The sequence below is a fragment of the Bombina bombina genome, chromosome 5, assembly GCF_027579735.1.
Source record: "Bombina bombina isolate aBomBom1 chromosome 5, aBomBom1.pri, whole genome shotgun sequence".
Lineage (NCBI taxonomy): Eukaryota > Metazoa > Chordata > Amphibia > Anura > Bombinatoridae > Bombina > Bombina bombina.
Genome location: NC_069503.1, coordinates 229312721 through 229448430, shown reverse-complemented (window position 1 = coordinate 229448430; position 135710 = coordinate 229312721). Strand labels below are relative to the sequence as shown.

Below are 135710 nucleotides of genomic sequence, written 5' to 3'. Positions count from 1 at the left end.
GGGAGGCAACGGGATAGAGGGCCCAGCCTAGAGTGTCACTGTTGTAAATCATGACTCATGAAGATGATCTACAAAGCAGCTAGGCTTGAAGGCTTACATGCTAAAGGGGTTCAAGGGGAAAACTAAAGGAGGAGAGGAACTAAGATAAGGTTAGTGTATATTATATGCATTCCTGAACAGCAGAGTCTTTAAAGGGACAGTCAAGTCCAAAATAAACTTTCATGATTCAAATAGGGCATGAAAATTTTAAACAACTTTCCAATTTACTTTTATCATCAATTTTGTTTTGTACTCTTGGTATTCTTTGTTGAAAGCTAAACCTAGGTAGACTCATATGCTAATTCCTTAGACCTTGAAGGCCGCCTCTACTCTTATACGATGTGATTATATTGATATTTTAGGCACTTTGAATTATGCTGTTAAATGTCCCCTGAATCACCAAGTAGGCCTGTAAATCAGCTTCCTATATGGAAGTACGAACCAGGTACAAACTTTCACTTTCCCTGCCCAGTGAGTGCTGGTGACATCACATATATATATATATATATATATATATATATTTTTGTTTTTGCTTTTATTCATGGAAAAATACATTTAAATAAATATTGCTAAAGAATATATTGTATTTTCCTTTTATTAATGAAAAATACCACTTTAAATAGGGTAAATAATGTATTTTGTTTTACTCATTGTAGCATATTAGTATTGTATTTATACCACAGTCTCAATTTGTAGTTCTAAATAAATATATATTTAGTGCATTTTATAAAGCTGCTAGTACAACAGACAACCACTAAAACAAATAAAATTAGGTTAAATCACAAGGAATTTGAATGGATAGAACAAAATATTCAAAACCCAACTAGAAAAAAAATTCTCCAAGTGATGATACAAATATGTGAATTAAATAAAGGAATATTCCGGTCAAAATGTAAATGTACATAGATGAATTACATCTTTGAATAAAAACATATTTGCAATATAAATGTATGTGCAAAAGGGCTTCTAGTAAAACATTTTTCTCTGCACATGGATTTGAATCATAGCTAGATATTTTCAGTACACCAGCATTTTAAATACTGTAGCTGCTCAGAGCACCAGTGGGGCTTGTATCATATCAGCAATTAACAAATTGAGTCATTACCAGGGGGTATAATCACATTAGGGTCTCTGAGAAAGTGCTTTTTTTTAAATGCTGGTGCACAGTGCATACTTTTAGAAGCATTTTTACTAATACAAGTATATTACAAAAATGCTTCTATTCAAAAATGAAATGCATCCATGTGGATTCCAATTTAACTATAAATTAATAGTCTCCTTACATATGAAAGCTATATCCAGACAATATGTAATTCCCCTACAAATCATCACATTTTATTTTTTACCTCATTATATTCAGTGTACCTGGGTATCTTTTTAAAATTGTGGCCTACAATGTTCATACAAGTATTTTGGCTAAGGAGAAATGCTTATTTAATGTTTTATTTGAGCCTGAAATGAATTGGTCTATATGGAGATATTACTGTAATTACCATTTTAGAATGCATCTATGTGCACTTAACCCCTTAATGACCAATGACGTGCAGGGTACGTCCTCGAAAAAAATACAGTTAACGCCTGAGGACGTACCCTGTACGTCGTCGGTCTGGGAATGCAGTGGAAGCGATCCTGATTGATTCCAGCCACTTTCCGGTTATTGCAGGCATATATCGAGGCATCCTGCAATAACAGACCTTGGCCATCTGATGCAGAAAGAGCCACTCTGTGGCCCTCTCTGCACCGGACATCGATGGCCGGTATCGTTGGTGGGTGGGAGCCGGTGTAGGAGGCAGGTGGCGGCCATCGATGGGCCTTGTGATGTGGAGGGGGGCGGGATCATAGGCGGGGGAAGCCGGTGGGAACCGCTACACTACAGAAAACTTTAGTTAAAAGTGGGAAAAAAGGGGGGGGGGGATAAATTACAAAAAAAATTAATCAGTCAGGGGGTGGGGGGTTATTCTGTGGCGGGGGGGGGGGGAAGCTACACTACAGAAAAAAACAAAACATTTTTTTTTGCAAACTGGGTACTGGCAGACAGCTGCCAGTACCCAAGATGGCCCTCAATAAGGCAGAGGGGGAGGGTTAGAGAGCTGTTTGGGGGGGATCCTACACAGCAGCATATGTAAATATGCTAAAAAATTAAAAAAATTCAAAGATACCTTTTATTTTAGTATTGGCAGACTTTCTGCCAGTACTTAAGATGGCCGGGACAATTGTGGGGTGGGGGAGGGAAGGGAGCTGTTTGGGAGGGATCAGGGGGTGTGATGGTGGGAGGCTGTTCTCTACACTAAAGCTAAAATTAACTCTGCAAGCTCCCTACAAACTACCTAATTAACCCCTTCACTGCTAGCCATAATACACGCGTGATGTTTAGCGGCCTTCTTATTACCAAAAAGCAACGCCAAAGCCATATATGTCTGCTATTTCTAAAGAAAGGGAATCCTAGAGAAGCATTTACAAAGTTTTGTGCCATAATTGCACAAGCTGTTTGTAAATAATTTCAGTGAGAAACCTAAAATTGTGAAAAATTTTACTTTTTTTTTAGTTTGATTGCATTTGGCGGTGAAATGGTGGCATGAAATATACCAAAATGGGCCTAGATCAATACTTGGGGTTGTCTACTACACTAAAGCTAAAATAAACCCTAGAAGCTCCCTAATTAACCCCTTCACTGCTGGGCATAATACACGTGTGGTGCGCAGTGGCATTTAGCGGCCTTCTAATTACCAAAAAGCAAAGCCAAAGCCATATATGTCTGCTATTTATGAACAAAGAGGATCCCAGAGAAGCATTTACAAACATTTATGCCATAATTGCACAAGTTGTTTGTAAATAATTTCAGTGAGAAACCTAAAGTTTGTGAAAAAAATTGTGAAAAAACAGAATTTATGCTTACCTGATAAATTACTTTCTCTTACGTTGTATCCAGTCCACTGATTCATCCTTACTTGTGGGATATTCTCAATCCCTACAGGAAGTGACAAAGAGAGCACACAGCAGAGCTGTCCATATAGCTCCCCTCAGGCTCCGCCCCCCCAGTCATTCGACAGACGGATAGGAGAAAAAGGAGAAACCATAGGGTGCAGTGGTGACTGTAGTTTTACAAAAATAAATTTGAACCTGACTTAATTGCCAGGGCGGGCCGTGGACTGGATACACCGTAAGAGAAAGTAATTTATCAGGTAAGCATAAATTCTGTTTTCTCTTACATGGTGTATCCAGTCCACGGATTCATCCTTACTTGTGGGATACCAATACCAAAGCTTTAGGACACGGATGAAGGGAGGGAACAAGTCAGGTAACCTAAACGGAAGGCACCACTGCTTGCAAAACCTTTCTCCCAAAAATAGCCTCTGAAGAAGCAAAAGTATCGAATTTGTAAAATTTGGCAAATGTATGCAGTGAAGACCAAGTTGCTGCCTTACAAATCTGTTCAACAGAAGCCTCATTCTTGAAAGCCCATGTGGAAGCCACAGCTCTGGTGGAATGAGCTGTAATTCGTTCAGGAGGCTGCTGTCCAGCAGTCTCATAAGCCAATCGGATGATGCTTTTCAGCCAGAAGGAAAAAGAGAGGTAGCAGTCGCTTTCTGACCTCTCCTTTTACCAGAATAGACAACAAACAAGGATGATGTTTGTCTGAAATCTTTAGTTGCATTTAAATAGAATTTTAAGGCACGAACCACATCAAGATTGAGTAACAGTCGTTCCTTCTTAGAAACTGGATTAGGGCACAGAGAAGGAACAATGATTTCCTGGTTAATATTCTTATTAGAAACCACTTTTGGAAGAAAATCAGGTTTGGTACGCAAAACAACCTTATCTGCATGGAACACCAGATAGGGTGAATTACACTGCAAAGCAGACAATTCAGAAACTCTTCGAGCAGAAGAAATAGCTACCAAAAACAAAACTTTCCAAGATAACTTAATATCTATGGAATGTAAAGGTTCAAACGGAACCCCTTGAAGAACTGAAAGAACTAAATTTAGACTCCATGGAGGAGCCACAGGTTTGTAGACAGGCTTGATTCTAACTAGGGCCTGTGCAAACGCCTGAACGTCTGGTACAGCTGCCAGACGCTTGTGTAACAGGATAGACAGAGCAGATATCTGTCCCTTTAAGGAACTAGCTGACAAACCTTTCTCCAATCCTTCTTGGAGAAAAGACAATATCTTTGGAATCCTAATCTTACTCCACGAGTAACCCTTGGATTCACACCAACAAAGATATTTCCGCCATATCTTATGGTAAATTTTCCAGGTGACAGGCTTTCTGGCCTGGATCAGAGTATCTATAACGGATTCAGAGAACCCACGCTTATCTAGAATTAAGCGTTCAATCTCCAAGCAGTCAGTTGCAGAGAAACTAGATTTGGATGCTTGAATGGACCTTGTATTAGAAGATCCTGCCTCGATGGCAGTTTCCATGGTGGAACCGATGACATGTCCACTAGGTCTGCATACCAAGTCCTGCGTGGCCACGCAGGCGCTATCAGAATTACCAAAGCCTTCTCCTGCTTGATTCTGGCTACTAGCCGAGGGAGAAGAGGAAACGGTGGAAAGACATAAGCTAGACTGAATGACCAAGGCGCTACTAAAGCATCTATCAATGCCGCCTTGGGATCCCTGGACCTGGATCCGTAAAGGGGAAGTTTGGTGTTCTTACGGGATGCCATCAGATCCAATTCTGGAATGCCCCATAGCTGGGTCAGCTGAGCAAAAACCTCCGGGTGGAGTTCCCACTCCCCCCGATGGAAAGTCTGACGACTCAGAAAATCCGCCTCCCAGTTGTCTACTCCTGGGATGTGAATTGCAGATAGATGGCAGGAGTGATCCTCCGCCCATTTGATGATCTTGGTTACTTCCTACATCGCTAGGGAACTCTTTGTTCCTCCCTGATGATTGATGTACGCTTCAGTCGTGATGTTGTCCGACTGAAATCTGATGAATTTGGCCTCCGCTAGTAGAGGCCATGCCTCGAGCGTATTGAATATCGCTCTCAGTTCCAAAATGTTTATCGGGAGAAGAGATTCTTCCCGAGACCATAGACCCTGAGCTTTCAGGGAGTCCCAGACCGCACCCCAGCCTAACAGACTGGCATCGGTCGTGACAATGATCCACTCCGGTCTGCGGAAGCTCATTCCCTGAGACAGGTGATCCTGAGACAACCACCAGAGAAGAGAGTCTCTGGTTTTCTTTTCCATTTGTATTTGAGGAGACAAATCTGCATAATCCCCATTCCACTGTTTGAGCATGCACAGTTGCAGTGGTCTTAGATGATTCGGGCAAAAGGGACAACGTCCATTGCCGCAACCATTAATCCGATTACCTCCATGCACTGAGCCACAGAAGGCAGAGGAATGGAATGAAGAACTCGGAAAGTAGTAAAAAGCTTTGACTTCCTGACCTCTGTCAGAAATATTTTCATTTCTACCGAGTCTATTAGTGTTCCCAGGAAGGGAACCCTTGTGAGCGGGGACAGAGAACTCTTTTCTACGTTCACCTTCCACCGTGAGACCTTAGAAAAGCCAGAACAATGTCCGTATGAGCCTTGGCTCTTTGAAAAGACGACGCCTGTATTAAGATGTCGTCTAGGTAAGGTGCTACTGCAATGCCCCGCGGTCTTAGCACCGCTAGAAGGGACCCTAGCACCTTTGTGAAAATTCTGGGAGCGGTGGCCAACCCGAAAGGAAAGGCCACGAACTGGTAATGCATGTCCAGAAAGGCGAACCTTAGGAACTGATGATGATCTTTGTGGATAGGAATATGTAGGTATGCATCCTTTCGATACACGGTAGTCATATATTGACCTTCCTGGATCATCGGCAAGATTGTCCGAATGGTTTCAATTTTGAAAGATGGAACTCTGAGGAATTTGCTTAGAATTTTTAGATCCAGGATTGGCCTGAAAGTTCCTTCCTTTTTGGGAACTACAAACAGGTTCGAGTAAAATCCCAGTCCTTGTTCTGCAATTGGAACTGGGTGTATCACTCCCATCATTAGAAGATCTTCTATGCAGCGTAATAACGCCTGTTTCTTTGTCTGGTCTGAAGACAAACGAGAAATGTGGAACCTTCCCCTTGGGGGAGAGTCCTTGAATTCTAGAAGACACCCCTGAGCAACAATTTCTAATGCCCAGGGATCTGGAAGATCTCTTGCCCAAGCCTGAGCAAAGAGAGAAAGTCTGCCCCCTACTAGATACGGTCCCGGATCGGGGGCTACCCCTTCATGCTGTCTTGGTAGCAGGCTCAGGCTTCTTGGCCTGTTTACCTTTATTCCAGCCCTGCAAGGGTTTCCAGGTTGCTTTGGGCTGTGAAGCGTTACCCTCTTGCTTTGCGGCAGCAGAGGTTGAAGCAGGTCCGCTCCTGAAGTTGCGAAAGGAGCGAAAATTAGCCTTGTTTTTGGCCTTAAACGGTCTATCCTGCGGGAGGACATGGCCCTTCCCCCCAGTGATATCCGCAATCATTTCTTTCAACTCGGGACCAAAAAGGGTCTTTCCCTTCAAAGGAATGTTTAGTAACTTTGTTTTGGACGACACGTCAGCCGACCATGATTTGAGCCAAAGCGCTCTTCGCGCCATAATGGCAAAACCCTTTCGCCGCTAACTTAGCTAATTGAAAAGCGGCATCAGTGATAAAAGAATTAGCCAGCTTTAGAGCATGAATTCTATCCATGACTTCATCATATGATGTCTCCCTCTGGAGCGACTCCTCCAGCGCCTCAAACCAAAAAGCCGCTGCAGTAGTTACAGGAATAATGCAGGCAATTGGCTGAAGAAGGAAACCTTGCTGAACAAACATTTTCTTCAGCAAACCTTCCAATTTTTTATCCATAGGGTCTTTAAAAGCACAACTGTCTTCTATTGGTATAGTTGTACGCTTAGCAAGTGTTGAAACTGCTCCCTCCACCTTAGGGACCGTCTGCCACGCGTCCCGCCTGGGGTCATTTATGGGGAACATTTTCTTAAAGATGGGGGGGGGGGAACAAAAGGTACACCTGGTCTCTCCCACTCCCTAGTCACAATATCCGCCACCCTGTTAGGGATCGGAAACGCATCAGTGTATACAGGGACCTCTAAATATCTGTCCATTTTACACAATTTTTCAGGGACCACCATGGGGTCACAATCATCCAGCATAGCTAAAACCTCCTTAAGCAGGACGCGGAGGTGTTCCAGCTTAAATTTAAACGCTAAGGAATCTGACTGCCCGCTGAGAAACTTTTCCTGTGTCAGAAATTTCTCACTCGGACAGACCATCCCTCACTGCCACTTCAGAGTGTTGTGAGGGTACAACAGATAAATCATCCAAAGCTTCTGATTGCTCATCCTCTGTTCTTAAAACTGAGCTATCACGCTTCTTTGGAAAAACTGTCAGTTTGGATAGAAATGCAGCAAGGGAATTATCCATGACTGCTGCTAATTGCTGTAAAGTAATAGGGCCCAATGCGCTAGAGGTAATAGGCAATGCTTGCGCGGGCGTAACTGGTGTCGACACATGGGGAGAGGAAGGAGGACTATCCTCATTACCTTCCGTCAAAGAATCATCTTGGGCTACATTTTTAAGTGTCACTGCATGGTCATTAAAATGTTTAGATACCTTAGCACACTTTAAACACAAATGCAATGGGGGTACCGCCATGGCTTTTAAACACATAGAACAGGGTCTATCTGTAGGCTCAGACATGTTAGACAGACTTAGACAGCACTCAAATACAGTAAAATACACTTTTTGAAAAAACAGTACTGTGCCTTTAAATAATAAAAAGCGAACACTTTTTTACCAAATCTCAAAAAAACATCCAATCTTTATGAAATTTTCACCATATGATCCTAATGCTTTGAAATGATTGCACACTAAGTTTCAAGACAATTAACCCCTTATTGCCCAAACCGGAGCAAATTGAAGCAGGCCACCGGTTTAACACACTACAGCACCATGCCACAGTCTCTGCTGTGGCCCTACCTTCCTTGGGGATTAGTTTTGGACGAAAATAAGCCTCCCTGGAGTCCTCCTGCAATCTCTGGACTTTACACGTGAAGCTGCATGAAGCTGTCTTGCAAAAGAACTGCGCAACTGAGGCGCGAAAATTAGGCCCCCTCCCTCTTCACTCCGGAGTTGTGGGGCCTTCCTAATTAGGTGTCTAAAAATATGCCAGGCGTAAAAAAAAACCAAAAAGTGTTCCAAAGATAATAAACACTTGTGCAAATAACAGATTATAGTAATAAAATAATCGATTGTCCCCATAACAGTGTCCACCAGTGATTTAAGCCCTTTAACTAAGCCATCCTTCTATACTGAGTCTCAGAATATGGCTTACCTTCCCACATGGGGATTTCTGTCAGTCTTCTAGCATTACCAAGTCTTGTTAGAAAAAAAGTGACTGAGCATACCTTAAGCAGTTAAGCCTGCAAACTATTCCTCCCAACTGAAGTTCTCCAGTACTCAACAGTCCTGTGTGGGAACAGCAATGGATTTTAGTTACAACATGCTAAAATCTTTTTCCTCTCAGCAGAAATCTTCATCACTTTCTGCCTCAGAGTAAATAGTACAAACCGGCACTATTTTAAAATAACAAACTCTTGATTGAAGAAATAAAAACTACAAATCTAACACCACATTCACTTTACCCTCCCGTGGAGATGCTACTTGTTAGAGTGGCAAAGAGAATGACTGGGGGGGCGGAGCCTGAGGGGAGCTATATGGACAGCTCTGCTGTGTGCTCTCTTTGCCACTTCCTGTAGGGATTGAGAATATCCCACAAGTAAGGATGAATCCGTGGACTGGATACACCATGTAAGAGAAAGTGAACAATTTTTTTTTATTTGATTGCATTTGGCGGTGAAATGGTGGCATGAAATATACCAAAATGGGCCTAGATCAATACTTTGGGATGTCTTCTAAAAAAAAATATATTCATGTCAAAGGATATTCAGGGATTCCTGAAAGATATCAGGGTTCCAATGTAACTAGCGCAAATTTTGAAAAAAAGTGGTTTGGAAATAGCAAAGTGCTACTTGTACTTATTGCCCTATAACTTGCAAAAAAAGCAAAGAACATGTAAACATTGGGTATTTCTAAACTCAGGACAAAATTTAGAAACTATTTGGCATGGGTGTTTTTTGGTGGTTGTAGATGTGTAACAGATTTTGGGGGTAAAAATTAGAAAAAGTGTGTTTTTTTTCCATTTTTTCCTCATATTTTATAATTTTTTATAGTCAATTATAAAAGATATGATAAAAATAATGACAGAAAGTCCATTTAATGGCATGAAAAACTGTATATAATATGTGTGGGTACAGTAAATGAGAAAGAGGAAAATTACAGCTAAACACAAACACTGCAAAAATTTAAAAATAGCCTTGGTCCCAAACGGACAGAAAATGGAAAAGTGCTGTGGTCATTAAGGGGTTAAACACATATGGCAATTATGCCACTTTCTTAGATTTACTTTAGGCACCTAAATATGAATATTTGTTGATAAAAAATATATATATTTAGCTGAAAACATAAGGAAGATTGTCATTTTTTTGTTGAGATAAAGAAGGGTGCAAGGACAGATTCTCTCCTTAAAGGGCCAGTAAACATAGAAAATAATGTTATATAATTCTGCACATAGTGCAGAATTATATAACATTATACTGTATTAGTGCTAGTTTTATAGAACCTAATATTGCCTGTGAACTTTTATTAAAAAACAGTGTTTTCCAGACCCGCTCTCTGTGCTTTACTGAGCGGGTCTGTTTTTTTACACTGAGCACATCTGGCCAGCTGTCTAGTCACAGCCTGGCCCGACCACGCCATTACACTCAGTGCAGCTCGCTCCAGCTCTGTCTGACAGCGGGAGCGAGCTGCACTGAGTGTAATGGCGCGATCAGGCCAGGCTGTGACTAGACAGCTGGCCAGAAGCGCTCAGTGTAAAAAACAGACCTGCTCAGTAGAGCACAGAGAGCGGGTCTGGAAAACACTGCTTTTTAATAAAAATTCACAGGCAATATTAGGTTCTATAAAATTAGCACTAATATAATGTTATATAATTCTGCACTATGTGCAGAATTATATAACATTATTTTCTATGTTTACTGGCCCTTTAATAAAATAAAATTGATCAATAACTACTAATTTAATGTTTAAGCCTCACCCACTGCTGTGCCAGCTTAAAATTGCAGAGTTTGGACAATGTGTTTTCTAAATATATTAGAGAGCTCCACTCCATGCCAATAAATTGGATACAACAGTGAAGCAAAAAATAATTCTCCGCAGTTTAGCACATTTACCTGCTCAATGTTTGCCTATAAGGAAAGTAGCATGCAGAGTGAATGGCTGATTTGGTTCTAATGAAATAATGGAGCGGGAGCTCAAAGACTACATGCAGGCATGTGACATTATTGTATGGAAACCTGCAATTAACTATACAACTCCAGTTTGGGACGTCCCAATTCTTCACGTGAGACAAATTATCATCAAGAAGATAACATTGTATTTGTGTAATTGGCCAAATGTTGGGACACATCTAAGACAATGCATTATAATTTTACCAATCAATACAACATTCTATATATACTGCAATTACTACCGTATATCAGTGCAATTAAAGATAGGCTAATAAACAAGGTAACAAAATGATGTCACAGCCTGCAGTATACACATTTCCTTGGTTTCAAAGAAGTCCAAGTATAAAACACACACAAGCATTTGGAACAATGACATATAATAAAAAACATAATTTATGTAAGAACTTACCTGATAAATTAATTTCTTTCATATTAGCAAGAGTCCATGAGCTAGTGACGTATGGGATAACATTCCTACCAGGAAGGGCAAAGTTTCCCAAACCTCAAAATGCCTATAAATACACCCCTCACCACACCCACAAATCAGTTTAACGAATAGCCAAGAAGTGGGGTGATAAGAAAAAAGTGCGAAAGCATAAAAAATAAGGAATTGGAATAATTGTGCTTTATACAAAAAAATCATAACCACCACAAAAAGGGTGGGCCTCATGGACTCTTGCTAATATGAAAGAAATTAATTTATCAGGTAAGTTCTTACATAAATTATATTTTCTTTCATGTAATTAGCAAGAGTCCATGAGCTAGTGACGTATGGGATAATGAATACCCAAGATGTGGATCTTCCACGCAAGAGTCGCTAGAGAGGGAGGGATAACATAAAGACAGCCAATTCCGCTGAAAATAATCCACACCCAAAATAAAGTTTAAATTGATAATGAAAAAAACTGAAATTATAAGCAGAAGAATCAAACTGAAACAGCTGCCTGAAGTACTTTTCTACCAAAAACTGCTTCAGAAGAAGAAAACACATCAAAATGGTAGAATTTAGTAAAAGTATGCAAAGAAGACCAAGTTGCTGCTTTGCAAATCTGATCAACCGAAGCTTCATTCCTAAACGCCCAGGAAGTAGAAACTGACCTAGTAGAATGAGCTGTAATCCTTTGAGGCGGAGTCTTATTCGACATAAGCATGATGAATTAAAGATTTTAACCAAGATGCCAAAGAAATGGCAGAGGCCTTCTGACCTTTCCTAGAACCGGAAAAAATAACGAATAGACTAGAAGTCTTTCAGAAATTCTTAGTAGCTTCAACATAATATTTCAAAGCTCTAACTACATCCAAAGAATGCAATGTTCTCTCCTTAGAATTCTTAGGATTAGGACACAATGAAGGAACCACAATTTCTCTACTAATGTTGTTAGAATTCACAACCTTAGGTAAAAATTTAAAAGAAGTTCGCAACACCGCCTTATCCTGATGAAAAATCAGAAAAGGAGACTCACAAGAAAGAGCAGATAATTCAGAAACTCTTCTAGCAGAAGAGATGGCCAAAAGAAACAAAACTTTCCAAGAAAGTAATTTAATGTCCAGGGAATGCATTGGTTCAAACGGAGGAGCTTGAAGAGCCCCCAGAACCAAATTCAAACTCCAAGGAGGAGAAATTGACTTAATAACAGGTTTTATACGAACCAAAGCTTGTATAAAACAATGAATATCAGGAAGATTAGCAATCTTTCTGTGAAAAAGAACAGAAAGAGCAGAGATTTGTCCTTTCAAGGAACTTGCAGACAAACCTTTATCCAAACCATCCTGAAGAAACTGTAAAATTCTCGGAATTCTAAAAGAATGCCAGGAAAAATGATGAGAAAGACACCAAGAAATGTAAATCTTCCAGACTCGATAATATATCTTCCTAGATACAGATTTACGAGCCTGTAACATAGTATTAATCACAGAGTCAGAGAAACCTCTTTAACTAAGAATCAAGCGTTCAATCTCCATACCTTCAAATTTAAGGATTTGAGATCCTGATGGAAAAAAGGACCTTGTGACAGAAGGTCTGGTCTTAACGGAAGAGTCCACGGTTGGCAAGAGGCCATCCGGACAAGATCCGCATACCAAAACCTGTGAGGCCATGCTGGAGCCACCAGCAGAACAAACGAGCATTCCTTCAGAATCTTGGAGATTACTCTTGGAAGAAGAACTAGAGGCGGAAAGATATAGGCAGGATGATACTTCCAAGGAAGTGACAATGCATCCACTGCTTCCGCCTGAGGATCCCTGGATCTGGACAGATACCTGGGAAGTTTCTTGTTTAGATGAGAAGCCATCAGATCTATTTCTGGAAGTCCCCACATTTGAACAATCTGAAGAAATACCTCTGGGTGAAGAGACCATTCGCCCGGATGTAACGTTTGGCGACTGAGATAATCCGCTTCCCAATTGTCTATACCTGGGATATGAAATTAGACAGGAGCTGGATTCCGCCCAAACCAGAATTCGAGATACTTCTTTCATAGCCAGAGGACTGTGAGTCCCTCCTTGGTGATTGATATATGCCACAGTTGTGACATTGTCTGTCTGAAAACAAATGAACGATTCTCTCTTTAGAAGAGGCCATGACTGAAGAGCTCTGAAAATTGCACAGAGTTCCAAAATATTGATTGGTAATCTCACTTCCTGAGATTCCCAAACCCCTTGTGCTGTCAGAGACCCCCAAACAGCTCCCCAACCTGTCAGACTTGCATCTGTTGAAATCACAGTCCAGGTTGGAAGAACAAAAGAAGCCCCATGAACTAAACAATGGTGATCTGTCCACCACATCAGAGAGTGTCGTACAATCGGTTTTAAAGATATCAATTGATATATCTTTGTGTAATCCCTGCACCACTGGTTCAGCATACAGAGCTGAAGAGGTCGCTTGTGAAAACGAGCAAAGGGGATCGCGTCCGATGCAGCAGTCATAAGACCTAGAATTTCCATGCACAAGGCTACCGAAGGGAATGATTGAGACTGAAGGTTTCGACAAGCTGAAACCAATTTTAGACGTCTCTTGTCTGTCAGAGACAGAGTCATGGACACTGAATCTATCTGGAAACCTAAAAAGGTTACCCTTGTCTGAGGAATCAATGAACTTTTCGGTAAATTGATCCTCCAACCATGATCTCGAAGAAACAATACGAGCCGATTCGTATGAGATTCTGCTAAATGTGAAGACTGAGCAAGTACCAAGATATCGTCCAAATAAGGAAATACCACAATACCCTGTTCTCTGATTACAGACAGAAGGGCACTGAGAACCTTTGTAAAAATCCTTGGAGCTGTTGCTAGGCCAAACGGCAGAGCCAAAAATTGGTAATGCTTGTCTAGGAAAGAGAATCTCAGAAACTGATAGTGATCTGGATGAATCGGAATATGCAGATATGCATCCTGTAAATCTATTGTGGACATATAATGCCCTTGCTGAACAAAAGGCAGAATAGTCCTTATAGTTACCATTTTGAATGTTGGTATCCTTACATAACGATTCAATATTTTTAGATCCAGAACTGGTCTGAAGGAATTCTCCTTCTTTGGTACAATGAAGAGATTTGAATAACACCCCAGCCCCTGTTCCAGAACTGGAACTGGCATAATTACTCCAGCCAACTCTAGATCTGAAACACATTTCAGAAATGCTTGAGCCTTCGCTGGATTTACTGGGACACGGGAAAGAAAAAATCTCTTTGCAGGAGGCCTTATCTTGAAGCCAATTCTGTACCCGTCTGAAACAATGTTCTGAATCCAAAGATTGTGAATTGAATTGATCCAAATTTCTTTGAAAAAACGTAATCTGCCCCCTACCAGCTGAGCTGGAATGAGGGCCGCACCTTCATGTGGACTTGGGAGCTGGCTTTGGTTTTCTAAAAGGCTTGGATTTATTCCAGACTGGAGATGGTTTCCAAACTGATACCGCTCCTGTGGATGAAGGATCAGGCTTTTGTTCCTTATTGTGACAAAAGGAACGAAAACGATTATTAGACCTAAATTTACCTTTAGATTTTTTATCCTGTGGTAAAAAAGTTCCTTTCCCTCCAGTAACAGTTGAAATAATAGAATCCAACTGAGAACCAAATAATTTATTACCCTGGAAAGAAAGGGAAAGCAAAGTTGACTTAGAAGACATATCAGCATTCCAAGTCTTAAGCCATAAAGCTCTTCTAGCTAAAATAGCTAGATACATATACCTGACATCAACCCTAATGATATCAAAGATGGCATCACAAATAAAGTTATTAGCATGTTGAAGAAGATTAACAATGCTATGAGAATTATGATCTGTTACTTGTTGCGCTAAAGCTTCTAACCAAAAAGTTGAGGCTGCAGCAACATCCGCTAAAGATAAAGAAGATTACCTGAACATAAGTAAGCTTTTCTTAGAAAGGATTCAATCTTCCTATCTAAAGGATCCTTAAAGGAAGTACTATCTGCCGTAGGAATAGTAGTACGCTTAGCAAGAGTAGAGATAGCCCCATCAACTTTAGGGATTTTGTCCCAAAACTCTAATCTGTCAGATGGCACAGGATATAATTGTTTAAAACGTTTAGAAGGAGTAAATGAATTACCCAAATTATTCCATTCCCTGGAGATTACTTCAGAAATAGCATCAGGGACAGGAAAAACTTCTGGAATAACTACAGGAGATTTAAAAACCTTATTTAAACGTTTAGATTTAGTATCAAGAGGACCAGAATCCTCTATTTCTAATGCAATTAAGACTTCTTTAAGTAAAGAACGAATAAATTCCATTTTAAATAAATATGAAGATTTATCAGCATCAACCTCTGAAACAGAATCCTCTGAACCAGAGGAATCATTATCAGAATCAGAATGAAGATACACTTAACTTTGGTAGATCCAGCACCAGGCAGCGATTTTCCAGAAGTATCTTCTGACTCAAGGTCAATCTGGGACATCTTGCAATATGTAATAGAAAAAACAACATATAAAGAAAAATTGATCAAATTCCTTAAATGACAGTTTCAGGAATGGGAAAAAATGCCAGTGAATAAGCTTCTAGCAACCAGAAGCAATAAACAATGAGACTTAAATAATGTGGAGACAAAAGCGACGCCCATATTTTTTGGCGCCAAATAAGACGCCCACATTATTTGGCGCCTAAATGCTTTTTGGCGCCAAAAATGACGCCACATCCGGAACGCCGACATTTTTGGCGCAAAAGGACGTCAAAAAATGACGCAACTTCCGGCGACACGTATGACGCCAAAAAAGTCCGCGCCAAGAATGACGCAATAAAATGAAGCATTTTCAGCCCCCGCGAGCCTAACAGCCCACAGGGAAAAAAAGTCAAATTTTAAGGTAAGTAAAAAATGATTTATTCATATGCATTATCCCAAATATGAAACTGACTGTCTGAAATAAGGAACGTTGAACATTCTGAGTCAAGGCAAATAAATGTTTGAACACATATATTTAGAACTTTATATAAAAGCGCCCAACCATAGCTTAGAGTGTCAAAGAAAATAAGACTTACTTACCCCAGGACACTCATCTACATGTAGTAGAAAGCCAAACCAGTACTGAAACGAGAATCAGTAGAGGTAATGGTATATATAAGAGTATATCGTCGATCTGAAAAGGGAGGTAAGAGATGAATCGCTACGACCGATAGCAGAGAACCTATGAAATAGACCCCGTAGAAGGAGATCATTGAATTCAAATAGGCAATACTCTCCTCACATCCCTCTGACATTCACTGCACGCTGAGAGGAAAACTGGGCTCCAACCTGCTGCGGAGCGCATATCAACGTAGAATCTAGCACAAACTTACTTCACCACCTCCATAGGAGGCAAAGTTTGTAAAACTGATTTGTGGGTGTGGTGAGGGGTGTATTTATAGGCATTTTGAGGTTTGGGAAACTTTGCCCCTCCTGGTAGGAATGTATATCCCATACGTCACTAGCTCATGGACTCTTGCTAATTACACGAAAGAAATTATATATATATATATATATATATATATATATATATATATATATATATATAACAAGTGACAACAGTTGAAGGAACATTAAACTCAAAGTTTTTGTTCCTCATGAAATGTTAATGCTTGCATGATTAAAAACACTTGGCAATGCACCATTCGTCACTCCCCTAGAGAGGGTGGTGAGGATTTTGTGGAATGAAGATCCCTGCGGTATCCCTACATGCTGTACACTGATTGGTTTATTCGTGCAGGAGATCATTTACATCTATACCTAATTAGCTACAGCAAAATAAGTAAAATAAATAACATTTCAGTGTGTGTGCTTCAGGCCTGCAAAACAATGCATATATTTCTAATCAACAGACAGTTTTAAATGCAGATTATGTAATGCAGTGAATACAGTGTAACGCATAAATAAAAAAACAAATTATGCTTACCTGATAATTTCATTTTCATCTGTGGGAGGAGAGTCCACTGCTTTATTCATTACTTGTAGGAATTAAGAACCTGGCCACCAGGAGGACACAAAGACACCCCAACCAAAGGCTTAAATACCTCCCCCACTCCCCTCATCCCCCAGTCATTCTGCCAAGGGAACAAGGAACAATAGGAGAAATATCAGGGTATAAATGGTGCCAGAAGAATAAAATTAAATTTATGTCCGCCCACCAGAGCAAACGGGCGGGAGCAGTGGACTCTCCTCCCACAGATGGAAATGAAATTATCAGGTAAGCATAATTTATGTTATTTATGTTTTCCATCTTAATGGGAGGAGAGTCCACTGCTTCATTCATTACTTGTTGGAACAAATACCCAACTCTAGAGGACACTGAATGAAAAAAAAATGGGAGGGCAAAAGTAGGTGGACCCTATACTGAGGGCACCACAGCCTGCTGAACCTTTCTCCCAAAAACAGCTTCCGCCGAAGCAAAAACATCAAATTTGTAAAATTTAGCCAAAGTATGTAAGAAAGACCAAGTAGCCGCCTTACAAATCTGTTCCACAGAGGCCTAGTTCTTAAAGGGCCCAAAAAGAGGCCACAGCTCTAGTTGAGTGAGCCGTAATCCTTTTAAGGAGGCTTATGTCCCGCTGTCTCATAGGCCAAACAGATAATGCCCCTCAACCAAAAGAACAGTGATGTGGAAGAGGCCCTCTGCCCCCTACACTTCCCCGAATACACCACAAAGACGAAGTCTGTCTGAAAAACTTCATGGCCTGAAGGTAAAACTTTAAGGCTCAAACCACATCCAAGTTATGAAGTAACCGCTCTTTGGGCGAAGAAGGGTTAGGACACAAAGAAGGAACTACTATCTCCTGATTGATTTTACAATCTGACACCACCTTGGGAAGAAAACCCAACCCAGTGCGACGCAGTGTTATCGGCATGAGAAACCAGGTAAGGGGGTTCAAATTGCAAGGCTGCTAACTCAGAGACTCTGCGAACCGATGCAATAGCCAAAAGAAACAGAACCTTCCAGGAGAGACTCTTAATGTCAAGCGCATGCATAGGCTCAAACGGAGCCCTCTGCAAAACCTTAACAAGCAAGTTCAAGCTCCAAGGAGGAGCAGAACGTCTAAATATCGGTCAAATTCTAGACAGAGCCTGAACAAAGGACTGAAAATCAGGAAGCCCCGTTAGCTTCATGTGTAACAGCACCGATAAGGCCGAAATCTGTCCCTTTAATGAACTAGCGGCAAGGCCCTTATCCAAACCATCTTGAAAAAAAGCCAGAATCCTGGATACCCTAATCTTGTGCCAGGGATATCCACGTTTTTCACACCAGGATAAATAGGTCCTCCACACCTTATGATAGCTGAGACGAGTGACCGGTTCCTGGCTTGAATGAGAGTATCAATCACTCTCTCTGAGAACCCTCTCTTGACCAAGACTAGGCGTTCAATCTCCATGAACTCAGCCTCAGAGAATCGAGATTTTGGTGAAGAAAAGGACCCTGAACTAGCAGATCTCTGCGACAGGGTAACCTCCATGGAGGAGACAACGACATTCCCACCAGATCCGCAAACCACGTCCTCTGCGGCCACAACGGACCAATCAGAATGGTTGAGACTTGCTCCTGTTTGATGTGGGCCACCACTCGAGGGAGAAGTGGCAATGGTGGCAAGATGTAAATTAGGTTGAACTCCCAAGGTACCGCCAAGGCCTCTATCAGCTCTGCCTGGGGATCCCTGGACCGCGACCCGTATCTGGGTAGCTTGAAGTTGAGTCTGGACGCCATGAGATCTATCTCCGACGTCCCCCATCTGATGCAGATCTCTGCAAACAGCTCGGGATGGAGAGACCTCTCACCCGGATGGAACAATTGCCTTCTGAGGAAATCCGCTTCCCAGTTGTCCACACCCGGGATGTGGATTGCTGAGAGAACAGTTGTGGGTCTCTGCCCATTCCAGAATCCGAGACACCTCCCTCATGGCTAGGAAGCTTCTCGTTCCCCCTTGATGGTTTATGTACGCACCGAGGTAATGTTGTTCGACTGGAATCTGATGAAACGGGATGACCCCAAGAAGGACCAAGCCCTCAGAGAATTGAATATTGCTTGTAGTTCAAGGATATTTATCGGTAGGGTCGACTCCTCTTGAGTCCACCTGCCCTGTGCCCTTCCGGCACCCCAAACAGCTCCCCATCCTGATAGACTTGCATCCATGGTCACAATCTCCCAGGATGGTCTCAAGAAGGATATCCCCTGGGACAGCTGCCCTGGACTGACCCACCAAGAGAGGGATTCCCTCGCTTGATTGTCCAGAGAGATCTGTTGGGAAAGATCCGAGTGATCGTCGTTCCATTGTCTCAACATGCATAACTGCAGAGGTCTTAGATGGAACCTGGCAAAAGGAATGACATCTATGCTGGAAACCATGAGTTCGATCACCTCCTCCTTGAGGAGGTCTGAAGGGCAAGACAGCTGGACGCGATCTTGGAACGCCTCTGCTCTGTCAAGAATATTTTCATAGCTATGGAATCTATGATTGTGCCCAGGAACTCCACCCTGTTGCTGGGAACCAGAGAACTCTTTCCCTAGTTTATCTTCCATCCGTGGGATCGAAGTAGAAGAAGAGTCCTCGAGTGGTCCTCCACAAGACTGTAGGAGGGAGCCTGAACCAGGATATCATCCAGATAAGGGGCTACAGCAAAACCTCTGGCTCTCGCTACCATGAGCAGCGCTCCCAGAACCTTCGTAAAGACTCTTGGGGCAGTCGCCAGACCGAACGGCATGGCCACAAACTGGAAGTGTTGGTCCAGAAAGGCGAATCTTAGGAACCTGAAGTGGTCCCTGTGTATTGGCACATGAAGGTAAGCATCCTTCAAGTCTATTGTTGTCATAAATTGCCCCTCTTGAACTAGGGGCAGAATTAATCTGATCGTCTCAATTTTGAATGATGGAACTGACAGAAACTTGTTTAGGCACTTTAGGTCCAGAATTGGGTGGAACGTGCCCTCCTCCTTTGTGACCATGAAAAGGTTTTAATAGTACCTTAGACCCCTTTCTGTTAGAGGTACTGGAATTATTACTCAGAGAGAGGAGAGATCCCTCATGCACTCTAGAAAGGCGTCTCTCTTCTCTGGTCTTGAGGATAGGTTTGACAGGAGGAATCTGCCCATGGGCGGATGAGTCTTGAACCCTATTCTGTAACCCTGGGTGATAACCTCCAGAACCCAAGGATCCTGTACGTCTTCCATCGAAGCCACTGCGAACAGAGATAGTCTGCCCCCTACGCAATCCAGATACGGATCAGGGCCATCCCTTCATGTTCACTTTGTCTCGGCGGGCTTCTTGCTCTGCTTGGACTTGTTCCAAGATTGAGCCGGCATCCAAGATCCCTTGGACTGCTCGGGCTTCGCAGCAGACTGCTGGCATTGAGATTTGTCCAAGCGAAAGGGATGAAAAGTAGAGCCCTTAGGCTTATTCTTCTTATCCTGCGGAAGGAAAGCAACCTTGCCTCCCGTGTAGGTGGATACCAAAAAAATCCTTCCCCTGAAACGGGAGAGATAGTAATCTAGACTTGGAAGTCATGTCAGCAGACCACGACTTTAACCACAGAGCCCTACTGGTTAGAACAGAGAAACCTGAAGTCTTAGCATTCAGGCGAATAACCTGCATATTTGCATCACAGATAAAAGAGTTTGCGACCCTTAAGGCCTTAACCTTTTTCTGTATCTCCTCGAGAGGAGTCTCCATCTCTACCATAGCTGACAGTGCGTCACACCAGTAGGTAGCCGCTCCAGCCACCATAGTGATCACAGCTGCCAGTTGGAAAAAAAACCCAGTGAGTTGGAACATCTTTCTCAACATGGATTCTAATTTCTTGTTCATGGGCTCTTTGAACGACGAACTATCCTCGAGAGAAATAGTAAGTTTCGGTTCCGGAACCTCCAACGTAGCAAGCACTTCTTTTAGTAAAAAGCGCAAATGCTCCAGCTTAAACTTAAAATCAGGCTCCTCCGTAGCCGGAGGTTTAGAAGACGCCGATTCTGTCCGAGAGAGAGCGCCCTCCGACGAGTCGGAGGCGTCCTCATCGGATAATCTTTTAGAGACCTCCAACGGAGTAGATGACCCCTGGGACAGAAGGCTATGTATTTCCCTTCGCTTGTGCTTCGCAGGGCGTGGTAGGGCATGGAAGGCTGCAGAAACCGCTTCTTGCAACTGGGCAGTGAAATCTGGCGGCCACAAGAGGATCAGTAGGGCCTTTAGGAGCTAGATATGTAAACGTAGATGAATGTAGGGAACGAACCTCACGGGACGAAGAACCCTCAGAGGTGGACGGCTCAGTAGTACTAAATATCTTGTTTTTCTTAGATATTGAAATTTTATCAAAGCATGTGGAACAAAGTTGAGCAGGCGGAACAACATGAACCTCCTCACAATAAATACAGATATGAGCTTTAATAAAAGAGGGAGTATCCTCTAACATATCAGAGTCCTCCATAGCTTATGCTTTAATACGGACTAGATAGAATAAATGACAACTTTATACACCAATGGCCGGGGGACTCACCACCTCCTATGACCCGGACACAGGCAAACCGTTATGTCTACCGCAATTGCCAATCAGGAAAAGAGGAAGTTGAGAGGCCACACCAGGTCACGGACCGCCCCTACACTATAGAGAAAACGCGCCAAAAGAGGCCGCATCGCCATTCACCTAACTGTTCACACATTGCTAGAGCCTCATCTCACACATGACGTAGCATCAAACACAATACAAATAATATTTATAAATCCACCCCCCTGTTCAATAATCCCCTTTCCAGGGATATTAACCCTTGATTCTATACAGATAAAAGGAGACACACTGTAACCCGTCTTCTTGCATTATCATATGCGTATAAATGAAACGATCTAACCAGAATATATGCCGCGGAACAGGAACACGACCCTTCAAGTGCGACAGATTAGTAGCATTGCTCCTGACATGGACTTGAGTGAATAAAGCAGGCAGCAAAACTTGTCAACGATGATTGCTTAAGGAGCTGTTAATCATGAGTCGGGATGGTTTCGCAGAAAGACTCTCCTTGTATCTCCAGACTCTAAATTTCACCCAAGCTCTCACTGAGAGGCTGACAGGACAACTTAAAACTCCAGTCCCATTTCGAAGAGTACTACCCTCCATAAGAGACTACTCCAATCTTCTGTCACTTCTTTGCCAACCTTCTGTGACGAAAAGCAAAGAATGACTGGGGGGATGAGGGGAGTGGGGGAGGTATTTAAGCCTTTGGCTGGGGTTTCTTTGCCTCTTCCTGGTGGCCAGGTTCTAAATTCCCACAAGTAATGAATGAAGCAATGGACTCTCCTCCCATTAAGATGGAAATTGGCTTTAACCACTTGATGGCATTAGGACGTTCCATTCCATCCTAAAAATGCTGGATTTATATGCCTTTAGGATGGCATGAAATGGCCTAAATTTTGCAGTGTCCTGCTCCATTCTGAAAACAAATGGCAGTTGATCCGACTGGTAGGCTGTGCCTAGCAACGCAAGGAGTTAAACAAGAGCCAATCAGCGCCATTTTGGAAGCACATGGTTGCAGTGACGATCATGTGCTTCATTGTCATTTTGTTTATGGATAGGTTCGTCTTGAAGGGGTGAAAGGGACAGTCAAGTCCAAAAAAACCTTTCATGATTTAAATAGGGAATGCAATTTTAAACAACTTTCCAATTTACTTTTATCACCAATTTTGCTTTGTTCTTTTGATATTCTTAGTTAAAAGCTAATTCTAGGAGGTTCATATGCTAATTTCTTAGACCTTGAAGACTGCCTTGAATCTGAATGCATTTTGACCACTAGAGGGCATTAGTTCATGTGTTTCATATAGATAACATTGAACTCATGCACGTGAAGTTACCCTGGAGTGAGCACTGATTGGCTAAAAAGCAAGTATGTCAAAAGAACTGAAATAAGGGGGCAATTTGCAGAGGCTTAGATACAAGGTAATCACAGAGGTAAAAAGTGCATTTATATAACTGTATTGGTTATGCAAAACTGGAGAATGGGTAATAAAGAGATTATCTTTCTTTTTAACCCCTTAACGACTGAGGACGTGCAGGGTACGTCCTCAGAAAAAAGGCAGTTAATGCCTGAGAACGTACCCTGCACGTCCTCAGTGTGGAAAGCAGCTGGAAGCGATCCTGCTCGCTTCCAGCTGCTTTCCGGTTATTGCAGTGATGCCTCGATATGGAGGCATCCTGCAATAACCTTTTTAAGTAATCCGGTGCAGAGAGAGCCACTCTGTGGCCCTCTCTGCACCGGAGATCGGTTGCTCCCTGTGTTGGTGGGTGGGAGCCGGACCGGGAGGCGGCCATCGATGGCCCTGTGGATGTGAAGAGGGGCGGGATCGTGGGCGGGGGGGGCTGGGGGCGCGCACGGGGGCGCGCGCGCGTGCAACGGAGGGTGGGGGCGGGCGCGTGCACGGGGAGGGAGCGGGTGGGAACCGCTACACTGCAGAAAATGTGCAAATAAAAAATATAAAAAAATTGAAAATTAAAATAATCAGCAAGGTGGTGGGGGTTTGTCTGTGGGGGGTGGGGGGGGGAAGCTACACTACAGAAAAAAAAAAAACAAAGAAAAAAAAAGCACTTTTTATTGTAAACTGAGTACTGGCAGACAGCTGCCAGTACCCAAGATGGCCCCCAATAAGGCAGAGGGGAGGGTTAGAGAGCGGTTTTGGGGGGGATCAGGGAGGTTGGGGGCTAAGGGGGGGATCCTACACAGTAGCATATGTAAATATGCTAAAAAAAAAAATTCATTTTTTTTTTAAAACCCTTTTATTTTAGTACTGGCAGACTTTATGCCAGTACTTAAGATGGCGGGGACAATTGTGGGGTGGGGGAGGGAAGGGAGCTATTTGGGAGGGATCAGGGGGTGGGATGTGTCAGATGGGAGGCTGATCTCTACACTAAAGCTAAAATTAACCCTGCAAGCTCACTACAAACTCCCTAATTAACCCTTTCACTGCTAGCCATAATACACGTGTGAGGCGCAACAGGATTTAGTGGCCTTCTAATTACCAGAAAGCAACGCCAAAGTCATATATGTCTGTTATTTCTGAACAAAGGGGATCCCAGACAAGCATTTACAACCATTTGTGCCATAATTGCACAAGCTGTTTGTAAATGATTTCAGTGAGAAACCTAAAATTGTGAAAAATTTTACGTTTTTTTTAATTTGATCGCATTTGGCGGTGAAATGGTGGCATGAAATATACCAAAATGTGCCTAGATCAATACTTGGGGTTGTCTACTACACTACACTAAAGCTAAAATTAACCCTACAAGCTCCCTAAAAGCTCCCTAATTAACCCCTTAACTGCTGGGCATGATACACTTGTGGTGCGCAGTGGCATTTAGCGGCCTTCTAATTACCAAAAAGCAACGCCAAAGCCATATATGTGTGCTATTTCTGAACAAAGGGGATCCCAGAGAAGAATTTACAACCATTTATGCCATAATTGCACAAGTTGTTTGTAAATAATTTCAGTGAGAAACCTAAAGTTTGTGAAAAAATTTGTGAAAAAGTGAACAATTTTTTGTATTTGATCGCATTTGGCGGTGAAATGGTGGTATGAAATATACCAAAATTGGCCTAGATCAATACTTTGGGATGTCTACTAAAAAAAATATATAAATGTCAAGGGATATTCAGGTATTCCTGAAAGATATCAGTGTTCTAATGTAACTAGCGCTAATTTTGGAAAAAAAATGGTTTGGAAATAGCAAAGTGCTACTTGTATTTATGGCCCTATAACTTGCAAAAAAAGCAAAGAACATGTAAACATTGGGTATTTCTAAACTCAGGACAAAATTTAGAAACTATTTAGCATGGGTGTTTTTTGGTGGTTTTAGATATGTAACAGATTTTGGGGGTCAAAGTTAGAAAAAGTGTGTTTTTTTCCATTTTTCCTCATATTTTATCATTTTTTTTATAGTAAATTATAAGATATGATGAAAATAATGGTATCTTTAGAAAGTCCATTTAATGGCGAGAAAAACGGTATATAATATGTGTGGGTACAGTAAATGAGTAAGAAGAAAATTACAGCTAAACACAAACACCGCAAAAATGTAAAAATAGCCTTGGTCCCAAACGGACAGAAAATGGAAAAGTGCTCTGGTCACTAAGGGGTTAAACAACAAAAATTCTGGTGTTGACTGTCCCTTTAAAGTCATATTATTATTATAATTGTAGAGGGCAAGTAAGAAATTAGGGGTTGAATATTAATAGGACTAGTTACTTTTTTCCCTAATAAACCATATTGGTATTTTTCCAGCACTGTATATGTATGTGCACGTATAACATTATTTTACACACACATTATATTTATTAATATAACAGTATACATAATATATATCTGCCTTGTTTTGTGCTTCCCTTTCATACCTGTTGAAAAGCCTTAATTATGTTTATTTCATTTAATTTCTTTTGCGTTGTCAATTAGGGACATACAGTATATAAATGTGCTCCTGCCCTGATCAAACAATCAATATGTAGAATGTAGCCACCAATCACCAAGCGCTACCCAGTGTTCTGAACCAAAAATGGTCGGGCTCCTAAAGCTTACATTCCTGCTTTTTCAAATAAAGATACAAAGAGAACGATTTTTTTTGATAATAGGAGTAAATTAGAAAGTTGCTTAAAATTGCAAGTTCTATCTAAATCAAGAAAGAAAACAGTTGGGTTTCATATACCTTTAAATACACTTTTGAAACCGCTATAGCTTTTATTAGAAGCATTTTTGCGAATACATGCATACTACAAAAATTCTTCTATTCAAAAATGAAATGGATCCACGTGGATTGCAATTCTGGCTGCAATGTCCCTTTAAATTAGAAGAAAAAAACTGAATTTATGCTTACCTGATAAATTACTTTCTCCAACGGTGTGTCCGGTCCACGGCGTCATCCATAACTTGTGGGAATATTCTCTTCCCCAACAGGAAATGGCAAAGAGCACAGCAAAAGCTGTCCATATAGCCCCTCCCAGGCTCCGCCCCCCCAGTCATTCGACCGACAGTTAGGAGAAAAAAAGGAGAAACTATAGGGTGCCGTGGTGACTGTAGTGTATAGAGAAAGAAAGTTTTCAAACCTGATTAAAAAAACAGGGCGGGCCGTGGACCGGACACACCGTTGGAGAAAGTAATTTATCAGGTAAGCATAAATTCTGTTTTCTCCAACATTGGTGTGTCCGGTCCACGGCGTCATCCATAACTTGTGGGAACCAATAGCAAAGCTTTAGGACATGGATGAAGGGAGGGAGCAAATCATGTTACCTAAACAGAAGGCACCACGGCTTGCAAAACCTTTCTCCCAAAAATAGCCTCCGAAGAAGCATAAGTATCAAATTTGTAGAATTTGGCAAAAGTGTGCAGAGAAGACCAAGTCGCTGCCTTACATATCTGATCAACAGAAGCCTCGTTCTTGAAGGCCCATGTGGAAGCCACAGCCCTAGTAGAGTGAGCTGTGATTCGTTCAGGAGGCTGCCGTCCGGCAGTCTCATAAGCCAATCGGATGATGCTTTTCAAGCCAGAAAGAAAGAGAGGTAGCAGTAGCTTTTTGTCCTCTCCGCTTACCAGAATAAACGACAAACAAAGAAGAAGTTTGTCTGAAATCCTTTGTTGCTTCTAAATAGAACTTTAAAGCACGGACTACATCTAAATTGTGTAACAAATGTTCCTTCTTTGAAACTGGATTCGGACACAAAGAAGGAACAACTATTTCCTGGTTAATATTCTTGTTGGAAACAACTTTTGGAAGAAAACCAGGTTTGGTACGCAAAACAACCTTATCTGAATGGAACACCAGATAGGGTAGATCACACTGCAAAGCAGATAATTCAGAAACTCTTCTAGCAGAAGAGATGGCAACCAAAAACAGAACTTTCCAAGATAGTAACTTGATATCTATGGAATGTAAAGGTTCAAACGGAACCCCTTGAAGAACTGAAAGAACTAAATTTAGACTCCAGGGAGGAGTCAAGGGTCTGTAAACAGGCTTGATTCTGACCAAAGCCTGTACAAAGGCTTGTACATCTGGCACAGCTGCCAGTCGTTTGTGTAACAAGACAGATAAAGCAGAAATCTGTCCTTTTAAAGAACTCGCTGACAATCCCTTATCCAAACCTTCTTGGAGAAAGGAGAGGATCTTAGGAATTTTAATCTTACTCCAGGAGAATCCTTTGGATTCACACCAACAGATATATCTTTTCCATATTTTATGGTAAATCTTTCTAGTCACAGGTTTTCTGGCTTGGACCAGAGTATCTATCACTGAATCTGAAAACCCACGTTTGGATAAAATCAAACGTTCAATTTCCAAGCAGTCAGCTGCAAAGAAACTAGATTTGGATGTTCGAATGGACCTTGTACTAGAAGATCCTGTCTCAAAGGTAGCTTCCATGGTGGAGCCGATGACATATTCACCAGGTCTGCATACCAAGTCCTGCGCGGCCACGCAGGAGCTATCAGAATCACAGAGGCCTTCTCCTGTTTGATCCTGGCTACAAGCCTGGGAAGGAGAGGGAACGGTGGAAACGCATAAGCTAGGTTTAACGACCAAGGCGCCACTAATGCATCCACTAGAGTCACCTTGGGATCCCTGGATCTGGAACCATAGCAAGGAACCTTGAAGTTCTGACGAGACGCCATCAGATCCATGTCTGGAATGCCCCATAAGTGAGTCAACTGGGCAAAAACCTCCGGGTGGAGTTCCCACTCCCCCGGATGGAAAGTCTAACGACTCAGATAATCCGCCTCCCAGTTGTCTACTCCTGGGATGTGAATTGCAGATAGGTGGCAGGAGTGATCCTCCGCCCATTTGATGATTTTGGATACCTCTCTCATCGCCAAGGAACTCCTTGTTCCCCCCTGATGGTTGATGTAAGCTACAGTCGTCATGTTGTCTGACTGGAATCTTATGAATCCGGCCTTCGCTAGTTGAGGCCAAGCCCGGAGAGCATTGAATATCGCTCTCAGTTCCAGGATGTTTATCGGGAGAAGAGACTCTTCCCGAGACCATAGACCCTGAGCTTTCAGGGAATCCCAGACCGCGCCCCCTCTGGCCTGCGGAAACTCATTCCCTGAGACAGGTGATCCTGGGACAACCACCAACGGAGTGAGTCTCTGGTCATCTGGTCTACTTGAATCTTTGGAGACAAGTCTGTATAGTCCCCATTCCACTGCTTGAGCATGCACAGTTGTAATGGTCTTAGATGAATTCGAGCAAAAGGAACTATGTCCATTGCTGCAACCATCAACCCTACTACTTCCATGCACTGAGCTATGGAAGGCTGCAGAATAGAGAGAAGAACTTGACAAGCGTTTAGAAGCTTTGACTTTCTGACCTCTGTGAAAAAGATCTTCATTTCTAAAGAATCTATTATTGTTCCCAAAAAGGGAACTCTTGTCGCCGGAGACAGGGAACTCTTTTCTACGTTCACCTTCCACCCGTGAGATCTGAGAAAGGCTAGAACAATGTCTGTATGAGCCTTTGCTTTGGAAAGAGACGACGCTTGAATTAGAATGTCGTCCAGATAAGGTGCCACTGCAATACCCCTTGGTCTTAGAACCGCTAGAAGGGACCCGAGCACCTTTGTGAAAATTCTGGGAGCAGTGGCTAGCCCGAATGGGAGAGCCACGAACTGATGTTTGTCCAGAAAGGCGAACCTTAGGAACTGATGATGATCTTTGTGGATAGGAATATGTAGATACGCATCCTTTAAATCCACGGTAGTCATATATTGACCCTCCTGGATTGTAGGTAAAATTGTTCGAATGGTTTCCATTTTGAACGATGGAACTCTGAGAAATTTGTTTAGAATTTTTAAATCCAGAATTGGTCTGAAAGTTCCCTCTTTTTTGGGAACTACAAACAGATTTGAGTAAAACCCCTGACCTTGTTCCACAGTTGGAACTGGGTGTATCACTCCCATCTTTAACAGGTCTTCTACACAATGTAAGAATGCCTGTCTCTTTATTTGGTTTGAAGATAAGTGAGACATGTGGAACCTTCCCCTTGGGGGTAGTTCCTTGAATTCTAGAAGATAACCCTGAGAGACTATTTCTAGTGCCCAGGGATCCTGAACATCTCTTGCCCAAGCCTGAGCAAAGAGAGAGAGTCTGCCCCCTACTAGATCCGGTCCCGGATCGGGGGCTACCCCTTCATGCTGTTTTGGTAGCAGCAGCAGGCTTCTTGGCCTGTTTACCCCTGTTCCAGCCTTGCATTGGTTTCCAAGCTGGTTTAGTCTGGGAAGCGATACCCTCTTGTCTAGAGGCTGCAGAGTTGGAAGCCGGTCCGTTCCTGAAATTGCGAAAGGAACGAAAATTGGACTTATTCTTAACCTTGAAAGGTCTATCTTGTGGGAGGGCATGGCCCTTTCCCCCAGTGATGTCTGAAATAATCTCTTTCAATTCTGGCCCAAAAAGGGTCTTACCTTTGAAAGGGATATTAAGCAATTTTGTCTTGGAAGATACGTCCGCCGACCAAGACTTTAGCCAGAGCGCTCTGCGCGCCCTGCACGCCACAATTGCAGACCCTGAATTTTTCGCCGCTAACCTCGCTAGCTGCAAAGCGGCGTCTAAAATAAAGGAATTAGCTAACTTAAGTGCGTGAATTCTGCCCATGACTTCCTCATACGGAGTCTCCCTACTGAGCGACTTTTCCAGTTCCTCGAACCAGAACCACGCCGCTGTAGTGACAGGAATAATGCACAAAACAGGTTGAAGGAGGTAACCTTGCTGTAAAAAAATATTTTTAAGCAAACCCTCCAACTTTTTATCCATAGGATCTTTGAAAGCACAATTGTCCTCAATGGGAATGGTCGTGCGTTTGGCTAGTGTAGAAACCGCCCCCTCGACCTTAGGGACTGCTTGCCATAAGTCCTTCCTGGGGTCGACCATAGGGAACAATTTCTTAAATATAGGAGGAGGGACAAAAGGTATGCCGGGCTTCTCCCACTCCTTATTCACTATGTCCGCCACCCGTTTAGGTATCGGAAAGGCATCAGGGTGCACCGGGACCTCTAGGAACTTGTCCATCTTGCACAATTTTTCTGGGATGACCAGATTGTAACAATCATCCAGAGTAGATAGCACCTCCTTAAGTAATGCGCGGAGATGCTCTAATTTAAATGTCACAACATCAGGTTCTACCTGCTGAGAAATTCTTCCTGTATCAGAAATTTCTCCATCTGACAAACCCTCCCTCACTGCCACTTCAGACTGGTGTGAGGGTATGACAGAAAAATTATCATCAGCGCCCTCCTGCTCTACAGTGTTTAAAACAGAGCAATCGCGCTTTCTCTGAAATGCTGGCATTTTGGATAAAATATTAGCTATGGAGTTATCCATTACTGCCGTCAATTGTTGCATAGTAACAAGCATTGGCGCGCTAGAAGTACTAGGGGTCGCCTGCGTGGGCATAACTTTTATAGACACAGAAGGAGAGGATGTAGAACTATCTCTACTTCCTTCATCTGAGGAATCATCCTGGGCAACCTTACTATTTGTGACAGTACTGTCCTTACTATGTTTGGACGCTATGGCACAATTATCACATATATTTGAAGGAGGAAGTACATTGGCTTCCATACATACAGAACATGATCTATCTGAAGGTACAGACATGTTAAACAGGCTTAAACTGGTTAATAAAGCACAAAAACCGTTTTAAAACAAAAGCGTTACTGTCTCTTTAAATGTTAAACAGGGCACACTTTATTACTGAATATGTGAAAAACTATGAAGGAATTATCCAATCTTTACCACAGTGTCTAAATGCATTCATTGCACCCCAATTTTCAAGCTGTTAACCCTTAAAATGTGGAAACCGGAGCCGTTTGCAATTTTAACACCACTACAGTCCCAGCCACAGCCTTTGTTGTGACTTCACCAAACCCAGGGGGGTATACGATACCAATTCAAGCCTTCTAGGAACGTTTTCAGTGGATACCAGACCCTCACACATGCAGCTGCATGCACTGTACTCAAAAGTAACTGCGCAATAATGGCGCGAAAATGAGGCTCTGCCTACTATAGTGAAAGGCCCTTCCTGACTGGGAAGGTGTCTAAACTAGTGCCTGGCGATAAAAACGTTCCCCCAACAATAAAAGTGTGAAAATTACTTCAAACTTTAAAAAACAACTTAAATAAACAATCGATTTAGCCCTTAAGAGTGTCCACCAGTTAATAGCCCATAATAAGCCCTTTATTCTTTCTAAGTCTAAGAAAATGGCTTACCGATCCCCATGAGGGAAAATGACAGCCTTCCAGCATTACACAGTCTTGTTAGAAAAAAGGCTAGTCATACCTTGAGCAGAAAAGTCTGAAAACTGTTCCCCCCAACTGAAGTTCTCTCAGCTCAACAGTCCTGCGTGGGAACAGCAATTGATTTTAGTTACTGCTGCTAAAATCATACTCCTCTTTTAAACAGAACTCTTCATCTCTTTCTGTTTCAGAGTAAATAGTACATACCAGCACTATTTTAAAATAACAAACTCTTGATAGAAGAATAAAAAACTACAACTAAACATCACATACTCTTCACCATCTCCGTGGAGATGCTACTTGTTCAGAGCGGCAAAGAGAATGACTGGGGGGCGGAGCCTGGGAGGGGCTATATGGACAGCTTTTGCTGTGCTCTTTGCCATTTCCTGTTGGGGAAGAGAATATTCCCACAAGTTATGGATGACGCCGTGGACCGGACACACCAATGTTGGAGAAAGACAAATTGTAAACTTAGTGCATTTTGAATAGAAGGATTTTTGCAATACCGTATTAACAAAAAAAAAATGCCTGAAAGTTATTACTAATTTCAGTTAGAGCTTATAATATGCATGTGCACATGAAGCATATAAGGATATGCTTCATGCACCAGCATGCTTTGTATCTCATTAGCAATGACTCACTTTACATGATACAAGACACTGTCAGATCACTTAGCATACACTGTTTTAATTGCTGGTGCATGAATCATTTTTACATTAACTTCAATGGATAGTCTACACCTAAATTGTTACCAATTTCTCAGCTTTGCACAACCAACATATAAAGTATTAATATACTTTATAACATTTAAACCTCTAAATTGCTGTCTGTTTCTAAACCACTACAGACTGCCTCTTATCACATACATTTTTATTAGCTTTTTACAACAAGACACTGCTAATTCATGTGTGCCATATAGATAATTCCGTGTAGTTGTTCCGGACACAGAGCTAGTTGGCTAAAATGCAAGTCAATAAATAATAAATAGCCATGTGATAAGGGGGCTGTCAGAAGAGGCTTAGATACAAGGTAAAAGGTATATTAATATAACAGTGCTGGCTGTGCAAAACTGGTGAGTGGGTAATAAAGGGATTATCTATCTTTTATAACATGAAAATGTTGGAGTAGACAGTCCCTTTTACATGTACTTGCACAGTAAAAGTTCTAAGTGAAAACAGAGATAGCTTTCACTAGAAGCATTTTTCCTAATACAACTATACAGCAAAAATGCACTTTTTTTAAATTTGAAATCCAATTCAATTTAGGCTGGATTGTCCCATTAACCATTTTAATGGAGTTTTACATTCTTAGTTTAAAGTCCCTTTACCAATTACAACAGAATCAATTCACTTTAAATAAATAAAAAACACACAAGGCTATGAAATGTTTTAGGATATTCAATAGCTTTTATCATTCTTTACAAATGAGTTGAAAACTGTCCAAAGCAAAGAAGGATTCTCACAGTTGTGAAAATGGCACCAGTGTGATAATAATTCTTCCTTCAATTTAAATTCTTGCTTACATAAGATGCAGTTCAAGTGACTGCCGCAACAAAGCTGGACTTCAGGGTTGGTTACAGAAAGGTTATCCTTTTGTTTGGTGTCTTCCCCTACAAACTCAGTCTGTGTAAAGTCACTTCCTTGTAATTTATTGTGATCCTGATGTGCAGTGCACGTGTGCTTTCTTAGTTTGGAAGACCCAAGGAACTTTTCATCACAGCTGCTACACGTAATGTTCTGTCTCTCGCTGAGCAATTTCCAGTAATGGGTTGCATGTTTAACCACTTCCTCCTGTGTGCCCCGACGGATTTCTAAAATTCCTTCTTGCAGTCGATCTTGAAACTCTTCACCATGTTCACAAAACAAATGGAGCTTCATATCTGAAAAGGTAGGAGTTATAGCCTGACAGCGCCCACATTTGATCTGTAACTTGATTTCATCCATTTGTTCATAAATTGAGTTGTCTTCATTGTTTGAGTTGTTTTCCCTCCTATAAATAAAAGGCAGACATGATATTGTATCATTACCTAAAAACCTCAGCCATGACACATTAAATCTCAAAGGGTAACCTGCCATTTTACCAAACCAGTGCTCTCCTATGGACCTTTTTAGTGGGTGAACTATCTTGCTGATTTTACTTACCACCCGGCTAAAAATGTTTTAATGTTTATTGCTAAAATCACCATTAAATAAGTTTATATTAAACTATGCAATTAATTTGTGCTTTGGATAGCAATAAATATTAACATAATAGAAAGTATTACACTGCCACTCCTGGCTACTTTATATTGCCATCGGCTGGCAAAACTTTCTGTGGAGAAAACTGCCAACTATTCATTTTATTAGGCAGATTCTAGGAATTATTTTCACCACACAAGTTCCTATAAATAAGTGATTGTCAAACAGACTGCCCAGACATTGCAGGGTGTCAAAAGCCTTCGGTTGAAAATGTCTAACAATTAGGGTTGAGGGTAAAAAACAAAAAAAAAACAAACACATTGCTTATATCTATCCTTTGGTATACATTCTCTTTTTTTTAAAGGCTTAGTGATGAACATAATCTTTAAAAAATGTTTTTATTTTTATGCAATTTTATTTCATACTGCAACATATGCAGCGCTGTTAAAAACAAACTATAAGATTTGCATCTTTGAACGTCACTGGAATTGAAATATATATATATATATATAAAAAATATCAATCATTCAAAAAGATCTGCACTCCTCAGGTTTGTATTCTCAAGGTGATGTCAGAGAATGTAGATATCCATTAGAAAGGAAAGCACTCACTGGACTTTGTTCCCATAAAAAAAAGCTTTTATTACAGCATTAAAATTCCGTAACATTTCGGGCACCGGTCTGGTCCCTTTGTCATATGGCACTGAAGTTCAAGCACCCAGTATACCCCAACACCATTCCCACATCCCTTATATACCCCACTATTCATTAATCACAACGATGCTTAGCCCATGCAACCGCTGCCGCTCGCTTCCTTAATGCCGTCGTGTCATCATCAAGATGCGCCGTGCCATGATTCGTCCGGTTACACAGAGGTAGGTGGAGTTGGCCAACACAGCTGATTGTCAAAACAACAGGCTAGCAATCGTGTTATTTCATCTAAGCATTAAGAGATCACATATACATTCAGTGTGTATGTTATGTTGGTGCTATTATACGGCTTATAATCCAAGAGTTCAATTATATATCAAGACTGTTATATGACAAATAGGCTATTCTTGTGTTAGAGTGTAGGTGGCGCTAGAAGTGAATCAAGCAATGGGTTAATAAACTAATTATCTAAGTCTATTTCAATCAGCCTCCAACAATGGGTTTCGAATAAAGTGTAAATCAGGCTAATAACGTATAGCAAACTGTGTTGTAAAAAAGAGAAATAAATTTATAAAACTAATATTCTAAAATCCCATAACAAGTTTATTCATTGGTTCAAAGCTTTAAAAATCAACATACACAGTCATACATGTGGCCCATGCTAATCAATCATATCACCTTTCAAAATCACAATTTTATAATATGTTCAATTAAAACAATAACAAATACAGCAGTATAAAATCAGTCAGTGTGTACATATAATTTTGGCAATAAAAGTGTTAAGGCAATCAGGCTTAGAAAATGTATGTCTTATAAAGTCTCTTATATTGTATTTTTGATCCTTCCTCTGTATAAGATTTTGCTTAGTCCATGGATATATTACTATAGTAATCAATATTTATTCGAAACCCATTGTTGGAGGCTGATTGAAATAGACTTAGATAATTAGTTTATTAACCCATTGCTTGATTCACTTCTAGCGCCACCTACACTCTAACACAAAAATTCCCTTTAACAAAAACTACCTAGGAAGGAGGTAGTATAAAAGGTTGGCGACGTGGGTTGAATCCAGCGCTCCATTTCACTGTTTTATACAAATAGGCTATTCTGACTAATGGGCAATATCTTAAAAACAAAGCTAACACTGATCATGAAATTAACTATTTACATTCTGCATTTTCAATAAATATATTACAACATAATGGACATTTTGTTACTTCAAGTGCCAAATGGAGTATGATAGAACTATATTACAGAGGGTCAGGATGATTGATAAATGTTGCTTCACCATAGTGAGCATCATCCAACATTATACTTAGAGAAGAATTAGGAAAGGATCTCCTACTGTGCCAAAAGTACACATATTAATTTTCTTCTTATTTGTGGATGTTCCCTGGTTCCATATCAGGATACATATAGCTGATGAGGGATATCATTCTGTCACAGCCACTTGTCTTCAGAGACTAGAGATAGAAAGGGCTTAAGTCCCAATCTGTGTGTTAAGGCCCCTCGGTGTCATTGTGTCAAGCGTGTAGATACACTTTGTTTCTCTTCTTAGCTGAGCCTTGGCTCTATCCCCACCCTTAAGCATGGGTGGGATGTGATCCATAAGCATGGTCCTTATGCTAGATACTCCATGTCTCTTTTGGCAAAAATTACGTGCCACCTTTCTCGATGGCCTTGCTAATTGCCGTCTGTGATTGGCCATTTGGTCTCTGAAAGAAGTTATCATCTTGCCCACATAGAACAGGGAGCATGGACATATAACAATATATATCACATGATCACTTGTACATGACAATCGATGATTAATTTTTAATCTTTTATTGTAATGAGGGTGTTGGAATGAGGATCCTCTGTGTATGCTGTTACATGTAAGATCTATATGCTGGAATGGTAAGGATTTATCCACTTTAATCAATTCCCAGCGTTGCCTCAATAAGGCATCTAGTATCCTGTGTGATGTGTCAATTGTGATTACAAAGTTCATCCGTTCAGGTTTAGGTTTTGTTGCTGATCTACTAATCAGTTTATCCTGAGTCTGTCCCAGAACTATCTCTTTGGTGTTCTGGACTAGTTTATCATCATAGCCTCTCTGTTGTAGTTTATCCCCCATCAAGTCTAGTTGTTCTTGCATCACAGACTCCTCTGTATTGTTCCTGACGACCCTGGTGAGTTAAGAGGTGACTACTCCCCTTCTTTGGTGTGTCGGATGGCAACTATGAGCCTCAAGAAGAGAATTCCTATCTGTAGGCTTGGTGTAAAGAGATGTGCCAAACCTACAGGTATTATTCTCATCTATCAGCATTGCCTTGCCAAATTAAAAACACGTTGTCAATAATGTAATGAGTGTATAAAATTACCTCACTGCATTCAGAGACATGATAATTCTTTTCGCACCATGCCATATATAAATTTGTGTATGTGGGTGCCATGTTTTGATACCATGGCGGTACCTGAGATCTGCAGGTAAAATGTTGATTCGAATTTTAAATATTTTTTTTTCAAGACAGAATGACATTAATTCTATTAAGAATTCAATAGGTGGACATGCATAATGTTCAGAATTAGTGACCATTGACCGGACAGCCTGCACTCCACCATCATGAGGGATGGAGGTGTACAGGCTGTCCACGTCCGTGGTGACCAACATGTCTCCCTCACTCAGCTGACTTCAATATAGTAATAAGGCTAGGGGTATCCTTAAGATACGAGTCAGTGTGCTTAACGACTGGTTGAAAAAAATAATCTACAAATTTCATTACATTTGAAAAGAGGGAGTCCCTGGCAGAGACAATGAGTCTCCCAGGGGGGTTAATTAAGGTCTTGTGTACTTTTGGTAATAAGTATAAGAATGGTATCTTAGGGAAATCAGTGGTTAAATATGCTAGCTGAGTGTCATCAATATATCCTGCTTCACATGCAGATCTCAGGTACTGATCAATGTTCCTTTTGAATGCTTGAGTAGGATTACCTCTTAATTTAATGTATGTTGAAGTGTCTGATAATTAGCGTAAAGCTTAATTCCTATATTGTAAGTAATCCGTTACAACAATACCACGGTCTTTATCGGCGGGGCGTAAGATGATGTTGTCATTTTTTAGGCTTTGAATAGCTTTCAATTCTCCATCAGTCAAATTGGGATATGCTTTCACATCATTATTGACAGTCATGACACATCATACGTGTGAAGCTTTTAATGGATGGGTTGGTAAGTATTGTTGTGATTAATGAGTAGTGGGGCATATAAGGGATGTGGGAATGGTGTTGGGGTATACTGGGTGTTTGAACTTGAGTGCCATTTGACAAAGGGACCGGACGGTCCCCGAAATGTTATGGAATTTTAATGCTGTAACAAAAACTATTTTTTATGGGAACAAAGTCCAGTTAGTGCTTTCCTTCCTTATTGAAATATATATCACATATACACACACACACACCTTTACAGAAAACATCTCTGAAAAAACAGTACCACAAAATGTTAACTTCTGGAGAGACAGTATGCATATGCAGTATGCTTTTGCATACTATCTAAGAGATTGAAAAAAGACTATGCTGTATAAGGAGGTTCCAAACATAGAACTAAAAACTCATCATGCCCAAGGCACATGGACCGGGACTCTGTAACACTGGGAGACTGATATTCAAAACCTTGCCGCTCAAGCAAGATGATCTAAGAAGCCTCGTCAGTATGGCAAGGCTCTTAAAATTTTTTTAGAAACACAAATTTTATCTTGAGAAATGTTTTTGTTGCTATGTAGTGTTCTTTATGACAGAGGCTTCTAAATTTCAATACAAGGTCTAAAAAAATCCCAAAGATTTTGCATGATTTCTCTCCATGCCGACGAGGTTTTGAATATCAGGTCCTGGATGAGACCTCTAAGAGGCAAGGTACACTGATAATACCGACTGCTTGAACTTCAGTTAAAGTGCTGTACACACTGAACCCCAGGGACATCTTGGGATCTCTACACGTGAGTACAATGTAGTAGGTGCTATTGTTGTTAACCAATTTTAAGATTATTATCATCATCATCATGTGTAAAGCAGCGAGAATCCCCAGAGCAATACAGAAAATATAATGAATAAAGATTTCTAAGCATTTGTCGAACAACCAGTGGGACGTTAAAATAAAGCATCCTGACTTAACAGGACAGTCTACTTGATTTTTTTTTATTGTTTAAACTGATAACGCTTTTACTGCCCATTCTCCAGCTTTGCATAACCAACATTGTTATATGAATATACTTTGTAACCTATACGTTTACCTGTTTCTAAACCCCAGTAGCCCATACTTATCTCAGTGCCTTTTAAATCTTGCACAGCAGCTTGACAGTGCTAGTTCATGTGTGCCAAATACATAACATTGTGCTCATTCCCATGGAGAATGATAATGGTTATGCAAGAACCAGTTAAAATGCAAGATTGTAAAAAGCACTGAGATAAGGGGCAGTCTGCAGTGGCTTAGATTGTTGTATAAAATGATATAAAGAACAATCTGAAGTCAAGCACAGAATAATGTTCTGCTGGCTTGCGATCAATGAACAGCATTTTTCTAGAATCATTTTTGCTTTATAAATTAGAACGGAAACCTGTTGTAATTCTGTTGGGTTTGACTTAAACGCCCCTTTATTTGTTTTATCTAAAAGTGGGCATGTTCTTATCTTTAATAAAACTACACTTTATTTAATGCTTGTGGAGTCATGCCAGTCAACCAATTGAACTATGGCAGTTATCTTGATCAGCTAAAGAGCAGTCTATACCAAGAAATGATTGGTGTGCCCTCTTTTCAGATGGAAAAATGCAAAACTACCTTTAATAACATTTGAATGTTCTTATCTGCAATAGAATAGAGAAATGATTAAATTACACAAAATTGACCAATTTACCTTCCTATTGAGGTTTTCTCTTCTTTTATCTTAGTCGTCGTGTCTTGTTTCTCCACCTGAATAGTGGTAGTTTCTGTGCTGATTATAACCCTATGCACTTCTTTGAGATGGCCAAAGTAAACTCTAATATGCCCAAACACCTTAGCACAGAACTCACAGCACATAAGTTTCTTCAGCCGGCTCTCGCTGTGGTGAAGCTTCATGTGTGTGCTGAGACTTCCCGAGTGCACATATGCTTTACGGCACAGCCGGCAGTGATAAGGTCTTCGGTTGGTATGGGAGTTCAAATGATCTTGCAGGTGATGTTTAAACTGGAATTTGTGATCACATATATGACATTTATGGAATGGCTTTATCACTGAAGACATACATTTGTTATCAACACTTTGTTTCACAGACATACCCTCAAACGGCTTCCAGCGATTAGGTCTCATTTGCAGCTTTCTACATGCACTTTCTGTAGTCTGAGTTTGTACTATAGGCATTCCTGAGGCAATAGAGGCTAAGCCTTGCAAGTTCATAAAAGGCTTTGGCATAATGCTTCTGTATTTTTTTATAGACACTATTTTTTTATCAGTGTTTAAAACTTGCATTTTTACCTTATCTTTACACATTAACAATTTGTTTCCAACAACTTTCATTTTAGCTCGTAAAGCTGCACTTTCATTGGGATTTTTTCTTTTTCTACCTCTTCTTTTGGCTAACAAACTGTTATGTTTATCTATATTGTTAGAGTCTGGTTTTACCTCAGAACGTTGTGGGTTGTCAAGTACACATACCTGTCCACTTCCTACTGTAGGAATATCACTGGAATTTGCTTTAACGGGTGCAACACTCAAAGACTGTTCACTTTCAGAAATAACAGATTTCCTTATTTTTGAATAAGGTGAAATAGACAGCTTTCCTTTTGGTAAGGATGGGATTAGATGACCAGGACTACCAAATACTACTGTTAAGGAGTTAGATGAATCTACCCCTTTTGTGTTTTCCCTCTGTGCCCTACTCTCTGCTGAGCAATTGCTTTTCTCTGCTTCCTCATTGGGTTTTGCAGGACTGCCTCTGGCACATAATGCTTTGTGTTGACCATCCTCAACGTACTGTAAAACTGGACTTTTTACTTTAATATTTTCAACTCCATTTCCCGCACATGACCCTGGGGAGGCAGCAGTTTTTACAACTATAGCCTCATCTGCAGATTTCACGCGACTGTGGCAGGACAGATTTACTTTTTCAGTAGAATCTAATTTTGGAATGTTTTCAGATTGACTGTCGGAGGTTGTGTGTGTGACGGGCTTTTCTGATTTTATTTTGTGGGTGACATTTAAAGAATTCAACTTTGCTGTTTTGTCAAATAGCCGCTTGTTTTTTGTTGACTGGTACCTTGGAATTGGTAATTTGGTATTTTCCTGAAGGGGTTTGCTTGAGGATTGGTTCACTGGAGTGACCACTGGTGGGTTAACTTGCGATAATGTCACAAGGGAAAATGTTCCTTCATGGCCGGCTACTTTCATTAATGCATAGTTTTGGGTCGGCATTATCAAGGGCTTGGTGTTTATGCCAGAAACCGCAACGTCAGGCAGAGATGGTGGGTAACATGATGCTGAGCACGAGGAAACAACCTTGGGTACAAGTTTTGGAGCAATAGTTCTAAAGTGACTTTTATTTGATACACTCTTCCTGCACTGCATAGTTCCAGCAGAGAATTTCTGATCATCTATGAACATGGAGAAAAAAAAAAAGGCCATGACTATAAGACAAGTAAAACATTGCTGCTATAGTAAGGTTATTTCCTAACAAAAAAGTTTTAATGATGACCCAAACAAGTAAAAAACAGAATTTATGCTTACCTGATAAATTTCTTTCTTTTGCGATGTACCGAGTCCACGGATTCATCCTAACTTGTAGGATATTGTCCTTCCTGACAGGAAGTAGCAAAGAGAGCACCACAGCAGAGCTGTCTATATAGCTCCCCCCTTAACTCCACCCCCCAGTCATTTGACCAAAGGCCAAGGAAGAAAAGGAGAAACTATAAAGGTGCAGAGGTGACTGAAGTTTACATAAAAAAATACTATCTGTCTTGAATAGACAGGGCGGGCCGTGGACTCGGTACATCGCAAAAGAAAGAAATTTATCAGGTAAGCATAAATTCTGTTTTCTTTTGCAAGATGTACCGAGTCCACGGATTCATCCTAACTTGTGGGATACCAATACCAAAGCTTTAGGACACGGATGAAGGAAGGGACAAGACAGGAACCTAAACGGAAGGCACCACTGCTTGCAAAATCTTTCTCCCAAAAATAGCCTCCGAAGAAGCAAAAGTATCAAATTTGGAAAATTTGGAAAAGGTATGAAGCGAAGACCAAGTCGCAGCCTTACAAATCTGTTCAACAGAAGCATCATTTTTAAATAGCCCATGTGGAAGCCACCGCTCTAGTGGAGTGAGCTGTAATTCTTTCAGGAGGCTGCTGTCCAGCAGTCTCATAAGCCAAACGGATGATGCTTTTCATCCAAAAGGAAAGAGAGGTAGCCGTAGCCTTTTGAACTCTATGCTTTCCAGTATAGACAACAAAGAAGATGATTGGCGAAAATCTTTGGTTGCCTGCAAATAAAACTTCAAGGCACGAACCACGTCCAAGTTGTGCAACAGACGGTCCTTCTTAGAAGGAGGATTAGGACACAGAGAAGGAACAACAATTTCCTGATTGATATTCCTGTTAGAAACAACCTTAGGGAGGAACCCAGGTTTGGTACCCAAAACCACCTTATCAGCATGGAAAACAAAATAAGGCGAGTCACATTGTAATGCAGATAGTTCAGAAACTCTTCGAGCTTTAGAGATAGCAACTAGAAACAGAACTTTCCAAGATAGAAGCTTAATATCTATGGAATGCATGGGTTCAAACGGAACCCCCTGAAGTACTTTAAGAACTAAATTGAGACTCCATGGCGGAGCAACAGGTTTAAACACAGGCTTAATTCTAACTAAAGCCTGACAAAAAGCCTGAACGTCTGGGACATCTGCCAGATGCTTGTGCAACAGAATAGACAAAGCAGATATCTGTCCCTTTAAGGAACTAGCGGACAATTCTTTCTCCAATCCTTCTTGGAGAAAAGACAAAATCCTAGGAATCCTGATCTTACTCCATGAGTAGCCTTTAGATTCACAGCAAAAAGATATTTACGCCATATCTTATGATAGATCTTCCTGGTGACAGGCTTTCTAGCCTGAATCAAGGTATCTATGACCGACTCAGAGAAACCCCGCTTTGATAAAATCAAGCGTTCAATCTCCAAGCAGTCTGTTGCAGAGAAATTAGATTTGGATGCTTGAATGGACCTTGAATCAAAAGGTCCCGTCTCAGTGGCAGAGTCCATGGTGGCAGAGATGACATGTCCACCAGGTCTGCATACCAAGTCCTGTGTGGCCACGCAGGCGCTATCAAAATCACCGAAGCTCTCTCCTGTTTGATTCTGGCAATCAGACGCAGAAGGAGAGGGAATGGTGGAAACACATAAGCCAGGTTGAACGACCAGGGTACTGCTAGAGCATCTATCAGTACTGCCTGAGGATTCCTTGACCTGGATCCGTAACGAGGAAGTTTGGCGTTCTGGCGAGACGCCATCAGATCCAATTCTGGTGTGCCCCATAGCTGAACCAGTTGGGCAAACACCTCCGGATGGAGCTCCCACTCCCCCGGATGAAAAGTCTGACGACTTAGAAAATCTGCCTCCAAGTTCTCCACCCCTTGGATATAGATCACTGATAAGATGGCAAGAGCGAGTCTCTGCCCATCGGATTATCCTGGAAACTTCTATCATCGCCAAGGAACTCCTTGTTTCCCCCTGATGATTGATATAAGCTACAGTCGTGATGTTGTCCGACTGAAACCTGATGAATCCGGCCGAAGCCAGCTGAGGCCACGCCTGAAGAGCATTGAATAGCGCTCTTAATTCCAGAATATTTATCGGTAGGAGGGCCTCCTCCTGAGTCCCCTCTTCTCTTTACTCTTCCTGCTTAGAGCCAGCAAAGAGAATGACTGGGGGGTGGAGTTAAGGGGGAGCTATATAGACAGCTCTGCTGTGGTGCTCTCTTTGCTACTTCCTGTCAGGAAGGACAATATCCCACAAGTTAGGATGAATCCGTGGACTCGGTACATCTTGCAAAAGAAATATACACTTATATGAATTCATAATCTTCTATTTAGCAACGTTTTGTTGTCCCATATAAACAGTAAAGCTATATTTATGAAACATCTAAAAGGGATATGAAACACAAAAAAAAAATAATTTGCGATTTAGAAAGGAGTATACAATTTTTTTTTTAAAGTTTCCAAATTTACTTCTATTATTAAATTTGCTTTGTTTCCATGATATTCTGTTGAAGAGGTACTTTGGAAGGTATCATAAGCTCTACATGGCAGGAAATAGTGCTGCCACCTAGTGCTCTTGCAAATGTATAACATTCTTGCAAAACTGCTGCCATATAGTGCTCCAGGCATGTGCACACTCCTGAGCTTAGGTCATTGCTTTTCAACAAAAGATACCAAAAGAAGAAAATTTGATAATAGAATTACATTAGAAATTTTTGGATTTCATATTCCTTTAACAGTTGTTTTACCTAAAAAGCTAATTTCATTGTCATAACACTGCCATATCAACCTTAAAACCACAACTGAATTTAACTCCAAATCAGTTGTAATCCTTCACCCCTCTGGACCCTAAATCCATTCCATATAAAAGCATTCCAGTGCCTGTGGGAGTCTGCAGCTCTGCACATACATCTAATAGCATCAGAATTATCACCTGCACAATAAAACCTCAATCACGGCCAGCAGTAGCAGGAAGCCTCTGTAACACTACTTCATTTCATTCTGGATAAGAAAATGGACATGCTGCCTATAACATATTGCTCTACAAGTTTGCAGCAGTTGTGCACACACACAACAAGTACGTGCTCATGTGAACAGGTACTTCTCATTGGCTAATAATATTTCAAAGATTGGCCCTGCAGCTGCTTCTCAGACATAGAAAAATGCATTTGGGTCTAAAGATTTGTAATATTGCTTATTACATCAATGCACAATTTCCTCTATTTTTTGCTGCATAACTTAAAAGCTGTAGTGGACACCACAGCTTTCCGACTGGCTGCTACATTTGTAACGCCTTGCCTTAAAGGGACATTGAACCCAAATTTTTTTCTTTTGTGAATCAGATAGAGCATGCAATTTTAAGCAACTTTCTAATTTACTCCTACTATCAATTTTTCTTCATTCTCTTGCTATCTTTGTTTGAAAAAGAAGGCATCTAAGCTAAGGAGCCAGACATTTTTTGGTTCAGAACTCTGCGCAGTTGAATTTATCCACCAATCAGCAAGAACAATCCAGGTTGTTCACTAAGAATGGGCCGGCATCTAAACTTACATTCTTGATTTTCAAATAAAGATACCAAGAGAATGAAGAAAATGTAATAATAGGAGTAAATTAGAAAGTTGCTTAAAATTGCATGCTCTATCTGAATCACGAAAGAAACAATTTGGGTTCAGTGTCCCTTTAAGAAACGTCCAAGAGAGCAATAAGTTCACTTGTGATTTTTATGATCTTTAACCTCTTAAGGACATATGACGGAATTTTTCCGTCATAAAACAATTGAGCAAACTGAAAGCTGTGTCCTTAAAGGGTTAAACTAATACTAACGCCTAGTTTTGCATCGTTAAAAAACTAAACAACAAACATGCTTACCCCAGTTTAAAGCATATTCTTCTCTTCTGAAAGCACCAAAGGCGCAGCTGCTTTCAGTGCCCACCAAATGGATATATATATATATATATATATATATATATATATATATATATATATATATATATATATATATGTTATTAAGTTTTCATTTTATGCTTCCGGTAATACTAGACCACAGGTTTTCAAACCTGTCCTCAGGCCTCCCCAACGGCCCAGGTTTTCAGGATAACCTTGGATAAAAGCAGGTAAAGTAACCATGGTTATTAATCAGCTGATTATTTCACCTGTGCTCCAGTTCAGATATCCTCAAAACGTGGCCTGTTAGGGAGGCCCGAGGACAGGTTTGAAAACCAGTGGTCTAGATAGGGTTGCCACCTCAGCCATGTTTTCCTGGACACTTATGAGTTACGTAAGCTGCAGGGTGTGCAGGGAGGAACATGTATTGTGCTGTTCATGAGCACTATTCATGTGATCTCCAGAGGAACAATACATGTTGCTCTCTGCTTACCCTGCAGCATGCGTAACTCATAAGTGTCTAGGAAAACATGGTCAAGGTGGCAACCCTAGGTCTAGACCATTACTGGTTTGGTTATATATCATGCATAAGACAGATCATTGAAATTAATTAAAGTATTGGGAGGTAAATTATCTCCAGTTAGTAATAGGTTAATAATTCATATTTGATAAAAATAATGACAAGAATTTAAATAGTTTTAGTTAACTAAAGTAAAACAACCATTAACTTAATAATTTAAAATAGTTTTAGTTTTATTTAAAGGGCCATGATACCCAAATGTTGAAACACTCGAAAGTGATGCAGCATAGCTGTAAAAAGCGGACTAGAAAATATCACCTGAACATCTCTATGTAAAAAAGAAAGATATTTTACCTCAAAAGTTCCTCAATAGCCACATCCCATTGTAAAGGACTTCTAAGCAGCAAATCAGTATGTCTGTCCCAGGACAGCGAAGGGAGTGAGCTTCATGCACGCTCATTATTTCCCTATTCAGTTTAAGGAAGTTTACTATGAAATCTCATGAGAGTTAAGTTTAAATCTCATGAGATCACAGTAAAAGAGTTCATGACCTCAGTATTGCTGATGCTGATTGGCTGCTGTTCATTTCTTCATTTTTTTTACCTGCAGCTGGGCAGCAGCTGAGTATAACTTTTTACAAAGAACTTACTCTGCTGAGCTGAGGAAATTGTGAGGTAAAATATCTTCCTTTTATACATAGAGATGCTCAGGTGATATTTTCCTATCAGCTTTTTACAGTTATACTGCATCAGTTTCAAGTGATTTAGCATATGAGTATTATGTCCCTTTAACTAAAACATTAACCCTTCCTCTTCACACTTAGGTCCTTGTGCAGATCTATTCCACTCCAAACAAGGGAGCTTCTTGAAATTTAGTACGGGTTAATTCTGTGTACATAGATTTGCAGGGGAGCAATGGCATTAAAGGGAAATAAGGTTAAAAATAAGCTTTCATGAGTCAGAAACAACATGCAATTTTCAACAATTTTCCAATTTGCTTCTCTTTTCAATTTGCTTAATTCTCTTGGTATCCATTGTTGAAAAGCATACCAAGGTAGGACCAGAAGCAATGCATCACTGTCTCACCAAATGTGTTCAGATAGGCACCAGAAGAGCATTGCTCTTCTTCAACAAAGGATACCAAGAAAATTATGCAAATTTAATAATAGAAGTAAATCTGAAAATTGTATGCTCTATCATGATTATATTCCTTTAGGGTCTATTTCTCAACTCTGTATGTTTATTTGATAAAAAAAAAATTATGAAAAAGGGGGCATGTTATTTCTGCCGACACAAATTCAGTTTTGAGAACAACAAGATCAATAATATGCGATAATATCTTCAAGATAGAAAAAATGACCAGATAATCTGACAGAAACCTCTCGGAGAGCATGATAGATTAATGGTATTAATTTACCAAAAAAATTAAACATTACAGTCATGAATATACAGCATATTTCTTTATTCCAGGATGAATAACCGTTAGATTATAATGTATCTTAAATAGAAACTATCTTTAGATAGATCGTTCCTCAAAAAGCAATTTAATAAAAAAAAAAATCTGATTTAAATAAAAAAAATCCAATATTTAGATTTTTTTTTTTAAAACAATCATTGATTTTTATCCACCCTGACAGATATAAATAGCAGCTTTTAGACAAAGATTACAAACCTAAGCACTTTTAAATGAGCATTAAGTTGCATAAAAATAATTATGTTCTTTTAAATTAAATGTGTAAGAAGGGCTACAAGAGAAATATAATCTCCGGTAAAGGCACATTTAACTCAAAGTGAAACTCTCCAAAAATGTTTTAAATTAGCCCAGGAGCTGAAAATGGGTATATGAAGCTTAGTAGCAAGTAAAAATATTGGGGCATAAGACACATTTTACAGCAGCCAGGCTACAATGTATTAAGGAGGGATCACTATCAGTTTTCTGTAGTAGTCAAACCCTGATTTAATGGGACAGTCAACACCAGATTTTTTGATGTTTAAAAAGATCCCTTTATTACCCATTCCCCAGTTTTGCATAACCAACAGTTATAATACACGTTTTACCTTGTATCTATGCTACTGCAAACTGTCACCTTATTTCAGTTCTTTTGACAGACTTGCATTTTAGACAATCAGTAACGACTCCTAGGTAACTTCACGTCTGTGAGCTCAATGTTATCTATATGACACACATGAACTAAAGCCCTCTAGTGGTGAAAAACTGTCAAAATGCATTCAGATTAGAGGTGGCCTTCAAGGTCTAAGAAATTAGCATATGAGCCTACCTAGGTTTAGCTTTTAAATATCAATACCAAGAGAACAAAGCAAAATTGGTGATAAAAGTAAATTGGAAAGTTGTTTAAAATGACATGCCTATTTGAATCATTAAAGTTTAATTTGGTCTTTTGGACTGTCCCTTTAACGGATTCATACAGTCCTGGGTTTTAACGCTGTTAAAGGGATATAAAACCCACATTTTTCTTTTTATGATTCATATAGATCATGCAATTTTAAGCCACTCCAATTATCAATTTTTCTTCATTCTCTTGGTATCATTATTTGATGAAGCAGGAATGTGAGCTTAATAGACAGCTCATTTTTGGTTTAGAACCCTGGGTAGCTCTTGCTAATTGGTGGCTACATTTCGCCACCAATCAGCAAGCACTACCCAGGTGCTGAACCAAAAATTAGCCGGCTCCTACGCTTACATTCCTGCTTTTCAAATAAAGATACCAAGAGAACGAAGAAAAATTGATAATAGGAGTAAATTAGAAAACATAATTTATGCTTACCTGATAAATTCCTTTCTTCTGAAGTGTGATCAGTCCACGGGTCATCATTACTTCTGGGATATTTCTCCTCCCCAACAGGAAGTGCAAGAGGATTCACCCAGCAGAGTTGCATATAGCCCCTCCCCTCTACGTCACCCCCAGTCATTCGACCAAGGACCAACGAGAAAGGAGGAACCAAGGGTGTAGTGGTGACTGGAGTATAATTTAAAAATAATTACCTGCCTTAAAAAACAGGGCGGGCCGTGGACTGATCACACTACAGAAGAAAGGAATTTATCAGGTAAGCATAAATTATGTTTTCTTCTGTTAAGTGTGATCAGTCCACGGGTCATCATTACTTCTGGGATACCAATACCAAAGCAAAAGTACACGGATGACGGGAGGGATAGGCAGGCTCTTTTATACAGAAGGAACCACTGCCTGAAGAACCTTTCTCCCAAAAATAGCCTCCGAGGAAGCAAATGTGTCAAATTTGTAAAATTTGGAAAAAGTATGAAGCGAAGACCAAGTTGCAGCCTTGCAAATCTGTTCAACAGAGGCCTCATTCTTAAAGGCCCAAGTGGAAGCCACAGCTCTAGTGGAATGAGCTGTAATTCTTTCAGGAGGTTGCTGTCCAGCAGTCTCATAGGCTAAACGTATTATGCTACGAAGCCAAAAAGAGAGAGAGGTAGCAGAAGCTTTTTGACCTCTCCTCTGACCAGAGTAAACGACAAACAGGGAAGACGTCTGTCGAAATTCTTTAGTTGCCTGTAAGTAAAATTTTAGGGCACGAACTACATCCAGATTGTGCAGAAGACGTTCCTTCTTTGAAGAAGGATTTGGACACAAAGATGGAACAACAATCTCTTGATTGATATTCCTGTTAGTGACTACCTTGGGTAAGAACCCAGGTTTAGTACGCAGAACTACCTTATCCGAATGAAAAATCAAATAAGGAGAATCACAATGTAAGGCTGATAATTCAGAGACTCTTCGAGACGATGAAATAGCCATTAAAAATAGAACTTTCCAAGATAACAACTTTATATCAATGGAATGGAGGGGTTCAAACGGAACGCCCTGTAAAACGCTAAGAACAAGATTTAAACTCCATGGTGGAGCAACAGTCTTAAACACAGGCTTAATCCTCGCTAAAGCCTGACAAAAAGCCTGAACGTCTGGCACTTCTGACAGACGCTTGTGTAACAGAATAGACAGAGCTGAGATCTGTCCCTTTAATGAACTAGCAGATAAACCCTTTTCTAAACCTTCTTGTAGAAAAGACAATATCCTAGGAATCCTAACCTTACTCCAAGAGTAACCTTTGGATTCACACCAATATAGGTATTTACGCCATATTTTATGGTAAATCTTTCTGGTAACAGGCTTCCTGGCCTGTATTAAGGTGTCAATAACTGACTCAGAAAACCCACGTCTTGATAAAATCAAACGTTCAATTTCCAAGCAGTCAGCTTCAGAGAAGTTAGATTTTGATGTTTGAAAGGACCCTGTATCAGGAGGTCCTGTTTCAGAGGTAGAGACCAAGGTGGACAGGATGACATGTCCACCAGGTCTGCATACCAAGTCCTGCGTGGCCATGCAGGTGCTATCAGAATCACTGATGCTCTCTCCTGTTTGATTCTGGCAATCAATCGAGGAAGCATCGGGAAGGGTGGAAACACATAAGCCATCCTGAAGTCCCAAGGTGCCGTCAGGGCATCTATTAGGACTGCTCCTGGATCCCTGGATCTGGACCCGTACCGAGGAAGCTTGGCGTTCTGTCGAGACGCCATGAGATCTATCTCTGGCTTGCCCCAACGTCGAAGTATTTGGGCAAAGACCTCCGGATGAAGTTCCCATTCCCCCGGATGAAAAGTCTGACGACTTAAGAAATCCGCCTCCCAATTCTCCACTCCCGGGATGTGGATTGCTGACAGGTGGCAAGAGTGAGACTCTTCCCAGCGAATTATCTTTGATACTTCCATCATTGCTAGGGAGCTCCTTGTCCCTCCCTGATGGTTGATGTAAGCTACAGTCGTGATGTTGTCCGACTGAAACCTGATGAACCCCCGAGTTGTCAACTGGGGCCAAGCCAGGAGGGCATTGAGAACTGCTCTCAATTCCAGAATGTTTATTGGCAGGAGACTCTCCTCCTGACTCCATTGTCCCTGAGCCTTCAGAGAATTCCAGACGGCACCCCAACCTAGAAGGCTGGCGTCTGTTGTTACAATTGTCCAGTCTGGTCTGCTGAATGGCATCCCCCTGGACAGATGTGGCCGAGAAAGCCACCATAGAAGAGAATTTCTGGTCTCTTGATCCAGATTCAGAGAAGGGGACAAGTCTGAGTAATCCCCATTCCACTGACTTAGCATGCACAATTGCAGTGGTCTGAGGTGTAAGCGAGCAAATGGCACTATGTCCATTGCTGCTACCATTAGGCCGATTACCTCCATGCATTGAGCCACCGATGGGTGTTGAATGGAATGAAGGGTGCGGCAAGCACTTTGAAGTCTTGTTAACCTGTCTTCTGTCAGGTAAATCTTCATTTCTACAGAATCTATAAGAGTCCCCAGGAAGGGAACTCTTGTAAGTGGAACGAGTGAACTTTTCTTTTCGTTCACCTTCCATCCATGTGACCTTAGAAATGCCAGTACTAACTCTGTATGAGACTTGGCAGTTTGAAAGCTTGAAGCTTGTATCAGAATGTCGTCTAGGTAAGGAGCTACCGAAATTCCCCGCGGTCTTAGTACCGCCAGAAGAGCACCTAGAACCTTTGTGAAGATTCTTGGAGCTGTAGCCAATCCGAATGGAAGAGCCACAAACTGGTAATGCCTGTCTAGAAAGGCAAACCTTAGATACCGGTAATGATCTTTGTGAATCGGTATGTGAAGGTAAGCGTCCTTTAAGTCCACTGTGGTCATGTACTGACCTTCTTGGATCATGGATAAAATTGTCCGGATAGTCTCCATTTTGAATGATGGAACTCTTAGGAATTTGTTTAGGATCTTTAAATCCAGGATTGGTCTGAAAGTTCCCTCTTTTTTGGGAACCACAAACAGATTTGAGTAAAACCCTTGTCCCTGTTCCGACCGTGGAACTGGATGGATTACTCCCATTAACAATAGATCTTGTATGCAGCGTAGAAACGCTTCTTTCTTTGTTTGGTTTGTTGACAACCTTGACGGATGAAATCTCTCTCTTGGAGGAGAGTGTTTGAAGTCCAGAAGGTATCCCTGAGATATTATCTCTAGCGTCCAGGGATCCTGGACATCTGTTGCCCAAGCCTGGGCGAAGAGAGAAAGTCTGCCCCCCACTAGATCCGATCCCGGATCGGGGGCCCTCAATTCATGCTGTTTTAGTGGCAGCTGCAGGCTTCCTGGCCTGCTTGCCCTTGTTCCAGGACTGGTTAGGTCTCCAGCCTTGTCTGTAGCGAGCACCAGATCCTTCTTGTTTTGGAGTAGTGGAAGATGATGCTGCTCCTGCTTTGAAATACCGAAAGGAACGAAAATTAGACTGTCTAGCCTTAGGTTTGGCTTTGTCTTGAGGTAGGGCGTGGCCCTTACCTCCTGTAATGTCAGCGATAATTTCTTTCAAACCAGGCCCAAATAAGGTCTGTCCCTTGAAAGGTATATTAAGTAATTTGGACTTAGAAGTTACATCAGCTGACCAGGATTTTAGCCACAGTGCTCTGCGCGCTTGAATGGCGAATCCGGAATTCTTAGCCGTAAGTTTAATTAAATGTACTACGGCTTCCGAAATGAATGAATTAGATAGCTTAAGTACTCTAAGCCTGTCTGAAATGTCGTCCAGCGTAGCTGAACCAAGATTCTCTTCCAGAGACTCAATCCAGAATGCCGCTGCAGCCGTGATCGGCGCAATGCATGCAAGGGGTTGCAATATAAAACCTTGTTGAACAAACATTCTCTTAAGGTAACCCTCTAATTTTTTATCCATTGGATCTGAAAAGGCACAGCTATCCTCTACCGGGATAGTGGTACGTTTAGCTAAAGTAGAAACTGCTCCCTCCACCTTAGGGACCGTTTGCCATAAATCCCGTGTGGTGGTGTCTATTGGAAACATCTTTCTAAATATTGGAGGGGGTGAGAACGGCACACCGGGTCTATCCCACTCCTTAGTAATAATTTCAGTTAGTCTTTTAGGTATAGGAAAAACGTCAGTACTTGTTGGTACAGCAAAATATTTATCCAACCTACACATTTTCTCGGGTATTGCAACTGTGTTACAATCATTCAGGGCCGCTAACACCTCCCCTAGTAAAACATGGAGGTTTTCCAGCTTAAATTTAAAATTTGAAATATCTGAATCCAATCTGTTTGGATCAGAACCGTCAGCCGCAGAATGAAGCTCTCCGTCCTCATGTTCTGAAAGTTGTGACGCAGTATCTGACATGGCCCTAATATTATCAGCGCACTCTGTTCTCACTCCAGAGTGATCACGCTTGCCCCTTAGTTCTGGTAATTTAGCCAAAACCTCAGTCATAACAGTAGCCATATCTTGTAATGTTATTTGTAATGGCCGCCCAGATGTACTTGGCGTCGCCATATCGCGCACGTCCCGAGCGGGAGATGCAGGTACTGTCATGTGAGGCGAGTTAGTCGGCATAACTCTCCCCTCGTTGTTTGGTGAAATTTGTTCAATTTGTACAGATTGACTTTTATTTAATGTAGCATCAATACAGTTAGTACATAAATTTCTATTGGGCTCCACCTTGGCTTTAGTACAAATAGTACAGGTCTCATCTTCTGAATCAGACATGTTTAACAAACTAGCAAATAAACTTGCAATTTGGAAATACTATACAAGTAAAATACAATGAAAAAAAAAAAAAAAAAAAAAAACCAACTGTGCTTGAAAAGCACTGAATATATATATAACAGATGAAATCAATCAGCTTTGTAAAACAAAATGCAACTTAGCAAAGGCTTGTACCCAGTAGCAAGAAATAACTAACCCTGAGGCATAAAAAAGTTAAAGAATAAACGTTTTTTATCACAGTCAACTACAATCTTACAGCTCTGTTAGATTACTTCCCTCAAATTAGCTTTGAAGATCCCTGGGTTCTGTAGAGATAAACCGGAACATGCAGGAAAAAACAATGAGCTTTTGACTGAAATTTTTGATGCGTAGCAAAAGCGCCAAAAAAGGTCCCACCCCCTCACACACAACAGTGAGAGAGATTAAAAACTGTCATAATTAGATCCAGCAACTGCCAAGTGGAAAAATAGTGCCCAAACATTTTATTCACCCAGTACCTCAGAAAATGAAAACGATTTTACATTCCAGCAAAAACGTTTAACATAATTAAGAATTATTAAAAAGCCTGTTGTATTTCTATTAGGCTAAAATCTTATATACACAGTGTAATTCCAGTGAAGTACCATTCCCCAGAATACTAAAATGTAAATTATACATGCATGATATAATGTCGGTATGGCAGGATTTTCTCAGCAATTCCATTGTTAGAAAATAAAAACTGCTACATACCTTTATGCAGAATAAACTGCCCGCTGTCCCCTGATCTGAAGTTTACCTCTCCTCAGATGGCCGAGAAACAGCAATATGATCTTAACAACTCCGGCTAAAATCATAGTAAAAACTCTGGTAGATTCTTCTTCAAACTCTACCAGAGAAGGAATAACACACTCCGGTGCTATTAAAAAATAACAAACTTTTGATTGAAGAAATAAACTAAATAAAATCACCATAGTCCTCTCACACATCCTATCTAGTCGTTGGGTGCAAGAGAATGACTGGGGGTGACGTAGAGGGGAGGGGCTATATGCAACTCTGCTGGGTGAATCCTCTTGCACTTCCTGTTGGGGAGGAGAAATATCCCAGAAGTAATGATGACCCGTGGACTGATCACACTTAACAGAAGAAAGTGGCTTAAAATTGCATGATCTATATGAATCATGAAAGAAAACATTTGAGTTTCATATCCCTTTAAGAGACATGGAACGCCCTACCTTATATATGGAAAATCTGATGGGGGGGGGGCATGCTTAGCATCGAAGTCAGTCCCCCATGATCTGCTCCCAACCTTGAAATCACATCGACGATTGCGTGATTTCTTTTTTCCAACAAACGTTTACATTGGAATGGCTAAACACTTGCTACCGGCATAAAGGGGTTAAACACAGTGGTGAAAAAAAGTAAAACAAATAAAACAATTGGAAGTGATGCAGCATAGCTGTAAAAAGTTGACTAGAAAATATCACCTGAACATCTCTATGTAAAAAAGGAAGATATTTTACCTCAAAATGTCCTAAGTATTCACACCCCATTGTAAAGGACTTTAAGCAGAAAATCAGTATGTCTGTCCCGGAACAGGGAGTGAGCCTCATGCACACTCATGTAATTTCCCTATTGAGTTTAAGGAAGTCTACTATGAAATCTCATGAGAGTTAAGTGAAATCTCATAAGATCACAGTAAAAGAGTTCATGACCTCAGCACTGTTTATGTTGATTAGTTGCTGTTCATTTCTTCCTCTTTTTTTTTTTTTTTTTTTTTTTACCTGCAGCTGGGCAGTAACTGAGTATAACTTTTTACACAGAACTTACTCTGGTGAGCTGAGGAAGTTGTGAGGTAAAATATTTTCCTTTTCTACATAGAGATGCTCAGGTTAGATTTTTTCTGTCAGCGTTTTACAGTTATGCTGCATCACTTGCAAGTGATTTAGCATATGAGTATTATGTCCCTCTTTAAGCTATCAAAGCACAAATTAATTGCATAATTTAACAAAAATAAATTGCATTACAGTTTGTACTACAAACAAAACAAAAATGACATATTAGCTAATTTTAGCTTTAATACAGGCTTACATTTTTGGCTATAGGCTATACACAGTGCAGAATTATATAACATTATTTTGAGCGGTAACTTCAAAAATTAAAAGTATTTCTAGATTTTGAAGTGTAAAGTTGGACTCCGCTCTAGGATCTACTGAGCAGATCTTCGATATCCAAATCGCTATGCGGGCTTTCTGGCTAGTCACAGCACGCCTGGTCGCGCTATTGGACTAAATGTAGCTTGCTCCCGCACTGGTCTAGTAGCATGAGCGAGCTACATTTAGTCCAATAGCGCGACCGGGCGTGCTGTGACTAGCCAGCAAAGCGCTTTGGATATCAAAGACCTGCTCAGTAGATCCTGGAGCGGAGTCCAACTTTACACTTCAAAATCTAGAAATACTTTTAATTTTTGAAGTTACGACTAAAATAATGTTATATAATTCTGCACTGTGTGCAGAATTATATAACATTATTCTGAATGTTTATTGTCCCTTTAAAGGTTCAGTAAAGTTTGACAATTCTAATTGCATAATTCTATTTTAAATTAATAATTTAATAAATTTTGAAGTTACGAGTCGACTAAAATAATGTTATATAATTCTGCACTGTGTGCAGAATTATATAACATTATTATTGAATGTTTACTGTCCCTTTAAAGGTTCAGTAAAGTTTGACAATTCTAATTGCATAATTCTATTTTAAATTAAATTAATAATTTAATAAAGTAATATAAAAAAAATTAATTTAAAATGGATATATTAATATATATATATATATATATATATATATATATATATATACACACTCAATAGCTCAGGTCTGGTTAAACTGATTAATTTCAGCTTGCTTGGCTTTGCTGCAACACAAGCCGCTTGTGTTGCAGCAAAGCCAAGCAAGCTGAAATTAATCAGTTTAACCAGACCTGAGCTATTGAGCAAATTTCAAAGGAACAAGATCTTCCTGTCTATAAATCAGTCCAGATTGGAATGCATAGAAATTACTGTTTGCAAGTGAAGTCTGTGTTGTGTGATTATTTTATTAGGTTTATAAGGCTGTTTAGCAAATGTTTTTGTTCCTTAAACTTAGTTTAATTATATATTCTGTGTTGTGTGATTATTTTATTAGGTTTATAATGCTGTTTAGCATTTAAAGTCTTCATTTCAAAGCTTTAAAAATAATGTATTAGGCGTTACTTATGACAATTTTGAGAGGGACCTGGAACCTATCTCCCTTACTTCCCATTGACTTACATTATAAACTGGGATTCAATTTACAACGGTTTCGATTTACAACCATTCCTTCTGGAACCTAACCCCGGCGTAAACTGAGGGCCACCTGTATATATATTAATTTTTGACTCACATTACTACCTGACAACCGTTAGGCCTCCATCATCTTTTTCTAAGTTTACTGTCCCTTTAACACCTTGTCCATCCAATGTAGGGAAAAATAAGCGCTCCAAGCCCACAGATATATAAAAGTTCAATTTTATTCCAAACTTGTTAAAATCATACAAGATAGATTAAAAAGTGGTAAGCACAGTAGTGCAAAAACAGGTTGTAGAACAGGTGCAAAAAACAGCAAACGTTTCGTGCTCCATGCACTTGGTCACTGCTAATTGATGCACCTGTTCAGAACTCTATTTATACCAAATTTCTTAAAGTGATATCACAAATTTTCATTAACCTGTACTTTGCCATTTTTGCAAGGGAGCCTATGACAAGAAACATTTATTTACTTTTTCCTTTTCATGTACATAAAGTGTTACAATATAAATATGCAGGTTGATATTTGTTGGTTAAGGCGTGACTATGTTTTGTGAAAACAATCTATTTTGCAATATATTTAAATCATTACATTTATGAAAAGAAGCATACACATTGCTCTATGAGTCATTACCTTCAGTGTTAAATATAATCAAAACCATGTTTATATTGGGATATTGTTTAAACTACTCTTAATATAAAAATCCTTAATTTGAAAAGTATGAAATTAGATATGCAATAGATGAGCCTATGACAAGAGCCTGATTTCCTAAAACATCAAAATAAATGTATGTATAGTAATCTATTTTCTCTCTCATAAAGGAAAAATTGGGTTGGCAATAATAGTGAGAAAATGTCTCATATCAACATATTTTCTTATTTCTTAATTCTTTTAGGGGAATGAGCCCATGACAAGAGACATACCTATAAATTCAAAAATTTCCCAAAAACATTAAATGATTTATTAAATTTTCCTATTTCTTAATTCTTTTTAGGGGAATGAGCCTATGACAAGAGACATATCTATAAATTCCAAAACATTTTCAAAAATTCCTTTTTTTTTTTTCCAAAGTATTTTTATTAAGAATCAATGATACATAAACATTGACAATATGAACAAGAAAGAAAAATAAACAGGAATGTTATAATGCCAGTCAAAGGTTCAATTTTACATTGCAAATTTCCAAATAATTATCCTGCATCAAAGATTCTTGTTTTAACATTTTTAACAAAATAAACTAATAAAAATAAAATAAGACTAAAGATACCTCTATACTTGTCTCTTCGTATAGTAACGTCTACCTGTGTCAATTTCTAGAAATCATGGTTGTGTCTAATTAAGAACAGTTGATTTAATTGGCTTAATGGCTTGCAGCTATATCGAGTGGATCATGTATGGGCTCTATAGACTTGATATAGTTCTCCCATGTTATCCGCACTTCTATGAATTGTTCTCTTTTATCCTTTACCATGAAGCCATATTCTTCTAGTTCTATTAGATCTGTAACCTTATTACGCCACATAGCTAGTGTGGGGATCCCTGGTGATCTCCAGTTTTGAGCTATCAGGACTTTCAGGCTGTTTATCATGATTTTTAACAGATGCTTGAAATGAGATTGAGATAGTTTAAATGATTTATTTAGTAACCAGATAAGGGGGTCTAGAGGGATGGTTATTTGAAAGATATGTTCTATTTCCAAGATTATTATCCTCCATAGAGAATTTATCTGAGAGCACCACCACCACCACATGTGACCCATGCCACTGCCCACATGTCCGCATCTCCAACAGCGGTTGTTGGTATGTGAGAAAAGTCTATTCAAAAATTCCTTTTTAAAATAAATTACTAATTTTTTTTTTAGATATTTATTATTTGGTGAATAAGTCTAAATCCCTTCTCATGTTGAGGCCCTCAGGGTGTGTAGTCTGTAGATTGAACATCCACATAACTTCTCTTTTGTCAAGTGTTGTCTCTCTATCACCTCCTCTTCTCCATTGAGGGACAAAATCTATCCCCTGTAGGATAAGAGCAGATGTGTCTGCATTGTGTAGAACCTTAAAGTGCCTTGATACAGGTGTGTCTGTGTTCTCATCCTCTATGGAGCGCAAGTGCTCCAAGAACCTCTCTTTTAACGGTCTCTTTGTTTTTCCTGTATATTGTTTGTGGAAAATTTTACATGTGAGAAGATAAACCACATGTGTGGTAGAACAGTTGATATAATGATGTATCTTATAGGTCTTATTGGTAATAGTAGAATTAAATTCCTCTCCTTCCTTAACAAAGTCACATGTTGTACATATTGGGCGTCTGCACTTATAAAAACCCTTACTCTGTTTTAACCAGCAGGATGTTTTTTTGGTTTTTACATCTGATGGAGAAATAAAATTTGCTATCGTCTTACCTCTTCTAGATACAAAATCACAACCTTCTTTGAGAATCTCCTTAAGGATAGGGTCTGAGTACAAAATTGGTATGGAATCTTTAATAATATTGCACACCTTAGTGTATTCCATACTGTAAGTTGTAATAAATTTGATCTTGCTATTTTCTGATGTTCTTTTCTGTTTATTCCTATATTTTAGCAAGTCTTGTCTGGGAATTAAATCTACACTAGATTTTGCCTCTTTAAGTAACTTCTCACTGTAGCCTCTATCCCTGAACCTTTGTGTTGCCTCTTTTAACTTCACCTGATATTCTTCCTCATTTGTGCAATTTCTTTTAATTCTGGTATATTCCCCCTTAGGGATACCCTTCACAACATGTCTTGGGTGGCATGAATTGTACTTGAGGATAGTGTTCCCAGCTGTAGACTTTCTATATATAGTAGTTTCAACTGTATTTTTGTCTGTGCTTATTAATGTGATATCAAGAAAATTAATTTCTTTATCACTCTGTTCACTGGTAAAGTTTAAGTTGAGGTTGTTATTGTTCAAATATTTACAAAAATCCTCTGCCTCTTGCTGATCTCCCTCAAACAAAAACAACAGATCATCTATGTATCTGTAAAACTGGATAATCCTATCCTTGAAGGGGTTTTTATCTCCAAAAACGTGGGACAGCTCCCACCAACCCATAAAGAGGTTGGCGTATGAGGGGGCAAATTTAGCCCCCATGGCTGTCCCACGTTTCTGGAGATAAAAGCTGTTCTGAAACAGAAAAAAATTGTGACTCAAAAGATATTCAATACTATTATTATAATATTGAATATCTTTTGAGTCACAATTTTTTTCTGTTTCAGAACAGCTTTTATCTCCAGAAACGTGGGACAGCCATGGGGGCTAAATTTGCCCCCTCATACGCCAACCTCTTTATGGGTTGGTGGGAGCTGTCCCACGTTTTTGGAGATAAAAACCCCTTCAAGGATAGGATTATCCAGTTTTACAGATACATAGATGATCTGTTTGTGTTTGAGGGAGATCAGCAAGAGGCAGAGGATTTTTGTAAATATTTGAACAATAACAACCTCAACTTAAACTTTACCAGTGAACAGAGTGATAAAGAAATTAATTTTCTTGATATCACATTAATAAGCACAGACAAAAATACAGTTGAAACTACTATATATAGAAAGTCTACAGCTGGGAACACTATCCTCAAGTACAATTCATGCCACCCAAGACATGATGTGAAGGGTATCCCTAAGGGGGAATATACCAGAATTAAAAGAAATTGCACAAATGAGGAAGAATATCAGGTGAAGTTAAAAGAGGCAACACAAAGGTTCAGGGATAGAGGCTACAGTGAGAAGTTACTTAAAGAGGCAAAATCTAGTGTAGATTTAATTCCCAGACAAGACTTGCTAAAATATAGGAATAAACAGAAAAGAACATCAGAAAATAGCAAGATCAAATTTATTACAACTTACAGTATGGAATACACTAAGGTGTGCAATATTATTAAAGATTCCATACCAATTTTGTACTCAGACCCTATCCTTAAGGAGATTCTCAAAGAAGGTTGTGATTTTGTATCTAGAAGAGGTAAGACGATAGCAAATTTTATTTCTCCATCAGATGTAAAAACCAAAAAAACATCCTGCTGGTTAAAACAGAGAAAGGGTTTTTATAAGTGCAGACGCCCAATATGTACAACATGTGACTTTGTTAAGGAAGGAGAGGAATTTAATTCTACTATTACCAATAAGACCTATAAGATACATCATTATATCAACTGTTCTACCACACATTTGGTTTATCTTCTCACATGTAAAATTTGCCACAAACAATATACAGGAAAAACAAAGAGACCGTTAAAAGAGAGGTTCTTGGAGCACTTGCGCTCCATAGAGGATGAGAACACAGACACACCTGTATCAAGGCACTTTAAGGTTCTACACAATGCAGATACATCTGCTCTTATCCTACAGGGGATAGATTTTGTCCCTCAATGGAGAAGAGGAGGTGATAGAGAGACAACACTTGACAAAAGAGAAGTTATGTGGATGTTCAATCTACAGACTACACACCCTGAGGGCCTCAACATGAGAAGGGATTTAGACTTATTCACCAAATAATAAATATCTAAAAAAAAAATTAGTAATTTATTTTAAAAAGGAATTTTTGAAAATGTTTTGGAATTTATAGATATGTCTCTTGTCATAGGCTCATTCCCCTAAAAAGAATTAAGAAATAGGAAAATTTAATAAATCATTTAATGTTTTTGGGAAATTTTTGAATTTATAGGTATGTCTCTTGTCATGGGCTCATTCCCCTAAAAAGAATTAAGAAATAAGAAAATATGTTGATATGAGACATTTTCTCACTATTATTGCCAACCCAATTTTTCCTTTATGAGAGGGAAAATAGATTACTATAAATACATTTATTTTGATGTTTTAGGAAATCAGGCTCTTGTCATAGGCTCATCTATTGCATATCTAATTTCATACTTTTCAAATTAAGGATTTTTATATTAAGAGTAGTTTAAACAATATCCCAATATAAACATGGTTTTGATTATATTTAACACTGAAGGTAATGACTCATAGAGCAATGTGTATGCTTCTTTTCATAAATGTAATGATTTAAATATATTGCAAAATAGATTGTTTTCACAAAACATAGTCACGCCTTAACCAACAAATATCAACCTGCATATTTATATTGTAACACTTTATGTACATGAAAAGGAAAAAGTAAATAAATGTTTCTTGTCATAGGCTCCCTTGCAAAAATGGCAAAGTACAGGTTAATGAAAATTTGTGATATCACTTTAAGAAATTTGGTATAAATAGAGTTCTGAACAGGTGCATCAATTAGCAGTGACCAAGTGCATGGAGCACGAAACGTTTGCTGTTTTTTGCACCTGTTCTACAACCTGTTTTTGCACTACTGTGCTTACCACTTTTTAATCTCTCTTGTATGATTTTAACAAATTTGGAATAAAATTGAACTTTTATATATCTGTGGGCTTGGAGCGCTTATTTTTCCCTACATTGGATGGACTGTTGCTATTTTGTGCGTGTGCAGACGCACTGGGAATATTTGCTTGCCGCCTAGGATATCATTTATATTTTTTCACATATACCCTCACTCTATTAGTGCCTATCATATTCACAGGATTTGTTTTTACATACCCCAGGGGCGCTCCGTTGAGCAGGTTTCATTTGTACCTTTAACACCCTGTGTGCTCCATTTTTTTTTCTTCAACAGCCAGACTCCACCTACAACGTGCCTTATTTGGAGGAGTCAATCTAGAGTTAGAAACTGCTAACCAATATCATTTTGTTTGCACAATGTCCACTGTTTGGTAGTTCATTATCTTATTATCTTTGCTGAAGCTAATTAGTGACAGATATGTGGCAGGGTTTGGCTTGTGATGTCTGTGGTATGCACTGGCAGTTTACAGAACTGAAAACTCCCAATTTTCATACTTAAATTAGAGGAAAAGGGTGCAAGTAAATAATAATTGCAAAGTGTTGTTTTTTTCCACTACACTTAGTTAAACATTTTATATGTCAATCTCCAGTCTACTGTTCCTTTGTGCTATTCCAATTCACCCAATAAAGAATACTGCATTCTTTTCAGTATAGTACTTTTTTTTTTTTTTTTTTTTATAGGAACGCAATGACCCATTCTGAACATCTTTCAACCACCCATCCACAAAAGGCTTTTATTTCCATGATGTCATCAGGATATACTGCCAATAGAAAGCGGTATCACTTGTTCCACTGGTAAATACAGGTAAAAATCCGCAAATCCAGAATTCCAAAATTGTGAAATCCAAACTTTTTAATTAATATTTTTTTTAAAAATAAAACAATAAAAAAATGACTATTTCCCCTGCCTGTAAGTCACAATATTTTCTCTCTGTGTCTTTGGTTTCAATTTCGTTTTCTAAAATGCAAATAGTCTGATTACAGTACTATATTATCTGATGGTACTATGTATACAAAAGTATTAAAAATGATATAAATGACCTTTAGTTTAATGTATAAGCTGTATTATGACATGTACATATTACGTAAATGACCTAAGATATTGTTGTTTACACTTGGTTCCATCCCCTCTCCAAGCTGCCCCATATTACAGATGCAAATATTCCGAAATCCAAACTATTACAAAATGTAAACCTTTAAAGGGACACTGAACCCAATTTTTTTCTTTCATGATTCAGCTAGAGCATGAAATTTTAAACAACTTTCTAATTTACTCCTATTATCAATTTTTCTTTGTTCTCTTGCTATCTTTATTTTAAAAGCAGGAATTTAAACTTAGCAGCCAGCCCATTTTAGGTTCAGCACCATGGATAGCGCTTGCTTATTGGAGGCTTACATTTACACACCAATAAGCAAGCATAACCCAGGTTCTTAACCAAAAATGGGCCGGCTCCTATTCATCACATTCCTGCTTTTTAAATAAAGATAGCAAGAAAATGAAGAAAATTTGAAAATTGGAGTAAATTAGAAAGTTGCTTAAAATTGCATGCTCTATCTGAATCATTAACGAAGAAATATGGGTTTAGTGTCCCTTTAAAATTTGATAAATGTATGTAGTGAGACAGCAACCTCTTAGGTTTGCGCACGTAAGACAGGGACTCTGCAATAATCCCTTATATTCCACAACAAACAACAAATGTCCACAGCGCTTCTTAGTTTGTCTCAAGTGTCTTTATTACACAGACATTCACAATGACAAGCGACGTTTCGGGTAACAACCCTTACTCATGAGTAAGGGTTGTTACCCGAAACGTTGCTTGTCATTGTGAATGTCTGTGTAATAAAGACACTTGAGACAAACTAAGAAGCGCTGTGGACATTCGTTGTTTGTTGTAAAATTTGATAAAGGGTTTTCTACCCGTAGCTGGAAAGTCAAGCCAGGTCATGCATGAGATACTACACTGATTGACCCACTAAAATAAACAGTGGATCTCAGTGCTGATGTTTTTCACGATACACTGCTGTGCACAAACATTTCATACTTTTATAAGAGTATCTATACGTATAACTGGTGACTGTTTAGTCATTGGCTGTTAAATAACCTCAACAGAGCTGAAAATAATTTGTGTGTACAATTAGCTGTATTGTTTTTTGAAAATAATAATCTTTATCTAGTTTCCTTATCACACCCTCAAAAATGCATTCTGCAAACACAACGCTTTAGATTATTGTTCATATTTAAGTAAAAAAAAAAATAAAAAAAAAATCAATGAACAGCTTTATCAATTTGCTTTAGCACTAAGTGTGGGTTATGTAGCATTCATTTGTACACTTGCTTGTAAGACTGGGGCTATTTTTAACTTAAAGGGACACTGAACCCAATTTTTTTCTTTTTCGTGCATTTCAAATAAAGATACCAAGAGAATGAAGAAAATTTGATAATAGAAGTAAATTAGAAAATTGCTTAAAATTTCATGCTCATACTGAATCACGAAAGAAAAAATTTGGGTACAGTGTCCCTTTAACTAGACAGTATATTTATAACCTTACAAAAATAAGTGGTGCATTGGGAAGGGGCAATTAAATCTATTATAACTGTAATTCTCCAGAGTAATAAATAAAGCTTATACAAAACAACAAGAGTACAAGAAAGACAGTGTACAAATTGACAGTCACATAAACGAACCCAAGCATGACCTTCAGTTCCACTGATTAAGTTTTTGGTTTTGTACACTAATATTATTTTAAATTAATACATCAAAATGTTGAAGCCTGTCAGACTACAAAGTATTATTTGTAAGTGCCAGTGAATGTAATACCTGTATATACAACTATAGAGACTCACCAAAAAGGTTCAGAAGAAGAATGCACTTCACCCTGGGATTAGGGATTTATTTATTTGTGCGTTTATGTGTTTATATTCTGAAATTGATTGCCATGTAATTTATAGTTTTGTATTGTGAATATAAACTCCTACTATGGATTGTTCAGAACAGATTACATATTTTCTTTTGGCAAGGGATAATTGATGTCACACAAAAGGGGATACATGTAATCTACAAACCTAACTCTGTGTATGTGTTGTAATATTATAAAGTAATCTCATTCACTTATGAATGCAAAGCAACCTGCATAAGTAAAATAAACAGTGTAGCTCTGTAATGCAACTAAGGGGTTAAACATTGACATTTAAATATGGATTATTTTTAGGGGAGTAGTTGCTATAGATAATTTTTTTTGTCTTATTCTTGCTCACACAAGAACAAATAAAATTATAAAAATCACATTATCCATATTGTAAGATCTTACACATATAAAACAGATGACAAACTGACAGCATTATAGATTAGTTACAACTTTATTTTTGCATTCCAACGTATTTGTTCAGCCATTTAGGGCTTGATTTATCCAGCTCCGACTACAGGTTCTTACAAGAGAACGTGCAGTCATTATTTTTCAAGCAGCAGTCCACCTCTTAGATGGAGAATTTAAATTTCCCCGATCTCATCCGACCAAAGGAGATTAACAGCCGCGTGATTGGATGTGCAGCGGCAGGGGGCGGTGTTGCACAAGAGCGCAAAATGGCGCTCTAGTGTAATGCTGAATTCCGGCAGCGGATTGCTGTCCACCAGAGGTGAGCTGGGGCAATATTCACCTGCATCTTTTAGAGTAAAATATTTTGTGCTCGATTTATCAAGCTACGGCGGACAGGGGCGTACATATGCGCCCCTGTCCGCCCTAGCTTGATAAATCGAGCTCAAAATATTTTACTCTAAGAGCTGCAGGTGAATATTGTGTTGGAGGAAATATATTTATTATATAATACATACAAGAGTTATGTGTAAAATATGAAGCTGTACTTTGTTACAGAATTTTATTTTTAAATATGTCCTTAACCCAAGTTAGGGGGTTAAAGTGAAAGTCAACCTTACCGTTTGTGAAACGCTAGGATTGACTATTGAAACAGATAAAGGGGACTTTCATTCATAAAGTACGAGATACTTCATGCAGAAAGCTCCTTTATTTGTTTCAAGCTGCTAAGGAAGCCCTGGGCAGATTGCCGTTTTGCTTTAGAGGTGACGTTTTCACCTCTTAGCCAATAGCTGTGAGGTAAATCTGGCTTGGCACCCTTGGGAGCCGGATTTTCCGCATGCTATTTGCTAAGAGGTGAAAACGTCACCTCTTAGCAAAATAAATTTCTGCTGTGGGCTGCCTGAGCTGCTCAGAACGGCGATCGTTTGAAACAAATAAAGGAGCTTTCTGCAGGAAGTATCTTATACTTCATGAATGAAAGTCCCTATATTACAGTAGTCAAATGCTAGGGTTGACTTTCACTTTAAATGGATATAAGAGTGCACAAAGAAAATGCTCTTTTCGATCATTTCATTATTGCACTGTTGGTTGTATATAACTATGTGTTTAACCCATACAATTGTATTAAACCCATAGTTAAAGTATGCTCCAGAGCAACAATGCACTACTGGAGGCTAGCTGTAGCCAATTGGTGAGCCAATGACAAATGTGCGTAGCCACCAATCACCAGTTAGCTTTCCAATAGCAGGTTCCTGCTGTTGAGGATATGCTTTTAACAACAGATACACAAAAATGTAATAGTAAGCTAATTTAAAAGTGTCTTAAAATGCTCAAGCTCTTTCTGAATCATGAAAGTTTAGTTTTGACTTTCCTATTCTTTTAATCACATCTGTCATATTTGCTCACCCACAGATTGTGGTACTATAGACAAGAATATGACTGGTGAACCAATCAGAAGAAGTATTTGCACATATGATCCAATCACCAGCCGTATCCTCATCTGGAGCTTCACAGGAGGGCACATTAGGCAATTTAAGCTAACTAGAGTACATCGTTTTTAAACTTTGTAAGATTGAGAAGGGAAGGCTGCAGCATACACATTATGCATGTAACATTACATAACAGGGGGTTATATTAATTCATCCTTCCTACCCATTATCTGCTACGATGTGTACACAGCACCGATTAGTATCACAGTAAAGGACACATACACAAACCATCACAACATCAAATAGCACAGGACAGTGAGTACCTGGAGAGGCTGCTTTCCCAGCACATATTTCCTGTGCATGACGCATAGTTATTTGTTGAACTGATCCACTGTAGCAATATTATGTACGTGACCCGCTCCTGCAAAAGGCAAATGGAGTGTCACACGCAACAGATTATTGGTCAGTTTGAAATATTTTAATACAAGTAGCTTTATAAAGCTACATATCTGTACATGGCATTTGTACCAGGATTAGGTTCCCTATAAAAGGCGATAGGATAAATGAAAAGTGACTGTAAACTGCAATCACGTACAGGATTGACCATAATAAACTGAAAATAGTGACCAGGAAGACGTCTGCACCAAACACAGCTTCCCACACTGTTCCTCTTCCGCTGCTCCGCATGACGTCAGGACTTGGGGCTGGACACTAGAGCGAGCAGCAATTTCCCAGGGTAACGCTCTAGTATGCCCGCCCCCTCTACTATTCCAGTATCCGACCCGTAGTCCTAGCTGAGAGTCTGATGTACGGCAACATAGTAAACCGATGCTGCTCTGTGATCTTGATGTAATTACACACATTTCTGCGGTAAAGATGGATTCTTTTAGTTTATTGCGTTTATACTTATGGACATTAATTAATAGCTTTTTCACAGAGGGAGCCAATTGCTGCTTTAAAGAATGGGCGATTGTAAACAGGGAGAGCACGTGACTCATGGTACCTCATGGGTAGTGCAATCTGAAAACAAAACACGTCACCCTTGCTCGGGTTTTAGGTAATAGACACAGTGGGTTTATAGTTAACTGAGTACCTGGACTGTATTTTAAAGAAAACGGTTAACGTGCACTATATACGGTTGATAATACAGACATCCCAACTCTCCCTGAAGTTCAGGGAGTCTCCCTGATTGTAATAGCGGCTCCCTGATACCAGCAAATGGAATGCAATCTCCCTGAAACTCCAAGTAGCATGAGCCAATGTGGCCCAAATCCGAAAAAGTGTTTCTTTAAGGAATGCCTTTAGTTGCTGGGACGTTATAGAACCCTCAAAGCATGCACCAATAATAAAACACAAATACTACCTTATTTACTGCACGTAATTAAACTTCATATTCTAAAATATTAAAGCATTCAACAAGCGTACGATCAATGGAAAATAGGTTTGTTGTATGTGGTTGTGCAATAAAGCTACTTTTTTTTAATGTGACTTTAGTGGGAAGCTACTCTATCTTATTTAGGGTTTCAAGGTGTCCAATATATAACTGGGGGGGTGGGGTGGCGAAACAGTAGCGGGTGAACCAACCAACCTGAAATAAGTTTTTGCAGGTTGGGATGTCTGATAATAGTTTCATTAGGTATCACTTGCCACAGTAAACATTGGAATAAATGTTGGCTCCATGAACAGTCCTCCAGTGTTTCCACCCTCTTACTCATTTTTTCCCCCAATGTTACATAAAAGTTGCCAACTTGTGGAAATATTTCAAGGACACTTTGAGGGGCTACAGTTTGGGACTGTGACAGAACAATAGTCCTCAATTGAGTATTGTTAAATGAGCATACTGAAAAAAACCCAGCTGAAAGTAATTGTAAATGTTAGATAATATCTTGCACTTTCTATGAAGCCTATGCGATGTTTAGCTTAGTCGCTAACTTTTTAAACCTTCAATATAACTTAGTAAGAGATTGCAATCTTAAAAAATATCTCTTACTGTTCTTTGCTCCTCCCATCTCCCACTTCCTGCTTCGATTTCGCCTTAGACTAGAGAGTGGTCCCACCCACTCCCTACATTACAACTCAAGGCTCGCTCCCGTGAGACCAGCTTTGCGCATGCGCAAACAAATGTCATCGTCACCATGTGATGAATTTAGCGCATGCATGAAACAACAACGTCACAAGATTCAGCGTCTACTTTTGTGAATCAAAGACGTAAATTAGCGGTTACGGGAGCGCGCATGATGTTCAAGCCGATAAATAAGAAAGTCACGCATGCTCAGTTTATTTAGTGGGCGTATGACATAGAGTGACGGCCGTCTAACTGCCTAATTTTCAACTGGTTGAAATAAAAACGTGACTACTGTGTAAACCCCCCCCCAAAAAACGGGCTGCATATATGACGATTAAAAATGTAGTTTATAAAGCTTAGAACTTTGTTTAGATATCAGGGGGAAAAAATGATGAATTACACTTATATTTATTTCATTCATTGAGTATAATAGTTGATAGCAAATAGCGTAACTTTACCTTCACTTTAAGATTTGAGGGGCAGAGATGGGGGAGCTCTAGAATACTGACTTTGTGTGGTAAATTATTCTGTGTAAGGCAGCAGATCATACAACTTTGGCATATACTGCACTATTAAAGGAATGGTAAACTCCATTATAGCATCGTCTATTAAACAGTAGTTTGTAATCCATTTAATTTATTATCATATTTTCGTTTAAACGATTCTATGTAAAATTTTAATAAAATCTATTATTTACCACTCTGTTCCCCGCGATCCCCCGCTGGCCCCCCTCGCAGCAATAAATCATTGTCACTGACATGTCGAATGGAAATGCGTGTCTACGGGCTTGGCTGGCTACGTCATTATGGGAGGCAATAGTGCCGCTCTTCCATATGCGAATGCGCAAACAAAATTCGCCATATGTCATCAATCTCAAATATTTACTGATACACAATGCGCGTACACGATTTATTTTGCGCATGTGTACTAGGATTATCCAAAATTGTATGGCTACGCCAAAGTAAACATTGAATCATTTCATGCATATCGATTCATTGTTTACTTGTACCCGATACAGTAAGTATTGTGGATTTTCCGATTTTATTCATATTACAACGATTTTGCTCAAATATATTTACTATGTCAATGGTTAATGTTTATTATTTATTTGTATACACATATCTATTGATGTTTCAAAATAAAATCTTGTGCGCTATCCGTGAACGAAGTAAACAATGAATCTCGTGATTCAATGTTACCTTGTTCATTGACAAAGCCGATTTTGCGCATGCGCACTTTAACGCCCATATCGTGAACGCGCAGAACCAGTGACGATAACGGGAGGTGGGGGAGCTGCACACGTCACTGAGCTCCATGAGAGATCTTCCATGGGGCGGAGTCTGCAATAGTAAAACATAAAAATTAAAAACGGTACATGAAATATAAATCCTATTTCCAAAAAAAAAAAAAGGCGTTTTAACTTGCAATTACATGTACTTTAGATTGATGCATTGCAAATGGCATTGCGTTTACCATTCCTTTAAAGACACAATGAACTGTCCTATTATGTGTCAAATGTTTCTGGGCATGCAAAAGTCACTGCTCCCCTAACAGAATTACTCTTAAGGATGCACTGTCTTTCTGGGGTGAGTTAATAAAGTTATTGACATAGGGCCTGATTCTCAAAAACTTGAGTTTGGAGAGAAAATATATTTTTTATTTTACAGTGGCAGAACTCTCTAAATTCTTTAAGAAAACAGACAGAACCTTGAAGTTCCAGAGAGATGAGAGCTGACTCTTAAAGTGGCCAATGATCTAAAGGTCTCTGGGCTGGTGAGATTATTAAAGAATGCTCGCCAGTACTTCTTTTTCCCTGATGGAATGATCTAAAGCCATGTCTTGTTAAGGGGCGTATACTGCATTTTCTTACGGAGAGGAGGATTTGCATACATGAATTGTTATAGTTTAAAAAGATAATGCCTTTATTATCCATTCCCCAGTTTCGCATAACCAACACGGCTATATTAATATACTTTTCACCTCGGTGATTACCTTGTATGTAAGCCGCTGCAGATTGCCCCTTCTTTCAGTTCTTTTGACAGACTTGCATTTTAGCCAATTAGTGTTGACTCATAAATAACTCCATGGGAGTGATCACAATGTTATCTATATGGCACACATGAATTAGTGTTGTCTACCTGTGAAAAACTGTAAAAATGCACTGAGATAAAAGGCTGCCTTCAAGGGCTTAGCAATAAACATATGAGCCTACCTAGGTTTAGCTTTCAACAACAACAAAAAATACCAAGAGAACAAAGCAAATTTGGTCAGTTGTTTAAAATTGCATGCCCTATCTGAATCAATAAATGTTAATTTTCACTAGTAAAGGGATACTAAATCTAATTTTTTTCTTTCATGACTCAGAGCAAGCAATTTTAAGTGACTTTCTAATTTACTCCTATTATCAATTTTCTTTGTTCTTTTGCTATCTTTATTTTAAAAAGCAGAAATGTAAGGTTAGTAGCCAGCCCATTTTTGTTTCAGAACTTGGGTAGCGCTTGCTGATTGGTGGCTACATTTATTTTGACCAATGCTACATATCTGTCTCTAATTGGCATTAACTGATAACAGCTGCAAAACAATGCATTTTTTACTAACAATATGGATGTGGCTAGCCTTGTTGTCTGCAGACTTAAAGGGATATGAAAACGAAACAATTTCTTTTGCGATCCAGACAAAGCGTATAATTTTAAAAACAGTTTGCAATTTACCTCTGTTTTCAAATTATCTTAGTTCCCATGGTATTCTTTATTGAAGAGATACTTAGATAGGTTCATATACAAAGAAAGAAAAAGCAGCATCCCATAAGCACTCTAAATAAGGAATACAGATAGTCTAGAAACAAGAAAAGGGTCTCAACCCTCAAATAATTAGGAAAATTAAATGAAACTTAACTTTTATTATACCAAGAGAATAAAAAATGAATAAAAGCAATTAAAAACAATTAAAAATTATCAACATCCAGGGACATGAATGGTCCAAATCACAACATTGATTCTATAAAAACAAATAACGTCTATAAAACAACATTGGCCTAATACCAGAAAAGTACAATATAGGTAACTTTCCCCATTACATTGTTTAACACGAAACAAAAAAGTCCCTCACTATAGTCTACCAGTGACTTAAGCCTCCCAAGTGAGCACAAAAAAAGGGATTGGCGATCTGCTATACTCACGTGTTACTCCAATATAATTACTTAAAAAAGCTGGGTGCTCCTGTACTAGTCAGGTAAATAAAAAAATATATAATGGCCTTTTATAAAGCAGGGGTGTGAAACGTGTGTCAGGCGTTTTCGTGGCATGATTTGGTCCTGGCCAGGGGCCTTAGTATTGTATTGAATTGGTTTATATCATGTTTGGTATTATATATTTTTTTTATATACCTGACTAGAGGTGTGTTTGTAATCCTCCACAGTGTTTGACAGCTGCTAGGGAGCCCAGAGAGAATGGAGTTGCAATAGTCAAAATGGGAAATGAGAGAGTGAATTCAAATCTTAGGTGTGTCTTGTGTGAGGAAGTGGCAAATTTAAGAGATGTTTTTAAGGTGGAAGTAGCAAGAACTGGTCAAAGACTGGATGTGAGGAGTGAAAGATAGATCTGAGTCAAATGCCACCCCAATACATCGTCCATGCGGGTTTGGGTTAATTATGTTATCAACAGTTATAGAAATATGGAGGATAGAGATTTTGGAACAAGGGGGGGAAATAAGGAGCTCAGGTAGTGTAAGGACATCCAGGAGGAAGTATGAGAAAGAAAGTTAGTTACACAGGTTAGCAAGAAAGGGGATATGTCTGGTGCAGAAAGGTACATTTAGGTGTCATCAGCATACAAATGATATTGAAACCCGTGGACCTATTTGGGAACCTAAGGAAGATGTACAGTATATATTGAGAAGGGGACCAAGGACAGAGCCTTGTGGTACCCCAACAGAAAGTGATAGAGAGACAGAGGATGTGCCAGAGAAGGCTACACTAAAGGTACGGTTGGACAGGTAGTAGGAGAGCGCTGTGTCACACATGCCGAAGTATTAGAGGGTTTGAGGCAGGAGAGGGTGGTAAACAGTATCAGAGGCTGCAGACAGATCAAGAAGGATTAACAGAAAAGTTACCTTTCAATTTTGCTGTAAGTAGGTTATTAGTTACCAGTGTGGATAAAATCAATGATTTTTGTTAAAAAAAAATAAATTTAATTCAGATTTTTTTTTTAATCAAATGCTTTTTTAATTAAATATATATCGGTTTTCTTTTAGGTAAATTATAATCCAAAGGTCATTGATCATGAAATAAGGGTTAGCTTTTAATTATGTAAACCTGAGGACAGATTTGAAAACCAGTGGTCTAGAGAAGATATCACATATTCTTTGTTTTGTACTTCTCAAAACTGTGAATTTGTTTCTGCAGCAATATCATGCCTCTTCTTCAAAGTAAAAATGCTATAAAATAAACATGCAAAGTTGAAAAATAGACCTTAAAGGGACATAACCCAACATTTTTTCTTTCATGATTCTGATAGAACAGTATAGGTGATATTAATTAGTGGACCCAGCGCAAGTATGTACACCTATTTCTCCCTTCAGTGGGTTTCCTAGTAAACCTCGTGATAGTCAATAGTATAAATAGATGAAGCGAGCGTCAAGAAGGCTAAGGTGGATGTATAAAAGGTTACAGTTTTAATGTACCCAATATAAAACACAAATCAAGCTAAAATTCATGGATCCATGATTTACAAGATAAAAACAATATGTAAACAGTTATAAAAGCAGCAACAATCTATGAAAAAGACAACAATAATCTTCACATAGAGATGATAATAAATAGCAAATGCATATAATGTTGAAAAAAATCTCCCAGTAAGAGTATTTGGAAAGTGGTCCCCAAAAAATATATAGTTGGTGTGAGTTCCAATTAAGTTGTCCCAATCAAGTGTGTAATGTGAAAGATGTCCAAAATGTTCAAATGTTAAAAAAAAATCACTCCAAAATCAAATATAAAATGCAAAAAGTGAAAAAAATGGTGATAAAATAGAAAAAATATAAATCTATAAAAAATATATAAAAAAATATAAAAATGTGGGAGGGTGGAGCTGGCCGTAGACCAACATGGCCACTGAAATCTAACCCTCTGTAGCTGCAAAGCACATTCATCAACAATACTGGAGACTCAAACATGATACTGTCTCCCAAATGACACCATCCGATAGCAGAAAACCTGAGCTTTACTCTGATAGGCAGAGGTCCCCAGAAGCCCAGCATTTGGACAGATTATCTATAACAGACAAATTAAGGTGCAACGGACTCACATGGCCGTCTTCTGCTTGATCGATGATTTTTATGCTACACCGCACACACTTCACTTGAAGTTAACAGACTTTGAGAAGATAAAGAGTGCGTTATTATCCATAGCAGCGGTGGGCCGAACAGAAGCATCCTACTTTCAGCGAAAACATGTTAACACACTACCAAGCATGGAGGAATTTTATCTACAGGTGCAGGCGCTACTTAGTCACTTTGAAGAGAAAATGCAAAGTAGCTTCGACGATCTTAAATCTACCTGCAGAGCTGAATTTACAGAGGAAAACACCTCACTGGCAGTAGTGGCGGCTAGATCAGTTTCTGCAAAGATCACAGCCACGGTCAGCATGGCTGCTCATAGGCTGGAGCTAATTGAGGAAAGTCCGAGCACCCCATGATGCGGCAGAGATAAGCCTCATATAGAAAAGCACCAGGGAGAGGGAACATACTCTGCAACCAGGTCTGTACAAACAGCGGAGTTTGGTATATTTACCCTACCTGTAACAACACAGTCCTCCGATACTGCACACATGGATCTTGCAATGACTCCAAGAGATCCTGGGCTGAATGGACGGACAGTTCTCTGTACAGTTGACCTCTTAGCTACTCTACTTCTGCGGACCACCAAACCGGTGCTGGGCAGTAGTGGATTGATGCCCTATGTGGTGTCCACTGTGACCCTTTTCATGCCTCATCTCCAATCCAACCTCATGAGAGATACCGGCCTGCAGACATTACCGAGGAGACGTGTCTTACTGCACGGGCAGGACTATATTAACCCGCAATATGCTCCAGTAGCAGATAAAGCTGGTGTAGGCTAGCTACTCCCCAGATGCCACTAATACTTAATAAGTGTTTAAGAATAGTTTATACCTTGCTTCATATTAGCCTATACTGCACGAAGGAGGTTACATTGTTTAAAACATTTTACACTCATGTTGGTTATAGTTTGCTATTTATACTATTTATCTGTTGAAGACTTTACAAGTAAGGCAACATTTATTAATATCTCTATAGCAATTTGGGTCTCTAACATTACCACGGCTACTGAATAGGTTCATGCCTGTCTGATTCATACGTTAGATGTTTATTGCGTACTTATAACATATGGCTTCACTTATCATGGCCTGGAGAACAGACCCCCCTACTCGTGCTTTAAACACATCTTAATAACATGCCTACCCATCTTTCATATGGTACATAATGATACATGGTTTGTATCCATACAAGGTTAACTTGGCCATTAGGAGACTACCTCCAGTGGTCGCTCACAGTTCTATAGGTATATTAGCAATTGCAGGGGTCCAATTGGTCCTAGAACATTGATGCAGCTAGAATATTTATTCACAGGTTTGTATTTATCTTTGCAATCAGACTAGGATCACCTCTAACCCTGTGGTTTTATTTGTATATTTTATCAACATAATAAGTCTGAACTCAAAGCCTCTTTTCATTGTCCATCTATGTATACACCTTATGCTAACCATCGTAAGCCTTTAGTCTCTGCATTCTCATTTATAGCTCTATTGTGTTATGGAAGAATTGTGTCTACCTATTTATAATGTATACAATATCCCTGTATTGCTGTGACGTGCTACATGACTGTTTATCCTTATTTATTCACATCTTTAGACAGCCCATTACAGCACCTATCCCTCAGATACTTAGTATTATAGACCCTCGCTCCCTTAAAGCCTGAAATTCTATCTGATTTAGGGGGAATTAATATTAAGCTACATTCTGCAGTTCCTGGGGGTTTATACTTTGGAACTCATACTTTCCCATTACATACCATATCCTTCTTCTATGTCATGAATAGGTTTACATCGTGTTATTCATGCAATGAGAGCATGGTCCAGGTTTCATGTTTTTACTTCTTTCAGGTTGCCCTATACTAAGACACAAGTTGCTTACACCTATCCACCATACATGCCAATAAAAATTAGTTTTTGGCTGCTACATTAATTCTTACATCTGCGGGTAGCAGATCATCCACCAGAACATCATTCTGGAACATAGCTCTTAAATTAGATTGGCCTAACTTATGTGTTTTAGGAACCCACCAGTGTACTATATGGGATGCCTTTAGACTTAGTGTTTTACGGATTTCCCCCTATTGCATTGACCAGCACATACCCCATGATTACTCTCTACCATTGAGGAATAGTGCATAGTACTACTTTTGTTTAAAACCTTATGGGCTTCTTATTAATTGGTCAACATATTGCTATATACTATATATATATCATACCTCTGTACATTAGCTACTTCCTTATATGTACACAATCTGGAATCTATTGCATGAGTTAACAAAGAGGTATAGCGACATCTTTTCCCTATTGCATTGTATAGATGATGCCATTTAGGCTTGATTGCTTTACCATGGGTAAGTGGCTTTAGGAGAGGCATTTTATGCTTAATTTTGGTTTTTAGGCCTTCTTCTATATATCTGTTTAAATCTGACCTGATAGGCCTATTATTAATTATTTTCATATATTACTATATATATGTATATCATACCTATGTACCTTCATCATATGCTTACTTCAACACAATCTTGATTCGGCTATATGTGTGTCCAAAGGTGTATAGCGACACCTTCTCCCTATGGAGTTGTATTGATAAAGACCTTTAGGTCTGATTATTACACCCTGGATACATCATATTGAGAGAATCATCTTGTATAACAGCTAGCATTGTCTTATTTTACATCATAACTTGCTGTAGATATGTTCATTCTGATGTCTCTTATCTACCCATGACACCCATAGCATATGTTTCCATAACATTTCCTTTACTGACACACCTTAATAGGCTCCACCCCCTCCCCCTCTTTATTATGAGCTGCTCTTGCCCGCTGAATTTCCCCCCTTCCCTTACATATTATGGTCCAGGAATATAAGCCATCTCCCCTCATCTTGATATCATTAACCTAGAGATTGAAGTTCTCTTCTGTCGTTATGCGGACCATACGCCATGTATTATGTTATAAAATGAAGTTCAATTTTAATTCGTCCATGCCTTCTCTCAAATTCCATTAGAACATGATATACTATTATAATATGGACCTAGCTCGGTTGTCATACTTGTATTTGGACAAATTATGTATGTTATTTTTCTTCTGTTTGTCACTCTCAAAACTTCAATAAAAATTATTTAAAAAAATATATATATATATAAAAATGTGAAGGAGGTAGTATAAAGTTTCCAAAATTGTTAAATGCAACAATCAAAATGTTAGAATAGTTTGTGCGAAGATGAAGTGAAAATGGTGAACTTCTTATATCTTCTAATTAGTGATATCCATCAGTGAATATAATAAATCTCTTAAGTAATCCTGTGAAGAAAGAAAAAAGCAATACTGTAGAAAATCTAAAACAATTGGTTAAGGTGTAAGAAATTTGCTTACTTTCAGTTAGATGTCGGCACGTTTCGGCCTGAAAATAGGCCTTTTTCAAGACTATCTGATAGAACATACCATTTTCAGATTTCAAATTTACTTTTATCAAATTTGCTTCATTCTCTTGGCATCCTTGGGAGTTCGGTGAACACATTGCGGTTTTCTTCACAGAAAATGTTCCCCGTTTCTATGTTTCCCGCCTCCTCCTCATCTTTTTATGTAGTGTAGAGCGATCCCACCCACTCTATATGTAATTGACAGTGTGCGCTCCACATTATACTGCCTCTTAGCCCCCACAAAGAAAACAGCAAGCTCTATGGCTCAGCTTTTGATTGAGTGAGCAGCACAATTACTTAACATTAGTAGACTTAATCTCCTTCACGAAGTGGATCCTACAAGAGCGCTTTGTTTGATTTTAATTCACTGACTACCAGGTTACAAGATTGTTGTAATTTATTACTGTAATGTATTATTTATCGAATTGATTGATGTTAGACCTTAATGAAGGTCTATGTATTGTGTTGTAGTATCCCTTAATAAACAATATATATATATAAAATAAAAAATTGGGGGGTTTACAGGACATGTAAGAAATTTAAGCCTATAAAATTATGGTTTAACAACTTAAATGTCACTCTGTTAGATTATACTTAGAAACTGCTCTAAGTTTACCATCACTTTAAACACAAAATAGAAAGTGGAAAGGTTAAATGTAATAAAACGTAAAAGACAAAAGTCTAAAGTAAATTAAAATAAAAAAAACACAAATTTTAAATGTAACAAAATATATCTTCCTTTTTTATATAGAGATGTTCATATAATATTTTCTAGTCACTTTTTTTACAGATATGCTGATATGCTGCATCACTCTGAAGTAATTCAGTATTTGGGTAACAACTCCCTTTAATTAATTAATAGTATAGTCTTATGCTTAGCAGTGGTGTGTTTGTAATCTTCCACAGTGTTTGTCTCACATTATTCTGAAAAAAGGATTACAATAAAGATATACATTGGTTTTTGGACGAACACACATTCGTCACGTTTAACAAAAACAAATGTAAATGTTCAATGAAAATTAAATTTTCATTTTATTTTAAATTAAACGAAAACTGAATTGTGCAACTAACAAATATTCTGGGAAACAAATTTCCTTGAATATTTGGAACAAAAATTTAGTCCAAAATTAAATTTCTTTTATATAGATGGCGAGAGTCCACAAGCTAGTTACTGATGGGATATACATTCCTACCAGGAGGGAGTAAAGTTTCCCAAACCTATAAATACACCTCCCACCTCACTCATACCTCAGTTTTAAAAACTTTGCCTCCTTAGGAGGTGGTGAAGCATGATGTGCTTGATTTCTTCAGTAAAAGGCGCTTCTAAGCATATTGAAGCCTAGTTCCTCTCTAAGTGCAGTGTTCGTCTTAGGGATTTGAAGGGAGTATTGCCTGATAATACCATGTTTTCGCCTATGGGAAAGCTTTTCACAAGGCTCTCTGTAAATCGGTCGCAGGGATTCATCTGTTGCCTCCCTTTATAGGTCGACATTATACTCTTGTACCTCTGCTGATATGTTTCAGTACTGGTTTGGTTTTCTGCTATATGCGAATGGGTGTCTTACAAGGTAAGTATTTACTTTTATTATATAAGACACCCTCAGCTATGGATTGGGCACTTTTTAAGTAAAGTTGTTATATATTGTTTGTATACATGCCTTGAGTCAGTAATTCAGTGCTCTTTTTTAGCAACTTTAAATAATGATAAAATGTTGGTCAAGGTTGTCTGTGAAACATACAGGTTTTTTTGAGCTAGTAATTTATTTATAAATTAGGATGCTACATATTATATTAGTCTCATGGAATGCTGATAATCACATTTTATGCAGTATAATATAATTATCCATTTAGGCTTTATTTAGGTACATTTTAGGAGCATAGATATAAATTTGCAGAATTAATTTTTATTTTTTATTTTTTTTGCAATTATGTCTCAAACTGAACCTGCCTCTGATATTACCATAGGATTTGAGCTGCATGAACACATAGCTACCAAAGCTAAGTGTATTTGTTGTAAAAAAAAGCTGAACTAAATTCTTCAGCTCAATTATGTGGCTCTTGTTTTGACAATTTGTTAAATACTGATAATATATCTATGAGTACAAATGCACCCACTGTTATTCCATCTAAGTCTAATGTACATAGTATTCCTGCAGAAATTAAATATTTTATTGCTGCAGCTAGAGAAGGCAATGACTGTGCCTTCAAATAAACGTAAAAGGATTTTGCAACATTTTCCTAATCCTAGTTAACTAAGTTCTGACCTTCAGCATACTGATGTATCCTCTACTGATGGCGTTTCCTCTGATTCAGAGGATGCAACGTCAGAGACAGATTTAGACAAATCATCTTTTTTTTTAAGATAGAATATATTTGCTCTCTCTTACAGGAAGTTTTGTTTACTTTGGGTATTGAGGAGTCTAAACCTCCTGATGATAAAGCTAGTAATCGTCTAAATTCTGTATTTAAGACTACTGTTATTACTCTTGAAGTATTTCCTATTCCAGACGCTATCTCTAATGTGATTGCTAAAGAATGGTATAAGCCTGGTACCTCTTTTAACCATTCTTCTAGGTTTAAGACATTGTATCCTTTACCTGTGGCCAATTTAGATCTTTGGGAAGAAAGTTGATGGGGCAATTTCCACTCTTGACAAACGTACTACTATTCCTATGTAAGACAGTACTTCTTTTAAGGATCCTTTAGATAGGAAGCTTGAATCTTATCTAAGAAGGGCATATTTACATACTGGCTATATTCTTAGACCTGTTATATCTATGGCTGATGTTGCTGCTGCTTCTACTTTTTGGTTGGACAGTTTAGCACAGCAGTTGTCTTCAGATTCTGAATTATCTAACATTATTGTTTTACTTCAACATGCAAATTATTTTATTTGTGATGCTATATTTGATGTTGTGAAGATCAATGTCAAATCCATGTCTTTAGCCATTCTAACTAGAAGAGCTTTATGGCTTAAATCTTGGAATGCTGACATGGTGTTTAAAACTAGATTATTATCTCTCTTTTCAAGGTAAAAATCTTTTTGGTTCACAGTTGGATTCTATTATCTCCACTGTTACTAGGGGTAAGGGAGATTTTCTGCCCCTAGACAAGAAATATAAGGGTACATTTAAAGCTCCCAATTGTTTTAGTTCCTTTCATCAGAATAGAAAACAGAAAACCTCTCTTTCCCCTAAGGCCTCTGGCTCTAATTGGAGACCATCTCCGAATTGGAATACATCCAAGCCTTATAAGAAACCAAATCCTGCCCCTAAACCTACATGAAGGTGTGGCCCTTAAGCTGGTTCTTCTGGTAGGGGGCAGACTAAAGCCATTTCAAAGAGTTTGGACCGACTCTGTCCAAAATCAGTGGATTTAGAATATAATTTATCGGGTATCGAATAGGATTCAGAATAAGACCTCTCTTGGGAAGATTCTTTCTTACCCATGTACCAAAAAAAACAGTAAAGGCTCAAGCCTTTCTGAAATGTGTTTCAGATCTAGAACTTTCATGGGTAATAGTCCCAGTTCCACAGCAGGAACAATGATTGGGTTTTTATTCAAATCTATTCATTGTACCAAAGGAAAATTCTTTCAGACCAATTTTGGATCTGAAAACTTTAAATCGTTTTGTAAGTGTCCCAACTTTCAAGATTGTGACTATAAGGACTATTTTGCCTTTTGTTCAGCATGGTCACTTCATGTCCACAATAGACGTACAGGACGCTTACCTTCACATTCCGATTAATCCAGATCACTATCGATTTCTGAGATTCTTTTTTCTAAATAAGCATTGCCAATTTTTTCTCTTTTCCGTTTGGCCTTGCAACAGCACCAAGAATATTCTCAAAAGTTCAATGTGCCCCTTCTATCTGTAATCAGGGAGCAGGGTATTGCATTGTTTCCTTATTTGGACGATATCTTGGTACTAGCTCAATATTTTCATTTAGCGGAATCTCACACAAAGCAACTTTTGTTGTTTCTTCAAAGACATGGTTGGAGGATAATTTTACCAAAGAGTTTCTTGATTCCTCAGACAAAGGTCACCTTTTTTGGTTTCCAGATATATTCAGTGTCCATGACTCTATCCATAACAGAAAATAGATGTTTAAGATTGGTTTCAGCTTGTCTAAACTTTCAGTCTCTATCATTCCCTTCAGTGGCTATGTGCATGGAAGTTTTAGGTCTCATGATTGCAGCATCGAATGTGATCCCTTTTGCTCATTTTCATATGAGACCTCTACAGCTTTGCATGTTGCACCAATGGTGCAGGGATTATACTCAGATATCACAACTGATATACTTAAATCCCAACACTCAACTCTCTCTGACTTAGTGGTAAACCATCATCTTATTGTTCAAGGGGCCTCTTTTGTTCATCTTATCTGGACTGTGATCACAACTGATGCAAGTCTCACAGGTTGGGGAGCTGTTTGGGGGTCTCTGACAGCAGAAGTAGTTTGGAATCCTTGAGAGGTGAGGTTACCAATCAATATCTTAGAACTTCTTGCTATTTTCTTGAGTTCTTTAGGCTTAGTCTCTATTAAAGAGAGAATCGTATATTCAGTTTCAAACAGACAATGTCACAACAGTGGCATATGTCAATCATCAAAGGGGGACTCGCAGTCCCCTAGCAATGAAAGAACTACCTATAATACTTTCTTGGGCGGAATCCAACTCTTGTCTAATCACTGCGATTCATATACTAGGTGTAGACAATTGGGAAGCTGATTATCTCAGCCGTCCATCCAGATGTATTCTATCAGATTGTGCAGATGTGGGGTCTTCCAGACATAGATCTGATGGCCTCTCCTCTGAACAAAAAACTTCCCTGATAACTCTCTAGGTCCAGTGATCCTCAGGCGGAAATGATGGATGCTCTAGCAGTTCCGTGGTTTTACCAACCTGCTTACATTTTTTCACCTCTGGTTCTTCTTCCAAGAGTGATCTCAAAGATCATAATAGAACAATCTTATGTGTTTCGGATAGCACCAGAATGGCCTCACAGGTTCTGGTATGCGGATCTTGTGCGAATGTCTAGTTGCCAACCTTGTTCACTTCCTCTAAGACCAGACCTTTTGTCTCAAGGCCCGTTTTTCCACCAGATCTCAAATTTCTAAATTTTAAAGCATGGAAATTGAACGCTTAGTCCTTAGTCATAGATGTTTCTCTGACTCTGTGACTAACACTATATGATACAGGCTCGTAAGCCTGTTTTAAGGAAAATATATCACACGGTTTAGAAAACCTATATTTGATGGTGTTCCACTCATGGTTATTCTTGGCATTCTTTTAGAATTCCTAGGATTCTTAAGTTTCTTCAGGATGGTTTGGGTAAAGGTTTGTCTGCCAATACTTTGAAAGGACAAATCTCTGCTCTTTCTGTTTTATTTCACAGAAAGATTGCTATTCTTCCTGATTTTCACTGTTTCGTACAGGCTTTGACTTGTATCAAACCTGTTATTAAATCTATCTCTCCTCCTTGGAGTCTAAATTTGGTATTTAAGACTTTGGTTCCAGAAAAGGTCAGAAAGCCTCTGCCATTTATTTGGCATCTTGGTTGAAACTTCTAATTCACAAAGCTTATTTGGAGGTGGGGCAGTCTCAGTCACAGAGAATAACAGTCCATTCTACAAGATCAGTTGACATCAGTTTACTAGAAGGAAGCTTCAGTTAATCAAATCTGCTAAGAAGACACTTGGTCTTCTTTGCATACCTTTACTAAATTGTACAATTTTGATATTTTTGCTTCTTCGGAAGCAGCTTTTGATAGAAAGGTTCTTCAGACAGCTGCCTCAGTTTGATTCTAGTGCCTATGATTTACGTTTTTTTTAATTTTTAAGAAAACTGAATTATTTTTTTAGATTTAATTTCTTAGCGGAAATAGCTGTTTTTATTTTATCCCTCCCTCTATAGTTACTCGTGGACTTCCACATCTTGGGTATTATATCCCATCAGTAACTAGCTTGTGGACTCTCGACACGTATATGAAAGAAAACTTAATTTATGTAAGAACTTACCTGATAAATTCATTTATTCATTTTCTTCCCTGTACATTTCTGGATTACAATATGTTGACCCCAATGAAGAGATAACATTACAGGTGGATACTTAGCAGTTTACAGTACATATGTGTATATATATATATATATATATATATATATATACACACACTTGTATATGTTTTTATATATACATTATAGCCCCTTCCATTCAAATACCTTGTCATATACCATATACCTTTTAATTCTTGTAACTTTTTTAATATTAATATTTTTTATTAGATAGTGTATATATGATGGTAACACTTTATTTTAAGGTAATTATGTAGTGCTTTAAGGGACACTCAAGTCAAAATAAACATTTATGATTCAGATAGAGCATTCAGTGTTAAGACACTTTCCAATTTACTTCCATTATCAAATTTTGCATAATCTTTTTATATTCACACTTTCTGGGGAACAAGATCCTACTGAGCATGTGCACAAGCTCACAGGGTATACGTATACTAGCCTGTGATTGACTCATGTCTGTCACATGATACAGGGGGCCGGCAAAATGGGAGGGAAAAAAATCTACTGTTTATTTAACACCTTAATGACCATGACGTACCATGTATGTCAACAGTCATTAAGGGTTTCCTTATTTCTAATAGCACAGGTCCCGCCGCAAATGGCGGAACCACACTTTTATACTCTCCCTCCTCTCTTCTGGTGACCGGAAATAGCGCGGTCTCGCCACTGGCTGCAGAAATATTTCAATACATTACACAGCACACATATACTAATCTAGGAAATTCAGTGGCTAATGCCAGAGTTCCCAATCAAACATTAAAAAGTATGGTCATTTTTAAATTAACTCCCCCTTCAAAGAATATATTGTATTTCTTTCCTATGGCATGGATCGTCCACAATGTCATTCCAATTACTAGTGGGATATTCAACTCCTGACCAGCAGGAGGAGACAAAGAGCACCCCAGCAAAGCTGTTAAGTGTAACTTCCCTTACCCATAATCCCCAGTCATTCTCTTTGCCTTTGTCAATGGAGGATGTGTGAAGTTGGTGTCTGAAGATATTTAATCCTTTTATGGGTACTTTTCCCTGCAAGCAAGGATTGGGGTCTAGCTGTGTCCATGTCAATCTCTTTAGTAAGAGTAGTGGTGGCTTTTAGCAGTTAAAAGGCGGCGAGGTAGTCTTTGATTTAGATTTAACATTTTGCTACCCCTTTGTAGAAAGCCAGAGTTAGTTACTCTGTTCTTTCTTTTCCTACAGGTCCATGACAGGGAGCGACGTGTCTGTCACACCTATGAATCAGCATCTGTCCTGCAGCTGGATCTAAGGTAAGTGCCTTTGCCTTCTAGGTATTGAAGGACAGCAGCACTTAAGAGGTTAATCCTCATATGGATCTAAATTGGGACATAGATATCCTTTTTTAATTAAGGATACTTATTTTGGACAGATTATGGCACAAATTGGTACATAGATATGCTTATTAGTTAAGGATATATTCTTTATAGGATATGACACTGTATAGGTTAAAGGTGTTGTAAGAGACGTTATTTGGCTGAGAGAATCATAACCTTTATTGTGAATCGATAGAGGAGTGATGCAGCATTCTGATTAAATTAGCAGAATGCAGGGTAATTTATTAGTGTATTCATTTGACTGACATATTTAGATGATGAGGAGAATACAGTTCAGAGAGGCTTATTTACATAACGGTCAAAACTGTGAGCCGTTTACTTTTTCGCGCTCTTTCAGGTAGCGCAGTTAGTTTTTCAATCTGCTCACATGATTCCCATACTTCCAGTATATCAGAGCAGAGCTTAGTGAGCTTGCATTGCGTTGAAGTGTATCGCATTGTGGAGCTCTGTCAGATTTAAGTTTTTGACATTTTTCTCATCAACGGATCGTTCTGTGCTAAGAGGAGAAGATCCTTACAGGAAGTTTTCATTTCCTCTGACTAGTGGGGTGTCAATCCTGTCTGGTAGGAGCTTCAGGCAATCTGAGGTTGCTTTGAAGGATCTTTTTATTGCTCTCTAAAATTCTAATAAAATTCAAAGATTTATTTTCTTTTACAATAGTATTTAAAAGCTGAATTCTGTAATTATGGATTTAGAATTAGATATGTCTATGACCTAGATTTGGAGTTTGGCGTTAGCCGTGAAAACCAGCGTTAGAAACTCCTAACGCTGGTTTTAGGCTACCGCCGGTATTTGGAGTCACTCAAAATAGGGTCTAACGCTCACTTTTCAGCCGCGACTTTTCCATACCGCAGAACCCCTTACGTCAATTGCGTATCCTATCTTTTCAATGGGATCTTTCTAACTCCGGTATTTAGAGTCGTTTCTGAAGTGAGCGTTAGACATCTAACGACAAAACTCCAGCCGCAGGAAAAAAGTCAGTAGTTAAGAGCTTTCTGGGCTAACGCCGGTTCATAAAGCTCTTAACTACTGTACTCTAAAGTACACTAACACCCATAAACTACCTATGTACCCCTAAACCGAGGTCCCCCCACATCGCCGACACTCGAATAAATTTTTTTAACCCCTAATCTGCCGACCACCACCTACGTTATCCTTATGTACCCCTAATCTGCTCCCCCTAACACCGCCGACCCCTGTATTATATTTATTAACCCCTAATCTGCCCCCCTCAATGTCGCCTCCATCTGCCTACACTTATTAACCCCTAATCTGCCGACCGCAAAGCGCCGCCACCTACGTTATCCTTATGTACCCCTAATCTGCTGCCCCTAACACCGCCAACCCCTATATTATATTTATTAACCCCTAATCTGCCCCCCTCAACGTCGCCTCCATCTGCCTACACTTATTAACCCCTAATCTGCCAAGCGGACCGCACCGCTACTATAATAAAGTTATTAACCCCTAATCCGCCTCACTAACCCTATAATAAATAGTATTAACCCCTAATCTGCCCTTCCTAACATCGCCGACACCTAACTTCAATTAGTAACCCCTAATCTGCCGACTGGAGCTCACCGCTACTCTAATAAATGTATTAACCCCTAAAGCTAAGTCTAACCCTAACACTAACACCCCCCTAAGTTAAATATAATTTACATCTAACGAAATTAATTAACTCTTATTAAATAAATTATTCCTATTTAAAGATAAATACTTACCTGTAAAATAAATTCTAATATAGCTACAATATAAATTATAATTATATTATAGCTATTTTAGGATTTATATTTATTTTACAGGTAACTTTGTATTTATTTTAACCAGGTACAATAGCTATTAAATAGTTAAGAACTATTTAATAGCTAAAATAGTTAAAATAATTACAAAATTACCTGTAAAATAAATGCTAACCTAAGTTACAATTAAACCTAACACTACACTATCAATAAATTAATTAAATAAACTACCTACAATTACCTACAATTAACCTAACACTACACTATCAATAAATTAATTAAATACAATTCCTACAAATAAATACAATTAAATAAACTAGCTAAAGTACAAAAAATAAAAAAGAACTAAGTTACAAAAAATAAAAAAGTATTTACAAACATAAGAAAAATATTACAACAATTTTAAACTAATTACACCTACTCTAAGCCCCCTAATAAAACAACAAAGCCCCCCAAAATAAAAAATGCCCTACCCTATTCTAAATTAATAAAGTTAAAAGCTCTTTTACCTTACCAGCCCTGAACAGGGCCCTTTGCGAAGCATGCCCCAAAGAATTCAGCTCTTTTGCCTGTAAAAAAAAAACATACAATACCCCCCCAACATTACAACCCACCACCCACATACCCCTAATCTAACCCAAACCCCCCTTAAATAAACCTAACACTAAGCCCCTGAAGATCATCCTACCTTGTCTTCACCTCACCAGGTATCACCGATCCGTCCTGGCTCCAAAATCTTCATCCAACCCAAGCAGGGGTTGGCGATCCATCATCCGGTGGCTGAAGAGGTCCAGAAGAGGCTCCAAAGTCTTCATCCTATCCGGGAAGAAGAGGCGATCCGGACCGGAAACCATCTTGATCCAAGCGGCATCTTCTATCTTCATCCGATGACAACCGGCTCCATCCTGAAGACCTCCACCACGGACCCATCTTCTTCCGGCGATGTCCAACTGAAGAATGACGGTTCCTTTAAGGGACGTCATCCAAGATGGCGTCCCTCGAATTCCGATTGGCTGATAGGATTCTATCAGCCAATCGGAATTATGGTAGGAATATTCTGATTGGCTGATGGAATCAGCCAATCAGAATCAAGTTCAATCCGATTGGCTGATCCAATCAGCCAATCAGATTGAGCTCGCATTTTATTGGCTGATCGGAACAGCTAATAGAATGCAAGCTCAATCTGATTGGCTGATTGGATCAGCCAATCGGATTGAACTTGATTCTGATTGGCTGATTCCATCAGCCAATCAGAATATTCCTACCTTAATTCCGATTGGCTGATAGAATCCTATCAGCCAATCGGAATTCGAGGGACGCCATCTTGGATGACGTCCCTTAAAGGAACCGTCATTCTTCAGTTGGACGTCGCCGGAAGAAGATGGGTCCGCGGTGGAGGTCTTCAGGATGGAGCCGGTCGTCATCGGATGAAGATAGAAGATGCCGCTTGGATCAAGATGGTTGCCGGTCCGGATCGCCTCTTCTTCCCGGATAGGATGAAGACTTTGGAGCCTCTTCTGGACCTCTTCAGCCACCGGATGATGGATCGCCAACCCCCGCTTGGGTTGGATGAAGATTTTGGAGCCAGGACGGATCGGTGATACCTGGTGAGGTGAAGACAAGGTAGGATGATCTTCAGGGGCTTAGTGTTAGGTTTATTTAAGGGGGGTTTGGGTTAGATTAGGGGTATGTGGATGGTGGGTTGTAATGTTGGGGGGGAGTATTGTATGGTTTTTTTTTACAGGCAAAAGAGCTGAATTCTTTGGGGCATGCCCCGCAAAGGGCCCTGTTCAGGGCTGGTAAGGTAAAAGAGCTTTTAACTTTATTAATTTAGAATAGGGTAGGGCATTTTTTATTTTGGGGGGCTTTGTTGTTTTATTAGGGGGCTTAGAGTAGGTGTAATTAGTTTAAAATTGTTGTAATATTTTTCTTATGTTTGTAAATATTTTTTTATTTTTTGTAACTTAGTTCTTTTTTATTTTTTGTACTTTAGCTAGTTTATTTAATTGTATTTATTTGTAGGAATTGTATTTAATTAATTTATTGATAGTGTAGTGTTAGGTTAATTGTAGGTAATTGTAGGTATTTTATTTAATTAATTTAATGATAGTATAGTGTTAGGTTTAATTGTAACTTAGGTTAGGATTTATTTTACAGGTAATTATTTTAACTAGGCAACTATTAAATAGTTCTTAACTATTTAATAGCTATTGTACCTGGTTAAAATAATTACAAAGTTGCCTGTAAAATAAATATTAATCCTAAAATAGCTACAATGTAATTATAATTTATATTGTAGCTATATTAGGGTTTATTTTACAGGTAAGTATTTAGCTTTAAATAGGAATAATTTATTTAATAAGAGTTAATTAATTTCGTTAGATTAAAATTATATTTAATTTAGGGGGGCGTTAGGGTTAGACTTAGCTTTAGGGGTTAATCCATTTATTAGAATAGCGGTGAGCTCCGGTCGGCAGATTAGGGGTTAATAATTGAAGTTAGGTGTCGGCGATGTTAGGGAGGGCAGATTAGGGGTTAATACTATTTATTATAGGGTTAGTGAGGCGGATTAGGGGTTAATAACTTTATTATAATAGCGGTGCGGTCCGCTCGGCAGATTAGGGGTTAATAAGTGTAGGCAGGTGGAGGTGACGTTGTGGGGGGCAGATTAGGGGTTAATAAATATGATCTCTGATGAAGCGCATGTGCCCATGCGCGAAACGCGTTAGATGGAGCTCACCTAACCTGTTGTAAGCCTGCATTGCAATAAACTCCATTACTGACACTGGGACTCAGCTTCCTTTTTCCTCATTTCATTAATAAATATAATATAGGGGTCGGCGGTGTTAAGGGCAGCAGATTAGGGGTACATAGGGATAATGTAAGTAGCAGCGGTTTACGGAGCGGCAGATTAGGGGTTAAAAATAAAATGCAGGTGTCAGCGATAGCGGGGGCGGCAGATTAGGGGTTAATAAGTGTAAGGTTAGGGGTGTTTAGACTCGGGGTACATGTTAGAGTGTTAGGTGCAGACGTAGGAAGTGTTTCCCCATAGCAAACAATGGGGCTGCATTAAGAGCTGAACGCGGCTTTTTTGCAGGTGTTAGATTTTTTTTCAGCTCAAACAGCCCCATTGTTTCCTATGGGGGAATCGTGCACGAGCACGTTTTTGAGGCTGGCCGCTTGCGTAAGCAACTCTGGTATTGAGAGTTGAAGCTGCGTTAAAAATGCTCTACGCTCCTTTTTTGGAGCCTAACGCAGCCTTTATGTGGACTCTCAATACCAGAGTTATTTTTATGGTGCGGCCAGAAAAAAGCCGGTGTTAGTTTTTCGGGTCGTTACCGACAAAACTCCAAATCTAGCCGATAGTCTGTTGATAAATGCTTAATATGTTTAGAGGCTCAAATTGTTTTTCCAATGCAATTTTGTTCCTCATGCTTATCTAAAACTTTAAAATTTATAAACAAATTACTCCCTTCTGAGCCTAATGTCTCTCAGGATAATGCTGTGCGTGACATGCCTCAGCTTTCTCCTCAAACGTCCCAAGGCTTAATTATTTCCCATACTTTGCCCTTTGTGTCCTCTCAACCTCCTGGGGGTGTTTATTTACCTGGAGATTTTGCTGCTCTGATTACTTCTGCAGTATAGGCAGCTTTGTCAGCTTTCCCTTCTTCAGGTAAGCGTAAGAGGAAATCTAAACATTTGTCCGTTAGTAAGGCTTCTGATCCCTCTAAATCTGCGCTGGTTAACCTTTCTCAATTATCTGATGAGGTAAAATTTCAGACTCTGACACTTTGGCGCCAAATCTTCAGAATCTGAAGAGGTTAATTTTAGATTTGAGCTTGAACACCTCTGGTTACTACTGAAAGAGGTTCTAGCTACTTTGAACGACTCTGAACCTTTGGTTGCTGCCAACCCCAAGACGTCTTCTAAACTAGAGTTTATGATTCTCCATCTTCTGATGATGTTTTTCCTGTTCCTAGGAAAATATCTGAAATTATTGCTCAGGAATAGGATAAGCTAGGGATTCCTTTTTCTCCTTCCCCTGTTTTTAAAAAAATGTTTCCTGTGGCTGACTCTATTCGAGACTCATGGCACACCATACCTAAAGTAGAAGGAGCTGTCTCTATTCTAGCTAAAATAACTACCATTCCTATAGAGGATAGTTGTTATTTTAAGGATCCAGTGAATAAGAAGCTGGAGGCTTACTTAAAATAGATGTACATCCATCAGGGTTTACAGTGGCAACCTGCGGCAAGTATTGCCACGGTTGCGGGAGCAGCATCTTATTGGTGCAATGCCCTGTTTGATCTTATTTCAGAAGAGACTATGGTAGAGAAGATCCAAGATAGGATCAAAGCTCTTAACTGGCCAATACCTTTATCTGTGATGCGAACATTCAGGTAATTAGACTGGGAGCTAAAATGTCTAGCTTCACTGTGCTAGCTTGCAGAGCTCTCTGGTTAAAATCTTGGTCGGCTGGGGGGGCGGAGCCAATTGCAGAGGAAGACAGACGTGTTTTCATGGAGCTCTGAGCCCTTGGATATAATTATACATTTTAAGCTGCACATTGAGGGTCTGAGCCTTTATTATAGTGTACTAGACTGCCAACTTATCTCACTATCCTCCAAAAAGTAAGAGACAAGACATCCTGAGAATACGCTACTAGGAAAATTGTATTTGCTTTCTAATCTGAGCCACGTGGAGCCAGCAGAAGATACCCACACTCAAACCACACCGCTATCATGGAAGCCTTAGACTTGTGGGATCGTCGCACCCTACAGTCCCTAGAGAGGCATTATAAGAGCCTGAAAGAGGACCTCATATCTCTACTATGGGCCTTCATACCACGGTCAGAATGTCCAGCCACATACCTAGATCCTATACCACGGGACAGGGCCTACGCTGCAACTCCTGAGTCCCCTGATAATGCGGAGGCTCCCCCTGGCAACCTAACAGTGCATATGAGGAGCAATGGCTTGAAACACACTCTGGGCCCTGCATTAATTTGGCCACACCAGCAGTACCAGTAATAGAGGCAGCTCACCGCTCTTACAAGCAGCGCATCCAAGCCGAGAAATCTGCAGCCGCGGTAAACCCCCGCACCACTACAGCTCAGCTCCGAGTGAGCGTTGTAGCCTACGAATCTGATTCAGGGAAGTTGGCACAATTTATCCCTACCTCTGGAGACACGACCTGCGATGTGAGTGCTGACAGCCTTAGAGCAGAAACTCCAACACATCCGGACGCAGTGCAGGCCCTCTCTCAAGACGGATCATCTTGGGGACTGCAACATGCTTCTCACGGTATCCCGACAAAGCACATAGGTAATATCAGACCGGGATCTAAAACGAGCTGGGAGAGAGGGTCCTCTGTTAATCTGCCAGCAGTAACTACTTCACTGGGGAGATATGATAGGCAGATAGCACCTAATCTCATGCCCGCAAAAAGTCTGGGCTTTGCTAATGCTGAGATCCCTCACCGCTGCCCCCCTCAAACAGTTGGAATTGGATAAAGCAGCGGAGAACTCTGCAGTTAGTAGGAGATAAAGCCTAAATGTCTCTGAGATTTCCCCCTACTACGCCTCCAACTTTTTGTAACCCTCTAATATATGCTCCTAATGTTAAGACGACTTAAATATGTTTGCGTCTGATTTATTCACAAGCTGACTGTTTTCCCTTGTCCTGCCTCAGTTTGCTCAACGCACCAAAAACTTACTTTATTCTGCATTAAGTATGGTCACAGTTTAACTTTACCCAGCCATAATGTTACCGTCCTACAGCAGCCCTCAGATGTTTCTACAGGCTGTATTCATCCATATACCAATGCTAACTCCCCAGCCTGGAAAGGCTCCGTGATGAGGAGATCATACTGACAACCAGCCCACTATACAGGACTATCCTTCTCCACCTTTTTATGTTGTCTGGCCCTTCTATACATCAGGATTACAATCCTGGGACTTGCTCTGTTCAATCCACCCTAATTACTGTTAGATATTTTATGTCTTCACTTATAGCGTGTACGCTTGCATTTATGTGACATTACATTATATGTCTCTTTACACTTCCCAGTTTGATGCTACATTTGCAAAGTGCAACATAAATTGCTTAACTATGCTATCACCATCTTTTGGCAAATATGGCTTACTGTGACAAAGTTCGTATCTTACATATTGTTTGCTATATCCCTTGTGTAAAGGACTCATGTTTAATAATATGTTAACCGCTGCACTAGCTCAAGTCTGATCTTTCCTCAATGTCATATTTGTTAGTCCCACTAACAATCCAATTCCCACCCAGGTGAATACGTTGGTCAACTGCGTAACTTTTAGAGGCCTACATTATATTACTAACCTATTAAGTACAGTATTGGCCTACATTATAGTTACAGGTTTAATACAGTGTCTCTAGTTAATTAGCTTGGTCTGTATATGGAGTAGTAGCTAGTGCAACATAATGCCATTAATATATAGGGTTAACTTGTGTACAGCAACAAGTACCATTCAGGGACTCCAGTATAAATATGCAGTTTATGTATAGCGCCAAGTCCACTACAATGTCTTTAGTTTGTAGACACAGCTTATGTATGATGATAAACCTAATACAGTGTCCTCTAGCGATAAGTGGACCTTTAATTAATCACACTCCCTGCGTGGAAGTTTATATTTTGACGAAATACTGTTTTTTGCTGAGCTCCTCTTCTCCCTTTCCCGCCGGTACTGGTTGCCTGCGGGTCATATTCATATCCCTTTTACCCACATCGCCTAGAGCTGGCACTTCCCCAGGAGAGGAGCTCATGCAGTAGCCCCCTATACTCTGTATACTAATATTCTCCTCTATACATGTCACCTGTAGATTTGTAACTGTATAATAAGCCTTCTAAGAGCCCCTTTCACATTATTGACTTGGCACCCTAGATGGCTCCGCCCCTCATTCCATTCCCTTCTTTCCCCCTCCTTTTCTAATACGAGCGGCTCTTGCCCGCTGAATTTTCTTTTCCCTTCTTTAGGCCACCCTGGTCTTAGAACATCCAAACAAATACTGCCCCACGCTTGCCTCCACCCTATTAGAATAAACAAACCTAAAAATTCCCCTCACGGTAAGGCATGGGCCACATCTATTATATATAAAATATAAAACTGAGGTTCCATTATTTTATGTAAAAACATAGATTCCGCTACTGACATCCCTGTTTTACATGGTTAATCCTAGCAGTCTCATTTGTCTCTTGTCCATTTTTTCTTTGGCTTATGACTATGTTTATGTTATAAGGATGTATCTTTCAGAATTATCCTATCATTGTTACTGGATGAATATGTTGTGAAACTTTTATTATAACCTCAATAAAAAATTTAATTAAAAAAAAAATAAAAAATCTTGGTCGGCTGATGTTTCTTCAAAGGCCAAACTTTTAGCTTTACCTTATAAGGGTAAGACTTTGTTTGGGCCCAGTCTGGTGGAGATCATTTCCGAGATTACGGGTGGAAAGGGATAAAATCCAGCCAGCTCTGGAACAAGGGAAATCAAAACAAAAAGCCTTCCATTGACTCTAAATCAGCATGAAGGGTCCGCCCCTGATTCGATTTTGGATCAGGTGGGGGGCAGACTTTCTCTTTTCCAACAGCCTTGGATACACAATGTCCCAGATCGATGGGCTGTAGACATAGTATCCCAGGGTTACAAAATAGGATTCAAGTCTTGCCCTCCAAGGGGCAGATTTCTCCTGTCAAGACTATCCTCAAACCAGGTAAAGAGGGAGGCCTAACTCCCTGGGAGTTATTGTACCAGTCCCTCTCGAGGAACAAGGTCTAGGATTCTATTCTAATCTATTTGTAGTTCTCAAAAAGGAGCCAACTTTTTCTCCCATCCTAGATCTAAAGTGCCTAAACAAATTCCTCAGGGTTCCGTCCTTCAAGATGAAAACTATTCATTTCATTCTTCCATTGGTTCAGAAAGGTCAGTTCATGATGACCATAGACCTGAAAGACGTATACCATATAAAATAAAAGAACAGTGCGCCAGCAAATATATTATACTAAACCTCCAAAATAAAAAGATAAAACAATCACAGCGAATGTCAAATGGTATTGGTTTGTATATAACAAAACGTGTTCAGTGACTTAGCTGATACTGCTATGTGGATATTTTCCAATGAAACCAATAGTTGTCCATATATGTGAGAATGATTTCTCAAAATAAGTCAATGTATGGCTCGCAGCTTCTTCAAAACTTTTGCTGGTGTCCCAAAAGAAAGGAATCTGTAGAAATGTAAAATGAGAAAGAAGGCACCACCATAGTGCACGATCAGTGGATAAAAACAAGCTTCAAATGCACAAGTAAAACTGGTACTTACAAGCTCCCTGACACTTGAGAAGTGTCACAAGCGCCTTCTGGAACCTTTTGAGTCGTCCAGCTGGTCAATAGAAAGGTCAATTTTGTTACATCTCTGCATTTATGTATGTTAGAGAGAGACAAGCACAGGGCCACTACATAAAGTAAGTCATTTGTTGCATTTGTACTTTGTATTTTAACTTACTTTAGACTTAATATTTTGAGCCCATTTAATAAAGCCCGGACGGACAAGGTGTGCTTTGGTAATGTCTCCCTCTGCACATGTTAGCCCAATAGCACACGAGTAGGGGCTGTCAATCACACCTAGCAAACGCATCTGTGGAGATTTTAATCCGCAACCTGAGAGCTGGAGTAAAAGTTTGGAAGCAGTGGTTCCCAACTATCGGCTGCATTCTTGCTCATTCGAGCTTGCAGCGAAGGGTTTCCAAAACTGCCTATGCAGCTTGATAAATGGAGCTCTTTTTCTTTAAGTGTTTTTATATTCAAAATTATATTTAAAAAAATGCTGCTCATATTTAATAAATGTTTTATACATAAAAGTAATGTATTCTAAACTGGAGGTAAATACAATACTGAAATCATTTTAATTTAATTTGTTTTTGCTTCAAATAGAGTTTATATCAATGCAGTGTGTTTCCCCGTTGCTCTCCCTCTTCTCTGGGAGATTCTGTATCCCAGAGACCTTCATTACTTTCTGTGTGTGACAGCTAACATCTCTCAGGTGGCCTGATGATCAAAAACTTGCTGGCATGAAGAGAAACCTCGCCAAATCTCAATGTAGGTGACTCTCCTTCACATCCAGAGCTCTGCATAGAGAGAGAAACAATTCTCAAGAAAAACATTGCCTTTTTAAAAGTCTTTGAGGGACCTTGCGGTACTGATGAGACGTATTATATCATCTTTCTAGAGCAGAGAGGTTTAGATAATCAGGACCAGGGGCCGATTTATCATCAGTCTATCCGACATGATCCTCTCAGCGGATCATGTCTGACAGACATCGATGAATGCCGACAGCATATGCTGTCAGCATTTATCATTGCACAAGCATTTCTTGTGAACTGCTTGTTCAATGCCGCCCCCTGCAGATTTGCGGCCACTACCAGGGGGTGTCAATCAGCCCGATCTTAAGACCGCTGCTTCATAACTGCTGTTTCCGGTGAGCCTGAAGGCATTCGGAGCTTGATAATTTGGCCCCCCAGGGTCTTCAGTCTTCTATCTTTGTGAATTCATGGAGGTCTGCTTCTTTTGAGTTTGCTAGATGATGCTACTCCAAGCTGGAGTTTTATTTAGAATCAATGAGAAGTATGGGATTGTTTAATTTTATAAAACATTACTGATAATTGCTTTTTATTTAGAGGTGATGAGGATGGCTCAGAAATCCTTGGAGGACCAGATGTCCCTGATCTAGTCCAGTTAACAGAAATAGCAAGCCTATCAATAGTATGTGTTTGCCTGCAGACTGAATCTATCCAAACAGCATATCAGGAAAATGCTGTGATGTCTATTGTCAGTTTACTTTACCACACTCACTTGTGAGTGGCTTAGTCTTATAGGTCACTGTTACAAGCCTCTCAGGCAGACCATTCCTGCATATTGTTTCAACAAGCTACAGCTAATCAGTATATAGCAGCTGCTGTGTATCATAGTTCCACACAACAGCTTCTTGTATCATTAGAGGGGAGGTTCTTAAAGAGACATTCAACTATCATTTTTCAGTTTATTTACACACCTCTTGAAAGGCCTCTGAATAATGACTCATCAGTTCTCATTTGCTGTGGCCACATAGGGGCTAATATTAATAAAGTCCTGTACTTGTCAACCAATCACTTTGTAATATGTAGGAGTTCAGAGTTCTGATTTCCATCAAATGCACCCCAGGCTCTCTGGGGGGAGAGGAAAAGAATCACAATTTCTGGACTTCATTTTTAGGATTTGTGGACAAAATACCTGACAAAAGCACATTGCAAAACTTGTACACTATGCATAAATAACCATTTTATGTGTAATTAAATGTCCCTTTAAAAGAGACTTGGGAGACTTTGTGGAAACTTGCATACATTTACACAACTATGGGAGAGACTTGAATGGCTCTTATGAAAGCCACCTTCACACACACACATATTAATACATTGACTATTAATCTATTCAGGCTCTCTTGTTCTCTAACTCTTACATTGTAATGCTCGTGGGATACTCCTCTATCAGACCGAACTCGGCCAGTAGGCTTGTTATCCCGGCGTCGAGCCGGAATGATAGGGAATATCCCAGAGCAGAGAAAGTTAGTAAGATGAGGAGAGCGGCACTCACCACAGGCAGGGCAGTCCCCAGCTGTAACGGCACAGCAGTCCAAGGACACACCACTAGAATGGTCAGACAGGCAGGATTCGGCAACTGTAAAGCAGTCCAAGAGTATACCACTAGAATGGTCCGGCAGGCAGGGTTCGGCAACAGTAAAGCAGTCCAAGGGCACACCACTAGAATGGTCAAGGCAGGCAGGGTTTGGCGACAATATATCAGTCCAGCAATTTTGGGGTTAAACAGGCAGAGTAGTCAGACAGGCAGAGTTCAGCAGCAGTAAATAAATCCAGCAATTAAGGGGACAAACAGGCAGAGTAATCAGCAACAGGCAGGTTCAGCAACAAAGATCAGTCCAGCAGTTAAAGGGTTAAGGCAGGGAGAGTAGTCAGTAAACAGGCAGGTTCAGCAACAATGGTATAGAACGATCTGTCACACCCAGGAGCACACAGGAGCACACAGAGTAACACGTATACTTGGGCAGTGACAGATCGTTACTGCAGGGATTAAATAGACGCAGGATTCACGCCAGCAGCATCAGGAGTGTGCGGCGATGACGTCAGCACCGCACGCATCCTGAGCCGACACTGCCCATGGCAAAGAGCAGGAAGGAGACGCCACGCCGCTAGTAACGGCTAGAGCAGTGCGGCGTGACATACATTCCTTAATGTCTGAGCTGCATGGAATAACAGGTATTCGGTGAGACTTGAGAGGCTGCAGTAAATGTTCCCACATTTTCACCAAATTGTCACCAAACTAGATCCACTAAGGGCCGCTTCCAGGCTTTCCATTCATTACTACTCCTGTTGTTTAATTAAACTGTAGTTATGTTAATGGAATACTTTCTTTTACGATTTTGAATATAATCAAAGAACATATTATTTTTAACAAGCATACATTAAAACGTACTGACCTATATTTTCTTTAAAACGAAGCATCCTAACTTTATAAAATTCATATTTCTTATCCGCCGATGACGTCACATTTTCCAGTCCAAAAATAATACGAATTTTTTAATTTTTTTTTATGTTGATTTAATACGCTGGATTGTAACGCTTAAAATAATTTTGTTATTTTCACCTTTAACTTTGTTTTATGTTTCATGTATTGTTTTATAAATATAGATAATAGTGAAGCACTATCAATGTAGAATATACCGATCAAATTATATTTTAAAAGTTATTATTTTACAGCTTTTGCTATATTTTATTCCAAAAAGGGCATTTGGACTGGCATTACCCAATAAACCCTTAAAAAAACCTAACACTAACCCCTGAAGATCCACTTACAGTTTTGAAGACCAGACATCCATCGTAAAAAAAGCTGGGAGAAGTCCTCAACGAAGCGGCAAGAAGTTCTCAACGAAGCCGGGAGAAGTCTTCATCCAAGCCAGGAGAAGTGGTCCTCCAGATGGGCAGAAGTCTTCATCCAGACGGCATCTTCTATCTTCATCCATCCGGCGCGGAGCGGGTCCATCTTCAAGACATCCGGCGCGGAGCATCCTCTTCTTACGACGACTCCAGACGAATGAAGGTTCCTTTAAGTGATGTCATCCAAGATGGCGTCCCTTAGATTCTGATTGGCTGATAGAATTCTATCAGCCAATCGGAATTAAGGTTGAAAAAATCCTATTGGCTGATTGGAACAGCCAATAGAATGCAAGCTCAATCCTATTGGCTAATTGGATCAGCCAATAGGATTGAAGTTCAATTCAACCTATAGGATTTTTTCAATCTTAATTCCGATTGGCTGATATTATTTTGCCCATCTGGAGGACCACTTCTCCCGGCTTGGATGAAGACTTCTCCCGGCTTCGTTGAGGACTTCTTGCCGCTTCGTTAAGGACTTCTCCCGGATTCGTTGACGATCGATGTCTGGTCTTCAAAACTGTAAGTGGATCTTCGGGGGTTAGTGTTAGGTTTTTTTTAAGGGTTTATTGGGTGGGTTTTAGTTTTAGATTAGGGTTTGGGCAGCAATAAAGCTAAATGCCCTTTTAAGGGCAATACCCATCCAAATGCCCTTTTCAGGGCAATGGGGAGCTTAGGTTTTTTTAGTTAGGGTTTTATTTGGGGGGTTGGTTGTGTGGGTGGTGGGTTTTACTGTTGGGGGGTTGTTTGTATTTTTTTTTACAGGTAAAAGAGCTTATTTCTTTGGGGCATTGCCCCGCAAAAGGCCCTTTTAAGGGCTATTGGTAGTTTAGTTTAGGCTAGGGTTTTTTTTTATTTTGGGGGGCTTTTTTTATTTTGATAGGGCTATTAGATTATGTGTAATTAGTTTAAATATCTTGTAACTTGTTTTTTATTTTGTGTAATTTAGTGTTTGTTTTTGTAATTTAGGTATTTGTATTTAATTTAGGTAATTTATTTAATTGTTGTGTAAGGTTAGGTGTTAGTGTAAGACAGGTAAATTTGTATTTATTTTAGCTAGGTAGTAACTAAAAATAGTTAATAACTATTTAGTAACTATTCTACCTAATTAAAATAAATACAAACTTGCCTGTAAAATAAAAATAAAACCTAAGCTAGCTACAATGTAACTATTAGTTATATTGTAGCTAGCTTAGGGTTTATTTTACAGGTAAGTATTTAGTTTTAAATAGGAATTATTTAGTTATTAATAGTAGGTTTTCTTTAGATTTAATTATATTTAAGTAAGGGGGTGTTAGGGTTAGACTTAGGTTTAGGGGTTAATAACTTTAGTATAGTGGCAGCGACGTTGGGTGGCAGATTAGGGGTTAATAAATGTAGGTAGGTGGCGGCGATGTTAGGGGCGGCAGATTAGGGTTTAATAATATGTAACTAATATTTGTGATGCGGTAGTGCGGCGGTTTAGGGGTTAATATGTTTATTATAGTGGCGTCGATATCCCGAGCGGCAGATTAGGGGTTAATAAGTGTAATGTAGGTGTCGGCGATGTCGGGGGTGGCAGAATAGGGGTTAATAAGTGTAAGTTTAGGGGTGTTTAGACTCGGGGTTCCTGTTAGGGTGTTAGGAGTAAACATATTTTTTTTTTCCCCATAGGAATCAATGGGGCTGCGTTACGGAGCTTTACGCTGCTTTATTCCCGGTGTTAGGCTTTTTTTCAGCTGGCTCTCCCCATTGATGTCTATGGGGAAATCGTGCACGAGCATGTAAACCAGCTCACCGCTTACTTAATCATCGATGGTATTGGAGTGTGGTATGGAGCACAAGTTTGCTCTACGCTCATTTCTTGTCTTTTAACGCCGGGTTTATAAAAACCTGTAATACCAGCGCTGTAGGAAAGTGAGCGGTGACAATAACATGCAAGTTAGCACCACACCCCTCATAACGCAAAACTCGTAATCTAGTCGATAGTATGTTTTTTAAAAAATCTGACATTACTGTGGTATCTCAATTTTTTTATATAAAACTTAGAAATTGAATATTATAATGCCTATTTTTCTTTCTGCACTATACCATTAAAAGTATTTTCTTTTGAGAAATTTTTATGCAAAAATTAGTAGCTATACTCCATTTATGTTTCCCAAAACTTTATTTTTAGTAAGCTTTACAATCCTGTTTATTAGTTATTCTTTTAATATAATCTGAATTAGATCTTATGTAAATGCCACTTTTTTTCCATAAATAAATTATTTCCTTCTTATAATACAATAAGCCTAACAAACAACCTCTCAAAGAAACTACAGTACTGTAATAAAAATTGAACACTCTATAAATACATACATTTTAAATATTTACATTACTATTTGGAGTGATATCTATTATATAATAAAAGTTAATATAGATTAAAACTATTTGTATTGATTGCAGAATACTAGTTACAAAATCATATACTATAAACTGATAGTTTATAATATATATATATATATATATATATATATATATATATATATATATATATATATATATATATATATATATATATAGGCCAATGTAAAAGAAGTCACTCGACAGGGTCTTTCCAATAAACACAAAAGTTATTTAATCTTGACGTTTCGGGTATTACCCCGTTTTCAAAAGAACATCATAATAAAAACATGTGTACTCACCCCCTTTACATACCCCTGCACAGTGAACATTGGTGCTGCGCTCACTCCGCCACCCGGAAGTTACACGACTTCACGTGACTAAGCGTCACGTAAGTAGTCATGGCAACCAGACGCTCGAAGTTGAGCGCCATATGTGTAAATAAAAACAAAGAACAGAAAACATATCATCAGGAGCCTAATTCAATATAACTAGCATTATCATACAGATGTAGAACCTATACAAACCAGCTAATATAATCATAAATAATAATAATACATAGACATTATTAACAGCATCTTATTCACCAAATCCACAGTTCCTATACATGAGAGTCTAAGACCTACCAGTATCCATAATTACAAATAAACAATAATATCATATAGTGCTACTGTATAATAGTACAGTGACTATCATATTCAAATACAAGTGGAGTATATCCCTAATTTAAAAATTAAATAATACCAGGGTTACTGCTAAATCTCTGAAGAACATAGCCCAGCCTGTCTAGATCACACTGATATTGCAAGCTCCAGTGTCCAATATACACTACCTATTAACCCTTCAAAAACATTAAGTACCTAGTGGAAGCATATAGAGGACTTAGTGCATAGATGGAATTCAATTTAGGGTAAAAAAGGGGCTAACCTAAAGCAGGATCCCCATAATATTAGGCTTCTATCTAGTATCTAAAGCACTTGTCATGACCAAATCAGGAGTATGCTGCAAGAAACCTCAAAGAACCAATCTACAGACAGCAGTGCCAGTCCAAGTGGACATTGAGTCCCCTAGGTGTCATGGTCCCTAGGTTAAAAATCCAACGGGTCTCCCCCTGCAAAGAATTTTAGCCCTATCACCCCCCCCCCCCTAGACAGCGGGGGGATGTGGTCAATAATAATATACTTCAGGTCGGTAACTCTATGTCCTGCTTCAACAAATGCCAGGCCACCGGCTGGTCAGATTTCCTTTATTAATTGCTGCACGTATTGCAGACCGATGGTTCACCATCCTTGTTCTCAAATCATCAACCGTCTTGCCCACATAAAAGATTCCACACACAGTGCAATATATAGACTATATAGTTGGTGGTGCAGGTTACTCTGTGACTGATTTTGTACTTCCTAGTCGAATATGGATGGCAAAAGAAACTCCCAGTCGAGAGACCCCCACAGGTGGTGCATCCCAAACATCTAAAACATCCAGGTTTGGTTTTGAGCCAGGTATCATTACTATAACAGCCCCTTGGGTCTTTTTTGATCAGTTGGTCTCTGAAAGAGACTGCTCTCCGATACCCAATTCTGGGCGGAAGCATTGCTTTAAACGGTAGGTCTTTGTCCATGGTTAATAGGTTCCAATTCTTCTTAAGGGTGTCCGCAATCCCTTCCTTGCCCTTAGTATAGGTTGTTGTAAATGTGAGTTTCTCCTCCACTGGTCTGTTTCTGGCACCATACAACAAATTTTGTTGTGTCGATTCCACAGCCATTTCTTTACTTGCCTCCAGAACCCTCTGATGATATCCCCTCTGTCGGAATTTTCTCTCCATATCCATCATCAGAGTCCAGGAGAAAAGATGGTACATTGCGTACAACAGGTTGTAATACATAATCTATATCTGTCGCTATTGGTTGGAGCAAAGAGCCAACAGTGGACACAGTAGGTCTCCCAGGTGGGGCATCCAAGCTCTTGTGCACCTTGGGTAGCATGTAGAGAACCGGTGTTCTCGGAAACTCCACCGTCATAAATTCACTGGTACTTTTGTCAATGTAGTTGTTTTTCAACAGTAGTTGTATCATCTCATCCAGTATCTTTTTAAATTGCTTGCTTGGATCACCCCTCAATGTACAGTAGGTATCCTTATCCCCCAGTTGTCGCATCACCTCTTGTGTATAGTCAGCATAGTCCTGTAGGACCACTGCACCCCCCTTGTCAGCCTCCCTCAGGACAATAGTATTGTCCTCTTTTAGCGTTCTAAGTGCCCGCCTTTCCTTGGTTGTCAGGTTTTGTCTGTATTCTTTTAAGTTATTGCAATTATCTTCACTCTCCTGCCATAAGAGTCTCGAGAATGTTTTGATTGATGCACTATGGCTATTAGGATCATAAGTACTTTTTCCCCTAAATCTTGAGCCAGTGTCTTCACCACTGGTGGTGCCAAAATGTTCCTTAAGTCTTAAGGTTCTTGTGAACCTTTGTACGTGCACATATAAGTCAAAGCTATCAGGTCTTGATGTAGGGACAAATGAGAGGCCCTTGTTTAGGACACTCCTCTCGTCTTCTGTAAGGATATGGCTGCTTAGGTTAATGATAAGTTCTTCATGGACCTCCCCCTCCTGGGTGGTCTTGGTGGGCGATTTATACCCCCCTCCGGGTATGTGTCCTCTGCCTCCATCGTTTTTTGACCGTGTTTGCATGCCTGGTTGGTTATCCATGCTAGTTGTCATTGGTCTATTGATGATATTGGAGTCTGAACTGTTACCTGAGCTGTCCACAGTCCCAAGGGGTCTTGTGCGGTTATATCTCTGCCTCCAGGGTCTGTTTGTACGGTACTGTAGTCTTTCATCTGGGCTCAACTGCCACCGGTAGACGCTTTTATTTTTGTTCAAATAATTTTTATTGAAAATCGGTACAATGACAAATGTTAACATTTACAGAATTATTACAATAAGATAACATCATAATAAATTTGCGAGGATTATTGTATCATTCTGTCAGAGATCCAACTTTCTTGGTATTTTCAAGTTATTATTATCAGTGATATTCATCAGCTTAGTTAGTTAAGTAGAAATTTAGTAACAGAGAGAGGGGGAGAAAGGAAAAAGTAAGTGAGGTAAGTGGGATGAGGGAAGGGGGGGAGGGGTAGGTCTCTTGATTGGTTACTTCTGTACGACCACTTAGTTAGGAGATGTTTATGCGTGGTTTTAAGGATTTTGTTCCCAGATGAATTGAATGTTTAATATTGTGTCTGATTTACCCTGATAACAATAGTGCATTTTCTCTAGTGTGAGAACATGAGTGACTTCTGATTTCCATTGTACAATAGTGGGTGTGTCTTGAGTTTTCCATAACCTAGGTATTAATCTTTTTGCACAGGTTATCATTAAGAGTAAAAGTTTCTTGCGATAAAGGCAGGTGAGTTTTGGGATGTGGTTTAGAAGGACTATCTGCGGTGAGAGTGTTATGTCTGTACCTAGTGTTTTGTTTATATGCCTTTCTATCTGTGGCCAGAAGTCTCCTAGTTTTGGGCATGTCCACCAAATATGTGTTAGGGTACCTACATCATCGCATCTCCTCCAGCAACTAGAGGAAGCCATGGGATAGATCATTCGTAATCGTTGAGGGGTTAAGTACCACCTGGCTAGTATTTTGTAGTTTAGTTCAGACATAATTATTGAGGTGGAAGAGGTGTGGGTGTGGTGGAATCCGCGTTTCCAGGACTCAGGATCTATCTCTGTGTGTAGTTCTTCTGACCATCTTGTTAGATATGTTGGGCGTTTTTCGGGAAAGGAGCCTCTGAGGATTTTATATATCTGCGAGAGGTGGGCTCTAATATTTTTCGGGTTTGTGCATATTTGTTCAAATTTAGTCATTGGTCTAAGAATTTCCACTCTTTGTGGGCTGTGGTCAATCGCATGTCTTATTTGAAGGTATGCATACCAGTTGTGGAATGGAGGTCCCAGCTCTTCATTAAGTGAAAGTCTGTCTCTTACTCCACTAGGAGTAGTTATTAAGTATATTGGTAGGTTTGTAAGGAGTTTATTTTCGTTTACATGGGTGTGTAGGCTATGTTTTAAGAATATATGATAATGCAGGATAGGGGTTAAGGGGGATACTGGTGTTGATATTCCTTTTGTGCGTGTGATCAATTCGTCCCATATTGCTAGGGTAGTTTTAATATATTCATTGTGCTGTATAATATGGGGTCTAGAGTCTTTAGGGATCCATGGCAAATCTCTCATGAGGCTGTTTTGTGATAGATGGCTCTCTATTTGTATCCATAGATTTGACGGTGTGGCGTGGTTCCAAGCCACCACTCTAGTTAGGTGAGTTGCTCTATAGTAGTTCGTTAAATTAGGGACATTGAGGCCGCCATCCTCTTTACTTAGGTATAATGTATGTTGGGCTATTCTCGGGCGTTTATGCGACCAGATAAAGGAATTTATCATCTTTTGCTGTGTTTGAAGATAAGATTTAGGTATAGTCATAGGTAGGGTTTGGAACAAGTACAAGTATTTGGGTATAATCATCATTTTCACCGTGTTTATTCGGCCTAACCATGATAGATGTCCTTGTCTACGCCATGAGTCTAATAAGTTCTTGATACTGTTATGGAGGGTAGTATAATTTTCAGAGAATAGCTTGTGTGTGTCTTTGGGAATCACTAATCCTAAATATTTAAGTTTATCTGTCAGTGTGAAATTTGTTTGCTGTGTAATGGACTGTATCTCCTCAGACGTTAGATTAATTGGCATCAGTCCCGACTTCTCCATATTAATGGAGAAGTTGGATACTGTTTTATATCTGTCCAGTGTTTCTATAAGGGCTGGTAGGGAAGTATTTGGAAATTGTAATGTGAGAATCACATCGTCGGCAAACAGAAGGCATTTCTGAGTAATATTACCGAATTTCAATCCTTGGATATGTTGATTGCTTCTAATTTGTATCGCCAGGATTTCGACCGCAAGAGCGAATAGTAGTGGGGAAAGTGGGCATCCTTGGCGGGTGCCATTGGAAATAGGAAAGGGCTGCGAAATGGTGTTGTTTATTCTGACTTTGGCACTTGGGTTATGGTATAAGGCCTGTATTCTAGTGATAAATTTGTCTGAGAGGCCAAATTTTGACAGGGCGGACCACATAAATTGCCAGTCCACCCTGTCAAAAGCTTTCTCAGCATCAGTGGAGAGCAGAATTAGTGGTGTATTGTTATGGGCTGCGTGGTGTAGTGAATGAAGTAGTCTTATGGTATTGTCTTTCGCCTCTCGTCCTTTAATAAAGCCCACTTGGTCAGGATGTATTATATCAGGTAGTATCATGCTCAGACGATTAGCAAGAATTTTTGCATACATTTTTATATCAATATTTATGAGTGATATCGGTCTATAGTTACCTACTGTGTCGCCGGGTTTACCTGGTTTGGGAACCACCGTAATCATTGCCTCAAGAAGTGTACTAGGGAGAGTGATACCGCTATCTATATCAGTATAGAGTGATAATAGATGGGGACTTATCTGTTTCTGTAAGAGTTGGTAGAATTTTGCTGTAAGGCCATCAGGGCCCGGAGATTTGCCGTTCGGTAGTGACTGTATTACTAAAGTAATATCTCGGTGGGTAATAGGGGAATCTAACAATTGTCTATTCTCATCTGTAATGTTTGGTGTATCTATAGCAGCTAGGAATGACCTTAGGTTTTCTGTTTTGTCTATGACTGTGTTGTTTTGTATATTATATAAGTTCGTGTAATAAGAGACAAATGCTGTAGTAATTTCTTCGTTTGTGTGAATGTTCTTTCCTGTGTGGCCTCTGATTGTTTTAATAAAATTGGAAATTCTCCGTTTCTTGAGAGATCTGGCTAGTAATCTACCTGCTTTATTATTTTCAATGAAGAACTTGGACCTAGTGGTCATCGCTCTCATATGGGCTTTTTGTATAAGAAATTTATTGAGGTTTTCTCTTGCTTGTGTTAAATTGGTTAGGTTAGGGGCTGAGGTGGGGTCTGCTCTAAGAGCTGCCTCATAGGTGGATAATTCTTCAGTCAGAGTTTTATATTGGGCCGTATGTTTTTTACGTTGTTGGGCATTGTGCTTTATGATAACTCCTCGGATGAAGCATTTGTAGGCTTCCCAGTTATTTGCCATGGATGTATCTTCAGGTTTGTTTAGTTGAAAATATTCGTCAGTGTGTTTTATGATATCGTCTACTGTTTCTTGGTTAGTAAGTAAATGGTCGTTCAGTCTCCAGCTAAATGTATGTCGTGGTCTGTCAGACCATTTAAAGATAGCAGAGACCATGCTATGGTCCGACCATGAGGTATGAGTGATCTTTGAATGAATGAGGGTTGAGAGGAGGGTTTGATCACATAGGATATAATCTAACCTGGAGTAGGAATGTTGCGGATGTGAGAAAAAGGTATAATCTCTCTTGTCTACGTGTACTATTCTCCAAGTGTCAAAAAGGTTAATGTTTTGTAAGGCTGTGTAGTTAGCTTTGAGGGTATTGTTCCGTAGATATGATCTCCCTGATGATGTGTCTAATATTGGATTTAAGGGGAAGTTGAGATCTCCTCCAACAATAATTGGGCCTTTAGCTATATCTAAGATTAAGTTGACAAGAGGTTTGTAGAAATGCGGGGTAGGTTTGTTTGGGGCATATATGTTGACTAGTGTTACTGGGGCTCCATAGCATAGGCCCACTAGAATCAAAATTCTACCTTCTTTATCAGAGTGTTTCTGTAATAGTTCAAAGTGAAAATTTCTTTTAAATGAGATGCTGACTCCATTTTTCTTTTGTGTACCTGAGCTACAATAGTGTTGATCAAAATATCTTTTAGACAACATAGGTTCGTGATTTTTCTTGAAATGGGTTTCTTGAGTCATTATAATATCTATTTTTCTTTTGTAAAAGTCATGAAATGCTATTGATCTCTTCTCAGCTGATAGGAAGCCTTTGACATTTTGTGTAGCGATGTGTATATTACCTGTTTTAAAATGGGATGCCTGAGTCATCTTAGAACTTGGTACTATGTGTAGTGAAGTCGGGTGGTTCGTGTGAACCTTCAAGGACACTGGGGGATATCAATTATATTCCTGTGTATAAACTCGATGTGTATTGGGTCTGGGAGGAATTATATGAGAAAGGGAGGGAATAGGATGGGTAAAAGAAGGGGGAGGGTATAGTGTTAAAGAAAAAGTTTAGCGTAAATAAGAATATATATAGCAATAACAATATCAGCTGTGTTAGAACGTATCACTATAGCAAAACTGACAATAGCTTCTTTTTTTTTCAAATTTAGTATGGGAGCTATATTTTACAGACCGGGTGTTTGCACATTGTGGGGTTGTATAGAAATTCTCTATTCAATCAACAATTGGTCTACATTCTGAAATCTTGCTGTAAATTAAAATTAAGCCATAAGAAGTAGGTCTAAATCTGCTTCGTGTTGCGTTTATTGTATTTCTTGGGCATGTCTATTCTTGAGTTCGAATCCCAATAGGCTAACATTAGTATTTTAGTACTAAGGACAGGAACAACCGTATTTTTATACTAGGGAATTATGGGACCATTTAGTAGTTAGTACAAGGTATGTAAGTGCTAGAACAGCAAAGTGATCATTCTGTTTCCTTTAAGGGTGATAGAATTAGGTAATGGTCATCGGATTTTAAGGGTATGGTTATTGGACTATGGGTGGCAGTTCACTATTTATAGGTAATTAGGCTAATGGAAGGGAATGAATAGCTGGTTCTCTATGTGGCATGTAATAAACATGAATGTGCTAATGAGGTGTGGGGGAACAGCTATATGAGTAGCATGATACTGTTGTGAAGTAATAGGGTTCTCCTACAGCACAATATTGTTTAAGCCTATCGGTCAACATATAGTGGGTTGTGTTCAGTTATGATAGCAAAGTATTAATAAACTTGAAAAATTACATTCAGTTAACATATTAACCTTTAAACCTGTTGAGCAACATATAATAAATTAAGTTACAACAAAAAATTGCTAAGTAGTAATGAACTCAAAATACTACACTAAGCAAGTAGTATCATTGTATCATCAATAGGGTGGTCATATTTTCCTCATATGACAGTCCCTTGGATTTTTCGGTGTCTAGATAGTCCTCTATCTCCTCTTGGTCAAACCAATAGGGCACTATTTATAGGTAGTTAAGCCAAGGGAGGGGTATGAATAGCTGGTTCTATATGTGGCATTTAATAAACATGAATGTGCTAATGAGGTGTGGGGGAGTATCTATATGGGTATCGTGATACTGTAGTGAAGTAATAGGTATTTCCTATAGCACATTATTATTTAAGCCTATCAATCAATACATAGTAGATTGTGCTCAGTTAAAAACAGCAAAGTATTGATAAACTTGAGAAGTTACATTCGGATAACGTATTAACCTGTAAACCTGTTAAGCAACACATAGTAAATCGAGTTACATCAAAAAATGCTAAGTAGTAATGAACTTAAAAGATTACATTTAACAAATAGGTTCATTGTATTATCAATGAGGTGGTCATATTTTTCTCATATGACAGTCCCTTGGGTTTTTTGGTGCAAAGATAGTCCTCTATTTCCCCCTGGACTAACCAATGGGGGACATAATTATCAAGTCTCTATTATTGAACTATTAGGTATTTGATGAACAGTAGTTACCAAGAAATAAAAATAGAATAAAATAAAATAAATGGACATTTATAGTTACTCATCCTGGAGAGTCTGTGTCCTCGATATCAGCGTTGTTCTGAGTTATCTGTCTTCTTTTGGACTGTTTATTGTTAGTATCAGGTCCTGGTCTTCTTTGTGACTTGGGATTTTCAGGCTTGTCTAGTCGAGCATGGGGAGAGGAGGATTTTCCGCTATCTGGTGGGTTGATGTTTAGTAGGTTATAGAACTTGTTGATATCTGCTAGAGAGGAGCATTCGATTTTCTTTCCATTCCTCATAACTATGACTGAGGTGGGGAAGCCCCATCGATATGGGATGTGTAATGACCTCAGATGTGATGTTAAAGGCTGAAAATCTCTCCTCTTCTGAAGGGTTCTTTGGGATAGGTCTTGGAATATTTGAATTTTGTGGTCTTTGAAATTTATAACTTGGTGTTTCCTTGCAACATTATATACTTCTTCTTTCTCCAACATAGGTGTGTCCGGTCCACGGCGTCATCCTTACTTGTGGGATATTCTCTTCCCCAACAGGAAATGTCAAAGAGCCCAGCAAAGCTGGTCACATGATCCCTCCTAGGCTCCGCCTACCCCAGTCATTCTCTTTGCCGTTGTACAGGCAACATCTCCACGGAGATGGCTTAGAGTTTTTTAGTGTTTAACTGTAGTTTTTATTATTCAATCAAGAGTTTGTTATTTTAAAATAGTGCTGGTATGTACTATTTACTCTGAAACAGAAAAGAGATGAAGATTTCTGTTTGTATGAGGAAAATGATTTTAGCAACCGTTACTAAAATCCATGGCTGTTCCACACAGGACTGTTGAGAGGAATTAACTTCAGTTGGGGGAACAGTGAGCAGTCTTTTGCTGCTTGAGGTATGACACATTCTAACAAGACGATGTAATGCTGGAAGCTGTCATTTTCCCTATGGGATCCGGTAAGCCATTTTTATTCAGACAGTAAATAAGGGCTTCACAAGGGCTTATTAAGACTGTAGACATTTTCTGGGCTAAATCGATTCATATATTACACATATTTAGCCTTGAGGAATCATTTAATCTGGGTATTTTTGTTAAATAATATCGGCAGGCACTGTTTTAGACACCTTATTCTCTAGGGGCTTTCCCTAATCATAGGCAGAGCCTCATTTTCGCGCCGGTATTGCGCACTTGTTTTTGAGAAGCATGACATGCAGTCGCATGTGTGAGGAGCTCTGATACATAGAAAAGACTTTCTGAAGGCTTCATTTGGTATCGTATTCCCCTTTGGGCTTGGTTGGGTCTCAGCAAAGCAGATACCAGGGACTGTAAAGGGGTTAAAGTTAAAAACGGCTCCGGTTCCGTTATTTTAAGGGTTAAAGCTTCCAAATTTGGTGTGCAATACTTTTAAGGCTTTAAGACACTGTGGTGAAATTTTGGTGAATTTTGAACAATTCCTTCATACTTTTTCGCAATTGCAGTAATAAAGTGTGTTCAGTTTAAAATTTAAAGTGACAGTAACGGTTTTATTTTAAAACGTTTTTTGTACTTTGTTATCAAGTTTATGCCTGTTTAACATGTCTGAACTACCAGATAGACTGTGTTCTGAATGTGGGGAAGCCAAGGTTCCTTTTCATTTAAATAAATGTGATTTATGTGACAATGATAATGATGCCCAAGATGATTCCTCAAGTGAGGGGAGTAAGCATGGTACTGCATCATTCCCTCCTTCGTCTACACGAGTCTTGCCCACTCAGGAGGCCCCTAGTACATCTAGTGCGCCAATACTCCTTACTATGCAACAATTAACGGCTGTAATGGATAATTCTATCAAAAACATTTTAGCCAAAATGCCCACTTATCAGCGTAAGCGCGACTGCTCTGTTTTAGATACTGAAGAGCATGAGGACGCTGATGATAATGGTTCTGAAATGCCCCTACACCAGTCTGAGGGGGCCAGGGAGGTTTTGTCTGAGGGAGAAATTTCAGATTCAGGGAAAATTTCTCAACAAGCTGAACCCGATGTGATTACATTTAAATTTAAGTTGGAACATCTCCGCGCTCTGCTTAAGGAGGTGTTATCCACTCTGGATGATTGTGAGAATTTGATCATCCCAGAGAAACTATGTAAAATGGACAAGTTCCTAGAGGTCCCGGGGCTCCCAGAAGCTTTTCCTATACCCAAGCGGGTGGCGGACATTGTAAATAAAGAATGGGAAAGGCCCGGTATACCTTTCGTCCCTCCCCCCATATTTAAAAAATTGTTTCCTATGGTCGACCCTAGAAAGGACTTATGGCAGACTGTCCCCAAGGTCGAGGGAGCGGTTTCTACTTTAAACAAACGCACCACTATACCCATAGAAGATAGTTGTGCTTTCAAAGATCCTATGGATAAAAAATTAGAAGGTTTGCTTAAAAAGATGTTTGTTCAGCAAGGTTACCTTCTACAACCAATTTCATGCATTGTCCCTGTCACTACAGCCGCGTGTTTCTGGTTCGATGAGCTAGTAAAGGCGATAGATAGTGATTCTCCTCCTTATGAGGAGATTATGGACAGAATCCGTGCTCTCAAATTGGCTAATTCTTTCACCCTAGACGCCACTTTGCAATTGGCTAGGTTAGCGGCGAAGAATTCTGGGTTTGCTATTGTGGCGCGTAGAGCGCTTTGGTTGAAATCTTGGTCAGCGGATGCGTCTTCCAAGAACAAACTCCTTAACATTCCTTTCAAGGGGAAAACGCTGTTTGGCCCTGACTTGAAAGAGATTATCTCGGATATCACTGGGGGTAAGGGCCACGCCCTTCCTCAGGATAGGTCTTTCAAGGCCAAAAATAAACCTAATTTTCGTCCCTTTCGTAGAAACGGACCAGCCCCAAGTGCTACGTCCTCTAAGCAAGAGGGTAATACTTCTCAAGCCAAGCCAGCCTGGAGACCAATGCAAGGCTGGAACAAGGGAAAGCAGGCCAAGAAACCTGCCACTGCTACCAAGACAGCATGAAATGTTGGCCCCCGATCCGAGACCGGATCTGGTGGGGGGCAGACTCTCTCTCTTCGCTCAGGCTTGGGCAAGAGATGTTCTGGATCCTTGGGCACTAGAAATAGTCTCCCAAGGTTATCTTCTGGAATTCAAGGGGCTTCCCCCAAGGGGGAGGTTCCACAGGTCTCAATTGTCTTCAGACCACATAAAGAGACAGGCATTCTTACATTGTGTAGAAGACCTGTTAAAAATGGGAGTGATTCATCCTGTTCCATTAGGAGAACAAGGGATGGGGTTCTACTCCAATCTGTTCATAGTTCCCAAAAAAGAGGGAACGTTCAGACCAATCTTAGATCTCAAGATCTTAAACAAGTTTCTCAAGGTTCCATCGTTCAAAATGGAAACCATTCGAACAATTCTTCCTTCCATCCAGGAAGGTCAATTCATGACCACGGTGGATTTAAAGGATGCGTATCTACATATTCCTATCCACAAGGAACATCATCGGTTCCTAAGGTTCGCATTCCTGGACGAGCATTACCAGTTCGTGGCGCTTCCTTTCGGATTAGCCACTGCTCCAAGGATTTTCACAAAGGTACTAGGGTCCCTTCTAGCGGTGCTAAGACCAAGGGGCATTGCAGTAGTACCTTACTTGGACGACATTCTGATTCAAGCGTCGTCCCTTCCTCAAGCAAAGGCTCACACGGACTTAGTCCTGGCCTTTCTCAGATCTCACGGATGGAAAGTGAACGTGGAAAAGAGTTCTCTATCTCCGTCGACAAGGGTTCCCTTCTTGGGAACAATAATAGACTCCTTAGAAATGAGGATTTTTCTGACAGAGGCCAGAAAAACAAAACTTCTAATCTCTTGTCAAACACTTCATTCCGTTCCTCTTCCTTCCATAGCGCAGTGCATGGAAGTAATAGGTTTGATGGTAGCGGCAATGGACATAGTTCCTTTTGCGCGCATTCATCTAAGACCATTACAACTGTGCATGCTCAGTCAGTGGAATGGGGACTATACAGACTTGTCTCCGAAGATACAAGTAAATCAGAGGACCAGAGACTCACTCCGTTGGTGGCTGTCCCTGGACAACCTGTCACAAGGGATGACCTTCCGCAGACCAGAGTGGGTCATTGTCACGACCGACGCCAGTCTGATGGGCTGGGGCGCGGTCTGGGGATCCCTGAAAGCTCAGGGTCTTTGGTCTCGGGAAGAATCTCTTCTACCGATAAATATTCTGGAACTGAGAGCGATATTCAATGCTCTCAAGGCTTGGCCTCAGCTAGCAAAGGCCAAGTTCATACGGTTTCAATCAGACAACATGACGACTGTTGCGTACATCAACCATCAGGGGGGAACAAGGAGTTCCCTGGCGATGGAAGAAGTGACCAAAATCATTCAATGGGCGGAGACTCACTCCTGCCACCTGTCTGCAATCCACATCCCAGGAGTGGAAAATTGGGAAGCGGATTTTCTGAGTCGTCAGACATTACATCCGGGGGAGTGGGAACTCCATCCGGAAATCTTTGCCCAAATTACTCATCTGTGGGGCATTCCAGACATGGATCTGATGGCCTCTCGTCAGAACTTCAAGGTTCCTTGCTACGGGTCCAGATCCAGGGATCCCAAGGCGACTCTAGTAGATGCACTAGTAGCACCTTGGACCTTCAAACTAGCTTATGTATTCCCGCCGTTTCCTCTCATCCCCAGGCTGGTAGCCAGGATCAATCAGGAGAGGGCGTCGGTGATCTTGATAGCTCCTGCGTGGCCACGCAGGACTTGGTATGCAGATCTGGTGAATATGTCATCGGCTCCACCATGGAAGCTACCTTTGAGACGAGACCTTCTTGTTCAAGGTCCGTTCGAACATCCGAATCTGGTCTCACTCCAGCTGACTGCTTGGAGATTGAACGCTTGATCTTATCAAAACGAGGGTTCTCAGATTCTGTTATTGATACTCTTGTTCAGGCCAGAAAGCCTGTAACTAGAAAAATTTACCACAAAATATGGAAAAAATATATCTGTTGGTGTGAATCTAAAGGATTCCCTTGAGACAAGGTAAAGATTCCTAGGATTCTATCCTTTCTTCAAGAAGGATTGGAGAAAGGATTATCTGCAAGTTCCTTGAAGGGACAGATTTCTGCCTTGTCTGTGTTACTTCACAAAAAGCTGGCAGCTGTGCCAGATATTCAAGCCTTTGTTCAGGCTCTGGTTAGAATCAAGCCTGTTTACAAACCTTTGACTCCTCCTTGGAGTCTCAACTTAGTTCTTTCAGTTCTTCAGGGGGTTCCGTTTGAACCCTTACATTCCGTTGATATTAAGTTATTATCTTGGAAAGTTTTGTTTTTGGTTGCAATTTCTTCTGCTAGAAGAGTTTCAGAATTATCTGCTCTGCAGTGTTCTCCTCCTTATCTGGTGTTCCATGCAGATAAGGTGGTGTTACGTACTAAACCTGGTTTTCTTCCAAAAGTTGTTTCTAACAAAAACATTAACCAGGAGATAGTCGTTCCTTCTTTGTGTCCGAAACCAGTTTCGAAGAAGGAACGTTTGTTGCACAATTTGGATGTTGTTCGCGCTCTAAAATTCTATTTAGATGCTACAAAGGATTTTAGACAAACATCTTCCTTGTTTGTTGTTTATTCTGGTAAAAGGAGAGGTCAAAAAGCAACTTCTACCTCTCTCTCTTTTTGGATTAAAAGCATCATCAGATTGGCTTACGAGACTGCCGGACGGCAGCCTCCTGAAAGAATCACAGCTCATTCCACTAGGGCTGTGGCTTCCACATGGGCCTTCAAGAACGAGGCTTCTGTTGATCAGATATGTAGGGCAGCGACTTGGTCTTCACTGCACACTTTTACCAAATTTTACAAGTTTGATACTTTTGCTTCTTCTGAGGCTATTTTTGGGAGAAAGGTTTTGCAAGCCGTGGTGCCTTCCATTTAGGTGACCTGATTTGCTCCCTCCCTTCATCCGTGTCCTAAAGCTTTGGTATTGGTTCCCACAAGTAAGGATGACGCCGTGGACCGGACACACCTATGTTGGAGAAAACAGAATTTATGTTTACCTGATAAATTACTTTCTCCAACGGTGTGTCCGGTCCACGGCCCGCCCTGGTTTTTTAATCAGGTCTGATAATTTATTTTCTTTAACTACAGTCACCACGGTATCATATGGTTTCTCCTATGCAAATATTCCTCCTTAACGTCGGTCGAATGACTGGGGTAGGCGGAGCCTAGGAGGGATCATGTGACCAGCTTTGCTGGGCTCTTTGCCATTTCCTGTTGGGGAAGAGAATATCCCACAAGTAAGGATGACGCCGTGGACCGGACACACCGTTGGAGAAAGTAATTTATCAGGTAAACATAAATTCTGTTTTTTGCCTATAATTTTGGAAGTGTACTACAATGTCTCTTGGAGGCATATCATCCGGAGGTTTTGGGCGAAGCGCCCGATGTGCTCTATCTAGGGGAATTTCTTCGTTGTCTGATATATCATTTCCAAGGATCTCCCTGAATAAAGCTTGTAGATAGTCTCTAATATCGTGGTTTGCAATTGTTTCAGGGATTCCTCGGAAGCGAAGATTCCCTCTTCTTGTACGATTTTCCAAGTCATCGATTTTATCCCCGAGGTCAGTTAGAAACTGGGCTTGTTGTGTTTGGTTGGTAGTAAGCTTCGCTAATCTTTGTGAGACCACAAATTCGTGTTCCTCTAGTGTATCTACCCTATGACCAAGGTCTGTTATCTCTTTTTTAAGGTCTGCACACTCATCTTTAATACAGGATTTAACCTGTTCAATCAGGGCCGCCATAGCTTGATATGTGATGGGAGTGCTATCTTCGTGTGTCTGAGTGGTGGCTGGTCTGTCGTCCATTTTGGTCTGTATGCTGTCTTGGTCCAGTTCTTCTATTGTGGTAGCTTGCAGGTCTTCAGCATCTTTGCATTTAGAGCTGAGGTCTGTTTGTTTAAAGAAGGTGTGTACTGTATTTTGACTGTTTTGTGGTAACTTTTGCGGCTTGTCCTGTCGAAGATTTTTTCTCTGTGACATTGTGACCGTTGCTGGTTTTTATTTTTGGGTAGTGTTTTTATGGTAATGGTTGACTCTGTACCTCCAATGGGATTTTACCCTCACAGGGCGATCTCGGGAAAAGGTAATAGGGATATGACCCGTCACCACTTAGTGTAACGGGAAAAGGGATAGAGGTAAGTGCCTGATGGTTTGGTAGTAAAGGTAGATCAGATGGTATTGAATAAGTTATATAGTAGTGTGTTTTGTTTATACTGTACTCCTGCAGTATTAATCGTGTCAGCAGTTCAAGAGCTTCTTTTGTGATATTCCAGTGAGTCAGTGGTATCTCTGGCTATACAGAGCAATTAGCAAACAACTAATCTTATGCCCAATTTGTCAGTGCGTCACAGTGTTGTTATCTGGGAGATCTTTTTAGGCTTTTTATCTTTCTGTTCTTTTTATTTTTGCAAATACTGGTTTTAAGCTCTGCTGGTGCGTTTATGCTAGTCTTTAGTAGCTGTTAGATAAGTTAGGGCTTTGTGTGCTAAATGTTTGCAGGCTTGTAGAAAATAGCAGTACTATGTAAAGTATTTGCCGGAGGTGCTGTTAATGGCTTTAATCTGTTTTTCGGCAATACAGAGTCTTTCAAACACCGAAAAGCCCCTTGATACGATCAGCTTCTTTTATCTTGTGTTTTAATCTAGTGCGTATGATATCGGCACATGTTAAATGTTTGTAAGCTTGCAGAAAATAGCAGTATTATGCAAAATATTTGCCGGCGGTGCTGTTAATGGCTTTAATCTGTTTTTCGGCAATACACAGTCTTTTATACACTAATGAGCCCCTTGATATGATCAGCTTCTTTTATCTTGTGCTTTAATCTAGTGCGTATAATATCGGCACATGTTAAATGCTTGTAAGCTTGCAGAAAACAGCCGTACTATGCAAAGTAATTGCCGGAGGTGCTGATAATTGCTTTAATCTGTCTTTCGGTATTACAGAGTCTTTTATACATTGATAAGTTCTTTGATACGATCAGCTTCTATTATCTTGTGCTTTAAACTAGTGCGTATAATATTGGCACATGAACCGTTTACTCACCGGCTGCTAGTTGAATTGCGCGCCACCAATGATGATCTAAGTGGTACGACAGCCTCCTCTCTTGTGTGAGTTATCGGGTTGTATTCGCCTGTTATTTAGGACTGAAGTTGAAGCGTTAGTCTGGGCTGACTTTTTCTGTTGGTGTGAGCCGCATGGTGCGTATGAAGTCGGGTTCGCGGCATAGGCCTTAAGCCTCGAGGAGCTCGTTTCAGATTAACCACTCTTCCCGGGTATCTAAATGGTCTTTATAATGTCCACTGAGATGTTAGTTGTAGGTATCAGATGTAGACTGCAGCCCAGCCGTCGATTTCTGGCTGTTACATACTGCAACACCCGGTCTGTTTACGGAGCCTCAGCAAGATGCAGCCATCATGGTCGGCTGCTCGCTCCGCCCCCTAGACGCTTTTATTTTTATAATCCTGTGTCACATCTTCAAGCTTCCGATTTTTAAATGCTATTAAATCATTTTCATACTTGTTCACTTCTTCCCTAATTTTATGAAGCCAATCTATCTTGCATGCTTCCACTTGCCATCCACCAAGCCTGAAGAAGACACTTCTGACCTCCCAGTTTAAGAGGGTGGTTAGGAACAATACTTTGGAGGAATTTAGAGACCTACAGATGATGGATATGGAGAGAAAATTCTGACAGAGGGGATACCATCAGAGGGTTCTGGAGGCAAGTAAAGAAATGGCTGTGGAATCGACACAACAAAATTTGTTGTATGGTGCCAGAAACAGACTCGTGGAGGAGAAACTTACATTTACAACAACCTATACTAAGGGCAAGGAAGGGATTGCAGACACCCTAAAGAAGAATTGGAACCTATTAACCATGGACAAGTTCCTACCATTTAAAGCAATGTTTCCGCCCAGAACTGGGAATCAGAGAGCAATCTCTTTGAGAGACCAACTGATCAAAACAGACCCAAGGGGCTGTTATAGTAATGATACCTGGCTCAAAACCATACCTGGATGTTTTAGATGCTTAAGATGCACCACCTGTGGGGGTCTCTCGACTGGGAGTTTCTTTTGCCATCCATATTCGACTAGGAAGTACAAAATCAGTCACAGAGTAACCGTACCACTAACTATATAGTCTATTTATTGCACTGTGTGTGTGGAATGTTTTATGTGGGCAAGATGGTTGATGATTTGAGAACAAGGATGGCGAACCATCGTTCTGCAATACGTGCAGCAATTAATAAAGGAACATCTGACCAGCTGGTGGCCCAGCATTTTGTTGAAGCCGGACATAGAGTTACCGACCTGAAGTATATTATTATTGACCACATCCCCCCGCTGTCTAGGGGGGTGATAGGGCTAAAATCCTTTTGCAGAGGGAAACCCGTTGGATTTTTAACCTAGGGACCATGACACCTAGGGGACTCAATGTCCACTTGGACTGGCACTGCTGTCTGTAGATTGGTTCTTTGAGGTTTCTTGCAGCATACTCCTGATTTGGTCATGACAAGTGCTTTAGATACCAGATAGAAGCCTAATATTATGGGGATCCTTCTTTAGGTTAGCCCCTTTTTTCCCCTAAATTGAATTCCATCTATGCACTAAGTCCTCTATATGCTTCCACTAGGTACTTAATGTTTTTGAAGGGTTAATAGGTAGCATATATTGGACATTGGAGCTTGCAATATCAGTGTGATCTAGACAGGCTGGATTATGTTCTTCAGAGATTTAGCAGTAACCCTGGTATTATTTAATTTTTACATTAGGGATCTACTCCACTTGTATTTGAATATGATAGTCACTGTACTATTATATAGTAGCACTATATAACATTATTGTTTATTTGTAATTATGGATACTGATAGGTCTCAGACTCTCATGTATAGGAACTGTGGATTTGGTGAATACGATGTTCATAATGTCTATGTATTATTATTATTTATGATTATATTAGCTGGTTTGTATAGGTTCTACATCTGTATGATAACGCTAGTTATATTGAATTAGGCTCCTAATGATATGTTTTCTGTTCTTTGTTTTTATTTACACATATGGCGCTCAACTTCGAGCGTCTGGTTGCCATGACTGCTTACGTGACGCTTAGTAACGTGACGTCGTGTAACTTCCGGGTGGCGGAGTGAGCGCCGCACCAATGTTCACTGTGCAGGGGTATGTAAAGGGGGTGAGTACACTGTTTGTGATTATGCTGTTCTTTGAAAACAGGGTAATACCCAAAACATCAAGATTAAATAACTTTTGTGTTTATTGGAAAGACCCTGTTGATTGACTTCTTTCTCCTACATTGGTGTGTCCGGTCCACGGCTTCATCCTTACTTGTGGGATATTCTCTTCCCCTACAGGAAATGGCAAAGAGAGCACACAGCAAAAGCTGTCCATATAGCCCCCCCTCTGGCTCCGCCCCCCAGTCATTCTCTTGGCCGCTCTGAACAAGTAGCATCTCCACGGGGATGGTAAAGAGTATGTGGTGCTAGTTGTAGTTTTATTTCTTCTATCAAGAGTTTGTTATTTTAAAATAGTGCCGGTTTGTACTATTTACTCTACAACAGAAAGTGATGAAGAGTTCTGTTAAAAGAGGAGTATGATTTTAGCAACAGTAACTAAAATCCATTGCTGTTCCCACGCAGGACTGTTGAGCCCAGAGAACTTCAGTTGGGGGGAACAGTTTGCAGACTTTTCTGCTCCAGGTATGACCAGTCTCTTTTCTAACAAGACATAGTAATGCTAGAAGACTGTCATTTCCCTTTTGGGATCGGTAAGCCATTTTCTTAGACTCATAACAGAATGAAGGCTTATAAATGGGCTATATACTGGTTGACACTATTGTGGGCTAAATCGATTGATTTATATAATATTTATATGATTTTTGGAGTGTTTTGAGACTTGGAAACACCTTTGGGAACGTTTTATTACGCCTGGCAGTTTGTTAGACACCTAATCTAGTCAGGAAGGCCCCTTCACTCTGGTATGCAGAGGGAGGAAGCCTCATTTTCGCGCCTTAATTGTGCAGTTACTTCTGGAAGCAGGGCATGCAGCTTCATGTGGGAGGGTCCTGTGGCCACAAAAACGATTCTAAGAGGCTTATTTCTGTGGTGAATAACCCCCAAGGAAGGTAAAGCCGCAGCAAAAGGCTGTGGCAGGGACTGTAGTGGGTTTAAACTGCTAAATTGAACAATTAGCTCCGGTTTTAAGGGGTTAAAGACTTGAAATTTGGTGTGCAATACTTTCAAAGTATTAAGACACTAGGGTGCAAATTTCGTAAAGATCGGATAATTCCTTCATAGTTTTTCAAACATTCAGAAATAAAGTGTACTCTGTTTATTATTTAAAGAGACAGTAACGGTTTTGTTTAAAAACGTTTTTTTTGCATTAATAGCCTGACTAAGTCTGTCTAACATGTCTGTACCTTCAGATAGATTATGTTCTGTGTGTATGGAGGCCAAGGTGATTCCCCCTTTAAATGTATGTGAAAATTGTGCCATGGCGTCCAAACAAAGTAAGGACAGTAATGTCACATTTAATAAGGTTGCCCAAGATGATTCTTCAAATGAAGGTAGTGGGGATAGTTTATCATCCTCTCCTTCTGTGTCAACACCAGTTATGCCCGCGCAGGCGACACCTAGTACATCTAGCGCGCCAATGCTTGTTACTATGCAACAATTAACTGCAGTAATGGATAATTCTATAGCAAATCTTTTATCCAAGCTGCCAACACTTCCCAGAAAGCGTGATTGCTCAGTTTTGAATACAGAGGATGAGCAAGTGGGCGCTGATGATAGTTTATCTGTAATACCCTCACACCAGTCTGAATTGGCAGTGAGGGAGGGGCTGTCTGAGGGAGAAATTTCTGATTCAGGAAAAGTTTCTCAGCAGGCAGAACCTGATATCGTGACGTTTAAATTTAAGTTAGAACATCTCCGCGCCCTGCTTAAGGAGGTGCTAACTACTCTTGACGATTGCGACTCTTTGGTAATTCCAGAGAAATTGTGCAAAATGGACAAATTCCTTGAGGTCCCTGTGCACGCTGATGCCTTTCCGATACCCAAGAGGGTGGCGGACATAGTGAACAAGGAGTGGGAGAAGCCAGGTATACCTTTTGTCCCACCTCCTATATTTAAGAAAATGTTCCCCATTGTCGACCCCAGAAGGGACGCATGGCAAACAGTCCCTAAGGTTGAAGGAGCAGTTTCTACGTTGTCCAAGCGCACGACTATTCCCATTGAGGACAGTTGTGCTTTCAAAGATCCTATGGATAAAAAATTGGAAGGATTGCTTAAAAAGATATTTGTTCAGCAAGGTTTCCTCCTCCAACCAATTTCGTTCATTATTCCTGTCACAACGGCGGCGTCTTTTTGGTTTGAAGAACTAGAAAATTCGCTCAATAAGGAGACTCCATATGAGGAAGTCATGGACAGAATTCACGCACTAAAGTTGGCTAATTCCTTTATTTTAGATGCCGCTTTGCAATTGGCGAAATTAGCGGCGAAAAATTCAGGTTTTGCAATTGTGGCGCGCAGAGCGCTTTGGCTAAAATCTTTGTCGGCGGATGTGTCATCCAAGACAAAATTGCTTAATTTCTCCAACATTGGTGTGTCCGGTCCACGGCGTCATCCATTACTTGTGGGAATATTCTCTTCCCCAACAGGAAATGGCAAAGAGCACAGCAAAAGCTGTCCATATAGCCCCTCCTCAGGCTCCGCCCCCCAGTCATTCTCTTTGCCGCTCTGAACAAGTAGCATCTCCACGGAGATGGTGAAGAGTATGTGGTGTTTAGTTGTAGTTTTTTATTCTTCTATCAAGAGTTTGTTATTTTAAAATAGTACTGGTATGTACTATTTACTCTGAAACAGAAAGAGATGAAGAGTTCTGTTTAAAAGAGGAGTATGATTTTAGCAGCAGTAACTAAAATCAATTGCTGTTCCCACGCAGGACTGTTGAGCCGAGAGAACTTCAGTTGGGGGGAACAGTTTGCAGACTTTTCTGCTCAAGGTATGACTAGCCATTTTTTCTAACAAGACTGTGTAATGCTGGAAGGCTGTCATTTTCCATCATGGGGATCATTAAGCCATTTTCTTAGACTCAGAAAGAATAAAGGGCTTATTATGGGCTATTAACTGGTGGACACTCTTAAGGGCTAAATCGATTGTTTATTTAAGTTGTTATTTAAAGTTTTGAAGTAGATTTCACACTTTTATTGTCTGGGGAACGTTTTTATCACCAGGCACTAGTTAAGACACCTTCCCAGTCAGGAAGGGCCTTTCACTGTAGTAGGCAGAGCCATTATTGCACAGTTTCTTTTGAGTGCAGTGCATGGAGCTGCATGTGTGAGGGTCTGGTATCCACTGAAAACGTTCCTAGAAGGCTTGAATTGGTATCGTATACCCCCCTGGGATAGGTGAAGTCGCAACAAAGGCTGTGGCTGGGACTGTAGTGGGGTTAAAATTGCAAACGGCTCCGGTTTCCGCATTTTAAGGGTTAACAGCTTGAAAATTGGGGTGCAATACTTTGAATGCATTAAGACACTGTGGTGAAAATTTGGTAAAGATTGGATAATTCCTTCATAGTTTTTCACATATTCAGTAATAAAGTGTGCCCTGTTTAACATTTAAAGAGACAGTAACGGTTTTGTTTAAAAGCGTTTTTTGTGCTTTATTAACCAGTTTAAGCCTGTTTAACATGTCTGTACCTTCAGATAGATCATGTTCTGTATGTATGGAAGCCAATGTGGTTCCCCCTTCAAATATATGTGATAATTGTGCCATGGCATCCAAACAAAGTAAGGACAGTACTGTCACAATTAGTAAGGTTGCCCAGGATGATTCCTCAGATGAAGGAAGTAGGGATAGTTCTACATCCTCTCCTTCTGTGTCTATACCAGTTATGCCCGCGCAGGCGACCCCTAGTACTTATAGCGCGCCAATGCTTGTTACTATGCAACAATTGACGGCAGTAATGGATAACTCCATAGCTAATATTTTATCCAAAATGCCAGCATTTCAGAGAAAGCGCGATTGCTCAGTTTTAAACACTGTAGAGCAGGAGGGCGCTGATGATAATTTACCTGTCATACCCTCACACCAGTCTGAAGTGGCAGTGAGGGAGGGTTTGTCAGATGGAGAAATTTCTGATATAGGAAGAATTTCTCAGCAGGCAGAACCTGATGTTGTGACATTTAAATTTAAATTAGAGCATCTCCGCGCATTACTTAAGGAGGTGCTATCTACTCTGGATGATTGTGACAATCTGGTCATCCCAGAAAAATTGTGCAAAATGGACAAGTTCCTAGAGGTCCCGGTGCACCCTGATGCCTTTCCGATACCTAAAAGGGTGGTGGACATAGTGAATAAGGAGTGGGAGAAGCCAGGCATACCTTTTGTCCCTCCTCCTATATTTAAGAAATTGTTCCCCATGGTCGACCCCAGGAAGGACACATGGCAAACAGTCCCTAAGGTCGAGGGGGCGGTTTCTACACTAGCCAAACCCACGACCATTCCCATTGAGGACAATTGTGCTTTCAAAGATCCTATGGATAAAAAATTGGAGGGTTTGCTTAAAAAGATTTTTGTACAGCAAGGTTACCTCCTTCAACCTATTTCGTGCATTATTCCTGTCACTACAGCGGCGTGGTTCTGGTTCGAGGAACTGGAAAAGTCGCTCAGTAGGGAGACTCCGTATGAGGAGGTCATGGACAGAATTCACGCACTTAAGTTAGCTAATTCCTTTATTTTAGACGCTGTTTTGCAGTTAGCGAGATTAGCGGCGAAAAATTCAGGGTTTGCAATTTTGGCGTGTAGAGCGCTCTGGATAAAGTCTTGGTCGGCAGATGTTTCTTCCAAGACAAAATTGCTTAATATCCCTTTCAAAGGTAAGACTCTTTTTGGGCCAGAATTGAAAGAAATTATTTCAGACATCACTGGGGGAAAGGACCATGCCCTCCCACAAGATAGGCCTTTCAAGGCTAAGAATAAGTCCAATTTTCGTTCCTTTCGCAATTTCAGGAACGGACCGGCTTCCAACTCTGCAGCCTCTAGACAAGAGGGTAACGCTTCCCAGACTAAACCAGCTTGGAAACCAATGCAAGGCTGGAACAAGGGTAAACAGGCCAAGAAGCCTGCTACTGCTACCAAAACAGCATGAAGGGGTAGCCCCCGATTTGGGACCGGATCTAGTAGGGGGCAGACTCTCTCTCTTTGCTCAGGCTTGGGCAAGAGATGTTCAGGATCCCTGGGCACTAGAAATAGTCTCTCAGGGTTATCTTCTAGAATTCAAGGAACTACCCCCAAGGGGAAGGTTCCACATGTCTCACTTATCTTCAAACCAAATAAAGAGACAGGCATTCTTACATTATGTAGAAGACCTGTTAAAGATGGGAGTGATACACCCAGTTCCAACTGTGGAACAAGGTCAGGGGTTTTACTCAAATCTGTTTGTAGTTCCCAAAAAAGAGGGAACTTTCAGACCAATTCTGGATTTAAAAATTCTAAACAAATTCCTCAGAGTTCCATCGTTCAAAATGGAAACCATTCGAACAATTTTACCTACAATCCAGGAGGGTCAATATATGACTACCGTGGACTTAAAGGATGCGTATCTACATATTCCTATCCACAAAGATCATCATCAGTTCCTAAGGTTCGCCTTTCTGGACAAACATCAGTTCGTGGCTCTCCCATTCGGACTAGCCACTGCTCCCAGAATTTTCACAAAAGTGCTCGGGTCCCTTCTAGCGGTTCTAAGACCAAGGGGCATTGCAGTGGCACCTTATCTGGACGACATTCTAATTCAAGCGTCGTCTCTTTCCAAGGCAAAGGCTCATACAGACATTGTTGTAGCCTTTCTCAGATCTCACGGGTGGAAGGTGAACGTAGAAAAGAGTTCCCTGTCTCCGTCGACAAGAGTTCCCTTTTTGGGAACAATAATAGATTAGTTAGAAATGAAGATCTGCTTGACAGAAGTCAGAAAGTCAAAGCTTCTAAACGCTTGTCAAGTTCTTCACTCTGTTCTGACCAAGGTGCTAATGTAGCCTAGTGGTTAGCTTTGTGGCTTTGCAGCTCAAAGGTTGTTGGTTCAAATCCAGGTGCTGGATGACCATTTACAGCCTTCCATAGCTCAGTGCATGGAAGTAGTAGGGTTGATGGTTGCAGCAATGGACATAGTTCCTTTTGCTCGGATTCATCTAAGACCATTACAACTGTGCATGCTCAAGCAGTGGAATGGGGACTATACAGACTTGTCTCCAAGGATTCAAGTAGACCAGATGACCAGAGACTCACTCCGTTGGTGGTTGTCCCAGGATCACCTGTCTCAGGGAATGAGTTTCCGCAGACCAGAGTGGGTCATTGTCACGACCGACACCAGTCTATTAGGCTGGGGCGCGGTCTGGGATTCCCTGAAAGCTCAGGGTTTATGGTCTCGGGAAGAGTCTCTTCTCCCGATCAACATCCTGGAACTGAGAGCGATATTCAATGCTCTCCGGGCTTGGCCTCAACTAGCGAAGGCCGGATTCATAAGATTCCAGTCAGACAACATGACGACTGTAGCTTACATCAACCATCAGGGGGGAACAAGGAGTTCCTTGGCGATGAGAGAGGTATCCAAAATCATCAAATGGGCGGAGGATCACTCCTGCCACCTATCTGCAATCCACATCCCAGGAGTAGACAACTGGGAGGCGGATTATCTGAGTCGTCAGACTTTCAATCCGGGGGAGTGGGAAATCCACCCGGAGGTGTTTGCCCAGTTGACTCAATTATGGGGCATTCCAGACATGGATCTGATGGCGTCTCATCAGAACTTCAAGGTTCATTGCTACGGGTCCAGGTCCAGAGATCCCAAGGCGATTCTAGTGGATGCATTAGTGGCGCCTTGGTCGTTCAACCTAGCTTATGCGTTTCCACCGTTCCCTCTCCTTCCCAGGCTTGTAGCCAGGATCAAACAGGAGAAGGCCTCGGTGATTCTGATAGCTTCTGCGTGGCCGCGCAGGACTTGGTATGCAGACCTGGTGAATATGTCATCGGCTCCACCATGGAAGCTACCTTTGAGACAGGATCTTCTAGTACAAGGTCCGTTCGAACATCCAAATCTAGTTTCTCTGCAGCTGACTGCTTGGAAATTGAACGTTTGATTTTATCCAAGCGTGGGTTTTCAGATTCAGTGATAGATACTCTGGTCCAAGCCAGAAAACCTGTGACTAGGAAGATTTACCATAAAATATGGAAAAGATATATCTGTTGGTGTGAATCCAAGGGATTCTCCTGGAGTAAGATTAAAATTCCTAAAATACTCTCCTTTCTCCAAGAAGGTTTGGATAAGGGATTGTCAGCGAGTTCTCTAAAAGGACAGATTTCTGCTTTATCTGTCTTGTTACACAAACGACTAGCAGCTGTGCCAGATGTACAAGCTTTTGTACAGGCTTTGGTCAGAATCAAGCCTGTTTACAGACCCTTGATTCCTCCTTGGAGTCTAAATTTAGTTCTGTCAGTTCTTCAAGGGGTTCCGTTTGAACCCTTACATTCCATTCAGATAAGGTCGTTTTGCGTACTAAGCCTGGTTTTCTTCTGAAGGTTGTTTCCAACAGGAATATTAACCAGGAAATAGTTGTTCCTTCTCTGTGTCCGAATCCAGTTTCAAAGAAGTAATGTTTGTTACACAATTTAGATGTAGTTCGTGCTTTAAAGTTCTATTTAGAAGCAACTAAGGATTTTAGACAAACCTCATTTTTGTTTGTCGTTTACTCTGGTAAGAGGAGAGGACAAAAAGCTATGGCTACCTCTGTTTCTTTCTGGCTGAAAAGCCTTATCCGATTGGCTTATGAGACTGCCGGACGGCAGCCTCCTGAACGAGTCACAGCTCACTCCACTAGAGCTGTGGCTTCCACATGGGCCTTCAAGAACGAGGCTTCTGTTGATCAGATATGTAAGGCAGCGACTTGGTCTTCTCTGCACACTTTTGCCAAATTTTACAAATTTGATACTTTTGCTTCTTTGGAGGCTGTTTTTGGGAGAAAGGTTTTGCAAGCCGTGGTGCCTTCTGTTTAGGTAACCTGATTTGCTACCTCCCTTCATCCGTGTCCTAAAGCTTTGGTATTGGTTCCCACAAGTAATGGATGACGCCGTGGACCGGACACACCAATGTTGGAGAAAACAGAATTTATGCTTACCTGATAAATTACTTTCTCCAACGGTGTGTCCGGTCCACAACCCGCCCTGATTTTTTAATCAGGTTTGAAAAATTTCTTTCTCTATACACTACAGTCACCACGGCACCCTATAGTTTCTCCTTTTTTTCTCCTAACCGTCGGTCGAATGACTGGGGGGCGGAGCCTGAGGAGGGGCTATATGGACAGCTTTTGCTGTGCTCTTTGCCATTTCCTGTTGGGGAAGAGAATATTCCCACAAGGAATGGATGACGCCGTGGACTGGACACACCGTTGGAGAAAGTAATTTATCAGGTAAGCATAAATTCTGTTATTCCTTTCAAAGGTAAGACCCTTTTTGGGCCAGAATTGAAGGAGATTATTTCAGACATCACTGGGGGAAAGGGCCATGCCCTCCCACAGGATAGGCCTTTCAAGGCTAAGAACAAATCTAATTTTCGTTCCTTTCGCAACTTCAGGAACGGACCTTCTCCTAATTCTGCAGCCTCTAGACAAGAGGATAACGCTTCCCAGGCTAAGCCAGCATGGATACCAATGCAAGGCTGGAACAAGGGTAAACAGGCCAAGAAGCCTGCTCCTGCTACCAAGACAGCATGAAGGGGTAGCCCCCGATCCGGGACCGGATCTAGTAGGGGGCAGACATTCTCTCTTTGCTTGGGCAAGAGATGTTCAGGATCCCTGTGCACTAGAAATAGTCTCTCAGGGTTATCTTCTAGAATTCAAGGAACTTCCTCCGAGGGGAAGTTTCCACATGTCTCGCTTATCTTCAGACAGATAAAGAGACAGGCATTCTTAAATTGCGTAGGAGATCTATTAAAGATGGGAGTGATACACCCAGTTCCAACAGTGGAACAAGGTCAGGGGTTTTACTCAAACCTGTTTGTAGTTCCCAAAAAAAGAGGGAACTTTCAGACCAATTCTGGATTTAAAAATTCTAAACAAATTCCTCAGAGTTCCATCGTTCAAAATGGAAACCATTCGAACGATTTTATCAACAATCCAGGAGGGTCAATACATGACTACCGTGGATTTAAAGGATGCGTACCTACATATTCCTATCCACAAAGATCATCATCAGTTCCTAAGGTTCGTCTTTCTGGACAAACATTACCAGTTCGTGGCTCTTCCGTTCAGTTTAGCCATTGGGTCCCTTCTAGCGATTCTAAGACCGAGGGGCATTGCAGTGGTACCTTACCTAGACGACATCCTAATCCAAGCGTCGTCCCCTTCCAGATCAAGGGCTTATACAGACATTGTATTAGCTTTTCTCAGGTCTCACGGGTGGAAGGTGAACATGGAAAAGAGTTCCCTGTCCCCGTCTACAAGAGTTCCTTTTCTGGTAACAATAATAGATTCTGTAGAAATGAAGATTTTTCTGACAAAGGTCAGAAAATTAAAGCTTCTAAAGACTCAGGACCGGAGTGGGTCATTGTCACGACCGACGCCAGTCTATTAGGCTGGGGCGCGGTCTGGGACTCCCTGAAAGCTCAGGATCTATGGTCTCGGGAAGAGTCTCTTCTCCCGATAAACATCCTGGAACTGAGAGCGATATTCAATGCGCTCCGGGCTTGGCCTCAACTAGCGAAGGCCGGATTCATAAGATTTCAGTCGGACAACATGACGACTGTAGCTTACATCAATCATCAGGGAGGAACAAAGAGTTCCTTGGCGATGAGAGAGGTATCCAAGATCATCAAATGGGCGGAGGATCACTCCTGCCATCTATCTGCAATTCACATCCCAGGAGTAGACAACTGGGAGGCGGATTATTTGGGTCGTCAGACTTTCCATCCGGGGGAGTGGGAACTCCACCCGGAGGTGTTTGCCCAGTTGACTCAATTATGGGGCATTCCAGACATGGATCTGATGGCGTCTCGTCAGAACTTCAAGGTTCCTCGCTACGGGTCCAGATCCAGGGATCCCAAGGCGACACTGGTGGATGCATTAGTGGCGCCTTGGTCGTTCAACCTAGCTTATGTGTTTCCACCGTTTCCTCTCCTTCCCAGGGTCGTAGCCAGGATCAAACAGGAGAAGGCCTCTGTGATTCTGATAGCTCCTGCGTGGCCACGCAGGATTTGGTATGCAGACCTGGTGAATATGTCATCGGCTTCACCAGGGAAGCTACCTTTGAGACAGGATCTTCTAGTACAAGGTCCATTCGAACATCCAAATCTAGTCTCTCTGCAGCTGACTGCTTGGAAATTGAACGCTTGATTTTATCTAAGCGTGGGTTTTCAGATTCAGTTATAGATACTCTGGTCCAAGCCAGAAAACCTGTGACTGGGAAAATTTACCATAAAACATGGAAAAGATATATCTGTTGGTGTGAATCCAAGGGATTCTCTTGGAGTAAAATTAAAATTCCTAAGATTCTTTCCTTTCTCCAAGAGGGTTTGGATAAAGGGTTGTCAGCGAGTTCTCTAAGAGGACAGATATCTGCTTTGTCTGTTTTGTTACACAAACGCCTGGCAGCTGTGCCAGATGTACAAGCTTTTGTACAGGCCTTAGTCAGAATCAAGCCTGTTTACAGACCCATGACTCCTCCATGGAGTCTAAATTTAGTTCTTTCAGTTCTTCAAGGGGTTCTGTTTGAACCTCTACATTCCATAGATATTAAGTTACTATCTTGGAAAGTTCTGTTTTTGGTTGCTATTTCTTCTGCAAGAGGAGTTTCTGAATTGTCTGCTTTGCAGTGTGATCCACCCTATCTGGTGTTCCATGCAGATAAGGTTGTTTTGCGTACCAAACCTGGTTTTCTTCCAAAAGTGGTTTCCAACAGGAATATTAACCAGGAAATAGTTGTTCCTTCTCTGTGTCTGAATACAGTTTCGAAGAAGGAACGTTTGTTACACAATTTAGATGTGGTCCGTGCTTTAAAATTCTATTTAGATGCAACAAAGGATTTCAGACAGACTTCATCTTTGTTTGTCGTTTATTCTGGTAAGAGGATAGGACAGAAAGCTACTGCTACCTCTCTTTCTTTTTGGCTGAAAAGCATCATCCGATTGGCTTTTGAGACTGCCGGACGGCAGCTTCCTGAATGAATTACAGCTCACTCTACTAGAGCTGTGGCTTCCACGTGGGCCTTCAAGAACGAGGCTTCTGTTGATCAGATATGTAAGGCAGCGATTTGGTCTTCTCTGCACACTTTTGCCAAATTTTACAAATTCGATACTTATGCTTCTTCGGAGGCTATTTTTGGGAGAAAGGTTTTGCAAGCCGTGGGGCCTTCCGTTTAGGTAACCTGACTTGTTCCCTCCCTTCATCCGTGTCCTAAAGCTTTGGTATTGGTTCCCACAAGTAAGGATGAAGCCGTGGACCGGACACACGAATGTAGGAGAAAACAGAATTTATGCTTACCTGATAAATTTCTTTCTCCTACGGTGTGTCCGGTCCACGGCCCGCCCTGGCTTTTAGTCAGGTTTCAAATTTTTTCTTTCTTTACACTACAGTCACCACGGCACCCTATGGTTTCTCCTTTTTCTCCTAACCGTCGGTCGAATGACTGGGGGGCGGAGCCAGAGGGGGGCTATATGGACAGCTTTTGCTGTGTGCTCTCTTTGCCATTTCCTGTAGGGGAAGAGAATATCCCACAAGTAAGGATGAAGCTGTGGACCGGACACACCGTAGGAGAAAGAAATTTATCAGGTAAGCATAAATTATTTTTTTACATTGGCCTAACTTATCTTTGAAGTGCACCCAGGGCAGGGAGAGTGAAACTAATCACTGTGGGCTGGAGTGCTTCCTACTACAGTATATATATATATATATATATATAATGTTGTTACACATTATGTGGATACATAATTTATTTTGTTAGAAAAATTGATTGTACATATAACTTTGTCAATAGCGGTTAGTAGTCTAACATTATGTCAATTAATTTTATTATTATAAAAAGAATATTTTTCAGGATATAAAAATAAAAATAATTATGTATGAATTTTTATAATATATAAAGCGTTATATACAAGACCATTATTAGTCTTGGATAAAAAAAAAATATGATTTGGTTAAACAAGAAATTATATGTTTGTGCATTTCATAAATTTAGTTTTTAATTTATATAATTGGATAATGTATATTATGAAGAATATAAATTATTTGTTTAAAATAATTTATTTATATCTAGTTTATTTGCTTGTTTCATGAAGCGCAATGTTAATATCGCAACAAAATAATCATGATATGCTTAGAGAAAACATAACAATATAGTTTATATCGGATTAAATATAATTCTATCAATTGAATTTAATATCACGAATACAAAATAAAAATGTATATAGACCGAGATGTTGTAGCAATTTATACTAATAATTGCAAAGGCAAATTATCTATATTATAGTAAATATATAATCTTTTTGTATGTTTTTACAATAATCTTTTAATAATATACTATTGTGCTACTTCTAAAGATTGCTCGTTGTTACTAGGGAGATTCTATAAAAGTACACAGCTTACCTGTCAATTATATACTTGTTTTCTATGTATTTTTAATAAGCTGTTAATAATATACTATTGTGATACTTCTACAGATTGCTCGTTATTACTTGGGAGATTGTATGAAAGTAAACGGCTTATCTGTCAATTATATACTCGTTTTATATCTTGTAATAATAAGCTCTTAAAAAGATACTATTATGATATTTAATAGGATTGCTCATTATTACTAGGGAGATTCTATTAAAGTACAAGTCTTAACTGTCAATTATATACTCTTTTTATATGTTGTTCTAATAAGCTTTTAATAAAATGCTATTATAATATTTAATAAGATTGCTCATTTTTACTATTGAGATTCTATAAGCGTACACAACTTACCTGTCAAAGCGCAGCTCAATCTTCTGATGTACAATCGATAGAGTGGGTCCACTATGTTTCAGGCAGTCTTTCAGGGAGTGACATTTGCGGTGATGTTGCGCGATCTTGCGCATGCGCAGAACGATTTTTAAATGCCATATTCTAACCTGGGTTGTCAGCCCAGATTGGACAGGAGAGAAGTATACCCACGGAGTGGGTTTGGAAAACAATATAATTAAGATTTTGGATAAACTGTAAATATCTCATTTGTAGATGGTATTGGAAAAAAGCTTATTTGGGGTAGTTAAAATGTTAACATTTATACTTCATTTTTGCTTACAGTGGCCCTTTAAGATCACTTAATATTGGAATTAATTTAAAGCACAGTCTTTTCAGCTTGCAATACATTCTCACAGTCCATTTCCCCCATTCCAGTCCTTTAGGATTTAAATGTGAAGTGCTGCACTTGGCTTATTGTAGAGTTTTCAAATCAGAATCTATTTTATTCCATTTGAAAACCCTACCTTTGCCGACTTGTCTGAAGATTTTCAGAAATGGGGATAATTCAACAACTGTATTCTAATCTAGGAAAAACAAAACAGAAGAAGCACAACCCCAAACTTAAAGAGACAGTCAACCCAAAAATTACTATTACTTATTTAGAATAGTTAATTAACGATTTTTACAGCCAGCTGTAGTCCAATTTTCATCTAAATAAACTATGCCAGTAAATACATCTCATGTGGCCGTTTTGAAATGGCCGCCTGACCCCTCCTTCTCTGACGTCTCCCAAAGCTTCCACTACAGGATCCTGTCGATCCTGCGCGTTCCTATATCTCCTGCATGTGCAATGACCTGGAAGGGGTATGTCTCCATAGCAACATGCAGATGCTTTTTACAATGTTAGAAGCCGTATTATATTAGAACAAGCCTTAGCTACACAAGTCATCTGTGCATTTATAGGGGTGGATGAAACGTGCAAAAAAACAGTAAGGGCTCTCTAGCACTCTACATTGATGTGTCTAGTAACGTTGATCCAGAGTCAGACAAAGTCTGAAGTAAAATAGATGCAAAAAAGTTTTCCCCTCCTTATAGCAAAAGAACCCTCATATGCAGTCAGTGGGATGTGGGCGCTTATTTCATTAGTTAATCTTGCATACGTTTTGCCCCAAACCCTTCTGCAGCAAGGGTGTGTGTTTCTGCCTATGTGTTTGTGTGCGTGTCTCTACTTTTTCTATTCACAGCACATGCTGAACTCTTTGATTGGCCAGTTGTCTTTGGGTGGGCGGAGCTTGACAGGCAGCTTCACTGTGATCAGGATCACGAAGTGTCTACTATGAGCAAGTGACTGTGCCAGAAGAGTTAATAAGAAGAATAAAGTACTTCCCCCGTGCGGTGCCATTTTCTGTTTGTCACGGGGTGGGGGAGGCTGGGTGCAGATTCAGTTGTTTGCTTCTCGGGGAAGCATTGGAAAAACTTCAGAACTTTTTGAGCATCAGTCTTCAGGCAAGGGACGTTTTTACACAGTGAAGCTGCCTGTCAAGCTCCACCCACCCAAAGGCAACTGGCCAATCAGAGAGTGCAGCATGTGCTGTGAATGAAAAAAGTAGAAACACGCACACAAACACATAGGCAGAAACACACACCCTTGGTGCAGAAGGGTTTGGGGCAAAACTTATGCAAGATTAACTAATGAAATAAGCACCCACATCCCACTGACTGCATATGAGGGTTATTTTGCTATAAGGAGGGGAACACTTTTTTGCATCTATTTTACTTCAGACTTTGTCTGACTCTGGATCAAGGCTTGTTCTAGTATAATAAGGCTTTTAACATTGTTAAAAAGCATCTGCATGTTGCTATGAAGACATACCCCTCTTCCGGCTCATTGCGCATGTGGGAGACATAGGAACGCGCAGGATTGACAGGATCCTGCAGTGGGAGACATCAGAGAAGGAAGAAGGACGGGTCAGGCAGCCATTTCAAAATGGCCAGATGAGAACCAGTAAGTGTATTTACTGGCAAAGTTTATTTAGATAAAAATTGGGCTACAGTTGGCTGTAAAAATCGTTAATTTACTAATCTTAATAAGTTATAGTAATTTTTGGGTTGACTGTCCCTGTAAGGTAAAAACATTTTTTGTTACTGTCTTCCTACTACTAAAACATACATAAAGTTATTCTATGTATATCCATGACACCATAGGTTAGAAATCAATGTATCACTAATCAGAGTTGCAGTTGGTTGAGTATTTGCAAACATCCACAGAGTGCAACGTTAGCTATAGTGTTTTTCAAAGCACACAAAAAAATCCCCTACGCGTTTCATTCCCTGGACATGCTGATATTTCTGTATTCTACATATTACTTCCTGGGGGACCTTAGTCTTGATGTCAACACCAGTAAGTTGAGAGGGAGTGTGCGTTTTCCAGTAGTTTTTCACATAATTTTCCTGCCGGGCAAACATCCTACTTTCCAAAGCAAAACCTGCAACTGCCCCAACTTTGCCCACATTTGCATAAATAATTAGTATTATTTAGCATAACTCATTAAAACTGTTTGGGCTTATTTGATATAAACATTTGTTTAAATACCAAACAAAGCACAGAAAGAGTGCATCCACGGTTAAAGGTAGAATTTATTACTAAACATAAAATGCACTTACTAAAATATTAAAAGAGAAGGTTTCATCAAAATTGTCTACTTCCAGTAAATCGTTCTTTTGTACATCTGTAATGTTTTACTATTTGTCCCTCAATGAAAAATCGTCAACTTAGTATTGTTAAGGTTTTACAGAGCCAGATCATTTTTTCCTGTTTCTTATCTAAATATTCAGATTCCCACACTTTTTTACAGTTTCATCGTAACATGGTCTTTATTTCTATATTTATTATTTTATGTCAACATTGTCCTGAACCTTAAAAATACTGGTCACACTGGTAAATTACTAGCTGGACGGCAACCCTAGTTGTAAGATATATTAGTATTTATTTTTCATTGGAATAGATTTTACAAAACGGGTTTATGAAACTCACAGAAAAAACATCCTAACTCAAAGCATTTTGTACTTGCCCCAAATCACGTGTGTTAGTTGTGAGTGACTTCCCATTATAATAAATGTAGCGGAGCTATCATGAAATCATTCACTTCTCAGCGCATAAAATTAGTTACACTAAGAAGGATACCAACATTATGAAAATGTCTTCAAAATGTTACAAAACAAATGAATAAAAATGTGATTAAAGCACACTTAAAGGGACACTGAACCCAATTTTTTTCTTTCGTGATTCAGATAGAGCATGCGATTTTAAGCAACTTTCTAATTTACTCCTATTGTCAATTTTTCTTCATTCTCTTGCTATCTTTATTTGAAAAGAAGGCATCTAAGCTTTTTTTTTTTCCAGGACTCTGGACAGCACTTTTTTATTGTTGGATGAATTTATCCACCAATCAGCAAGGGCAACCCAGGTTGTTCACCAAAAATGGGCCGGCATCTAAACTTACATTCTTGCATTTCAAATAAAGATACCAAGAGAATGAAGAAAATATGATTATAGGAGTAAATTAGAAAGTTGCTTAAAATTTCATGATCTATCTGAATCACGAAAGAAAAAATTTGGGTTCAGTGTCCCTTTAATAAAACAGTTCACTATAACATATACAAGAAGATT

The 135710-nt window shown here is 39.8% G+C and overlaps 1 protein-coding gene across 3 annotated transcripts; it reads right to left on the bottom strand.

Moving 5' to 3' along the window:
- Window positions 1–32470: 32470 nt before the first annotated feature.
- Window positions 32471–66737, bottom strand: ZNF438 (zinc finger protein 438). 3 transcript variants are annotated; one of them, XM_053713875.1, is made up of 4 exons: window positions 66630–66737; window positions 66358–66455; window positions 38803–40516; window positions 32471–33075 (listed from the first exon to the last, which is right to left on the bottom strand). In XM_053713875.1, exons 2-4 carry the CDS (start codon window positions 66401–66403, stop codon window positions 32484–32486), a joined length of 2352 nt encoding a protein of 783 aa, XP_053569850.1. In that variant the 5' UTR covers window positions 66404–66455; window positions 66630–66737; the 3' UTR covers window positions 32471–32483. The 3 variants fall into 3 exon arrangements, with proteins under 3 accessions (XP_053569850.1, XP_053569851.1, XP_053569849.1); XM_053713876.1 differs by having other exon boundaries at window positions 66563–66701; XM_053713874.1 differs by having other exon boundaries at window positions 66358–66701.
- Between the last annotated feature and the right edge of the window lie 68973 nt (window positions 66738–135710).

Coding starts and splice junctions, on each gene's coding strand:
- ZNF438 (XM_053713875.1), bottom strand. CDS start 66,403: ATGCGTCATGCACAGGAAATATGTGCTGGGAAAGCAGCCTCTCCAG. Junction 40,517..66,357: donor TGGGAAAGCAGCCTCTCCAG/GTACTCACTGTC, acceptor CCATGTTCATAG/ATGATCAGAAATTCTCTGCT. Junction 33,076..38,802: donor GAGAAAACCTCAATAGGAAG/GTAAATTGGTCA, acceptor TTTTATTTATAG/GAGGGAAAACAACTCAAACA.